Source organism: Telopea speciosissima, chromosome 7 (genome assembly GCF_018873765.1).
Source record: "Telopea speciosissima isolate NSW1024214 ecotype Mountain lineage chromosome 7, Tspe_v1, whole genome shotgun sequence".
NCBI classification, from domain to species: domain Eukaryota; kingdom Viridiplantae; phylum Streptophyta; class Magnoliopsida; order Proteales; family Proteaceae; genus Telopea; species Telopea speciosissima.
The window spans coordinates 489-124,305 of NC_057922.1; the positions used below are offsets into that span (position 1 = coordinate 489).

The following is a 123,817-nucleotide window of genomic DNA, read 5'->3' on the forward strand; positions in this document are numbered from 1 at the left end:
AGTTAGGATAGACACTAGGATAGACAAAAATTATCTTCTTCCCCCCTAAGAGACGAGTACTTGGCCCTAATGAATGTGGAATATGTGTGCATGCCTATGCTCATGACACCCTAGGTTCGACAAGAGGTGCCTCCAAATACTGGAAGAAATGTGGGCCAAATTCACAGGGAAAGCTAAAATAACTACAAAAAGATTCCCAGCAGAATGTACAAGGGTACATCTAACTGCATTAAAGAACCTTTCTTCCTACCAATTGAAAATTGATATCATTGCTCTAATTATATAATCATAAGATCCATTTAACCAGCTAAAATAAACTCAGCATACTAGAAAGAAACTGACATTCAACATGTATTTGCAGATATACATGCACAGATATGCATTAATTCATTCAATAGATAGCACCCTTTTGAATGATAACAAATAGTAGTTTCGATCGTATCTCTCAATGTGTCAAGGTCCAAATGCTTAATAGCCAAATGAAGGTGAAACTTACATTCTGCAGTTGCTGCCGCATGAAACCATTCTCATACATCAAGTGGCATACCTGCTTCTGAAGTTGGTCATTCTCCTACATCAAAAGCTTGTTCATAGCAGTCAGCTTCCTATTCACCGACTGTACACGAGATGCATCCTTTCTTTGCTTTTCACGGCATCTGCCTAACCAATAACAGCAGAAAATTTAGGGGAAGGAATACAACCTCGTTTTTACAGAAACTTTAACTACAAAATCTCAATATTGCAGAAAGCATGCATAAAATATGGGATATTTAAATAAGAAAAATAAGAATAAAAATTCCACTTCACTTATCTTCCCATTCTCCAAGTCAAACAACTATAGACCAACTTCACTTATAGAAACCACATTCAAACAAAATAGGAGAGTCAAAATTTGCCTCTTGGGATATTTATATTATGGGATACACAAAAGAAGAATATTAAGAAAAAAATTCCACTTCTCCCTTTTCTTCCCATTCTGAATGACTAAGACCTAACAAATTTCAGAGTTCTTCCTAATCATGACTAACAAAACATTAGCAACAAAAAAAAGGAAAATTCTTCTCAAATCACACATTTCCAAGAAAAAAATCCGAACAAATAAACAATTTAACACAACCCCCCCCCCCTCTTCCACCCACTAAAAATATAAAAAATATAAACACCGACCTAGAAAAAATTTAAATATATTCATGACAACCATGATCTATATACTTTTTTTCATTAAAAAAATAATCACCGAAAATGAAATTATCATTAGGAAAGAAAAAGGGACCAATTAATTAAGATGAGTCTAAATAAGGCTCTTCTTTTAGGTTTCAGCAGAGCAAGACAGCTTACTGCTAAAGCAAGTTGAAAGATTCCCAATCCCTTTCCATTATTCCAATGAAAACACAATAGTCTAAAATTTCTTAAAATATACATAAGAAAGTATAACCGAATATCATCATTTCCTTCACAAAAAAAATAACGATACATAAACAAGTTCTGCCCAAATCTCTTTCTTATCATAGAATCCAACAAATGAATGAGTAAAACAGAAGTAAATCCGCACGAAAACATAACTTCAACAAAGTGAAGTTCAGACTCAAATATCCTAACTTTTGAACCAAAAAAACTTGAATGATAGTAAAATCAAAACAAATGATTTTTTTATTTTTCAGAGTCACCCACATTAAAGAGAACAGAAGAGAACCTGCAATCCAAAAAAGACAAGGGAAGGAAAAAAAACTTTTTAAAAAAATGTACCAACAAGAACATTTAGATCAAAACAACTTCTTTTCCATCTCTCAATCCCATTCTCCTTTTTCTTTTTCTGAATTCACTCAGAATAATGAACAACAATTCTTATCAAGATTTCTTCTATTAAATAAACCAAAAATAGCATCCCAATACTTGATAAAATAATAAAAACAAACCCACTCAGCGTTCAAGAGAAGTAAAAGACCATAACAAAGCCAGGTAACAACACATTCCAACAAGAACCAAATATTTTCTCGTTCTGTTCCACTCCAACTTCAGAACAAACACTTGTAAATTAATGAAAAAATAAGCCAAATAGCCCAAACCAACCAGAACAGCACACATTTTGACACCAAGGAGGAAAAAAAATGAGAAGCACAAAACCCAACTCCTCAGATCACATTTTCTTTCCATCCAAACCCTAAAAAATAAAAACAAGCATCAATGAAACAAAGGAAGAGAACAAGTATAACTGCATCTGTCAGACGTCACTGCATTTCTGCATCTTACCTCCAATTCAAGAACCAAACTTTGATCTGTTAAAGGCTCAATGTTGGAGAGTATGGGACACACTCTAATCAGTTGTTGCCTTCCCATGGAGCTTGGATTGGGGCATTCAGAGCAAACCCTCTCCAAAGCCTCAACCTCCTCAGGCATATATCTGACACACTTGCTAGAATCCATCTGTTTAGACTCCTTAATCGAGAGCACCATATATATATCCAACCCAGAAAAAAACCCAAAAACCAAAGATAAAAGATTTCAAAAAAAAAAAAGGCCAAACAAACAAAGCAAAGCAACGGCAGATTGAAAGAACTACAAGGTGCAATAACAACTAGAGCCTTGGGCACTCTTTATGATCACTGAAACGATGCTTCCAGATCCTCTCAGGCAGGCTCTCTCCTCCAAGAGAACCTCCTCTCTCCCACATCCGAAATTCTCCCTAACCCCGAAAAGCTCAGTTGAGAACAAGAAGAATCAAATAGGTAGCAGTCTTATCTTGGACACCCATCTCGAGATAATACCTGACGAGGTGTGAAGTGGAGAGGATAAGCGGAAAAACAGAGATGACCCAAATAAACCAACCCACAGAGACAGAAGAAAAAGCGAGTGGGGGAGAGAGAACAGAGATGGCAAACCCAGGTGTGACTAGTGAGTGTTTAGCTTTTTCAAAGTTTTTTCCTCAAAAACCTCTCTCTCTCTCTCTCTCTCTCTCTTCCCAGCCATGACTCAAACAATTGTCTCTTAGTACCACCCAGGCTATCTTCTCAAAGTGTACACGAAGCAACACAAAACAGCACGAAGCATCATTGGCAAAATAGATCCACCCCCCCCACCAATAAATATATGTAGTGGGGGTATCCTAGAATTGGAAAAATATCATGCCGCACGTTGGCCCATTACCTGGAAGGTTTTGGATTTTGGCATCTAAAGATTCAAAACAAACCACCAAAACAGTTACATATCTCAACAAATATGCTCTCTGGCCACACTTACTAGAAATGGAGAGCTGACGTCTCCAAGACCACCATCAATATTAGAAATGCAGCAGTAAAGATTGTTATTTTGTGAAGAAACATCCAACCCATTCTGGAGGTCAGTTCACCACACAAGGCTCCTTTTTTTTATAATTTCAAGGCAAGATGGATTTACACAAGGATTTTGTGCACAAATCAAGAAATGGTTTGAATATGAAAAGCAAGCACACTAAGTTAACTCTATGATGTATATCAAAAAGTCTAAAGGAGTTGGATGTGCGCTAAGGAATGGAACAGGATTAGCACATCCATATCTGGGAACAATAATTATTATGGGGTTTTTATCTCATTTTCATAATTAGCAAATACATTGTACAGGGTGGGCAAAACTTATTAGAACAGTATGATATGTGTCATTGCTGCTGCTTCTTTTTGGGGAGGTACAAAATATTTCCCACTATTCATTGTAGGGAATGTTAATATGTCTATTGACATACTTAAAAGTCAAAACACAGAAGGTACAAAACTAAATATTCATGACAACTAAAAAAATGACGGAAACCATAAAATTGCTCCCCTTTAAAAAATATTTTTGCTTGCCCTATACTTCAATTTCTCCAATCCCACCTCCCACGCTCCAGCAAAGCAAGGACACCATGTTTACAAATTATTATAATACCTAGAAAGATGAACCGATATAGAAGGATACAGCCCATATGAAGTAATAGCTGCCTAAGCATCAAGACTAGCATTTGTCACATTACAAGAGCCTCAAAGGCTACTTTTTTTTCCCACTAATAAAACAGAAACTACGTCTGTTGCAATGTTTGCAGACGGGTTCTCTGTTAGCAGTCACCATATTCCAAGTAGAAATGATTCAGCATCAAAACTCCAGCCATAAATAGAGAGGTCTTGCAGATAATAAACTAGAACAAATCTTGGTTTTGAATCAAGATAAGGCAAGCAAAGGACAAACCCTCACCAATCCTGCTCCAACATTCAAAGAAATTTTTCAAGGTGCTCTATTTGTGACCAAACCCTAAAGTCCAATGAAATGTCAAAAAGCATAATTTCAAGGTAATAAATATGCTAGTTAGGTTATCTACGATTATGAACGACACATGATAAAGATAGGGCCTTATTTAGATACTCTCAATGCAACAAAGAAAAATGTGTGTCCCCCCAAAGAAAAATCATGTATAATGAATCCATGTGATTGGACAAGTATAACCTGGATATTATTCATGGCCCACCTACAATTTCCAAACGTAATAGTGTCTTTTTCAATAAGTTCATAATAACATTGAGGTTCAACGCGATTATCCTACACCAAGAAAAAACACATGTTAAGGAGAAAATACAATCAAAATGACCTAATTATCCATCTATATCACAAAAGCTAATATAAAGGAGACAATGAAATCAACTTACATTAATAAAGGTTCCATAGTATTTGAAAGGTCCATTAAGGCCTGGCAATCAGATGCAGATAAGCAATTAGCATCAGGGAATTAAATATCAAAGAAAATGGCAGGTATAAAGTAATAGATTACAGAACTTGCTCACAGAGGTTACAAACTCACTCGTTCTTACCTACTTGCTTTGTTACTGTTCCATCAGTTTGTTCTTTCTCCGCTTGGCTGAAAAAAAGAAACAGTAAATAATGTACAGAATAATTCCAGAAACAAGACATCAAATAAGATGGAATAATTCATACCGGAACTGGATGACACCATGTTGCTTGCTGCAGGAAGGGTGATCTGTTGGGATATCTGCCACTCTCCTTTCTCTACCAAAAAGATAACAGCTTTGGCGGTGCACATATAAGGGTTCTGCCCATTAAAATGTCTTCTTAGTCAAAAACTATGAGGTCACACAGATTAAGGGCAGCACTACAATACGAAGGTACACAACAGAAACAAGATTAAATGTTAGAATTGAGCAGAAATAAATTATCCCAGAATTAAATGAGTCCTCATGGTACAAACTTTGCAATGGAAGACTTGGCCCAAGTTGTGGCAAATAAGCCAACTGAGTTTGATCAAAACACTAAAAATCTTCTCCTCCCCCCCCCCCCCCCAAGAAAAAAAAATCAACTTCAATGATAACTTTTATGACTTTCAGCAAAAAAGTTGGACAAGGAAATAAAGAGGTCAAAGCAGAATTAAATGTCATTGAAGAATAGATGGTGATTTCTTGGTTTTCCACTACCCCTTTCAAAGTTAACAGGCAAAATTAGAGGCTTGGAAAGTTTTTGGCGCTTTGGCTAGTGGAAACTTGTACTACCCCCACAATCAGAAATTTTCTTAACTACAATAATATTCAATCATAGTTGTCATGGCGTCGCCATGGGATCATATCACTGGAGATATCATTGCTCTAATTATATAATCATAAGCTCGTTTTCACCAGCTAAAATAAACTCAGGATACAAGAAACAAACTGACATTCAACATGTATTTGCAGATATACATGCACAGATATGCATAAATTCATTCAATAGATAGCTCCCTTCTGAATGATAACAAATAGTAGTTCGATCGTATCTCTCAATGTGTCGCGGTCCAAATGCTTCATAGCCAAATGAAGGTGGAACTTACATTCTGCAATTGCTGCCGCATGAAACCATTCTCATACATCAAGTGGAAGACCTGCTTCTGAAGTCGGTCATTATCCTACATCAAAAGCTTGTTCATTGCAGGCAGCTTGCTGTTCACCGTCTGTACACGGGATGTCCTTTCTTTGCTTTTCACGGCATCTGCCTAACCAATTACGGCAGAAAATTTAGGGGAAGGAATACAACCTCGTTTTTACAGAAACTTTAACTACAAAATCTCAATATTGCAGTAAGCATGCATAAAATATGGGATAATTAAATAAGAAAAATAAGAATAAAAATTCCACTGCACTAATCTTCCCATTCTCCAAGTCAAACAACCATAGACCAACTTCACTTATAGAAACCACATTCAAACAAAATAGGAGTCAAAATTTGCCTCTTGGGATATTTAAAATTATGGGATACACAAAATAAGAATATTAAGAAAAAAAATTCCACTTCTCCGTTTTCTTCCCATTCTGAATGATTAAAACCTAACAAATTTCAGAGTTCTTCCTAGTCATAACTTACAAAGCATTACCAACAAAAAAAAAAAAGGAAAATTCTTCTCAAATCACACATTTTCAAGAAAAAAATCTCAACAAATAAACAATTTAACAAACCCCCTCCACCCAGTAAAACTATATAAAATATAAACACCAACTTAGAAAAAATTTAAATATATTCGTAACAACCATGATCTATATACTTTTTTCCACAAAAAAAAAAAATCACCGAAAATGAAATTATCATTAGGAAACAAAAAGGGACCAATTAATGAAGATGCGTCTAACTAAGGCTCTTCTTTTAGGTTTCAGCAGAGCAAGACAGCTTACTGCTAAAGCAAGTTGAAAGATTCCCATTCCCTTTCATTTATTCCCATGAGAACCCAAAAGTAGTCTAAAATTTCTTAAAATATACATAAGAAAGTATAACCGAATATCATCATTTCCTTCACAAGAAAAATAACGATACATAAACAAGTTCTGGCCAAATCTCTTTCTTATCATAGAATCCAACAAAACCTGAACTTCATTCCAACAGTCAAGTAAACTACGCGAGAACAACAAACCTGCATGTATATAAGCTCTAAAATCGCTCCATTTCCAGCAGGGATTGTACACAACACATCAAGGCAACGGCAATCATATTTTACAACATATCGATAGAACAATACAGTTTGAAAAAATTTGAAGAAAATTACCTTTGTGGGCTCTAAACTCACAAGACCGCAAGCTCGTGCTGCAACTCCACTACAACTGTGGGAAACAATGATTCCTATAGAATCCGGACCAGGCTGCACAAAAATAAAAAAATTCAAAACTAAGGGCAAAAAATAAAGATTTTGAACCTTAGGAACAAGGCTAAAACTTAATTAACATTTGAGTTCTGGACCAGACTGTATAAAGTCACTTTTCTTACCTTCATCCCAAGCATCTGGACCAGTCGACAGCAGTTCCAGTAGCCTTGAAAGGAACTCTGCCAGGGTAGCGAGAAGACTGGGACGAAAAAAAGTCTGTAAGTACCAGTAAATACAAGCGGTCAGTGAACGAGTACATGAGCAATCGGTTTGGCCGACGGCTCTCTCCCAAATCTCATCCATTAAAGAACAAAACCCTGGATTTCAACAATAACAGAAACCGAGATCGAACAAGGAAATGGAAACAGCACAGAGATCACATAAACCCTATGGTTTCACGTATCCTGTAGCACAGAGAATCGACCTCAATATCTCCAAATCAAAATGAATGAAAGGAACCCTAACCCTACACTCGTTAATATAAGCTATCAATTACTGAAGTAGAAACCATAACCCTAACAGTGAGTTTATACCCTTGTTCGCAGGTAGATCACCGTTCTTTTTCTTCTTCTTCTTCTTCACCTCTCGTCTCTGCTGCTCTACTCCGAGAGGAGAAATCGAAACCTAAACGAACGACCGGTGCTTCTTTCTCTCTCCTCTCTCATCCTTTTCTATTGCCGTGAGTTTAACCGTAACCGTTGGATGTTTTTGACGCGGATTGATGACGTGGATGGTATTGAACGGCTGAGATTTTAGTTGGCTGTGTTTGTTTCTATAGAGCGGTAAAGAACATGGAGGACAAGAGAGTCCTTTCCGATATTCCTATAAATTACAGGATGGTAATGAAAAATGCTTTTTTTTTTCATTTTAGCGTTTTTTAAGATTGCCACGTGGAATGATAACTTGAGTCGATTCGGACCGTTACCTGATTTCGAACTTTAATCCATTAACCCATTAACCCATCAACCCATAACCCCAAACCCCTAAACCCTAAACCCAAAACCCTTAACCCCTAAACCCATAAACCCATGACACATAACCCCTAACTCCAAAACCCCAAAACCCATAAACCCATTAACCCATTAACCCATAAACCCATAACACATAAACCCATAACCCCAAACCCATTAACCCCATTAACCCATAAACCCTAAAAGTGATTTTGTGTCTCTTACTGGACATCTCATCTCGTTCTTTTAATTAAATTTTATCAAAATCACTTTTGAAAATAAATAGAATAAATGAAGAATTTACAATAAAAAAGTATTGTTATTCAAATACTTGCGGTTTAGTATCTTCATGAACAAGATGTGACAAATAGATCAGTGTTTCAAACTGATCAAACACAGACAACAGAAACATACTACAGAATATCCAGAAGGGTACACATAAATACTATGATTAAGATATTGGTGCATAAGTAATTAGAGGGAATATAATTTTCATTTTATAAGATCATTAAGGGCCCATTTGGTTAGAAGTGATGTAAATAGTTGAACAAGAACAAAATAGAAAGTTTTGAAATCATTTGATTCTTCCACTTAGTAGAAAAGATAATTTACATTACAAAACGCACCCCAACGTACATGCCCCCAAAAGAGAACTTCCAAATGTAAATCCAATCTTATCTCACATTGCACAAGTATTTAACCAGAAAAAAGTTGACAAGCATAGTAATCTTTCATATTATTCACAAACCATTTATATATATATATATATATATATATATAGGCCAAATGTTCCTGTCATGTCTTGAGGCGCAGTGCGCATGACACACATGGGGGTGGGCAAAATGATCACCCCGCCGAATGCGGGCCCATGTGTCTGCAGGTGCAGGTTGGGCGAGGCACAGAGAACATCACCCATATATATACACACACACACAAACATATACTAAAGAAAAACATAATATCTCAAAGTATTAATTTGACATGTTTGCAGATTATTCTATAATTTCGCATTTATTTCATAATAAGTTCATATAAACAATTTGAACACCAAATATTAACAACAGTACTTAATTGATAAATATGTAAATCACGTGCAAACCTTATAATCTATATATCTTCTGACTGGATGTAATTCAGTACATGGAGATTGCACACACCTTATATTGAACAAGCACATCATCGTCTTTCATGCTTTCACGGACAATATTCCCATTTTCATCCTCAACAATCAAAACTTCTTCAGGTTTTTCCGTACGACAGATCATCAACATTCTTAACTTTGACATTGGATGAGCATACATCTATCTTCGTTGGAGAAGTTATTGGCCAAGGCCATCGACCATACTAGGAAGCAATGGCATCTGCAGAATCAGTACATAAAAAGTACACACAATAAGCACAAAAAATTTCAGAAATCAATATTCCAAAATAAAAAATAAAGCACCGCACAAAAAAAAAAAGACTAAACCTTCAAAAAACTGATGAACACAATTAATACAGAAATGAGCCATAGAAGCATGAATGTAACTGACAACAAATGCCAAACAAATAGCATCTTGTATGTAAGAAATGATCTCCCAATGCCTAAGCAATAGAAACTGTAGGCTTCCCAACATGAATAAAGCATTACAAAAAAAATTGAACTTGCACCATATCAGCACAAAGATTCAGAGAAAGTATAATATCAAAGATGTATGTACCATATAATATCTAAAATGTATATCCAATTAGTAACCATATGGCAAACCCTACCATCTCCAAATATCAGAGTTATTTTTGGTTTATATTTAGATTATCAAAACAGAAAATAAGCCACCATAACAACGAACAACCTTCCTCAACTTCTTAAGTACGCAAGACAACGATACAGTTCTAGGCAACCATAATAAAGTTCTACAGTTCTATTGAATTCCGCTAATCAACCCCATTTATTTGAAACTATGCATACCTGAAGCCCCATCAAGCCAACAATTGCTACAGGATTGTCTGGACTATGTTGGGTCTCAAAAAGTTCTAAGACCAAGGAGTTCCAATAGTCCAAGCAGTTAACAAATGCACATATATGTTAATGTAATTGCCTTGAAAACTTCAGTGTCATCAATGAATGAGATGCCAATGAGATATTCAAGACCCAATAGAAGAGCATATCTATTTTCTAGATTTGTTCCAAGTATTCGAATATGGGACTACAAAAGAAAAGGTGCAGTTGGCACGTATTCCCACATTGTATTTAGTTCAGCAGCCAAAGAGCATAAATGACAGTGCAGTACATAAACAGTTCAGTCATTACAAATAATACATGACAGCATGTAAGCTCTTCATTGAAGGATGCTTTTTGTGCAAATAAAGCTAAACTCTGATTACTTTGATAGCATATTCGTCGTTGATTACTTGCGACTTTGAATAGCTGTAGTCTTGTCGTCACACTATTTTAATTTGGACTAACCTTTATCATTTATGGGAATACTACATTGCTAACTATGCTCCCCCCCCCCCCCCCAAAAAAAAAGAAGAAGAAGAATACTACAGTCGTTGATCAGACTATGACCTCGACCGTAGAAGACTCGGAGCAAGACAGACAACCGTGAAGGAGAAAGAAATGAAGAACGAAGAAGAAGATCGATCGACTCTCTGGTTTCTCCATCTCAATCCTAACCCTAGAAGACAACTAAGGAGGGGAATAAGGGCTAGCTTAAGCTCAACGAAATTATGAAAACTGGAAAAAATCTAAACCCTAACACAAAGAAAGAGAAAAATAAGATAAAACTGTGATCAGACAAAGACTTAGACCGTGAAAGATGGACAAATGAAGAAGAAATAACAAGATCGGTCAGCTGTCTAATCTCTCCGTCTCCTAACCCTAGTTGTGTTTGAAAGATGCGAAAATAAAAATAAAAATTCCTGCGTTTGTAAGGTTGATAGGTTAGCGAAAGAATGCCTATGCAAAGAGAGGGGTGCGTACGGACAGGGGAGGGAAAGAGAAAACCAGAGCGTCAAACCTAGGTTAACGTCATCGCTATCGGTGGGGTTGAGTGAAAGTTGTGGGTAGTGTGATAAAGAGAAACAGAGGGTGTTGTGCGGGAGAAAGTGTCATGCCCCTATCCCGATGCCCGATGTAAGATATTTTGCCACATAGGGGTATGACTGGGACAATTACACATCATCCCAACACCTACCAGTATCGCAGATACAGTGTCCCGAGCCACAGTCCACCCTGTCATCACATCTTGATAACAGAAAGGAATGTACAAGAAGGAATAAACCGTTCCAGATACAGAGTTGGCGGAAGCGAAATTAAATTAAATCATTTGAAATTATAGAGCATCGGTTCTCTAATGATAACACATATTACAATTCTAACATAAGTAACCATTCATTACTCTCCCTATACATAGACATACAGTTTATACATACATGTGGGGATGAAGATAAAAATAATAAAATACAATTAATTGCCCCAAGGGCACCAATCTTGGGTGTACATCTACATCCAAGTCACAGCCGCTGGCCCCACTTGATTCGCATCCAACAGTGCTCATCCAAGTAGTACCTCCTGCATAATCAACTAAAAAGGGTTGTGCAACGGGGTTGGCTACACTAGCTAGTGAGGGAGCAAAGGGAATGCACATACAGCATACAATCAATATCAATCAAGATGATGCATGCAAATGTTAGATTCATTTTCCACCTAACACACAATTCTATCGGTCAAGTACATGCTACGGTGATAACTCGAGAAACACTGAGGGTCACTTATCCTATCGCCCCAGTGAGTCCTCAATCATCACGAAGGAACCTGCACCGGTAGAAGCCATCATGACCACTCAGTGGACAACCCCGATAGCCATCACTACCCCTGTCCTGGCCTCTCCCACCTCCATAGACCGCAGGTGCTCAGACTATCCAATACATAAATCCCTGTTGGCAAGTGTCGTAGCATAAGGGAGCAAGCATCCTAACCACAGATATACTATATGCAGGGTCCTATCGTCCCAAGAGGTATTCTGGTTGCATCAACGTCCCATTCCATCTAGTACCCGGGTACCAGCACGGCACGGCACATCCAGATCAGGATGACATACAACAGTTTTCTTAATTAAATAAATTAGGGTTCCAGTACCGGCAACGTGGCCCGATATAATGGTGAGCATGCTATCACATTCACAACAGTTCACAATTGAATAAAATGCAATGCACACCATGCTTATAAATATATACTAGCATGCCTAAGATTTCATATTAATATTTATTCAAACCCAACAAATCACCCAAAACCCACTCACCTAACACGGACGCCTCCGTGTGTGGTTGACATGAATCTCATCTGGGCTCCCCGCCAACCATCGAGTTAGGTAGCCTAGGAATACAAAAACAATCATTAAAGCATGCCTAGAAGGGTCCCACACTGGGCCCATAAGGTTAAAATCATATTTCAACCAAGACAGCACGAGCGGACTCACGGGAGGTCTCAGCGGAGGTGAATCTGCCCCTGACTCCATTCAGGTCAAAACGTAAAACCAGATCGAGCGAACCCACGAGCGGAACTTCTTACTTGAGTCCTGTGGTTGATCCGTTCGACACCTAAGACAATCATAAAAGGGAGCGGATGTGCTTCTTGGGTCCGCCCCCACATCCATTCAATTTCCTGAGACAGACCCGAGAGCAACAGGCTTCGGGCAGAGGCAAACAGGGTGAATTCGTGCCTTCATCCGCTCAGGCCAACACACAGGGTTTATACTGGGCGGACTAACGGGCTGTACCACGATAGATGGATCAGGTCGTTCGTCCGCCAGCAGTCTCTATCGAGATTGCAGAGGGCTTTTGCTCCAGCTTGACGCTTGGAGCTCCATAGCACCTCAAGAACAAGGGAGAGGTGTCTAAGCCCTCCTAGGGTCACTAGGTCCTAGGCTCACCTCAAGGATCCATGATCCTACAAGGTTTGGGTCTCACATTGGTCCAAGGGTTGGGATTAAGGTTCAAACCAAGGGTTCATTGGCCATGGCTGCAATTGCAGCACTTAGAGGCCTAGGTTAACATCTAATAGAGCTCCCAACTAGGGCCGAGCTTCACCTTGAGTCCCAAATAGAACCCTAGGTTAGCCCTAGCTCAAGAATCCAACAAAAACAAAGAGAAATGAGGGAGAGCTAGGTTGAGGGAGCTTACCTTGGTGAGCTTCCTTCTTCCAGACACTCTCTCCATCTCTTCTCCCTTGGGTCCGGCCAGTTGGGGAGGAGGTGTGGGAATGCCAGCCATCTTGCCATGGCTTCCATCGTCTTCCCTTCCCCTCCTAAGTCCATAGGACTTAATTGTCCACTAGGGTCTGTTTGGTTTAGGCTAGGGTATATAAAACCCATTTTTCACCTAAGTTAAGCCTTGTGGGCCCCACTTCATGGCCCACTCAACCAAGCAATGGTGAGGGTAGGGGTCCATATGGTCCAAAGCTTCAACTAGGGTGTCCGAAACATGGGTATGTGGGTCCCATAGGAAAATAATCTAAAAGGCTGATAACAGCACGGGCGGATCCTCGAGCGAATTCTGCAAGAGTGAGTCTGTTCGTAACTTCGATGCTGCTGTCATGGCCCAAACTTCAAGGAAAATTGTGGGGCTTTGGCCCACACTTCCAAGGCTTCAAGGGGAATCTTTCTATGGTATTTCTAGTTCGAGGTCATCAGGGTTGACTATGGTCATAAGGCATTACCCATTGGGTAAGGTCCAAACTACCCTGGGTATAAGGGGATATCTGGGGTGTGGGTGTAACAGAAAGAGACAGAGGAGGAAGAGAGAGTAAAGTCGAAGGATTTCCAGGGGGGAAAGATAACCCTAAATCACTGGACCACTGAATGGGCTGATTCAAAAAGTCCACAGCGAAGCGAGCTTTCCCGATGATTGTTTTCAGGTTTTCAAAAAGATGATAGTTAGATCTCAACGGGTTGTCAAAAAAAAAAGGCTTGATAGTGATAGTGGCCGCTATTTGGGAGTAGCAGAGAGGTCTGACTCGACAAGGTAGCACGACACGAAGTCTAGCGCACATCCCACGGCCCACAGTGCTTGGGCACATAGCCCAACACCCCGCCTATGTGTTGGGTTGTGTGCCCAACCATTGTGGGCCGTCCGATGGTGCGCTACACATTGTGTTGCACGCTATCGAGGACCCAAATCCACGATCAAGGCATTTGGCTATTTGGACTGCGCGCAAGCAATATCAACCTCGTTTTGGATAGTATATCGATGTCCAACCTAAACTTATTTTCAAATAATATTCAATACAAGGTAGGTCACACATAGCTAGAACGACTACATATGCATACATAGAATTGAATGAACCTCCTTGCTAGCTGAATGTCTTGGGAGGTGGGCTATTAGGCCATTATCTTGAAGTCTTACCATTCCCGAGTTCGATAGAAATCAAATTAATGAAACAAAAAAAAAATTTACATTATCAAACAATTAAGAAATAAATACAACACCTCGTGAGCAGAAAAAGAAGAATTAATTAAATGTAAATTATTAATGAAGAAGTTAAAAACTAGAATATTATAAATATAATTCACTAGATTAATTGAACCCAAATCCCCTCGCTAGGTATATCATGATGAAGCAGGAATAAAACATAATACCCAGGAGGTGCCAGGAAAGTTGAATCTGGAGTGGTCACTTCCATAACATACGACGACGACGAGGAGCAACTCACCGCAAACACATTGCTACTACCCAACACCAACAGCCTCTGATTCATGGAGTTGGAGTAGGTCATGAAAGATGGGGCCACCATTGTCACCCCTATCCTCCTCCTGTTCACGTTCGACCCGTTTATCGAGAACTATAATGAAAAACGTTGCCCATAACTTAGCCTAGTATGTGAGGGTGGGGAGGTGATGGTAGGCTGTAATCCCGAATATCTAGAATCCAAATAAGGAGGTGAGAATGCCTCTAAGCTTAATTCGGTGGGATAAAGAACGCCGGTGAAGTTGTAGTAGTGATGGGGATTGCTTCCTCCCACTAGAACTCGACCATCATAGAGTAAGACTGCGGTGGAATGGTAGACGTGGAATGGTAGTTGGGTTTTGTACTTGGAAGTGAGACCCGTTCTTGTTATCCGATCGATACAACATCGGGTAGAACACTGGATCTCTGCCAAGTTCCTAACCGGCAAGACCCCTTGCGGCACCGTTGATGATCAAGACTTGGCCGTTGGGGAGTAAGGTCATGTCTCCCATCACTCTAAGGAGGGGCATTGTCTCCATGGTCCATGTCGCATTCGGGTCAGTGATTCGGATCCTGCCACATGTGTTTAGGGCTTGGGTGAAGTTCCCTGAGGTGGCATCCTGGTATGACCCCCATGGAGCTCCACCACAGATGAGGACCTCAGCTTCCACTGATTGTTGTAATAAGTTCCTTAGTAGGAGAAGAACAGAGGAGCCCGTGAATGGGTAGGTCCGAGGCTGATAATCTAGAATTGCCGAAAAAGTTGTGATAACAGAGTTAGTGGTATAGTCGAATAAGATTGCCTGATTGTAGGCGAAGATGAATAAGTTGCCATCCACGTTGAGGTGAACAAAAGGGTAGAGAGATTACTGTTTTGTTCTAGAAAAGTTATGGGGAATAGACTAGTAATTGCGGAGGATATGGATAGGGATTTGGGATAGAACTCGTAATTGTTCTCTTGCCCGTCGATCACGATGACCCGTCCATCAGGTAGTATTTGATTGGTGGGATACCAACGTGATGCACTGAGTTCAATTGGAAACTCTTGCCAGTCGCAAGTAGCACAGGGCTAGAAAATCCTAACGGTACGACCACCGTCATTGAATCTGCCGGTCCGTATGAGGGTGCTGTCGGGGGAGACGGCACCGGAAGAGCACCAGGTATCGGTTTGGAGCATAAGAGGGCATATGGAATTATTAAATACATCATACTCTGCGAAGTGAGCGGTGCAGTCATCTTGGAGGATGAAGTCATTGATGTCATTCTGGCATATGCCATCAGGCAAAGAGAGACTAGAAGGGCCGAAGTCGGTGCAGTCGAAGACGATGATGCGATCATTATTGAGCAGCTGCAGGTGCATAGCTGATATGCCAATGCTTTGCTGGAGGAGTTCCCATCGACCTCGTGGAATTGCTGATGTAATATTAATGGCACTGAGGATAAGAATGATCACAAAGATCAAGAAGGAGAAACAATTAAGATTAACAATGGGGTGAGCAGCAGCAGCAGCCATCATCAAGGATAGCTGTTTGCGTATGTACGTGCATTACGGTCTCCGCGGCAGGTAGTCCAAGGAGCTAGCTAGCTGAGGGGAGAAGATTAAGGGATGAATAAGGCTTAATCGATCAGGGTGTTTCTTGTACAATATACTACAACTTTGTATAGGTTCATAGCTGCTGCCTCCTATATATACAGGGTCCGTAGGTCCAAGGAGAAGATTAATGGATTAAGGCTTATTGATGGATGGATGGATGGATGATCACCTAGGGGTGTATGTACGATATACTGCATATAGGGTTGGCCGGCCCTATATGCATGCAGTATATCCTACACATCTAGTTGTTTGGTGCATTACAATGCCGCCCTAATAGCTTGACACGTGGAAGTATTTTCATTCAAACACGTGAGTTTGATGATGTAAAGGCAGTTTTTTTTTTTTTTGGCTATCTTTTCTTTCTTCTTGAACGTGGCACCGTTAGCTGTTATATCTTCCACGTTTCAAACATTACAATGCACCGCAAAAAGTAGGGTGTAGACGCCGATTTTTGTCACCCCCTAATTGGTGATGATGACAACGGGACATGGACGATGGACTACGCACCCCCCTCTTTTCAGACCCAAAGATACCTTGCCCATAAGACCAAGAACCATGCTGAGCACAAAATGGCCCATTTTAGGCCCAAAAACAAGGAAAAATGGCACTGCGCCCCCACGGCGCCGTGGACGCCTTCCCACGACACTGTGGGGAGGTGTACTGGATTTCCACGGTGCCATGAGGGGGTGTGACATCAACCTGCTGACGTCACCCACGGCGCCGTGGAAAAGTCCCCCACGGCACCGTGGAGATGGAGGACTTTTTCGGCTAGGAGAGAGAAAAGATCCCTCCCTATAAATAGGAGCGTCCCCTCCCACATTTTCCAAGGAATTTTGGGTAGAGAGACCCTCCCCAAGTGATTCCTAGCATCTTTTCTCCCTTTTCACCATCATTTCTCCTCCTTCTCTCATGAGTGTGTGAGTATGTGAGGTTTCCCTGGGGTGGACAGATCCTTCGATTGTCCCTCTGAGTATAGAGCGCTTTGGCTCCTTAGCTTTGGTATCCCGTCTGTGCACGGATAACCATCAAAACTCCCTTGTTACGAGCGTTATTCCGTCTCTGTTTACTCTTTTCCAAATCACTCGAAAGAGCCGTTACTCTCGCCGAGAAAGAAGCAGCATCGGTCCATTCGCCCATCTCCCCTGAGCCAGGGGCATACAATCATACAGGTATAATTATTGCATTTTATCGATCCAATGTAATCCTTTCATATTTTACCGCTTTAATCTGTACTTTCCACATATATAATGTAGTTTATTGTACTTTAGTTTAATTCATAGCACCTGAATGTAGTTCATAATATCCCCCATCCCCGTAATAAGAGAGAAACAACATTCGTCCTTACGTAGCATCTAACAGAGAGACCGGCTTCGGCCGGGCGAGGTGGGTGCCTAACACCTTCCCACACTCATAACCTGACCCCTTACCCGAACCTTTGGTTGGACCGTATGGAGTCACGTAGCCCGATTCCGCTCACCACGGGTAGGGCTACACTTAATGGGTCTTAGACCCTAACCCTAGGTGGCGACTTCTCATTAGGTTAACATATTTTAATGCATGATCCCAATCCCCTATTTATCATATATTGACAATGTTATCCACATCCATACACACGCACATGTATCTCCCAAAACCCTATGTCACCAGTACACTAGCAAGAAGGCCTGAGGAAACCTTCGTCCCGGAGGACCGCGGTACTTACATAGGGCACTATAGAGGATTTTTTTTTTCCCTTTAAATTAATGGATACTGTTAAGGAGGAAGAAAAATAATTTAGCTCGTCTCCAGGGAGCCCAGCACGCCTAAGGTGCTGCCAGTCGTTGGGCTATGCCTCATACATCCTAGGCATGTGCCAAGATATATGCAGCACAACTCAAATGCTGGATGCCCCTTGGGCATGCCCTGGGCACTGGGCTCCCTGGAGACGATCCTGATTCCAAGAAAAAAAAGATTGGGGTGCTGAGGTTGCTGGGACCTGGGAGTTTTTGTTTTTTAATGAAAAACGGGCAGCAGCAAAATTTTTCCATTTCTAAGATCCTTCTTGCTGGGTTCCATTAATTCTGTATGTTGTTGATTAATGGTTTTTTTTTTGGTAGAAAGAGAATCTATTGATTACCACGGATTACACGCCCGTCATCTGGATCAGAGAGACAAGGATCGGAATTGGGCCAAACTGTCCTATCCGCAATAGACAGAGCCCTCCTGCCAAGGGAATCTACAACAAGATTGGTAGCCCTTGGAATAAACATAAAATTACAATCATCTAAGTAGGAGGTTAAATGTCGAATATCCTCAATCACTGGCCAGATGTTGTTGATTAATGGTTAGTTCTTCATCCCGTTGCAACTTGCAATAAAAAACATGTTTTATTATAAATACCCGACAAAACTTATTATGATGTAATTAATTCTTCCATCCAACTACCCCGCCCCCGCCCGAAAAAAAGTTCATGTTGCCGTCTTGTCTATTACCTGGAAGGTCAAAACCTGGATATCATCTTCTTTGGACTTTCAAACTAATTTAAAACGATTTTATTTTCTGCTTTTTCCTTTCTTGAAAATAAACAAATAAATAAGGGATAAAGAATACAATCTGGTCGTGTACGGCACATCACCCCAACGCTGAATGTTTAAATCAAAAAAATGTATTTTATCGTATATTTTCATATATATGGTAAAATACTCATTTTTTAAGTGCACCCGTATTATTCATGTATTAAACACGAATTAAATGTGTTTAATACTTTTTAACTTAAGTTTAGTACATTCGGTTATAAAAAAATAACTCAAAACTTAAAGAAGAAAAAATGCAAAACAAAACCCTCGCATAATACGATTTTGGCCTTTTTCTCTTCAAACCCTAGCCGCCGACTGCCCCCATTCCATTCATCTGCTTCATCTCCATTTTCATTTCAGTTCAGATGGCTGGCGAGACTTTCTTTGAGGCTGAATACCCCCTACCCCCTTCCTATTATCGGTTCTCATTTCAGTTCAGGTGGTCGGTTAATTGCAGCTGGGTAAATCGGTGATTGCAGAGGCCGATAAACTCCATTCCTCTTCTTCTTCTTCGTCTGCGTTTGCCAATCGGTTGTAGTGGTGGCTGGTGGGAACACTCAATTTGAGACTCTCTCTTCTTCATCTCTGTGAGTCATTCCTCTTCTTTTTCTCTGTTTTTTTTTTCCTGCTTCATCTTTGTGTGGTTTAATTCACGAAACAAAATTTTCGTAAACAAATATGATTCGAGCAACATGAGTCAATGCTATTATTATATTGTGTTTATTTTAGTTGTGATGTTTCTTTTTGATAAAATCATTGTCTATATGTTATTATTTTGTTTATTAGGTGGTGCATGTCTATGAGTGGAGGAGAAGAGAAGGGAAGTGGGTGATTGAGAAAGTGAGCCAAGATTTAGAAAAAAATAGTGAATAAGGACGGGTATGTATGACAACCATTCTATTTCAAAAAATTGGTTCCGAGTCAGAATTGATTTTTTCTATTTTTGGATTTTTAGAGTAATTCTGTACCAACAAATATTATATGGTAAAAAATTATTTCTGCTATTACAGAGAAACAGAAACATGTATGAATGGTCATCCATACATTTCAAAGAACATGATTGGAAGATCCTAACAATCCTCAGAACTGAGATACCTCATCCTACTCATTGAGGTGAATGTCTTCCTTGAGGCAAAAACAGCATTTAGGCATATTACATACAAAGAACATGATCAAATCAAACAAGAATACAATTCTTACAGATCTCAAATCTCAATCAAACTAACATTTTTAATCAAGATTGAAAACATCAGCATCAAATTATAAGGAAAAGACAAAAAATTGAGTTGGCATGACCCAACTACTATGATGAATGCAAACAGTATGTGGATCATTGTCAATACCAAGCTCTCCTTCGTACTGGGAAATAGAAAACAGAGGAACAACAATTAACGAGATGAAAAGGAACAAGACTGAAAAAACCCAAATCCTAGTTAGACAAAAAATAGACGAAAACCCTACCCCCTAAACCCTAAACCCTAAACCCTAAACCCTAAACCCTAAACCCTAAACCCTAAACCCTAAACCCTAAACCCTAAACCCTAAACCCTAAACCCTAAACCCTAAACCCTAAACCCTAAACCCTAAACCCTAAACCCTAAACCCTAAACCCCAAACCCTAACCCCTAAAACCCTAGACCCTAGACCCTAGACCCTAGATCCTAAACCCTTAAACCCCAAATCCCAAATCCCAAATCCCAAACCCTAAACCCTAAACCCTTATCTTGTAATATATAAATCCACCCATCACCTTACTCGAAACCACAACATGGACTTGTGTTGTTTTTCCTCTCTTCACTTATTTCTATCTTTCCATATTGCATACTTACAAAAACAAAGGAGCATTTTTTACTTCAACATTTTTGACTTAGGCTTGGGCTTGCTGGAACCTTATGCTTTGTGCTTTAGAAATTTGAGGGGTAAAATAAAAGAGTAAAATTTTGCTTCCCATGGATTATAGTACGCTCCAATTGATGTATAAAATGGCAAAACTGAGGAAAGTTGTTGGATACAATTGGATTTGGATGGACCAACTTGACACAAATTTGCATAGTCAATGACGAATCTATATGGGAAACACAGATACAAGTTAGCTTATAACTTTTTAGAAAATTTTCTTAAAGAGGAAAGAAGAGTACTATGAGAGTTATTGATTGTGGGTGTTTTTGTATGTCAAGCAAATCCTAAATGAGAAAAGCTCAAGAAGTACAGGCACCCATATTTATTGGGACACTTATGCAAGTGGTGATTGGACTTTGAGTAGTCATAATTCTTTATCATCAAATGTTGATTCAAAGAGTATGGAGAATATGGATGAGTTTTTTAGGGACTCTAGTGATGCTGAGGAAGTCGATCCATTGGTAGACACTCGAATACAAAGAGAAAAAGAAAGGAAAACCTGATTTATCAATGGCTTCCAAGGCCATTCAAGAGATGATCAAATCAAAGTTGGAATGGGATGCTAATTTGTCTACCACATCCAAGAATACTACTGAAATGCAATTTAGCATTGCTAGGGCCTTAAAGGTACTAGACACAGTCAAGATGAAAAATTGTATGAGAAGACTACTGTCAAGATAATGCCAAACCCAGAATGGAGAGAGGCTTTCATTTCATGCCCTTCACACCGCAAGATCATATTTCTTAAGATTTCTTTAATCAGTAATATCGTATTCCTTTTTAATGGTGGATGGCTGTAATGGTATAATTTAATTATGTCAGATGTTTTTAATGATGGATGACTACCATGATACAATTTAATTATATCAGATGTTTTTAATAGTGGATGACTATAATGGTACCATTTACCATAGAGATGAAGAAAGATGAAGAGAGATCCATACTACAGAGCATGAGGAGTTTGCACACACACACACACAAAGAGGAGGGGTGGAAGTTGTATAGGATAATATGACAAATAACATACAGAGTAAAGCCTTCAAGGGCACGCTGTCTACTGACTCTTATCAATTAGCGACAAATAATCGAAGCAATGTCAGATGGCTGATATACAATTATCCATCCTTCCCTTGCTAATCTCCATGGTCACATTCGTAGCTATTAATTAACAAAGTTCCATATTGATTCACAGACGTTCTGAGCTCATACAATTGAGTAAACCATAGTTCACAAAGTTGTCATAGGGAATCAAAGCATGCCTGCGACTTAGAAAAGAGCTGAAAATATAAATCACACCAGTCGGAATATACAATGTCCGTAATTATTCACAAGCATCATATGCCCTTCCTGGGTAAATCTCCAGCCTGAATGAACCCAACATCATAGGACCCGAAGTTGAGCAAGGAAAGCAGCACAGAGATCCAAGAACAGAAACTGAGGTCCGTTCACCCTTTGCAGATCAAGCAGATACTTCTCCTCCCGAGTCTTATAGAGCTATAGAAGCACATTAACAAACTCATAAGAATTATTGAAAACTGCTGATGAGAATCCTATAACTCCAATGACAGTTAATGAAGCTTTTCAGATGCCACACAGATTTCAAATCATCAAAACATAAAGAGACGCATGCATTAGTCATTTGCAAAAGCATAGTTTTTTTTTCTTTCTAAAATGCCAGTCCAATAGCAAAGTAGACTCAGAAGTCGCATAACTCAACTTGAGAGTCATGACACCACTTATTTCTTTTATCATTCATATAAACAATTTTATATGATTAAAATGCAGAATCATTTGTACAGAATAAGTTGGTGTTAGTGCACTAAAGCTAAAGCAAGTACCTACATCCAAATCACAATTGATTTACCAGAAAACGTCTAAACAATTTTGAGATTGTAATTTGAGCCCTCAAAAAACAAGTGATTGACCAACTCTATAATTTTCAAAAGACTAGGTCTTCATGGATTCGAAGATAAATCTTCAATGTCTTGTCTAGATAGTTTGTCAAAATTTCATTTTTTTTACCATTTTCAGGTAGTTTGGTAATTTGAAGAAGTGGTAGCAATGGGAATAGACAATATAGTGCTTTTCTAATCCACTTATCTCGCCCTCAACCAAATGTTGAGAATTTGTGAGATAATGCATGAAACCTTAAAAAAATGATGGATCTAACTCATTTTTTTGCAATTTCTTAGTACAACCGAACAAATTCTTCCACCTTCACTTACCTACTCTCCTACACCAAACACATTCTAAGATGGGAAAAGTTGAATGTAATTTCAGTTTTAAACCCACATCCCCATTTTTGTATCCCAAATATTATCTGGGAACCAGGGCAGCCCTTAAGCTTTACTGAAATAAAACAAAATGAATCCAAAATACAACGGGGGACAAAACCCGCCTTAGCCCTACCCAAGGGAGAAAAAACACTCTCAACAGAGCTAAAAACTTAGACTCCGCCTGGTCACATGGGAAAAGGAGGAAGTGAATTAATTTAACAAAAGAAAATAGAAACTTAGGTAATCAACACAAAATCTTACCATTTCTTTTTATTTGGGTGAAAAGACTGACATTCAGGAATGTCTGCCAAATATGGTAATCAAGCTTTCTCCCTTGGTCCTCATATCTTCCCAATCAAATCCAAGTAATTTAGTTGAAAAGTGACCTAAACTTTAATTAATCTATCTAGTTAGTAAGTTTTCATGTTAGTTACATAATCATTGTTCATAATAACCTGGGAAGTTCCTACATTTTATTTTATTTTTATTTTTCTTCCCTTAATTAATCCCAACTAATCAGAGGTCGAGATTTTACATACATAATAAGACCTTTGAATTATAACTAAGCAGCATCTTAAGGTGCTAGCAGCACAGCTGATAAGGAATTTGGCTTATTGTAACCAAGCTTTGAGATCGAACCCTGGCTTCACTTCTCTCCTTCCCCTCCCCCGATAAAACCCTAAAAAAAAAAGAGATGCACATAAGCGCACACATGTACACTGGTTTTATGGTTGATCCACCTGGCCATGCTACCCCATGTGGTCCTTTTTTTGGGCACACAACAGTTCAGTTGGCACTTAGAAGGTCCATATATGATCCAAGTCAAACTCTAATGAAGCTAATTCAGCCTAAACTATGTTTGCCATGTCACAGAAAAACAATTCAATAAATGCTTAAAAAGTCAAGATTTTGCAAAATCATTGGTAAGTGGTTCAAGTAAATTTCCTCAGGGCAAAAAGGACTTAATTGGAAGATCCTAACAATCCTATTAACTTTTTCATATTCGTTAACCAAATCTGTCATTAAAACCGTGCCAATAAATGTAGCTAGGATCATCCAATAATCTTGATGTCTGACCAAGGGCCTACCAGATATGATCCATCAATCTAGTGTCTATTACTAAATATGTTTTGGGGGTAGAGTGTAGACCACACCAGTGACTCCAGTTGACAGGGCCTTAAATATAAAGATATAAGATCTTCCAGAAAATAAAAGTCAAAAGCCAACAAATCATGTCAAAATTAAACACAAGGGATACAGAGAACCAGGCATGCCTGCAACTCAAACTTGACTACATTTGTTTGCCTACTAACCCCATCATTCTCAACAATTGCAGATTCATCCGCAAAGTAATGGTTACCATGCACTGCACTGTTGACCATGCCTTCAGAACCGCCTGGAAAGCAAGGATATCGGCACTTCATGTTGTAGTGACCAATTTTTTTCCAACACACCTCCAGTGCTCGAAGAGCTTTTAGAACCTCAGTCATTATCTCACGAGGATGAGCTCGAGACTGTCAAGAATGAACCAATCACTAGGTGTTAACGAAAATAAGAAACAAGGCTTACCATACATGTTTTTAAGGACTAAATGAGGCAATCACCCTCCACTACAATTAAATATAGTAGGATTGAAATCACCAAACCAGTCAAGAGTCAGATACCCCAGGCCAGCAATGTTTCAGATCAGATACTTCCATAGATTTGAAGAATTGTGCTATACAACAGTTTGGTAATTGATTTAGTGGGTGGTTTTCCTTCAGCCACAGTCAAGGGAGAGGGTGCACAGAAGGCGTGGAGGTCTTATCGATTTCGTGCAATAGGGGGGAGTTTTAATAATCCTAGAGAAGTGTCTTAATCCTACACTAAGGATGTAGGAAAACTTTCTCCATCAATTTATTAGAATTCTGGAATAATAGGGTTGATTGTTCACTCATTTACCAGCACCACCTATTGGCAGGCTAACCCCTTAGAGAAATGTAATGTATTTGGCTGGGATAACTAGTCTGCAACCACATATCCTGTATTACATCCAAATGAATGGAATAAATTCAACCTGAAGTCCAAGAGCCCATTTCCTCTCAACAGGGAATTGGGTTCTTAAGCCAATTCCCTGATGCTCCATATATCCCGGCAGTCGATGCCCAATGGCAGAAGATGCAGCTTCACCTGGATGCATACGTGTGAAATTGCATTCCTGGAAATACATGTAATCTGCATATTCAATAGTGATAACAAAAGATAATCCACTAAACAAATTGAAACAATAGTCTAAGAAAGCGAACAAATATAAAAGTTGCACATAGTTGTCAAGGCGACTAGGTGACCCAAGGAGTTGGAAGGGCTGCCCTACACACACAACATATGTACTATAGCACTGGTAATTTTAAATACTTATGCTAAGGTGCAACATAAAAGCCATATCCTAAAATATAAAATAGTCATGCGAGTAATGACCTAATATGAGAAAAAAGCAACATATAAGAAACAAAGCATAGGATATAAGCATATTTCATATATAAAAAGAAGCGATTAACGTAAATTCATTAAGTGTCAAAAAATTGATAGTATAGTGTGTGCTGTCACCCACAGAGCGATGCCAAGGCATCCAAGGTGGTTGCCTTTTTTGCATCAAACAAGGCATGATGTCGCCTTGGACCAAAAAAAGTGTCTGGATGCCTAGGCATGACTTGACAACTATGATGCTGCACATGTAGGATGATATGGGGCACCGAGTAGGGATGGCAATGGGTTAAAATAAACACACCACCACCAAACCAAAACCCACAAACAAGGAATCAAAAAGAAAAAATGAGAAGAAAAAAAACGGAGGACAGAATCTCTTCAAGGGTAATATTCCATAAACTACGCCTAGACCAAACTACGTCTTGCTTAGCCAACCCATCAGCCAGCTCATTACTTTCTCTCAGCTTCCATAACCAAGAGACACTCACTAAACAGGTAAACTAGACATGTTTTAAAATATTAGTTTACAATCTTTGAAAAATGGTCTATAATGGGATTGGTGATACCCTCCCATTTGTCACCCTACTATGAGACATACCAATCCCCTTCAATAGTATGCCCCATTCTCCTGCATTTAAGGATGGGATAGATGGATATAAAATTCGGCAACCTAAAAAGATATAGCAGGTAGCTCCACAAAAGTTCTACAAAGTGTACACCAGTAATCACCAATGATGTCAAGTTCAGAAAAAATCAATCTTATGGACTGGACCAACTAATCCAGTCAGTCAAATTTCTGATCCAGGTCTGTAACGTGAAATCCATTCATGAATGCCACAATGGCATGTTATGCACATTGAGATGTACAGAATTTGATAACCACACACAATTCTCCTTTCAGCTTTGTTCATTATAAAAAGGCCAAATCTATTAAAGCATCTAATTCTAGCCAATAAACAAACCATTGACTCCAGAAACTCAGCTCCAAGATAGCCACTAGAAACCCGGAACCAGTTGTCCAACAACAGATAATATGCAACAGTACCCTGGAAAAATTTGGAACAAGTTAGACAACCACGTCAAATTAACAAAGACAAATCCAGCCAAAATATCAAGAATTCCATACATCATTTGTTTTCCTGTTGCGAAGAGACTCAACCAGTTGGTTCCTGTCAAATCCCATCTTCACTACTTCCTGAAGAATATCTTCATCAATCTGCAAGAATGGCAGCATAATAGTTCAATAAGTTTTCTGAATGGTATAATAAACAAAACATAGCTCCTTATTTTCATTTTTATACGCAAAAAATTATATGTTAACAGTTATAGTAGACCTGAGAACCACAATTTAAAACTTTCTATACATCATTATAAAAAAATAAAAATAAAAACAAAACAAGGGTCAAAAGACTCAAAACTACTTGACGCAGATCAACAAGACAGGTACTCTAAAAAATACCAAAGGAGGAGAAAGAAGACACTGAGTTTACTCAGTTTGAAGGGTGTTTTCTGGTTCACTCAACCAGAATCGTGGGGCCTTATTTAGGATTTATTTACTTATTAGTATAGGCTGGAATATTCTTTATAAATTCCAGTCCTCTTATTAGTTGGTTTTCTTTCACTATTTAAATTCCTAGTATGATTAGGAGACTTCTACTCCAGTAGACAGAAGAAGGGTATTATCCTAATCTACTTAGGTCTACCTCTTTTTATAGGATAGTTTCCTAGGGCAAATATGATTGTCATTTCCTGCTTCTATAAAGCATTTTAAGGGCCACTACGATTTTATTATTGAATGAAGATAATTTTACTGGTAGGATTTCAATAAGACTAGGTGAGAAGACTAGTCACATCCTCCTTTCTATTCTTCTTCCGATCTCTTTCTTCATTGCTCAATTCCTGCAATCAAGTCAGTTATCAATTCTATTCTCGTGTACATGATAATTAAGTTGATTTTGATTGTTTGAAACCTGAAGATACATTACATCTTTATATATTTAATTTCTACAGTATTGTTGCTGTTGATATCAAAATTCAACAGGACTGTTAATTAAGAAACCTTCTGCCAGTAGGATTCTAATTTTCTAATCAACAGAATTTGAGATTCGAAATCTGATTTCAGCAGTCAGTACTTTTCTTCTCTATTCTAAAAATCAGATTGTCACTGTTTTGATAGTGTCCTTAATGTAATTTGAAAAACCGGATTATGGATCTCAAATGCAAGCAGACCCAATGATCAAATCTATGATCAGATCCAAAATAAAGGAAGCAATTGCATTGTCAAGGGAAGAAATCAGATCGACGGAAGGGGGGGAAAATAGATGAGATCGATCCTCTAGAGAGGAAGAAGAGAAAAGAAGAGAACAGAAGAAAAAAATAAGAAATTAGGTATAGGATACTGATGCAGTTGCTCTAGCCTGGCAAGACAAACAAGACCCGCTTTGGAGGCCCAAGCCAAAAACAGGTCCAACTTGGAAGTAATTTATTTATTTAAGTCTTTTATTTGTTTTCAGATATTTATCCTTGGTCTCCTCATAACATCAACCAACTCCAGAGCGGACATGTTGGGCGTGATCGTAAAGGATATGAAAGTGTCCATGTAGGTTACGGAGTTGGGGTGAGGAACGAGAAGGGGACCTCAATCCTAGACTTTGTGGTACCTTACGATCTTTCCATTGTGAACACTTTCTTTGAAAAATGAGAGGAACACTTAGTTACATGTAAAAATGGGAACCATACCAGCCACATAGACTTCTTCCTTACAATAAGGGCATAGAGATTGGTGTGTAAGGACTGCAAGGTTATCCCTTGGGAGAGCCTAACCACCCAACATAGACTGGTGGCCCTGGGTATGTGCCTCAGTGCACACCATAGTTATAAAGGCGTCGCAATGGCTTCTAGTCTCCTTGGTCGTCTTGCCGCCATGACAGTGTCACCTTGAATTTTGACCCTCTAAAACGCCATGGTCGCCTTCCCGCCTTGATAACTATGGTGCATAGAAGTGTAGGAGAAGGGAACCTACAACCCTAGATAAGGTGTTGGAGATTAAATGGGGAGCCCCTAAGGACATTTACTGACAATGCGGTCAAACAAGGAAAGTGTGACTTTGAGAGAGAGACCAATGCGATGTGGAACGTGTATTAAGAGGGTTGTGAAAGATGTGTTAGGGGTAGCGAAGGGTAGTCGATAGGCCCCTAGAGAGGTTCGAGCAACCATTAAGACCAAGAAAGATTGCTTTGAGGTTCAAGCAACAGAATGGCTCTAAATGAAAATAATTTCTTTGACATCAAAACATATGAATATTTTACCGTACTTTTGGATTTTAACAATTTTTACCATATTAAGATTTATGGAATTTATAGATTTGAGAAAAATCCCAACATCAGAAAGTGGAAATTTTCACCTACCGCCGAAAAATTCAATTTTTGTTCTTGAACTGGTAGGTTGATTTTTTATCCTTTTGGTATTTGATTTTTTAAACTATTTTTATTGGATTCAAACAGGGGGTACTTAAATGATATTTGGCATAAATAATCTGTCTTGACAACTATGATTCTCAGTACAATGTGCGTACACTAGTAAACTTGGATAAAAACCACAAGTTTTTTTTTTGTGAAAATAGTTCATACATTGTGTTTAGAATGTCAAAAATAGGTTGTATACAAAAAATCAGATCAAAAAAAGCAGTTTTGGGCCTCGAAACCACCAGCTCAAGTTGGCTGGGAAAAAATCACAGGTTTCGACCAGATCTTGGTTTCTGGCTGGTCGAAACCTGAGTTTTAGAACCTTGGTGAGAAGCACAGAGCAGTATCTCCCCCCCACCCCCAATTAAAAAGTAACAATACTATTAGGAACAAAGAAAAATACTGGCACAACAAATCCCTTTGAGAGATTGCCAGAATCCTTCCCCCACCCCAAAAAAAAATACATACAAAAGAAATCAAAAGAGGTGAAAGAAATGGCCAAAGGCTACAGAAGGCAGAAAGCAAGCAATCTAACAATGACACAATTCCCAAAACACAATCTTGCTCTCATAATTTCTTGCTTGTCTACGTCATCCATGCAACAATTAGCAATAGGTTGATTGTGGATGTCAGGTGAACCACTGCAAACCCAACCGATTGCAGTAATCAAATCTCAGCCCGCAATAATATGCTACAATCCTAGCCTGGTCACCTGAAAAATACTAGGCAGCAAATGACAGCTCTGCTCTCAACCTGCTATGCCAGATGAAACTGGATTTGCCCAGTAACAAGCATCAAAATTTATCTTGTGAATATCTTGGAACCCTTCTATGGTTGGACTCTGACTATGAAGTCAATCATTGGATATCAATCTCTGAAGAGATAATCAAATGGAACATAAAAGAGAGAAAGAAGAGACAGGTGAGGCGATGTCCTTTATTTCTCTGTGGTCCACATTACGATCTAGGAAGTCAACTTTTCCTTATATCTTTGTTAGGGAAAAACTGCACATTTAATTAATCCATAAATGAAATTAAAGTTTTTTGAAATTGAATAAAAATCTAGGATAAGATATTGGAATCTCTTCCAAGGTTTTGGTTGGAAGCCTTCATACACTGTCTTCTTCTTCCTCATTCTTTGTCTATTATTTCAACATTACCAAGTCCGTAACTCATAGAACCATTCAAGAAACAAAACCCATCGCACAAACATTTTAAAAAAAAAAAAATCCCTATATTTAAAGATAAAAATCAATGCAGCAGCTCCACTTTACATCATCTTCCTTTAAATGAAAGATCATACCTTTTTTGCCTGTTGCATTGAATCAGGTGGAGGCACAGCTAAATAGCGGGGAAGATGAGCTTGGAACCATGGATGCTGACGGATTTCAGGAAAAGTCATTCGCTTCATTGGGTCTACAACAAGCATTCTAGGGATCAAATCCCTTGCTCCAGCTGATAAATGACTTGGAAGAGTATATATTCCACCCTATGAGACAAAAGGATAAAAATTCAGGGCATAGCAACAAATAGTAATGCCAGTATTGAGGAAAGTACAATAAACAAACAGAATACAAGGAATCAGGAACACTAAAGAATTTCATGCTCAAAAAGGCCATCTGCTGATTCCATTCTTACAAAAGGCTGTCTGTTTATCTCATTCATAATAAACAAGGTTGCAGGTCTTCTTTATAGATGGCAACTACATCTAAGATACTCAATATTACAAATTACAGAATTTGATATATTCAAATCATAGCTACTGAAAAATACTCATACAAAAACCAGATAATGGAAAATACCTTTATTTTCTTGAATAGGTTAGGAATGTTTTCATCATCAAAAGGAAGGGTACCGCAAAGAAGAGCATATAAGATTACACCACAGCTCCAAACATCAACCTCAGGCCCAGCGTATAGTTTCCCAGAAATAACCTACACAAAGGTTGCAGTTACATGGCATATTACAAGTCATTTTACATCCTTCAAAATAAATGCAAGCCATATACCAGGATATGATGGCAAGTCTTCCATACCTCTGGGGCAGCATAGTTTGGACTTCCGCAGCTTGTTTTCAGGAAATGGCCATCCCGCATGACATTGCTCAAGCCAAAATCAGCAATCTTAACATTGCATTTGGAATCCAAAAGCAGATTCTCTGGCTTAAGATAACTATGAACCACCATATTTCTATGGCAGTACTCCACACCAGAAATTATCTGTCATCAAATCAATAACAGATCGTGCAAACAATTAAAGATATGCATGATACTGTACCAAAAAACCAAAAAGCAATTTACAAAAATTGAATGCAAAAAATATCTTATAATAAATAAAGGGTAAACCATACAAGCGTATGCTACCAAAAATTTTGAATCAACATAGTAAAGTTAGTCCAAAGGGAGGAAACAGGGGAGTTGGCTGAAATTGATAGAAAATAAAATGAATCTAAGACAATTCTTGCGCTCCCTTTATTCAAGGGCTTGCCTAGCTTAGCTTGAAGCCACCCAACACGGGGTAGCCCTTCCGAAAAGCAGAATAATTTCAAAATACAGTTGAATTACATCAAGGATCAGCCTTAAGCACATAATTATTTGAACTAATCTTAGATTAGCTGACTAGTCACATTCAGATCAGGCTCCCTGGTGTATGATTTTATTTTTTATTTTTGAAGTTTATAAGGTGATGATATGATGGTAAGACAAACAAAGAAAGGATATGATGGTAAATAAAATAAAAAAAGGGCTGGGAGCTACTTATAACGAATCTAAAGTAAAAAGAAGAACAGATTATAAGAACTGAAGGCAGGGGTATTATTGGAAATTAATACAACAGAAGACAAAAGAAGAAATATCATTAGTGGTGTGGGTGGGTAGTTGGGTACCGTATTAGGCTTGGAATCTGATTATACGAACCAGAGGAGAAGACTAGAGGAAAGTAGACTGCGAGGATGGAGGGGAACTTTTGATTTCGAAGGATGCTATGGGTCGTGACTTGTGACAAAGGAGGCTGCAGCGACTTCAAAGGAGGTCACTAAGGGCTTCGATGGAGCCTCCTATTTGGATAATGACCCAACCAGTGAAGGAACCGGGAGGGTAGGGAGTTACAATTGGCGATAGCGAAGGTAGACGACCCGAAGAAGCTGGTGATGGAATTGCTACGAGAAATCATGTATGATTGAGTTTTCTTTTATTTTGTCTCTATCTCTTCTTGCCTCTTCCTCTCTTTTTTCTGTGCATGTGCAAACTCTCGCTCTCTTTTCTGTTCACCTTTTTTTTAATCAACTGAACCCTAGAGTCAGGGAGGCGTTCAATCGAAGAAAGAAAGAGCGCTACATAGATTGAGATTGGGGTTTGGCGGTGGGAATTACAGTGGTGGGTTGCTACGATTGGGTTTCAATGGAGTTGAAGGAAAGGAAGAGGGGCAGGGGTGATGCGGAAGATGGGAAGGAGATGTGATACTGGTGTAACAGTAATGTAAAACAGCATGGAGAAAAAGGAATATAGGGAAGAAGGAGAAAGGGATGAGATAGATTGATAGTGGAGATGAATCCTTCATCTCTGATACCAAAATGATAGCGTACCGGTTAGGAGAAGAGGGAAAGGAGAGAAGGGGAGCATACACGCACAATCACTTTCTTGAGCAAACTATCAATTTCAATATTCAGTTTTCTACTCTTCAACCATATTACAATGCTTATATAGCGAAGCCTTTTGCATAGAAATAGTAACCTAACTAAATTGGAAACAAGTCAAGGAAGAAACTACTTACGAAATCACTACGTAACCTACCCATTCAAAATAAAATAAAAGATTGCATCCTAAGTAAACTACCAACCCTGGCCGGATCAGAAAACGGTTTATGACCAATCCTTGGTTTGGGCATCCAAAGTGGGTCAAGTCAATTCAGAGATAAATTTATGAGAAGCTCCAATAAGCAATAAGTTAAGCAAGTTGTTTGAGGTGGCATTGTAATGTAGTCCTAAATTGGTAGGAATCCAACTAGAAGCCAATAACAATGATCTGCTATGAACAGTAATTCGGGTAGGTCAAAATTAGTTATTTTGGTCAAATTAGGGGTTAGGGTTTAATGGGACCTAGGGGTTTGATGTCTAGAGTTAGGCTAAGTTGATGTAGGGGAGTCTTCCAGTGAAAGTTACATTAAGTTTTGATGGTAGGAAGTGTGCTGGAATGAATTGGCGGCAGCAAGGTAATATGATGCAGAGCTACAGCCCTACATCCGCAAGACGAAGAAGAATAAGCTGCTACCACGTAATATAGTCAGTAGTGTTAGGTGGATCCATATTTATTTTTCAGTTTTTTTTTTGTTTTAAGTTGAATCGGTCCAAACTGGTTCAACCTGTGGTCCAGTTTAAGTGACTTGAATCACCTTCAATTTATTATGGAATTTTACACTTTTTTTTGGGTCCACATCACACTCGCATGATTTAGAGAGGAGTGTGGATTAAACAGGTCACCAGGGACCAAGGATTTAAGTCTCTGTATCGGGTATCGTATCGGTCAGGCGATTTTAAGAGACGTATCCTCTCGGAGATACGTATCGATCGGTGCAGAAACACATGAAAATGATCAAAATACACATGAAAATACACTTTTGGACACAAAAAAATATAAACAAGCAATTTGTGTCGTATATCATGCATATATACTAAGAATTGTGAATAATCAATAACCAGACAAGTGCAGCACTTCGAAATTGTTATAAAAAAATTAAATGATGAAATTCTTTACATATAGAGTCACTCTATTGCCATGAAGAATGTCAGGGTGGATCAAAGTCATGTCTGTAAGGGTCTTTAACAATAGGAGCGACTAGGATGATGTTGTGTACTGTCCAAACATAAGCACAATACTGAGCCCAGTCAAAATACTGATGGTAGTGACTCTCCCACTAATAGTAGAATCGTGTGTACTGCTCTGGAATGGCTAATGTCACGACAGCACTAGGTTGTGCTTGTGCTTGATTCTCTCCGTATCCATAACTTCTATACCCTACAGAAGCCCCATGTCCATAGCCTGAAGAAGAACCTGATGCATAATGCCCATGGCTTGATGAAGCACCAGCATAATCAGAACTAATGCTAAGTGACTCCATGCCACTCAGAAGCACATCACTATCATATGGATTGTGGGAGCGCTTGGCAGACTTGCCCTTATGCGGCTTCCGCGAGTAAGTCTTATGGCCAGCAGGCTCAGTACCATGATCCATATCTTGGGTAGTATGTGTGTATCCTGCCTCACATGTGAACTGAACCCCAGCACGATGTTGTGAAGCCTCATGGCCACCACCACTACCTCCAGCACCACCACTACCTCTAACACCATGGCCACCACCACCACCACCACCACTACCATCATCATCGTCATCATCATCATCATCATCAGCAGCAGCAGCAGAACCACCACCACCACCACCATCACCATCGTCGTCTTCATCCTCATCATCAACATGTTGTTGAGTTCCTCCATACGGATGACCTGACCTCGTCCTCCTGACTAAACCTTCTTCAGAGCTACTTTCATTTTCTTCAACATTAGGACAAGGATCTTATGATGGTGGCTGTGTTGCATCCTCATCCATCTGTTGAATGATGCTCTCTATCACTGGATCAGGTTTGGTTGTCTGGCAATCCTCACTTAATTGATCCATCACCAATACCTTATCGGTATTTTCTATCCATGCTCTAACTGGATCTTCATCGTCAAGTAGGTGTTTGATGTCGATTGGGTTGACATCTACATCATCTCCTTCTCTTTCCAGCTCTAAATATTTAAGCTTAAGCTTCATGTTGTAATGGACATACACTAGCTTCTCCAACTTTGAATAACTGAGACGATTCCGGGGTTTGGTGTGTATCAACCCGAATGTACTCCAGTTACGTTCGCAGCTACTAGAGGATGCCGTCAGGTATAATACTCGAATTGCAATTCGGGTTAAGGGTGGAGCACTAGTACCCCCATAATTGAGCCACCAATCAGCTGCACAATAATAAATGAAATATTAAAAGACAAAACCTTAAAACAAATTTTAAACGATATAATAAATTAGGTAAACCTAACTTACCTGGGCGTTGTGTGCTCCTCGCATGGATAGCCATTCTATCAGTAAAACCACGAATGGCCTCCAGAAAATGCTTAGCCTAGAGAGGTATTAAAAAAATATATATATTAGTTCCACTTCCACCAATCACTCTATTCTTGGTTTCAATCATTTATACAACTAATTTAGTTCTAACCTCATCCATGGCAAGTGTGGCCTTCGCTACATCTGGCTCCATTGTGTTCACAACATTCCTTAGGGCACGCAATAGATCCGGTCTACACCCTATATCATTGGAGTATTGGATATCCAGATTCAAATAATATGCTGCACATGGTTTGTAATGGATGGTTAGAAACCTAAAAATTCTAATAATAAATAAATAAATAGTAACTTACTAACTACTAAGTGTTTAAAATGAAACCAAAGTCATATACTTATAAGATTACCTGCCCAATGAACATCTTGAACCAACATATTTTCCCATCGATCGGATATAATCTTCAAATACTTCTTGTTTGATGTTGGATTATTCTCATGTATTTTTCTCTTCACACATCCCATGGCATCTACCATCTTACCCATGGTCTGCTCTTTATCCCCATCAACCTCTCGAAGCAGACAAAAGAATGGCATCATAACATTATAAAGTCGGCCCATTGCAGCCCAAAAATTTGAAGAGGTAACAAGATCTTAAACAAATCTCCCAATTTCAGACCTTGCATAATTGCTAGTCAACCACTCAGTAGAGGTGAACATCTGTAACAGCCCATGCTTTCGGGAAATGAGGCTATCAATTGCAATGTAATTTGTTGCAAATCTTGTTGTTGCAGGCCTCACTAAATCCCCTTGTGTATAACTCCTCATCAATGCCAAAACCCAACTATGGTTGTAAATAAAATTGGTGATTTTCCTTGCATTACCAACCAACTTTTGGACTTTGGGCAATTCTCCTATGTCCTTAAACATCAAATCTATGCAATGAGCTGCACATGGTGTCCAAAATAAATGTTGCCTCTTTAACATAAGCAACTGACCAGCTTTTTTGAAATTTGCTGGATTGTCAGTTACTACTTGGACAACATTTTCTTCTCCTATGTCCTTCACAACTTCATCCATTAACTTGTATAAGTAGTTGGCATCTTTGATTTCACTAGATGCATTGCCCGACTTGTGGAAGATCGTCCTTCCATCACAGTAGATAAGAAAATTAATGATGGATAATCTTGTTGGTCCACTCCATCCATCACACATGTTGGTCACTCCATATAGTGGCCACTTCTCCTTGAACCTCTCTACATACTCATGCACCTCTTGGACAATATCATCCAAGTAAGGCCCAGCAATCTCATGAGGTGTGGGTGGCTTAACATTTTTCCCACACCGCTGAATCTCATTTACCATGGCCTTGAAGTGGGGATCTTTGGCCTTATGTGGTGGAATCATAGAACTGTGGAACCATCTGGAGATTGCTCGCCTATCCTTTTACTAAGTGTTTTGGGTTGAAAGCTTTCTTCAATCCTCGTTGGCTAGCATCCCCTGCTCTATAGACATTAGGATCCATGTCTCGATATCCGGGCTCTTCTTTCTCTTACCCTTACCACTCTTTGTAAACCGGTCAAACATCACCTTCACCTGGTTGCTCTACTAAGGCCAACAGTGCTTACCCTTACTTAAAGATGGACGACAAGAGGAGCCAACACCAATATCTACAGGGCCCTGGGTGGTCGAGTTGATTGACTTCTAATCAATTGCTCGGCTCTCCATTGTTGCTCTTTTGCTTCATGTCTTGATTGTTTCATCGCCAATGCCAACTCTGGGTCCTCCTCTGCTTCCATATCCGATCCTTCATAATCTTCAAAATCTTCCATCAAATTTTTCACCAATGCATCAACATCATCATGTGCTTGCTTGGATTTTTTGGAATCTCTAAGGTGTTTTTGCATTGCCCGCTTAACTCTACAGGGCATCGTGTACACTTGGAAACATTTCCATATCCTCCTGCCATGTGCTCTTTTTGCCGAGTTACCCCACCTCCAAGATGTTGGGTGCCACAGAAGTTGCACTATGTATGCAATCTATTATTGTTTATTTTGGTACAATAAGACCACCCAATGTCTTGTTGTCGCGGCATCGTCCTAAATACCAAACAAAAGTAGATAACTATATAAGATATATATTAAACAATATTCAAATCCACACATGAATAATTTATTATTTATACAACTATACAAGTATAGACACATTATGAAGCATCGTCCTAAATAATTTATTATTCATGCATTGCATCTTCTTTTATTTACTACCTAACAAAGTTGTCATAAACAATATTTAAACATTTTTATATTTTCAACAACTAATTACACATTATTTAATTTTTTAAATAATTAAAAAAAATGACATAATGTACTACATATATGAATCTAAGTTTTTTATTCTATTTCAGCCAATTATACATTTTATCAAACTATAATGAAAGAGTATAGATGGAAAAATCAGATTTTTTTACATTTTTTTAAGTATTTTATAAATTCAGAAAATACCCAAAAAAAAATACAGATTTTAGGGTAAATGTATAATCTTCTTGGGATGTCATACATCTATACATAATGTACTCCATATCTTATAAACATTACCATTTGTTTTAAAGTTAAGAAGGAAAAAAAAAAATTTTCATTTTAAAGAAGGAATTTTCGGTTTTGGGTAAAAATGGTCAAAGAAACATGGATTTGAAACCAAATCTTTGTAAATGCATACAAAGAATGCAATTTCTATGTTTGTTTAACATATTCTCTTTGATTCATACCAAAAAACATACCAATAATCAAAGATTAAAGCAAAAGATTCAAGTTTTTTTCAAAAAACTTACTTTTGAATTCGAATGTAGGCTGTTAGATCCACCAAATGATGTGATTTCAGCTCCTCTAAGTTTGTTTTTGGCAAAGAACTGAAAGCCCTCAAGAAATCTTACCCAAAAAGCAAGTTTAAATGTCTTTTTGGAAGGGTTTCTCAAAGCTGGGACGACCTTTTTCCCGCCTGGACTGCTAGAAATCGAGTTTTGGGTGAAAATGATGAAATGGCCATGTGTTTTTTAAGTTAACGATACGTATCGAGTCGTCTCGATATGTATCGGTATGTATCGGTATGTATCGACCGATACATACCGATACATATCGAGACGACTCGATACGTCTCGATTCATATCGTTTTTTAAATATAATAAAATAATTTTTTAAAAAAACTCTCGGCTGTATCGATACGTATCGATCGTATCGTATCGTATCGATACGTCTTGGTCGATACGTCTCGATACAGTCGAGACATGTACATTTTAAAAAAAAAAAGATACGTCTCGGCCTGTATCGTATCGACCACGACCGATACCGAGACGTATCGGCCGAGACGATACGATACGAACCGAGACTTAAATCCTTCCCAGGGACACTTAAACTCCTAGGCTGAATATGTTTCTTGGCTGTTAAGCCCTATTTAAGTTAATGAAATCGTTGAGCTACATTATCTCCACTTTTACCAAAATAAAAATGAAGCGGAAGGTATCGAAATGGGGATAGAAGATGAGAGGTGAAGGCAGAAGGGAGCCTTGGGGAGCGGAGCTTGTTCTCAAAAGAGAGAAGAGCTTCTCTTATATAGAGGGAGAGGTCTACGTCGGATTCCAAATTTTGTTTTAAAATCCGAATAGTAACTGTTGACGTAAGCATTGACATAGGGCGACGTCACCATTCATGATGATGTCATGATGGCGTCGCAATGACATAGGGCAGCGTCACTGTTCATGATGATGTCATGATGAGCTCAGTCGTCACCGAGGCTGATGTCGGAGGCGTGAGCTGGAGAGAGGTTTTCTGCAGCGGCTTGTTCAGCAGCTTCATGTGCAGCCATTTCTTCCAGAGATTCTTCAACTTCAGCAAGGGGAGTTGCCAGAACATCTAACAGAGAGAGTGTCTGCAGGTTCTGGACAAGGAGATAGGTGTCGGCAGCAATATCCATTGGGATTTCGTAATCCATGAGGAATTGGGTGACGAAGATTCGTCAGCCGTCTGAGACAAGGTAACGGTACTTTGAGCATCCGTTTTCAAAGATGAGGGTCAATGCTTCTTTGTGTAGAGCAATGAGAGACTGCTTGTAAAGCTGGTCGGCGTGGATGAAGCGGTTGGCAATGGTCGCAGCTTCGTCTTCATCGGTGATGAGTGCTGGTTCCTGTATTGTGAAACAGGCAGCAGGTTGGAGGTGCCAAATCTGATATGGCTGGAAGAAGCGTTCTCTATGTCGCCATCCCAAAGTACTGGTAATGGTGAATTCGAGTCCACCTGAGAAACGCCAATTGGCAGTAGCATGGACGACCATTGTTCTGATCATCATGGGCAATTGGTCGGGGACGGAGGTGCAGTCACTGGAAAAGACTAGTTGACCTACGAGTCCCCATTCAACAGTAGCAATACTCCAGGGTTCGTGTCCGGAGTAAAGGATCAGACGGTGTTGTTGGTGATGTGTTCTCATAATATTTTTTGGATATTCCAGCATAAAGCTTTTGTAGCGCTGGTATTGTTCTTCATTACAATGACGTTATATCATTGGAAATATTTCTTTTGGAAGGACTTCTTGAGCCTTTAAGTATAAACAAATTCTTTTAATTTTTTCGAAGAGAGCATCTTTTAAATGATCTTCGATATAGTCAGAAATCTGAAGAAAGCTTTGTACTTTCACAGGAGAAGTACCATCGTCCCAATTAAGTTGTTTAACTGAGTCGAGTACAACAGTTTGAAGGGTGAGCTGTTTCTGATAAAACGAGCCAAGGGTTTTAGAGAAAGTGGTAAGAGTGGTCCGGAATGATTTTTTCTGTCCGGCCAACTGTCTTCCACAAAGTATTAATCTGATGGTACCATTTGGTAGGTACACCATCATGTTTAAAGAAATCAATAGTGTTTGTCACTGACTGACCAAAAGAAGACGGAGCAATTGCCGCTGGTAGTTGTTGTACTACCTGGGAGTAGCTGGCAGAGGTCATGTTCCATAGAAAAATAGGGATCCTGACTGTCCTGATTTTGACTATTTCCAGGGTAGAAATAGGGACTAAGAGGTTGGTAGGGAGAAGGGGTAAATTCCGCTGTTGTTGCAGGAATTCGAGTGTAGAGAGGAGCAGTCCTTTGGGTAGGAATTGCTGCTGCTGCATAGGGTTCTCAAACGAGAATACCGCCACGAGGGGTAGGGAGTAAGGCTGGGGTGGCCTTTTTGCTCTTGCGATGTTGTGTCGCAGGGGCTTTACCTTTACCTTTATCTTCGTCCGGAGGATGACGAGGATTCTTCTCTGCTAAGATAATCAGCAAGAAAATTGTCAGTGCCTTTAATATGGACAATTTCGTATTGATATTGATTAATAGTGTTGTACCAATTAATTCTATGAGAGTTAGTTTCGTTTTGTTTAGTTTTGAGAAAATCGCGTACAGCCTGGTTGTCGGTCCGTATTAGAAATTTCTCAGGGAGAAGGTAAATCCGGAATCATTGGAATGCATTAACGATAGCTAAGATTTCCTTTTCATAATTAAGATAATTAGGTTGAGCAAGGGTAAATTTATCGAATTATAACCACAAATCTGCTCGTCAAAGGGATTTTTAAGAGGGCGTGCAGAAAATCTCAAGAAAAGAAATATTTAAACAGACGATGGAAAACACATACACAAAAAAAAAAAAAAAAAGTTGACCATATTGACAATGTTCTCTATTGTTTGCTTGTGTATGAATCATTGCAATTCTTTTAAAAAAAGAAAACAATACAAAAATGAATTACCATAAACAATACAGGTCGAACCACACCATATAGTAAAAAAGAAACCATTTGCGGCAGATGCTAATTAACGACAGCTATCAATGCTCCACGGTGAGTGATGTCGTACGGGGTGACACCACCACTTCTTCCTTGTCTTCCTCTTCTTCTTTTGTTGCTGCTGCTGCTAAGGTTACTACATGCGGCCAAGTTATGATAGGCCAATGCTATGGTTGCCGGTTGTTGCTGCTGGTATCAATCGTAGTAGTAATTGTATTTGCTGTACTAGTAGTTACTGAAGACGAAGAAGAAGAAGAAGGATTGGTAGTAACAACCACCTCAATTGGCTCCCCATCATCTTTGGAGCTCTTTTGAGATGGCCGCTTAACCAAAGACATCCTCTTCATCTCCTTCCCCTTTCCCCACAACACTCCATACAACCCCACCACTATCAGCGCTGCCCCTACTAGGCTGCAAAATAAGCTATGTTTGGTTACCAAGCCAAGTAAAGAAAAGAAAAGAAAATCTTTATTTAAAAATATAAAAACGTGATAGAGACACACACATAAATTCATTTGTTTCACAACCAAACAAACCCTATTTAAAGAAGAATTCAAAATTTTGTTTACCTTCCAACATGTAGCTTCTCGGCAAGGAACAAGGAACCCATGATTGCCACCATCAAAAGCATCAGAGGGTTGAAAATCGATACAAACAGTGGTCCCCTTGCCCTTACACCCCAAGCTATCAACGTAAACATTATCCCTGATGCCAATATTCCCTACATCACCGCATCATACTCTCTCCATTAAGATTAAATATTAAGCTATTTCAATCATCAATCAGTCAACCAATCAAGAGAAAAAACAAAAAAAATTCAATCTCCTTCGTCCAATCGGAATCCCATACTTACCGAGTAAGCTACAGTCAAAAGCCTGATGTTCCATCCAAACTTCCACTCCTCCCACTTCTGATCAACGCAAATAGCGAATATGGCGCTTTGTGCTGACCCCATCAAGCACATCAGAGCCGTGCTTGATAAGGGACAAGGGTACCTCTCGCTCATCTTAGTCTACAAAATCAACGGCAGGCATATATATATTAAAGCTGGAAGAAGGAATGGAAATTCAACATCAATGGAGGTGATGAATTAATTGCATGTTTGTTATAAAATCACACCTGAATAATCAACCAGATTGCATAACACCAACAGCAACCAAAGGCTAGGATTGATCCCAATGCGCGATTACCAGCAGCAGTGTGTGTAGTTGCTCCAGCTTTACCGAGTCCACGTGTAAGGTCAATATTCGTTGACCAAATGATGACCTCATGTCCTTTGTAGAACGTCAGCACCATTGCCCCTCCTATACCTATGGCCGTCCCCACCACCTTTGCTTTCCCTGCTATCGTCTTAATCCCCAGTCTCTCCATCCTTTGATTAGTCAACCCCATCAACGGTTATGATGTATCTCCATTACACCATATTATTATTATTTATTAAAACAAAACTCAAAACTCACCTGAGAATCACAGCTAAGAGATAGGTTATGGCTGGAACAAGATTTGTCATGGCCGCTGCAAATGTCATGGATGTTAAGCTTAAACTTAACACATATAGATTCTGAGCCAGCGTTCCCCTAAAACTCGATCATCAATAAAAAAGAAAATTTTGTCATTAATCAAATATCTACACTAAGACAAAATTAGAAGTGTTAATCGGTGGCCTAATCAATCTTTACAAATTTAAGGCCACACACCATATATAGCCACATCGTTTAGTTAATCGGGTCTTATAGGCTAAGGCATGGGACACATTTTAATTTGGGCGGTCGGGTAGGGTCGGGTCTATTACCAAGGTCAATTAAGCATGTTAATTGGGGTATAAGCAAACTGTAAACAAGGGATCCATAAATGAGTTGATGAAGCTATAAACATTCTATAAATGGTTGATCCCGTTTGGTGGCCAACAAGCTACAACCAAACATTAATAAACGCCCAAATGATAGAATCAGTTTAGGCCCGGCACTACTAAGCCAGTGGGATGTGGTTGGACCTATCAGTGCGGGCCAGCTTTTGACACCCCCAGCCCCAGGGCCCAGACCCATTAATAAGTTGAAATAAAGAGTCCAATTTAATGGGATGTGCAGAATTCATGGAACAGAAAAACTGAGCAAGAGGTTTGTTTGTTAAATCATTTACTAAATATTACACTTTTTCAAATTTGAATTCTGAATTCAGTTCAGGAAACCACAAAACTGAATTGAAGAACAGTTTTTGTTTGTATGGATAGACAAGAAGAAGAATGACGACTTACGTACCCAAGTAACCCACAAAGAAATGCTTGGAAGGCGACCATCCACGTCAACTTTGGTCTTTTTTTCCTGCAAGTAAGAACAGATTAGATAAACTCTCATGCATGGACCAATTCATTAATTAATTAATTAATTCATTGCAGTAGTAGCTAGCTAGCTTGCTAGTGATTATTGATATGATGATGTTGCATTGGAGTAAAGAAAAATGGAATGCCCGCAATAGCAGAGAAGCTAGCTACGTACGTACGTACCTTTCAATGAAGAAAGCAAAGGGAGCCAAGAAAATGAAAGCGAAAATATATCTATATGCAACCAAGACTCTCATATTCATCCCATCTATGGTTGCAAGCTTATAGAAGACATTGACCCCAGCAAAGATGGCCTGAACCATCACCATCACCATCGCTGGTTTCAACCCATGAACACATTTCCAGAGATCACTAACTTCCATCGTTTTCCAGCGCAGTACGTTCAAAGTTGAAGAACCAATATTCAAACAACCAACCTTCCTTCCTTCCTTCTCACTAGCTATAACTGAAATATACAGAGATTTTTAAAGAAGAAGAAGAAAGAAATATAGAGATCAGTTAGATATATAGAGAGAGAGAGAGAGATAAAGATAGAGAAAAAAGAGGAAAGATGATGAGGGAGGGTGAACGAACAAATCAAGAAGAAGATGTAATAAGTATTCTTGCGGTATCCATATCCCTAGGCTAACTGCTTGGTCTTCAATAGGGATCACAGTCAACAGGGGAGTTATATTTATATGCTCTACAAGAAGAGTTAGAAAGATACGGTTAGAGAAGAGAACATTGGAATTTGGAAGAAGAGGAGGGGCAGTTATTGTACTTTGTTGCGCTATTTCCCAACGTCACCCCAATTAAGTCTGGTTCATACACGTGTTATACTGAGCTTAGACACGTGCGTTGAAGTCTTCTGGTTCCCTCGTGCCATGTGTACATGGTCAAACTGCCGTCAACTTCATTTCTCTGTGGCCAGATCAGATCCACCCCCAATTTGGATCCTCTATAACCGTTCTGCCTGTGTGGGGAAGGCCGCAATGACCTCCCTACCCAATGCCCGAATGTCCTGTCCAGGTGGGGTAGGGTGGTCATTGCGCCCCTGCCTATGTGAGAAAGCACACAGGCAGGATGGTCAGGCAAGCGGCAATAGAGGATCAAAATCCACCAACCCGTCCAGACTTGAGTTGCAAGTGTTTCATTTCACATGTTTGGTAGTCCTCATTTTTCACATTTCAAGGCTAGGCAATGCCATGTGCTTCTTTTTTTTTTTTTTTTTTTTTGTGGAAGGAGTCATTACCAGGCTAGGTGGCCCTTGCACCAATGCGCGTGTCTTTACAGGAGTGGGATTTTTTCATTTCACAAGGTTTGAGGCATCCTTTTCACCCTTCTTGTGTCTGGGCATGAGTGCCACACAATTTGACTATCTTCTTTCTCTCCAGTTGCATAACATAAGCTAGTGCATCCTTGTGTCTTTCTCTCCTCTCCCACTATTATACATGATATTAATTATGTATATTCATAAATAAGGTTGTGCCGGATTGGGTTCGATTCAACCAAAGGCCTCAGCCCAAGCTTGAATCGGTCCTATCCTAGGCCTAAAAATGTCAACCTTGGCCTAAATTATGGCCTGTGCATGTGGGTTGAAAAACCTAACCCAGGCCTTGTTAGGTTGGATCGTGAGTTTTTGTTCTCCAATGGAGGAAAACTTTCTCCTTAAATATATGGATTATTTAGTTGAGGACCCAAAGTGGTTTTCATCCCTAACCATGATCAACTTAATCTCTTGTAACAACAGTTGTCTAGCGTAGTTGGTGAGCTGTGGTGTGCTTCATGCCCATGCTCAACAGAAGATTTCGAGTTCGAGCCTATTGACTGTTACCTTCCCCGCCTATTCCCCCTTTGTAATAATAATAAGTTTATATAAGCTCCCTTTCCAAAAAATAAAACAAACTTAATCTCTTATTTATTTTTGGCAAATTTTTGTTTTCTTTGTTTTTTCAGTTTGATGATGCAGGAATCAGGAACCATGGAGCGGTTTAGTAGAGTTATCTTTAGAAAATGTTCCATACAACAGAATAAATCTCAGAATTGGAACTAGCAAATTAATAAAGAAGGGGAAATAGGACATTTTAAATACTGTAAATCTCCAAAAAAAATTCATCTTCATATTTACTAATTATCTCATTATTGTCTCCTTAAAATAACTTCCATGTTGCTAATAAATGGGTTAATTCAGATCAAAACCACAAAACCCATGATCCAGTCCTTGTACTACTCCTACAAATAATAAGTTGGGTTATATCAGATTTAGGATATACCATTATCTCAGCTAATTAATCTTCTCCTTCTATCTTTTCTTTTTTAACATGTATAAGGGAATGCCTCAACGATATCTCCATTGGTGTGTTTAAAATTTGGATACTGTCATTTAACGATAAAGTTTTCATCCACTAATAGAGGACAGTTCACCCACCATCCTAAGTTCACAAACCCCTCCTAGAGTTTTATATTGTATGTCCCAAAAGACGCTCGACGAGAGAGGGCAGGAATAGGTATTGGGAAACTTGATCCTTCATTTAATTGCTCATTGTTTTCCAAAAGCATTTAATTCAGTCTATTCAATGAAGGTAAATCTTTTTCACTCACTATGAGAACTGCATTACATGTTGCATTAGAGACACTCTTTTTACTCTTACACTAAATAAGTACTTTTTGAGAATAAAATAAAAGACAAAAGAGTAAAGTTACAAATCTATTGACACCGTAGGGAGTGTCAGTTGCAAATGCTTAATGACAACTATAAATGCTCCATGCTCAATGATAACACCACCATTTCTTCATCATCTTCTTCTACTGCTTCTGTTGTTGCTGTTGCTACTTATGTTGTTGCTCGGTTGCTAAGGCTCCGACGGCCAAGTTATGAGGAGCAGTTGATGAGAGGTCAATGTTATGATTGTTGTTGTTGTTATCAATAGTAGTGAGTGAAGAAGAGGGACTGGTAGTGACAAACATCTTGATGCGCTTCGAATCATTAATGGAGTTCTTAGATGGCATAAACTGAGACATCCTCTTCATCTCTTTCCTCTTTCCCCACAACACCGAATACAACCCTGTCACTATCAACGCTGCCCCTACCAGGCTGCCAAAAAGTAAAAATTAAAAATTAAAACTTTAAAAATTAAAAATAAAATTCACACCACCATATTGTTGATTCAAAAAGTTCTTACGTTCCAAGATGTAACATCTCGGCGAGGAACAAGGAGCCTATGATTGCCACCATCAAAAGCATCAAAGGGTTGAAAATCGATATGAACAGTGGGCCCCTTGCCCTTGCCGCCCAAGCCATCAACGTAAACGATAACCCTGATGCCAGTATTCCCTACACCACCGTAACACACTGATCATTATTAGGCTTAAGCTTCAATCATCAATACAAATAAAACCTGGCCATCCTATCTCCTTCGTTGATTGAGAATCCCATACCGAGTAAGCTACGGACAAAAGCCTGATGTTCCACCCAAGCTTCCATTCCTCCCACTTGTGATCTACGCACATAGCGAATACTGCACTCTGTACCGACCCCATCAAGCACATCAGAGCCGTGCTCGATAAGTGACAAGGGTATCTCTCGCTCATCTTAGTCTACAAAATCAACGGTGGCATTAAAAAAAAAAAAAGCAAATTAATTAATTGGAAATTCCAACCAAACCAAAGTCAGTGGAGGTCAATTTAGGTATTCCACTTAATTTAATTACCTGAATAATCAACCAGATTGCATAACACAAACAGCAACCAAGGGCTAGGATTGAACCCACTACGCAACTACTATTACCAGCGTGTGATGCTGATGTGGACGCTCCATGTGTGAGGTCAATATTTGTTGACCAAAGTTTGACCTCAGGACCTTTGTAGAAAGTTAGTATCATTGCCCCTCCTATACATATGACCGTACCCACAAGCTTTGCTTTCCCTGCCATCGTCCGAATCCATAGCCTCTCCATCCTTTGATTACTCAACACAATCAACGCTCATGATCTATCAATTTCATAAAATAAATGGGAAAACCCAAAAAAAACTAACTAACCTGAGAATGAGAGCTAAGAAGAAAGTTGTTGCTGGAATAAGGTTTGTCATGGCTGCTGCAAATGTCATTGATGTTAAGTTTAAGCTTGACACATAGAGATTCTGAGACAACGTTCCCCTAATATATATATATATATATATATATATATAGAAAATCAATAATAAGAAAAAAGTAAATTAGGTTCTTTATTAATTATTATTCAAACATTAACTAATTAAGAGAGAATTAAGGAAATTGATTAGTGAAAGACCCATTTAACTAGATTTAATTTGAAGAAGAACATTTGGGATCGGCCGCGAGAATGACTTACCCAAATAACCCACAAAGAAATACTTGGAAGGTGACCATCCATGTTAACTTTGGTCTTTTATTTCTGCAAGAACAGATTAATTAATACTCTCATTATATACAATAATTGAGTGAGTAAGATGACCTGAGGAGAGGAAGAGAGAGAGAGAGAGAGAGAGAGAGAGAGAGAGAACCTTTCAATGAAGAAAGCAAAGGGAGCCAAGAAAATGAAAGCAAACATATATCTGTAGGCAATCAAGATTCTCATATTCATCCCATCTAGGGTTGCAAGCTTATAGATAACATTGAGACCAGCAAGGATGGTCTGAACTATCACCATCATCAACACCGGTTTCAAACCATTAAGGAATTTCCAGTTATCACCAACCACCATCATTTTTCAGTGCAGTTCAAACTGAAATACAGATTTTTAAAGAAGAAGAAGAAGAAGAAGAAATATAGAGATAAAGACACAGAAAGATTAAGAAGAAAACTTCTCGCTGTATTGCTTGCTATGGCTTCAATGGAGATCACAATCAACAGGCCGGGCAGTGATACATATCTTATTTATATGGCTACCAGATCGCTTTTTGGGTTCAAAGTTCAAACACTATCAAATTACCATGGATTTAAGTATTGGCACGATACGTTTTAGCCCATATGATTAGAAGTTTTTTTATAAGATTTGGTCTCAGAGATGACGCAGGGTTAAAGAAGTATGATTGCGTATCAGGTCCTACATCATCCGATTCGTCCTCTAATGGCTTTCCCTTCAATTCTTAGTTGTTTCGCAATAAGTTCGTAGTATATATAATAACTACGAAGAAAAGATAAATGTGCAGTGAGTGGTGCGAGACTACGTAAAGAAAAAAGATGATCTATCAATTTCATCAAAAGAAGTTTTTAATTTATTACGTACGAGTGGTGTGACCGTTTTGTTTACTTAATCGGGCCTCTACAAGTTCAGGTATGTATACCTACATTTATATATACATTTGGTCGGTCAATTACTAGTTTATAATTGGAGTCAAGTTAGTGTACGAAAACAAGACCTAAAAAGGATGCGAAATTGAATGAAAACTGTCACACAATGCAAACATGAAGATTTATGTAGTTCGGTAAGATTGTATACGTCTATGGTGAGACGAGATCTGTTTCACCATCAATAGACAATAATAAGATTACAGTCGCTCATCTTCACACACCTCTCACTTTAGAGAAAAAAAAACCATCTTGCCACATTTATATAGCAAAAACCCTACAGTGGTATATATTATTGAAGTACCCATATATGTACCCATGACCCTTCCTTTTTTTTCTATGACTATATTATGTGTCTAGGGCACACAATAGTAGGGGCAGTTCGAAAGTAGAGGATCGGGATCCGTGAGTATATCACATGGTCATATCACTAGTGAAAAAGAGATTTCTCTGCCACCTCCAGAGAAAACTTAGATCAATTCTCTTTAAATTATGGATCACTTAATTTTGAACTACTAGCTACTTGCGTGTCAAAGACACAAAGTATGGAGATCATGAATGAAAATCCTTTTTTTCTTTTTTAATATTAACTTTTGTGTAAGATAAAGTTTTTGAGCACTTAACAGTGTTAGAATCCATTTTTGCTTGAAGAAAGACTAAAATTGGGGTGCTAAGTAGTCTTCTTTCAAATATGGGGGGTATTGTCTGCTAGTTGTCACTTAAACTATGAATGGTGTATTAGTTGATGTTTCCACCCATTTGGATTTCTTTTTGTTTCACTCAAATCAGAAGCATAAGGAATCTGATTTTTTTATTTTTTTAAAAAAAAAAAAAAAAAAAAAAAAACTTATATTTTGATGGATTTACATGTGCTTTTGTGCTTGAGCCATGTTGAGCCCTAAAGCATTGGTCAAAGTACAAAAATTTGGCTAGGAAACTGATATTTTAAACCTATATTAATGGTATATATGTAATTTCCATACTTGAACTTATAATGAAAGAACTCTTATTGGATGGAGGAGAATATTAGAGGTTTATGGGAGTTGTTCGCCATAGTGCAACCAAAACCCATTTAAGATGCTACACTAACTTTAATGGAACGTACCAAGTTTAAAAATTTAATGGAACAAAACCCATTTAAGATATGCTACACTAACTTTTAATGGAACCAAGTTTAAAATTTTCCATACCACTTTATGCTCTATGTTCATAGGATGGCGACCCACTAATATTATGGAAGAGACTTTCATAGGCCACATATATAAAGTTTCCTAAGCCCACCATCAATTAAAGTAATGCCTAGAAATTTTGTTGGAATTTTAAGTGATTTTAGAATAGATAATTTTAAAAATAATTATTTTATTTTCAAAAGAGCCTTTGAAGGCTAATTATGCCTTTTATTAATATGCACTTAAGTAATTAATAGGTGTGACTATTAGAAAACATGTTTGAATGGTCAACAAACATATCTTTTGAGAAAATACATGGTGTTTGGGCATGTCTTTTGGAAACACCCATTGATTTTGCTCATTTTTCTAGCTAATAACTTTAAGGGAAAAGGCTGGAGGTATGCTAGTACCATATGTGTCTATCTCTCTCTTCATCCCTTTGAAGGGTAAGGGAGTCATTTCAAAGGAGGGAAGAAAGAGATAGTTATATAAGGTGTTAGCATACAATATATCGCTAACATACCTACCCCCTCCCTAACTTTAAAAGGCAATTTAGGTCTTAGTTTTCTCTTCGCTTCTCTGCCATTGTCCCTAATGCCTTAGTTGTTTGAATGCAACATCAACATCATTTCTCTCCCTTATTTACATGTGTTATCATGTATGGTTTTGTTGTATTTCCAACAGGGTTTAACAAGGAGAGAGAGTATGTAGAATCCACGGGTGAGATGCTGTGAAAGGGTGTACACAGAAATTAGCGCATTGACATTTTAGTATTCCTGTTTTCTATAAAATAAGGAGAAAAGTTTTTTGTGGGGAGTGTACCACCCACGCCTAGACACAGTGGGGGATGAAATAACCTCCCCACCCCTATAAAAGTTGGAAATTCCGCCACCCAAGATGTTTCTATGTGTGCTCTCATTGGCCCTCGTGCACGCACAGGGGCCATGCTCCCCCATAGAGAACGCTCTCCCATAAAATAAAAATCATATACTTGTTTCATTTGACAAACTTCGTATATGTTAAAAAGATTTCTAACTTAATAAATTGAGCTAGTTAGAATTTTAATTTTCCAACTATTTATTCCATGACTTTCAAAGTTTTGAAGTATCTTCATATATCACTCATCCCACCTAATTTACACCTCCCCCCCTTCCCGACCTTTCCTTTTTTTCATTTTTTCTTTTGACTTTATTCTGTGTCTTCCCCATCATATATATATATATAAAGCAATGGAAATGGTAGTGTTTGTTCCCAGCAACACAGTCTTAATTTCTAGACTTTGGAGATGAATGGTTAATTTCTTAACTTCTCTTTCAAAAAAGAAGAGGAAGAAGGGAACTTGCATACGATACAGATCGAGTCCTGAGAACTACAGAAAGTAGTGGGTTGTGACTATAGAAGTAAAAGATGCAGTGAATCTAAACAAAACTTTATTTTGTTTTTAATAAATGCAGTGAATCTGAACAAAGTTTACCTTTTTTTTGTGTCTAAGATTGGTTCTAGCTTAAGGCTGTGTTTGGTACGTTTTCATAGAATAGGTTTTAATAGATAAAGATAATCTGGCCAAGTAGGGCAAAGCTGTAGGGGCAACACTCTTTACTCTATAAGCAACAGGGGAAGATAATAGTAGAGTCCAGCTCATGTTCATGTACGTGAGCGTGTGAGAGTATATGAGAACGGCTCACAGGGATTCCATCTTGACAGCTGTGAGCTGTTCTCGTACATTTACGTACGTGAACTTAAAGCCCAACTCATAATAGTAGGCATTTTTAACCAATAAGCAGTAACGGGTAGGGTAAGAGTGAGCAATACTTGTGGAAAAAAGACAAAAAGGTGATCGAGCAAACTATTATCCTCGCAATTACCCTAAAAGATAGGGGTATATATATATATATATAAGTAATAATAATTCGATAATATGGGCGAATATGGGCTATAACCCAGCCCATAACACTCTTAAATAGCCATGACCTCATTTGACAAGCCTACAAAACTATACCCAAAAGCCCATTATTTTTTTTATTTAAATAAAAAACTATTTAGAATTGAAATATCATTGCTGCAGTAGTTGTGATTGGATCACTAGTATATGGGAGAGAGTTCATGAGCAAGTAACATAAAGGAGCACCAATGAGCGGTAACGAAACAGTTTCATTAATAGAGGCAAAGAGATCATTTCATGTGAGCAGGAGATTGATGGAGAGAGAGAGAGAGAGGGTGCCAAGGTACCCTCCGCTATGGGGAAAATGGTGTGGTCTTGCACCCAGTCCAGCCCCCCCCCCCCCCTCCTCACCAATGTATTGGGACGCCTAGACACCATGAAGACTATGATGTAAATACAAGAAGGGAGAATGTTCTCTATGCTGCAGCACAGGTTGCGCCCAGGCACATGGACAACCTGTGCAGGGGGCAGGGTGGTCAATGCGCCCACCCCCATGTGCCTAGGCGCAGCTTGCGCTGCGGTATAGAGAACAATGCTCCATACAAGAATGACAAGAATACAAAATCATGGGGCAAGGGGGAAAAGCCCCTAACCACACCTTAGGTTTCTTAGACCCTAAGATCTTTGACCATACAATGCTGGATCTCAGGGGGTAAGTCTTCAAGGAAGAACCTCAAAATACTTGGCTCATGAGCAGACTTTGATAGCAAATCATGTAACCTCGGCACAAGACAGCATACATTATGACTTTCCCCAAACCCTATAGTGGCAGAGCCTTGTGCACTAGATAAGTATTTTTTATTATTTATACTTTAAAAAAATTATTATTATTATTTAATTTGTGTCTTTCTTTTTTTTAACATTTTCAAAATTTATTGGGTTTTTTATAATTATCATCCCAAAATCTTTTCTATCTACTATTATCCCCCTAAAAATTTTCAAACAACTATTACCCCCCTCTGATGCATACTAACCACTAATTGACCCCCACTGTTACATTTCCGGAACTGTGGGGCTTAGTCGTGACAGTGTGCCGTTGTCACAAATTTTTTAGGACCAAAATACCCTTTTGGGGTGGTAATTGTAAAAAAAAACCATCACCGTTCTTCTCCTCCTCCTCCTTCTCCTTCTTCTCCTCCAAAACCCACGCATTGTAACATTGACTGAGAGAGATGTGGAGATTCAGAGCTGGTGCTCTTCTCTTCAGATGTTCAAGCCGTTTAGCTCCTTCACTTCAAAACGTGGTACCATTGAAAGCCCCAATTGTAATTCGATTTGCATCTTCACATTTCTCAAATTAGGTCTCCAAAACCAAACCCCTTTATCAAAGCCCTAGGTTTTTCTCTCTTGATTCAGCATCTAATAGTCCTGATTCAAGTGACGAAGCTCATGATTCATTAGGTGCTTCTTCACCTACAGAAAGAGATGGTGTTCTTAATGAAAAAACTGGTTTTGTTTCGCAGGATTCAAAGTCTTCTTCAGTCCTTTTTGCAGAGAAGGCTAGTTTTATTTCTCATGAATTGGATGCTTCGTCGGAAATCTACGAAAATGCTACCGATAAAGAGGTTGTTCAAGGTGAAGACCAAGGCTTTTCATCGTGTGAGACTGTTGATGGTGATGATCGAGTGAGCAGTTTGGCCTCAGAAGAATCTATAGAAGAAACCATGGCCGAAATACCCGAGATTGATCTGGAACAACTCGAGAATGTTGTATCTGTTCTTCAAAGTACTTTGGAGGAGCCTTTAGAATCAACCCTGGAGAAGATGGACTTGATGGTAAATGAGGAGTTCGTTGTCAGGGTACTCCAGACACCACTTATAGTGGGTGAGAATTTAATTGGGTTTTTCAAATAGGCCTGGAAAAAACCTGAATTTTCTATCGGTCCAAGGTTTTTGATTTTGGTTTGATGGCAGACACATTTTGGGGTTGCAGAGGAGGAAGAGGAGGAAGAAGAAGGAGAAGAAGGAGGAGGAGGAGGAGAAGGACGGTGATGGGGTTTTTTTTTTTTTTTTTACAATTACCATCCCAAAAGGGCATTTTGGTCTTAGAAAATTCGTGACAACGGCACACTGTCACGATTAACTCCCACCGTTACAAAAATGTAACGGTAGGGGTCAATTAGTGGTTAGTATGTATCAGAGGGGGATAACAGTTTGAAAGTTTTTTGGAGGGTAATAGTAGATAATAAAGATTTTGGGATGGTAATTGTAAAAAACCCAAATTTATTTATGGCAGAGAACCCAATGAGGCATTTGACGGCTGGGTTGGATTGCACACATCTCAACACGCACCCAATCAACCGTTGGAATATGTACGACACAACCCAGTCATCAGATGCCTCACTGGGCTCTCCATTCCGTGGAGAGGAGCAGGATCCGGCATATTGCTAGCTTACCTCAAGCTAGCGGCTCAACCAATAGGGATAGTCTGGGATGGGAGGGGAAGGGGGATTTTTTCCAAGGTGTGTGAAAGAGAGAGAGAGCTGTGCCCAGCCTTTAGCCCTTTATTTTTTTAACTTCAAAATCACATCAATCTTGTAAGGCATAACCTCAAAATCACATCAATTGTAAGTTTGTTATTCTTCAATCAGTCCAAAGCACCCCATGTGCAGATCTGAAAAAAGTCTGGTCGGCCCCAATAATAGCTTTCTATCTAAACCCAGACTAATGTTAATGGTAATGTTGGGCCAGGTTTGGTTGGCAGTACATTATATAATTGGGCTGAGAAGGGCTAACCATTCCCAGCACAAGCCAAGTAGCACAACAAATGAATAGCCCAAACATTTACTATAGATGCCAAGACTAGTGTATTAAGAAATTGATGATTTGGCCGAACTAGGGATGGTTAGACCTGCTTTGTAATGTGAATTAATCACTATTCAACATGACAAAAGCTGAACTTAATGAATGATCATAAACCACCTTTAACTAAGTTTAATTACTAACCATAAAACCACATATTTACATTTCTCTTAAGGATACTCTTTCTTACATAAGCTAGTAACACCACCAACTATAAATTTGGGAACACATTTAAGAAAGCTTAAAAGGAAAAGAAAAACAAAAGAAGGACAAAAAGAAGGAACTGTTTAAGATGGTAGGTCAATAGGTTCTCCATGGAGAGAACTATTTGGGTTATGGGTTTGCTTAGGCAAAGTCCTTCAATTCAGCACCTTTTTATTCATCCTATATCCACTAATTACTGATGTGTTATGCACTCCAGTCTGATCTCTTCTTTGGCTTCATTCTGTTTTGGTTCATTTGGTCCACCTGTTTCCACCTCTTTCTCTTTCTTCTTCCCCCACAAAACGCTATAGAGACCTCCCACTAGCAATATAGCCCCACCAACACTGCCATCAAAATTGATTCTCTTATCAAATTTCACAAGGACTCACTCATGTTGTGCATTCAACAGAAAAGCTCAGCAACTTGGCTGATGGAAATTTGTTTAAAAATCTCAACACCCAATGGACCTTCCACCAGGTTTCTTTCTGGAGGAAAAAACAAATCTTTAATATCAAACATAATTAGAGTTAAATGGAAGTATAAACCTTCCCCAGTGCAGTGTCTCTTTCCACATGAATGCTGAGAAGATAGCAGTTATAAGCAGTGCAAGTGGAGTGAAGAGGGCTATGAAGACTGGTCCTTTCTTCTCTATGCACCAAACTTGTAACCAGTATGTGATCCCAGTGACAACAAAACCCTGCCATATTAGTTGAAAACAAATAAAATCAACTACTGAGAAACAAAAGGTCTTGTCTGTTTAGTGAACTAGAAACTAAAATCCCTTGAAGAAACAGCCTTAGCTCCCGAAATGACTCACTGATCTCTAAGTGTGATGCAACAACAGAAGGTTGAAATGATGTCTCAAGCTTAGTTCGAACCTTAAGCAATGCCCTATTACTGTAAAGAATGTTGGTTGCTGATGGAGAACCTAACAAAACAGGAAATTCAAGGCCACTACAGGGCTAGCAATGCCCTGTTCGAGGCATTCCTTCAATCCCTCTCCGCAGATGCAGGTCTTTAAAGGCTTGAAGGAAACCTGTCATTACTACAAGCTAATTCCCCCTACTGATTGGCTGTGGCAGAGTCTTGATATCCTACAAAAAGATGGGGTTGAAGTGATAATTCAAACAGAGCCCTGTGAGGCCATTGTGACTTTTCTGGTAGAGCACCAGAACACCAAACATCACTAAGCCACTATGTAGATCTACTGTGGAATTTTTTGACACAATAATCTACACTGCAATTGCAGTTTCCTCAGATTAACTACTTAACAGGGGTTGAGAAACATACACAGTATGAGACCGAAAGAAGGTGAACATCCCACCCAAGCTTCCATGAAGATGGATTTCTGTTTAGAACTACAGCCAGTATAGCTGATTGAATACAGCTAAAGGTGCATTGAAGATTAGTCAGACGTAGTTTAGCTGGATACATCTTGATAATGGGGCCCTGAGAAAATAGAACATCTGTTAAAAGATGACTCTCATTTGGAAACAATAAAAACACACACAAAAATGAGGTTGTTATATAGGCCTAGAGGGTATGTAATCATAATAACCAGATAGGTATATGACTTTTCAATCCAAGCCTTTGGCCCTACTTCACAGTGATTTCCTTGATCATTAGATAATGATTACATGGCATCCAAGCCAATGCTTGGTCTTCATCCATATGTACTACTGAGAGAGAGAGAGAGAGAGAAGTAGTAGTAAGAATCTAATGGATTAAGATAGAGAGAACCTGCAAAATAAGCCACAATGACCAGGCTGTGTTAGCAGAAAGCATCATAAGAGAGCCTTTCACCCACTCCATCTTGAGACTAGTGTTGATAACAGATGAATGTGAAAAATCTTTGTGAACTGATGGATACCAATTCATAAACTTTATAGAAGGACCCTTGTACAAAGCCACTATTAAAGCCCCCGAAACGCATGTAACAGTACCCAACACCTTGGCCACCCCATACGGATTTTTTATAGATATGCTTTCTATCCTGAAATATTTAAGGAAAAGATTGTAAGAACAATAAAAAAATGAAAAATAAAGTCTGATAATTGATCTATTTAGCATGGGAAATGAATTCCAAAATGGTTATCTTTATATTTACCTCATTAAGACAGCCATAATAAAGGTTATGGCGGGGATCACATTAGTGGTTGCTACAGAAAATGTTGCAGAGGTGTAGTTGAGTGCAGCATAGTATAGATTGAGGCTCAATGTAATCCTAAAATCCATAGAAATCCAATTTTGAGCCCTTACTCGAGTTTCAACTTCGTTGTAGGTTAGGAAGGTTAAGATTATGCCAAACACATGACCTCAATGTTGCAACTTGTGTCCACACAATTGTGTCATGAGATCATAACAGAATTTCAGAAGCAAAGCCAACTTACCCACATAAAGAAACCAAGAAGATCTTGCACAGTAGGATAAATGAGAGCGGAGGAGCCTTCTTCCTAGACATTTATAAGGGGCAATGAGAAGAAAGAAATAAGTCAATAAAACTAACAAAAACAAGTTCATGAGGACATATCTTGGACTTAAGACATACGATAAAAGAAGTGGTAACTGTTGGGTACCTTTCTAGAAGGAAAGCAAATGGAGCCAGGGCAAGTGAAGCAAATGCTTGCCGATAAACTACAAAAATATAAGGGTTCATTCCTTTATCAATTGATGCCTTTGAGAACAAAGCCATGCCAGCATACACAAATTGTATGGAAAGCAATGCAATATAAGGCTTGTGGCTTTCCATGAGCACAAAAAGCCCATGAAAATTCTTCATGTTGCAACTATTGGATCTTTTGATGCTTTGAAGATGGAGAAACTCTTCAATTTATAGTGATGGGAAACATCAATTGCACAGGAATATTTTAGCACAACCAAAGTCTTACAATGTCGGTTCGGGTCAAATTTTAGCCCAGGAAGTTCTGAACCGCATTGACAGACAGAGACCTAATAACACTCTTTCGTGTCCTGTGTGCAGAGGTATAGAAGACCAACCAACCACCTAGCACTGATATTTTTCGCCAAATTGGGAAGTGCTCAGGTCTTGTAGACTAATCAAAGGAGCACTAACCATTACTTCAATTGGGTGGCAGTCATTGGAAAATCTCTCTCTCTCTCTCTCTCTCTCTCTAAAGGGAATGGATATGTACTTAGAAACAAAGATTCGATTACTCTCACAACTCTACGGACCCCAGCCCATAACATCAACTTTAGTACTGTTGAAAACCACTAAGGTTGTTGAGTGGATATGCACCATGAACTGATTTGAACTGATAACAAAGGGTACATCTCCCCATTAGGGTAAAAGTTAAAAAGATGGAAAAGGGTTCAGGTGCTTTTCCTATTAGTAGTACATGAATGCAATATTTTTGGAAGCTTGCCTTTAGAACAGGATCCAGAGACAACGGGATTACAACTGAAACGTTAAATGATTTGCTACTTTTGTGGTTTTAACAAGAGCATAGCTCCGAAAAGATGTTTATCCCCTTCCCCCCCCCCCCCCCCCTTCAGTACGCCATTGAAAGCAATTAGTTTAGGGGATAGTTCTTCAATTGAGGAATGAACTGCACCATCTTCAGATAGTTAATCATTTAAGAAGTAACAAAACTGTATTGATAGATGCCTTGCACTAAATTTACTGAACCCAATATCTGAAAAACTAAATCCTCATTTTTGCCCCTCCATAAATATGTAACCTGTGTCATGGCAAAATTTATTCTAGTTTGCTGACCCTTTGAGAGGGACTGGCACTTACTCTCTGTCCTTTTCTTGGAAATTAGCATGTGTTTTTTAAGTAGAATAGTATAGATATAGAATTGAAACTTCATATTAGTGGTAACCCTACCATTTCTAACTAGCTAGATCCATTCATCCTTGGGGTCAACCATTCAGATGCCTGTGTGGTAGACATCATGCACTTGCATTAGCATCTGTCTCCAAGCTCATAATTCTCAAACTTCAAGACTGTTCATGTGTATGAAACTCCAATCATTACCCAGATCATCCAACCAATGCAAGAACTACAGAATGATAAAAGGTTTATAACTTCTCTGAGAGTGAAGAGTTCTATAGTTATCTTCTAACTGTTGAGTACTGATTCCCTGATCGTTATACATACTTGAATCATATCTAAACGTGCATAAATGCCATTAATACTTGCTGAAAAGACTCCATTCTTCAGAGAAAATACAGTGGCCTTGCGGCAGACAGCATCATTAATGTAGACATGCATAGTTCTCCCTTGAAAGGGTAAGATCCAGCTTGTAGGCATTCAAGCCCTAGGTAAAGTGGGTTTCAAAAGCTTCAAGGCCTACTAGATCTGCAAGAAGAAAATCTGACTGCTTGACTATCCAATGCCTTTAATTGTCAAAAATAGAAGCAATTAATGACCGGATTAAAAAACCATGTAGCCAAATGTGGCAATTTTTCTCTTAAATTCACAAAATATTTGATGAATTAAGTGAGACCATTGATAAAATAACGATTATGGATAAACTTACATCTAAAGCATTTCAGTTAACATTTTTAGTGGGTGCCTCCATAGCTAGAGCCCTAGGGTGTCATTCTCAGCTGCACCTGCCTCATGTATGGGGATTTAAAGCCCTAAATTAGGCCTCAGTCCCTCACCTTAGAGATCCACACACAGAAAATAGCAAGTTCAGAGGATGTTCAAGTGTATTTTGCTTTAACTTTTTACACATGAACATATCTTTAGAACAAACCTTCCCTCCCCCACCCACAAAGAAAAATTATGTTTAATATTTGAAGCTTCAAAAGCAATTTTACTGTCCAAGTTTCATTTAGAAGTTAAAATTCACAATTGGAGCTTTGTCATCATGCTTTTTTTGAGTGTGCTACATCTTTAGCTCATTATCATTAAGTCTCCTTTTGTTTTTTGCCTCCCCTGCCCCCCAATTCGGTTGGAATAGTCTTGTAGCTCAATAAAAGTAAAAGAAAAGAATAAATGGGTTGGTTTAGAGGCACATCTCTTCAACATAGTTCCGAAATTTCCTAAATAGAGGGTTTAGTGGGACCATTTTAGACTGTGAAATGATAGTAGTAAAGATCATTATTCACAAGCACAACCATACGGCATAAAAGCAAATGTGCATTCCCTACCTTCTTTGAACAGAATAGACAGATTCGTTCTTTATGTCTTTTCCTTACTTTTGATATCTTCAGAATGATGAAGGTAATTTCTAATAATTGGATGGTGGAAGATTATTAAATTTGGTGATCAGGTAAAGGAATAGCAATTACAGAAAGTGAGGCAATATTGTGTCTGTTCAACTAATAAACCTAAATAAATAAGATCAGGACCAGAGTTGCAAACCACTATATCATAGTCATATTCATATCAATTAATGAATTTTTGTCATAGGTGATAAAATAGCTCCAGGGTCCCCAGCCAAGACCTTACAGCCAATTCAAACCACTTTTTCGGATTCTTTGGCTGTGGGGTCTGGTAGCATGGACAATAATCTGAATAAAAAATTTTGTACCTAAATGCAGAGTAGTGAGTACATCATATGAGGTTTCTTTTTCCCCTTTCTCTTCCGGAGTTCCTTTTCTTTTACCCCCATTGCAGAGCATATATGGCACAGGCATAGCCTCAAAGTTTTCCTTAATTTCAAAGTGAATGACTCTTTAATTTTGTGATTTTTGGGCTTTCAATCAAGTCTTGTTGTGTACTTGTTTTCATTTTTTACTTGGGAAAGAAAATGAGTGGAAATAGTCATTTGCTATGGAACTTTTAAATAGTGGTTCCTATGAGGCAGCCAGGTCATTCTGGGACCTCTGAAGCAGTGCATTCTGGTAAAGAGCCAGGGCTAAAAAGATGGTAAGGCTTATAGAGAATAGGTAGACAATCAATAATGCGCCATCTAACATACCTTTATGTCCTCTTAAAAGTTGAAGCCAAAAACAAGAAACAACAGAAGAGGGGGGGGATACAAAATGTAAAGAAATTGAAGAATCTATAATCAAACTGAATGAATGAAAAAAGGAAAATGAAATAAATCAAACAAATGACACATCCTAATACTGCGGAAACGATAGAAACAAGACATTCAAAATGATAATAATGGGGATATCTCCAGTGACTACTTCCTGTGATCCATCTTTAATTGCTTCCTGTAACTTCTTCAGCAACCACAGGTGCAGCCGGAAAATCAGGTTTTTCTTTCTTGCTGACATCATCGATTTTTTGCCTGCTCTGTCACTTAAACATCCTTGGCAACAACTCCTTTCTCCTCTTCATTCTCAGTTTTTCCCTGTTGAACGTCAGTAGCTGCAGCGATTACTGTTTTTTCTTTTTCGACTGTTTCAGAAGCAGGGACGACGGGTAGGGTGGATTTCACCTCAGCCACAGGCGTGGTAGCAGTCTGTTCAGCTTCAGGGAAACTACTGCTTTCTTCCTTGGTGATTGTCTCGGTCTTGGGCTCTTCTTTTTGGGTTGTTTCATCATTTACTGATGATTCTTTATCTTCCTCACCCTGCAAAGATAGATTAATAGTCCAACGCCTAGAACTCAGTAGCTTGAATCTATAAACAAGGATTCAAAAGACGAAGGTATAATGTATAATTAAAAGAAGAATCTGTTGGGATATCCACGCATAAGACAGAAAAATAATCTTTCACATGAGACATAAATGAGAATGTGGATGAATTAATAGATACTTAGGCATCTTTTATTTAATAATTAACTTTTGAAGATAAAGACCCAAAACCTTAACAAATGGTATCAGACTGTTGGAATATCCACGCAAAACAGAACATTAGTCCCACATGAAATTTTAATTTTTTTTTTTTAATTCCTTGGTAGATACACTCTCCCCTTTTTTGTTTTTCCAATTGAAAGAAAAATTTTGAGACTTATTGTTGGGATGTCTCCATCGCTCCAACATAATTTGGAAAGTATCCAATGTTTGAATTTTTTTCCTGTCCTTTTTCTTTTGATATAACTGTCAAACCTTCAGGAGCTGGCAACAGGCTGCCTCCACCACGTGCAGCTTCAACTGTGCGACTGACCACCACGACTGTATCCGTACCCCTTGGCCTACTGTGTGTGAAAACAAAAACTCAAGAAAGAGGAAACTCTTCTCTACCGTCCGCTAGATTGATCAAACGGATGGATATGCAAGGTCCCACTATTTGTTAACAAAACACGGAATAACCGACAAAAAATAGACCACGACAAACATAGTAAAGCTCTGAACGTTAGAGCCTGCGAACGAACATGCGCGCGTGTGTGTGAGAGACAGAGAGAGACCTAATGGTGTTGAGCTGGAAGATTGTTCTCTGGCTTTAATAATTCTTTCTGGAAATTGAAATCTCATTGATTTTGAACAGAAAAAAGAGAAGCTTTTGAGGAAAACAAGATTTAAAAATATTAACACTCTAATTAGGTTCCTTTTGCAGAGTATTAATTTGGAAGAAACAACAAGAAATTCAATAGAACTTATTGAATCAAGATATTAAGTACGATCTGTTCTTGTTCATGTTCTTTTTTAGTTTCTGTTTGACAACCGAACAAGATTAATGGATTAAGAAATTCAGAAAGTGAAGGATCTATTAATGATTTAATACATTAAACGAAGAGAAAAAAAAAAAAAAAAAAAAGAAGAGAAGAGAAGATCAAAATTAAAGAATTACCTCCTTGAACAAGTTGCTGAGAGAGCGAGGCTTGTTGGCTGTGTCGTCCACCTTCACAACATCATCACCCTCACCATCGCCAACTTCTGGTTTATCAGTCACCTTCTTCTCCTCACCTTGGATCTCCGCTCCTTCTTCATGGCTGATTAATTTTGCTTCTTCCCCGTCAACGGCAACCTCCTTAGCTTCAGAGACCTCTTTGACGGGTGCCGGTTCCGGTGCCGGTGCTAAATCTTCGTCTCCCTTCAAGGTCTTGGGCTTAGTCGCACATCCCCCCATCGATCGATGTATTACTCTGTTATTTATCTCCTCCACAAACACACAATCTCCTCTGCAATTGAGAGGGAGATTGCGAAAACAGATACTAAAGAGAAAACAACCTAATCAGAGGACGTCGTAAATGAGATTCGGAGAAAGAATTTATGGGAGAAATAGAGCGATTTCGGCGTTCTGTCGTTTCCGACAATTGTTCTACATCCCTTGAAATTTTTTAGAAATCCAGCCAGAGTGCCAGACAGACACAATGACGACACCACCACCACCACCACCAGACCACACAGCCTGTCAATTTTTTTTGTTTATTTCTTAATTTCCTTCCTTATCTATGACTAAAAATAGAAAGCTTCACTCGGGTTAAAAAAAAAACCCACAATCAAATCCGGATTGGAATCCATCTGAATCCATCGGTTTTGAGAAATCAGTCAGAATCGGCCTAAAGTTGCCTAACCCAAGTCAGGGATTAAAATATCAAATTGGAATCCATTAGGATCGGCCCAAAGTTTCCTAACCCTAGGTTTTTTTAATGGTATTGGTCCATCCAGATCAACCAGAATTGAGATTAGTCGCAATCAATAATAGATCAGATTCTCTTATTCGGATTAGGGTTTTAAGAATTTGATCAGATCAGTCAAATTCTTGTTGGTCCTGGTTCTCCCCATTCTGCCAATCCGGTTCACCCGGTCTTGTATGGAAAAAACCCTAAATGCCTAAAATATTTGGACCCAGGTCAATTGAGATCCCTATTTCGCATTTTTAAACCCTTATTCTGGTCGCTCAAGATTGGAATCGCCAATGGCAATCCTGATTCTGGTTTATGTGAATTGGATTGATCCTTGTACGAAAACTACCCTAATGGATATACAAGCTGATTAGTGGCCGATCTAAATCCCAGTTCAATGTTTTTAATCCCTGATTCAGATCGATTGGATGGAATCAATAGATTGGGATTGATTCAGAATCTGATTCCCGGTTTTAAAAACCCGGACCCGATACTCGAGTGGATTTTGTGAAGGGAAATAATAGATGCTTTTTTAAGGGTTTCTTATTAAGGAAATATCGACGTGACGAGCGACGGGATTATCGGAAACGTTATAGATCATTAACGAGGAATATTCCAATTTTATATTAATAGTAAAGCTTTATATATTATTTTTTATTTTTAAATTTCTGGGCCCACAGAGGGCACAACGAGAAATTGAGAGAAGAGTTTGGGGATGGATCCTCTGTTGGGTTGGGTTGGGTTGGATTGGGTTGGGTTTGTTTGGTTTAGTTACTTGAGATCCACGCCGCAGCTTTCATCATTGGTAACTGGACCTGCTGGCGTCCAACTATAAGTCCCCAAAAATATTCTGTGTAAAAGCTGGAAAATCTGTTGACGTGGACCTCCTCGGAGCTCCGAATATTCTGAAGATTTTAGAACATTGGTAAATACGTCAGGATTCAGTGTGCCAGAGGTTATCAGATTTCCTTACCTTTCGGCTTTCGATCGTATTGTGTGCCACTGCCCACTCAGATGATGAGATGTAGGTAGGGTCTACATTCATACATTATCTTCTGTTCTGACCTAGTGTTGTCAATTGGTTGGTTGTTTGGAGTTTGGACCAAATTGAAATCAAACCGTTAAGATAAAGTTCGATTTTGATCTAGTTTGATTTGATTTTTTATCGGATTGAATTAATGGGTTCTTATGGGTTCATTATTGGTTTTTTTTCATTTTCCATACATGCACATTAAAAATAATGGAAAAATATATTTTCTTTATGATGTTTTCGGTTTTATTGGGTTTTTCTAGTTTTGGATTAGTTTCTCGCTTTTGCCGGTCCGAGCTGATCTCCTATTGGTTTCATAAGAGGTCAAACCAAAACCAAACTAGTAAGTGTTTGTATCAGTACGGTATAGTTTTTCACTTTTTCCTATCAGGCTAAAAATTTACATTATTGTGGCGTGTAGATTCCTCCCCATACTTGCATCGTGGGGCATCCTCTCCATGAAATCTTTTAATTCGTAAAAAACTTTTAGGAAAAACGGTCTCTTGCCCAAAGTTGTAAAACACGACCATGCATGTAAGGTCCACACTTAAAAGTTTTTTGATAAGAAAACTCAATTCTCATATGTTTATTTTCATTTTTCCTTTCATTTCTTACCTTTCATCTGTCAATTTTTCCATTTCTTTTCCCATCTCCTCATCCCCCCCCCCCTTTTTTTTTGTTTGGGCCTCAATTTTCGTATATTATTTTGTTTGGATCCATTTAAGTATATAACTGACTCCATTAAGTTGAGATAAGATTGAGTTTGTTATTGTTGTTGTTGATGATGTAAAATAAAATGCAAAAATCAAACCAAACAATTTTCAAAGTAGAAATCACCTCATAAAATTGAAATAAAAATCATTACCAAATCAAAGCTAAATTTGTTTAATTTTAATTTAGTTAGAAGTAAAAGGTATAATGACCCCTACACAACAAAGTTTAGTATAGATATTAGATAATTCTCTCTCCATATTACTTCTAGTAATAATATATGTTAGGATGATGTGGCAATTTTGATAATCGGAAAGATAGGTAAGATCTAGAATTTGCCAAGTCATGTATCGACATGCATCCTTGTGTTGCCATGGGGGTCCTTTCATGCTCTCATTGGTTGGTGTGTAAATGCCTTTACTTATGGATCTGGCTCCTCTACAACACACCGCAAACGATGCAGATACCGACAAGTGGATGGGGCGCCGATCGAACGGCACCTCAAAGCTGGGAATCATGCACAAACGATGGACATGTGATGTGCATCATTCCTAGCTTGGGGTGCCATTCGATCGGCATCCCATTCACTTGTCTCCATCTGCCCCCGAGCTAGACATCCAGAGAGGAGTTCAATCCATTACACCCCCACCAGCGTAGATCCCCTCCCCTGCTATTGAACATGTTGTATATGGGAAGCGGTTTTCTGTTCGGGAGTGTGGCCTATGCTAGCATCCCCATGTGTCTATCTCTCTCCTCCTCAAAACAAGGGGGCAGAGGTGTCTTTTCAAATGGGGAGGAGAAAGACAGACTCATGAGAGTGCTGGCATAGGCCACACTCCCGGACAGAGAACTTTCTCCCGTTGTATATTGTGTTATAATAATCCTTTAAAAATGAAGGAAAAAAGTCTCTGATCTGATAGCATAGGCTGCACCAACTCTCTCTCTCTCTCTCCATGAAGCATGAAGAGCGGAAAGAAGAAAGTAAGCTTAAACTTTGTGGCCCAACCCAAAATCAAACATGGTATGGGCTTTTTCATTAGAGAAATGGACTGGGCTTTTTTTGGAGAGAAAAATCCACGTCATTTTCAGGCCTACTTGGAATAGGCCCATTACGACTGCAACAGAAGTCTTCCCACCAGAAGGGTGAAGGTGGATATTTATATTTTGGGAGAAAGGATGTTCCCTGGACGTGTGTGATGCACTGCCCTTGTGCCCAGACTCAGGGGATCTCATAATGACCGTTGCATCCCATGGAAAGGTGGAAAATCATGGGGGTGTGGCGGTAATTTCGTACACCCCTGTGCCTGGGCACAAGGGCAATATACCGCACACACCTTAATAATAATAATAATAATACCCTACTAATAATAATAACACTACATCTAGCTCGTCCTTGCAAGATTTAAAAACCCGGATTCGAACATGAGATCAACCTCCATTAATGATTATAAGTCTAATTGGATCACAATTGGTTGGAAATCGGCCCAGAATAGGCCAGAATCTTTGGAATCGAGGAGGGAAAAAAACAAAGATTTTCAACAAATTTATGATTTTTAAAGTGTTTTATTGGGAGTTCTTCCAAAGAGGCGACAAAGGAGTTGTTAGCCTCGAGGGACGCATCACAGGAAGGCTCTAAGGAGAGAGTTAAAGGAAAAATAATGTCAGTTTCTCTCCGAACTCTAGATGGAGGGGACTTCAATTCTTTCTCTATTTTATGTTTTTTTAAACTTAAATCTCATTATTTAAAGGAAGATATTCCACTAAATCTACTGGATATTATAGAAGCTCCAAATCAGTAACCACACCACCTTATGAATTATGATGACTTCCCATTCACAATCAATTCTTCCAAAATAGGCATCCTTCTATTGACCTCAGCAGAAACTATAGCAATATCCTTTTCCAACAAAAGAGGCACACTCTCAGTAAGCAGCACCCTATCCCCAACAACATTAAACGAAACCATAAATCTAGAGCAACCTTCCCTCCTCCACAAGAAGGAAGAGGAGGGAAGGCCTTCATACCCGAAGCCATGGAAGGCCACCCTGAAACACCACCCACAATCTCACAAACCTTTCACCCCAAAACACCACCTACAAGTTTTTTTCGCCTTAAATTGTTGCCCATGTTGGATACGTCTCTAGCAAGATTTACAAGTCTTTTGAATAAAAAACTTCAAAAAAAAATCAAACATTTGATTAAAATTTTTGCTTCTTCTTATCGATTCCAATTTCTATGGTTCACCAATTTCAGTCTATATCGACTGATCCCAATCGATTGCAATCTGATCCGAGTGGGAATCAATGAAGGCCAACCCCATGTTCAATTCTAGGCTTTTAAACCTTGCAAGTACCAACTCAATGTAGTGTTATTATTATTGGGAAAGAGATCTCTACTTGGTCACGTGGTCTCTAGTCTCTACACAAGTGAACTTGAATTTTATTGGTTGGTAAAAGAATACAATGGACAGCCTTACTTTTGCAGTCCTCTCACACAGCCGTAGTGGGCCTATTCTAAGAATGACGGATTTTTCTCCAAATGAAGCCCAGATCCTTTTTCTAATGAAAAAGCCCAGACCATGTTTAATTTTGGGTTGGGCCGTAAGGTTGAGCTAACGTGCACGGTGCACTCTTCCAGTCTTCATGCTTCATGGAGAACGAGAGAGAGAGAGATTCATGCTTCAGGCCTTCAGGGGGAGGTTGGGGAAGAGAGAGTGAGAGAGAGAAAAGGTTAATTGATGGCTATTTTTTGAAATAATATTTCCCCCACAAACCAGAATCCCTGTTGCGGAACACCGAGCATAGGCGCAAAATCCGTGGCAGAAAGCGAAATAGAGGGCGTATGCTGCTCTTTTTATCGTTCTGATTTCAAGCAAATCCGTTCGTTCCTCTTGTATTTGTTCTATTGGATTTTTTGGGGGTGATTTTGAAGGAGATATGCAAGTACCCAGATGGAGAAACATCTTGGCTCTCAGGAATTCCTTTTCGCAAACTTGTCATTCCGCTTCGTTTCATTCCACTCCTGCATCTCTCGAGAAGTGGAAGAATAAATGGAACTGGGTGAGTTTTCTCAGTTCCTTTCCTTTTCTGGTTCCCCCAACTTCTTTCACAGATTATTTTCTTGAGTGCTTGGAATACCAGTACGATGTCACTGAAGAAGTTTATTTAGGTGTAAATTTGTATTATAATTAAATTGATTCTGAAAAATTAGAAAATTGTAATGTTGGAAAATTTGGGATATCAAGCCTTCCTATGTATGTATCCAATTAATGGCCACTGACCCTTTTCTTCCGTGTTGTATTGGTTGACTAAAATTTAGTTCGCTTTTCTAAAGCCTGAAGCATATGTTCATAGCATCTCTTCTGCCAAGCTCAGTACCTGAGAGGCCCTTTGAGTGTTAATGTTCATTATGATGTGCTCAGTTTTTGCTCAATCCGAACATTTCAGTATCCCCCTTTTGGCCTAGTGTTAATGTCTGATCTCATACACCCCCATTTAAAATTAAATAAATTCATTAACTGATATCTCACAAATGTATATCTTCATTTCTTAACATTATGGTGTATTGTCTATATAACTCTCACTTTAATGTCATCTCTCATACCTTTTTTTCATGCACTGATGGGAGCTGTCACTGACAGTCTTCACTGTGCCTTTAATTGAATCTGCTCAGCTCTTAACCAGCAACTCTTAATGCTTCACTATTTATTTTTTTATTTTATTTTTTTAAAAAGACCAATTTTGATTTGATTGTACTTCATAGCATATCCATCAAAATTTCTGTTTGCTTCTTTGTCATGCTGTGTTCTGGGCTTGTTCAAGAATAGCAGCTGTTTGTAACAATATTGTGCTTATCCAGCCAATAAAGAGTTCCTGCAACATATATCCTTCCTCTCAATCTGGTCTTAGAATTCTAAATCTAAGGTCACATTGAATTCCCATCAGTATATTAGAATTATCACTAGCCACTGTGAGCCCTCCCTCATTCAGTGCTTTTTAATCAAACAATTCCATCCAAAAGCTCATATCAAAGTCACTGAATTCCAATTGTGGCTACCACTTTTTACAAATTGACTAAGAAATGGAATCTGATTTTTCTTTGACAGCATGGATGGTTTCAATAAATAGACTCCCCCCCCCCCCCCAACTCAAAAGTATCACCAGTGATATGGTTTGCAATCCTCCAACTTGCACACTAGAAGCATCTGGATTCACATTATATATAAGCTATCAAAGCAACTGAAAGAGCCAACAGAACAGATGGTAAAAGCTTATTACAAGAAAGTTCACTGAATGACTTTATACACCAGTTCCATAAATCCTTGCCTTTGAATCTCCAGCAGAGACACTCCTAATCATCTCTTTCCCTTCTCAGTAAATGTAAAATGTCAATTGTTCCACCTTCCTAGCAAACCTAATGATTTCAATGCACCAAGCTCTTTATGTTTTTGGCATCTAGATTATAGGTTTTGCTAGACATGAAGTTCTGATATTGATGGCATAGATGTTTGTCCGAATTTGTACAAGACTCTTTGTTGATGGCCAGCTCTGTGATTACTTCAACAGATACGGGTTGGCACAGGACAACTTTGTGCGTGTTTGTAAAGAAGAGCACATTATTTTATATGTTTAGGTATCTTTTTAGTTCATCTTTATGTTGGGTTTCCCCATCAACAAACTTTTCCTCATCAGTTGCTTCGGTGAAACCTTTGTCTTTGTTAACTTTGTCCAGTTTCCTGAGCAACCAAGGGTCTTATCATGTTTCTCAATTGCATAAACACTATCTCAGCCTTTTCTATTTGTAACAAATTGATCGTTAGAGTAACTCTTTCATTTCTTGTTTATCATTTCATGTAAGGCATCAATTACTGTCTATGCGTTCTAACTGTTAGTGTTATCATCTGGATTTTTATTTCAGTTATTGGATGTCTGCTACCTGAATCTTGTTCAGATATTTCCATTTTCACATTTTTTTCATTCTATAAATCTATAATATCCTTTTGCATACTAACTTTGATGCTCTTGGTTAGTCTTCATGTTTTTATGTGAATTAAAAGATAGAAATGTGATTGCAGGCTGGAGGAAGAGGACAACAACCATCTAAGGTATGCACTGGATCCCTTAAGATTGCTTGTCATAGTAAATTCATAGCAACGTGAATTAGGTGTATGAGAGGTTGATTTAATTAATATTCCATCACTGAAACTTTTCTTTATCTGTTTGTTATGATTATTTTTCCTGGCCCAATTTTCCTTTTTTCGTTATATGTTACTTTATTAGAAATAATAAAAGAATGAGAGCCCAAAAGAAGAGGGGAAGTGTGTTGTTTTACATGGTATAATAGTAATTAACCTGGGAATTTCGGAAGTCAGAAATTAGGATAAGAGTAAGTGATCGATTCTGTATCTATTTCAGATAACAGGAATAAAATCTAATGCAGAAAACCAGAATAGATTCAAGCATGAATTAGAACTTCAATGGAGAAAAGGGTAGTATGGGAACACTGTAATAATTCGAAATCAGCAGGTCAGAAGATGCTGAAATTCAAATTGAGTACATGAATGAGGTTCAAGAACATTAGGTCAAAACTAGAGAAGATTCTAATGGTCGGATTGCTTATGCTCAAAAAACAATAAAACATGTAGCATGTACTACAGAGATTCTAGTTGCAGGAATTTCCAGATTAACTTACTTGTTAATGAAAAAAATTAAGAAAAAGAATCCAATAAATCCAGTAGAATAATAGCAGCAACAGAACATGAACATAAGAATGATCCATCCGGGCTTCTTACCGCAAGGTGTCAATTGAATTAAACACCAATCCCTTTCCTTGATCATACACAAGGGCTTTGATGCATGCTCGGACACAAGGTTCTGAGTTCTTCAATGGAGAAGAGTTCGGCAGCAACAATACTTTGTTTCTTAAAATCATGGGTGAGGTAAAGCTCTCCATGCCTAGTCTTAATACAGAACCCAAAAATAGAATTTGAGTTGGATTGGGAAATCCCCAACCGACCCCTTATTACATTACACAATCACTTTAAAAGTCTAACTGTAGCCTATGTTGACTTAAAGTGATGTGGACCCAACAAATTAATAGATAACTAAAGAATTGTTGTTGGGATAAGGCTGAGTTGTTGTTGTAAAGAATTAAATTAGACTACTTAAATTGAACCACATTGGACCAGGTTCAATTGAACTAAACAAAAAATAAAAGACGTCAAAATAAGCTAAGTATAAAAGCAGCAAAACAGCAAAAAGACTAGGCCACGGTTTTGCCTCTCTTGTTGGCCGTCTTCCTATGGGTTTGGATCTTCAGATCTGCATCAGCACTCCCTGGTTTGAAAATGTTCATCTCTGATGAATGGGTGAAAGTCATGTAACACTCATACAAGTGGGGATTGAACCTCTTGAAGTCATCAGCATGATTCCAAGTACTATAGTGTTGTGGACGGCCTTTCCATTTGACGAGAAATGCATGATATCCAGTGCCACGACGGGAGGTTTTGTGGGTGTCATCCAAAACCTCCTCAATAATATCATCAATGGGTGGCTTGAGTTGGGGCAGCCTCAACATCTGTTCCGTATCACCAATTCACCATCGTTTGAGTGATGTCCCACATAAAGATGTAGATCAGCCACATTGAAGATGTTGCTTATGGTCATCAAGTTTGAGCACATAAGCATTTGGTCATACTTGTTTCAGCACCTTGTAGGGGCCCATCTTCCTTGGGTGGAGCTAGTATTGACACCAGATTGGAACCTCTTGGGGTTGACACGAACCATCACCATAATGTCAATGATGATCGGTTGTAGCTTTATACACATCATTGCTTTGAGCGATACATTGTTGAATGTCTGTCTACATACACCTCTGTGATGTAGCACAAGAATTCATCAGCCTCAAGGCTGACTCGAGCTTGGGGTAGAAGTGGAACTAGATCAATAGGTCGTCTTGGCTGAACTCCAAGTAATATGTCTAGAGGAGTATGTCCTATCGTTCTGTTCACTGAAGTGTTGTAAGCAAACTCATCAATTTCGAGGATGGCTGGCCATGTCTTCTCATAATCTCTAACTAGGCACCGCAAAAAATTTCCCAAGCACTACCTATGTCTTTCCATCAGCCTGTGGATGGTATGCAATTGAAAACTGTAGCTTTGTGTTAATTTTCAACCACATTGTTTTCCAAAAATAACTCATGAACTTGACCTCACGATCAGAGACAATGCTATTTGGCAGCCCATGTAGTCGCACTACTTCCTTGAAGAACATTTTGGCAATATGAGATACATAGAAAGTCTTCTGACATGGTAGAAAATGAGCCATCTTTGAGAAAAATCTACTACTACCATGATGGAATCGTATCGGTCTCTAGTAGGGGCAGTCCAAGCATGAAATCCATGCTTATATCTAACCAGGGTGTGTGAGGAAGAGGTAATGGTGAATATAAACCTGTATTTTGCTTCGTTCCCTTAGCAAGCTGGCATACTCGGCATCTCTTGGTCACATAATTGACATCCTTTGCAATAAAAGTCTTCTGACATGGTAGAAAATGGGCCATCTTTGAGAAAAATCTACTACTACCATGATGGAATCATATCGTTCTCTAGTAGGGGCAGTCCAAGCATGAAATCCATGCTTATATCTAACCAGGGTGTGTGAGGAAGAGGTAATGGTGATATAAACCTGTATTTTGCTTTGTTCCCATAGCAAGCTGGCATACTCAGCATCTCTTGATCACATAATCGACATGCTTTGCAATATGTGGCCAATAGTATCGATCTGTAACCTGTATGAGAGTCTTGTCCTTGCCAAAATGTCCTCCCAAACCTCCTCCTTATAACTCTCGTATGATGTGACGCCATAGGGAAGAGTTTGGAATGCATAATCGCATCCCCAAGAACAAATATCCATCGTGATCTGAGTATTTAGGGTGCTGTCCGCCTTGTTGTAACTTCTTATATAGTACGCTGAAATCTTTGCCAGATGTATATTCATCACTTATCTGATCAATGCTAACTGCATGTGCTGAAAAACTGTTAAGTGTTGCACTTTTTGGCTCTGTGCATCAGCAATTGTGTTCTCCTTTCCAGCCTTGTACTTCATTGCGAACACAGACTCCTATAGATTAGCTACCATTTGGCATGTCTGTTACTAATCAGCTTTTGAGAATGGAGGTGCTTGAGTGCCTCATGATCAGTGTAAAGAATGAACTCTTTACCAATAAGATAGTCTCTCTAGTGACGTAAGACTTGGATGATGGCATAGAGCTCAAGATCATATGTCGAATAGCGTTGCTTGACATCATTGAGTTTCTCACTATAGAAAGCGATAGGGTGCCCACCTTGCATCAATACACCTCCTAGACCGATATATGAAGCATCAGTCGCTACCTCGAATACATGGTCAAAGTCTAGTAGGTGTAGTATCGATACCTCTATCATCTTCTTCTTGATAAGACAAAAGGCTTTGTCACCGTTGTTGCCCATTCAAACTTGCCCTTGCTTTGCTTCATACATTTGGTGATGGGTGCCATAACTGCATTGAAATTCCGAATGAATCGTCAGTAGGATGAGGTTAAGCCATGGAAACTGCGAACCTCAGTGATTATCTTCGGTGTTGGCCAATCAATGATGCTCTTGATCTTCTCCGGATCAGCTTCAACACCCGTTGACGAGACAATAAAGCCAAGGAATATAACCTTTGGCAGCATGAAAGAACACTTCTTGAGATTAATATATAGCTTCTGTGTGGAGGATCAGGATCGTCTCCAGGGAGCCCAGCGCCCAGGGTGCTGCTAGGGGGCATCCAACGGCTGACCTGTGCCACACACATCTCGGCGTACGCCTAGGGATGTGTGCGGCACAGCCCAATGGCTGGCAGCACCCTGGGCGTGCTGGGCTCCCTGGAGACGAGCTAAATTCCTGTGTGGAGCACTCTCAAGATTTGTCTTAAGTGATCGATGTGGTCCTTTGGATGATTTTCAGATATCGTCAAACTCTACGACCAAAAATCGATCAATAAAAAGACGAAGTACCTGTGTCATAACTCTCATGAAGGTTCTAGGTGCATTCGTCAAACCGAAAGGCATGACTTTCCATTCGAACAGTCCATCCTTGGTCTTGAAGGCGGTCTTCCATTCGTCTCCTGGCCGGATATGAATCTGATGGTAGCCACTTCTACAGGTCCAATTTGGAGAAGACCTTAGATCCGGACAGCATGTTTAAGTGTCTAACATGTCATCAAGTCGTCATATAGGGAGCCTGTACTTGACGGTTATCTTGTTGATAGCTCAGCTGTCCACACACATACACCATGAACTGTCCTTCAGAATAAGCAATGCTGGAATGGCACACAGACTTAAGCTCTCCTCTACAAAACCTTTGCGTAGTAAGTGATCAACTTGCCGTTTTGGCTCTGAATGCTCTGTAGGACTGAGACGGTAAGCTGGGAGATTCAATAACACTGAACTGGGTACCAAATCAATGGCATGCTGGATATCTTGTATGGGAGGTAACTCATCTGGCAACTCATCAGGTACTAAATCAGAAGTCAGCTCTTTGATAGCTGTGTGAGCATGACTTCCGGTTGAGGAGTGACTTCTGTAGTAGCAGAGCCAAAATCAGTCAAGTATCATGGCTTGATTGAATGAATTCCTTTTGTGGAATGACCAGCAACTTCTTTTCAGAATCAGTGCTCTTCTGATTGGTCCTTAATGACTGGCACTTGCGGATCTTAGCTAGTACATTAACAGGATGAAAGACAGTATGCTGTCCCTTAAAATTGAATACACATTGGTTCTTCTTACCCCCAACCATAACCTCTACATCCATGGTCTGCCGAGTAAGACATAAGGATGTCAATGGATATTTGAAAATCTGTATTCAATCCGCGTTCATATCCGTTTAGGAGAATCCGAATCCGTCCAAAAACTAATCGGATACGAATATGATAATCCCATTATCCGACCGATTGTTATTCGATTAGTTTAGCAATTCGACGGTAATAAAATATCTGAAATATATTTTTGTGTCTATCTATCCGATTAAGTTACCTTCTTGGATTTTGTTTTCTTATTTTTATAATTTTATAAGTTAAGATAATGTGATTCTTTTTCTAGATTTTCTACTAGTTTATATATATTGTTTTATGCACTTCAATACATGGAATCACATATCTATTAAAATAAATACAAGATAAAATCAAAAGTAAAAAAAACGTAAGAAAATCAAAGACTAAGAAAGTAGAAGAAAGGGCAGTTGCTGAACTCTCAAGTCTCAACCCTAACCCTCATCAACAAAATGGTAAAGATGTCAACGGATAGTCGAAAACTTTTATTCGATCCGCGTTCATATCCATTTAGGAGAATCCGTATTCAAAAAATCACTATCCGGAAACTATCCGAATCTGTCTGAATATAATCGGATACGAATATAGTAATGCCACTATCCAACCGAATTCGATCTGTTTACATCCTTGGAGAGATTGAAGCAAACATATGGATGGAAGTATGGCACTCTCTTCCTCTTCGTTTGGGACTGCCATTCTTATTTTATGATCATAGTAAGAGAGCAAAGATGCAAGTTGTTTGAAGCTGCTGGCCTTGGATTCCTCTCCTGAAAGGATCAGAGTTGCAAACTGAGATATGGCTCAATGATTCGATGGCTTTGGTCATGAGTTCTCTGTTATATAAAGATATTCTAGTTAAGATTTGTTTCAACAGTATAACTGGTTACAAGATGTACAAGAATATTAAACTACATAGGATTCTTTTTTTCGGTAAAGACTACATAGGATTCTAATGAGCTGACTAAGAGGAGGCGAGGTGTGTGCACTTAAGCCTCTTCAACCACTGTCATCTGTATCACTCCCTAGATGAATGACACCCAGAGTTGTCAGAGAAATGAGACGTTGGACCTTCACCGTTGGAGCAGGTTTTACTGTTGTCATCTTTGTTCACCGTTAAGGAGAAGGATGACCTTCGTCTGTTTCCTCCATATCTGTTGCAATCAAATAGGTTACAAACAGATTTGGCTTAATAACATTTGCAGGTTAATATTCATGCTGATGCATATCGAAATGTTGATACTGTTTCTTGCTCTGGTTCAGTTTATTTTCTTACCCTTATTGCTGGTTGATATAGTGCTACTGTGGAAAGAAAGAGATGCCCTTGAGGTTTATGATTTTATTTTATAGGAGCTTACAACCTGATTCAACCAATCAGTATCCTAACCCTTATAAGTGGGAGGGTATTAATTTTCTTTGTTAATCCATATATATATTTTTAACTCTATTGAATACAATAATCTTCTTTTCACCTTTAACCTAATTTCCATCTGCTATTTTTCAAGAGTCTGACAAAACAAATGCTGAATTCAGAATTATATCAAGTATGCAACACGTCAAAAGCGTGCTGATACGAAGAGAGCACTGAAAGATCTTCTCTTCCAGAGTGGGTCTTCCAAACTGTCATTTGAGGTAAAGCTTTCTAAGGACCTCATTGAAATCTGACAGGTTTAATGACCCGAAACCCCCCCCCCCCCTCTGCAAAATCATTGAAACAATGGTTCTCTCTTTTTTCATACGTGTCATCCCATACTTGCATCTTTTCTTTTCTTTTTTCTTCAACTGTGGATGAGAACTAGGATTTTTCTCCAGGATGAATTGGGAGCCATCAAATCAAGCAGCTGGGAGACTGAAGAAATAGATGACTCGCATGGTTATGGCAAACAGCCTGAATCAAAGAAATCTTATGCCAAAGCTAATTCTCACCGTTCACAGGCTGGAAAAGGCAATAGAAACAAGCGTGAGTTTCCTTCCATCAGATTTATTCTTTCTCCCCTAATCCCCCCCCCCCCCTATCAGGTTTGGTTTAACCCTTATTTTTTCCGCCTGGGGGGATAAATTTGGATTATTCCACTATTACAGAAAGGTTTAACATTAAATCTAGACGCCCAAGGGAGAGAAGTAGAAGCTTTACCCTCCTAGAAAATATCAACTAGAAGCCAGCTTTGCAGATAATCCTGTAAAAATAGATTATTTAGCCCCAAAAATAAAAGCCCAAGTGACATGATCTTAGTGTGTTTGGATTTACCATTTAGCTAGGCACTTCTATGGGTTAGGCAGTCTCAAGGTTATATAACTTATAAGCATTTCTGCTACTGTTCTGATTACAGAACAACTTGGATTGGAGCACAAGAAAAGTGAAAATTTGTAACTTTGTTGTATTTCAGCTTCTGATAACTTCATGTTACTCTTACTCTTTGCAGGTAAACTGAGAAGGGATAGCTTCTTTGATGAGTTAAATGAGCATCCAGAGACAGTTTTTCAGGCAACATTTGGGAGCAGATGTTTTACCTGGTCTTTTAGGTCATGGGAAGAATCCCATTTCCGGAGTTCAACAACAGGATTTGAGTGGAGAGACCGTTCAAACGGGACAAACAAAAGGAGGGAAGAACAAGAGACTACTAGTGAAACTGACGATGATAATGAGTCTTTTGTCGTTGGTTCATATGCTGAAAGAACAATACTTGGGCTGCCACCTACAGGCCCTTTAAAGATTGAAGATGTCAAAAGCGCGTAAGTTTGTTAATTTCTATATATGGCACAAACTCATCCACAAAAATAGTTTTTATTTTTTTTATTTTTTTATTTTTTTTATTTCTAACTTCATATTTAATTTGCTCTTTGCAGCTTCCATGCTTCAGCTTTAAAGTGGCATCCTGATAAGCATCAAGGCCCTTTGCAGGTCAGGTTTTATGCCTCCACAGCTGATTGCAATTTACTAATTATTTCAGTGAGGACTTGTGAGATTCTGATGCCTTAATGTGGTATAGCAAATAGATAGATAGCCCTTATCCATCCAGCAGGGTACATGATCCTCCTGCCCATGCTATCTAATTGATGGAAAGAAACTCTTTTTTTTTTTATATAATTAACCTCAGCCAGAAAAGTGCCACCAACCTGAGTTTTAATACTTTTTGATGTTATGGGCATAGGTTGACCAATTAATTTATTTGACCAGATAGTTAAATATCATATGATAGGTGTCATTTTGGGGCCACCAAGATGGTTTTAGAGTGGAGTGTCAAATTTATTGGCGCTTCTTTTTTATGGTAAGGAGCTCACTATGCTATGCAATATGGTCACTAGACTCTAGGGTGATATTCCCTCCAGTATGATACCATAGTTTCTGTTAACTAGTGCATTGATGAGTATGTTGGGGCGAAGTAAAAACTTGGGAGGCATTACTGTATTGTGCTGAGGGTGGGAATGCATCTAGACTGCAATGAGAAGATGGGGTTTGCATTGATAAAAAGAAATTGAAAGGTGCAATTTGATGTTTATAATAGGAGCAATAAGGGGTTTGGCAAGTATACTATATCTTCTGTTTTTAGCTGATCACTGAGGATCTCCTCAATTTCACCTCTTCGTAGTTAATGACTCTGTAGAGGGTGGACCTTGGTGCAACAGTAAGTTTGCTCCATTGTGACCAAGTGGTCATGGGTTCGAGTCTCTGAAAACAGCCTCTCCTCGAAGCGGGGGTAAGGCTGCGTACATTATGACCCTCCCTAGACCCCGCAGTGGTGGGAGCCTTGTGCACTGGGTACACCCTTTTTTTTTAATGATACCGTAGTTTCTAAAATTGTTAAAAGCAGATCAGTAGGATTCAGTCTTAGTAGTACTCTGTTTTCCAATGGGCTTTTCCCCTTTTCCTTTTTTTGGTTGCTTGGCTAAAAATCATATTTGAACGGAGCCAAGAATTGGGTCAGGTAAGGTTCACTAATCCATGGTCATAGGGAAGGCTGCATGTTGCCTTTGGATGTGTTAGAAGATGGACCAAGTTCATATCTCGTAGAACCTGTTAGAATAGGAATCAAAATTGTACACTTACTGGATTCCCCTTGAGTGATTCTTTCTTTTTATTCATCATATTGATCTTCTTCTCATGATTCATAAATAGACATAAGTCCTTAACAATGCTTGCTTTGATGTGTTATGTGTTTTGAGGGAACAGGCAAAAGCAGAAGAAAAATTCAAACTTTGTCTTGATGCATACAAATCCTTGTGTAATGCACTTGCAGCTTAAATGGCAGAGACCAACTCCTCGCTAGGTTTCCCTTACAGTTGAACTTCTTTGCTGAGAGGGAACCAACTAACAATTAGGTTTCCTTCACAATGGAGCTTCTTTACTGAGAAGTGGTGGATGATTCTTTTGTTTTTTTCCATAAATTATTTCCATTCTCTTTGGAATGTAACAGGGCCTTGTATTTATTTATCCAGCAGGCCCTTCTGTTCTGGGCCTAATATTGGTAGGCAATAACTGGTGTCAACCCCAAGCTTAATTAAATTTTAGATTGTTTTTGTATGAAAAAATCCATACCTTGTAAGTCTCTTACAGTAAAATAAAAATGTGGGTTATGTTACCGGAATCTGAGGGCATAAAGCAAAACCATCTCAATGAGCAGATGGTTGGATCCTTTTTGTAGGAGTTCATGGTTATAAAAACAGGAATCGTTCTGGATCGATCCTGGCCGATTCCAATTCAAATAGGTGGAGAAACCCTAGTTTCTTACAGGATTGGTCAGATCTGGATTGGCCGAAATCATATCGGCGGATTCAATCCGATTTATCAAACCCTGGTACTGTTAGAGATGTGAGACTTGCTGTACAGGTAACCATCCAATTCCGAGCTGTTCATGTCATAAATGACAGTAGCACTTCATTTCGTAAGATTCATGAGACCTCTTTCATTTAGAAATATAAGGAGAGGTGGACCAGTCTGCAGAACCAACAGTTTCTTGGGTAGCTGGTGAAGTTAATGAAGCAATTATGAAGGCCAATCACCAATATGCTTCCTAGTGAACTGTTAAAGATGTTATGTTATATGACAGAACTGAATGATCTAAGATTAATTGATTGGTTGAACCTGTCCAGGTATGATAAGTATCAGATTGATTGATTGGTGGATCCTAACCCACCTAACGCCCCCCCCCCCCCCCTCTTCCATTCCCAAAAGGGGTAAGGAAAACAAAATATAAATTTCGGAAGTACTATGTGTGGATTTTTTGAATTTAACGGTAAATCTTTGAGTCTGACTCATTTCTCCCACTGAAGCAAGTAGGGCCCTGCCAACTGATTGAGGGATAATTTTGCTCATTTCCCTCATGGTTCATGGCTTGGATTTAAAAACCCGGAATCGGTCGATTTCGATCTGAACTGAAATCTTTCGGGTTTGGTGAGGAATCTGTAAGAATCGGCCTAAATATGCCCTAACCATTGTTTTTGTATTGGGATTTCCAATCTGTATTGGCTGATCTGCCCAATCTGATCTCTATTTTGAAACCATGTTCATGGCCTTTGTTGTGGAGGATTTCATCCAAGTTAGGAATATGGATTCTGCATGGTGATATGACATGATTTGTTGGAGTGTTGTGGGAGGCAATTTCTGCGGGAGTGTGCTGTCAAAGGTGGGGAGGAGAGATGCAGAGGACAGAGCTCGGTCAGGGCGATGGGGGCAGTCGGCTATGACCACGGGCGACAGGGGAGTCGAGAAACCTGACTGGAAAACACATTGATGCTTTCTTGACGACGATGAAGCCAGTGGCTAGCGATGCTTTCTTGACGAGGACAAAGCAAGCGGCTCAGATAAGGGAGAGAAGGTTAGAGAATCGGGGAGAGACAAGTTGCAGCTCCTCTCTCTCTCTCCCCCGACATCAAGAAAGACACTGCTAGGTAGGGGGAAAATGCAGAGCGCAAGGTAGAGAGGGTGGTGGCAGGGTGGCGGGAAAAGGAGAGGTAAAACTTTGGTTTTCAGAGGAATATCAGAAAGGAAGTTTAGGATGGAGGGCTTTGAGTAAATATAGGTTCAATGTAGGAGAGTGATAGTAATTACCCTAATTAGGAATATGGATTCCCATGGAGTGGGAGTCTGCTACTGTGGTAGGTAGACAATTGAGTCAAGTTTAAAAAATGTGAAATCGGCAACAAAATAAGCCTCAGCCGACTCTGATTCCACCTGATTCAACGGTCGTTCTGGATCGATAGGATTTAAAATTGGCATCAGCTGGAATTGACCTAAACCCTAACCATCCAAACAGTTGTTCCAGATAAGTAAAAACTAAAATCAGGCTCCGTCAATTCCCCTCGAAATTGACTTGACTTGTCTTTAAATCGACCAATTCATTGATCGGATTCCAATTCTTAGAAACCTGAACTGAGTCCTACAGTTTGCATCAACCAATAACAACGCCATCAAACATGGTTCCCTATATGATAATGGACCAAGTTTTCCTTAAGCATCCCCGCTTACTTGGGGGCTTTAGATGTCCGTAGGAAGATATTGAAAGGATATTTTGATAAAAATACCTTATAAGGGTTTGCAAACCCTAGGATGATGTGATAACTTTTCACTCTGTGGTGAAAGAAAACTTTTCTTAAAATAATAATTCAGAAGAATTTTCATATATGATCGTGTTTATTGCATAGTTGTATTTTCAACCATTGAATGGGTATGATTGTGTGTAATATACAGTACTCGATCCCTCATCTTCATCCAACAGTTAGGTATACGGTCTTGCACGTTACACGACCGTATACGAAATCTTTTGTCATAATGGGTTTAAGAAAAAACAAATATGAAAGAAAGACAAATAATCCTTCCAAGGCAAGAAGGCATTTAAAAGAGCTCAACGGTCAACCTAATCTCAAGCTATTCTTCGACAATCAGTACTGACAGTTCAGCATCCTTCTTTTCGTCTTCAACCATTCAACCAAGAGGAAGAAAATAGTAAAAAAAATCAGGGGAAGAAAAGAAACCAAGAAAGTAGATGATAAAGATAAGTTCATAGCCATTGTTTCCTTATCTCGAGATTCTAAACTCTCAGAGCCCACATCTCCATTTCTATTGAGACACATAAATCTATGTAACATTTGGAATTAGCCGTTACCCACGTTACAGATCCCGTCTTAATCAAGTACAGCCGCTCCCCTCCGGTACCGCCAGCGTTGCCGCCGGTGGCGGCACTGCCATCGATGTCAAGGCCCGCGACAACTACCACGACCTCAATTCAAGAGCCAAATTCCAGTCCATCTAGAACATTAATTGAACCCAGCAGAAGAAATTAACTTTGTAGGTCTAGAAACAGAGGAGGACAACGGAGGAAGAAACCATGAAAGCGTAGGTGAGGATCAAGAAGCCAAAATGCAAAGCCCAGTTCCTCTTGAACTTGGCGAAGTAACTCTCCGGTGGTTCCTGGTAGTGTATCTCCAACTCGTACGTTTCGTCTCCGAGACCCATGTCTCCGGCGGCAGCAGCAGCAGCTTCGGCTCCGGCCCTCATCTTGAGGTGCTTAAGGCGATCGGTGGCTAGGGCTAACGTCAGTTTATGGCAACGCCTCTGGTACTTGAAGCCATTGATGCATCGGAGGGTCTGAGCAACGGAGACATAGAAGATGAGGTGACCCAGGGAGATGAGTCCGATGGGTACCCAACAGTGCCGACATTGAAGCCTGGGTGACTGAACCTGAGCACCCAATACAAGCGCCAGGAAGAGGAAGAAAAGCTGGAAGAGCCTCCACAGCTCCTTCTTTTGCTGATCCACAGCACGTTTCTTCTCAAGGGTTTTCTCGAAATGGAGCTGTATGATGGTGTTCAGGGCTTGTATTGCTGTCTCTTTGGGGACCATTTGGTGCTGCTCATAGTCTTCCGCCATGGCTGATGGCCCCTCCGCCTGGACCCAACTCTCTCTCTCTCTCTCTCTCTCTCTCTCTCTCTCTCTCTGGTTTTGTTTTCTCTTGCGCTTTCTGCTTGAAGGTGGGGTTTTGGGTTTTTGGCCCTCCTTCCTGGGAATAAGAACTGATAAGGGATAGGCTATAGGCGGCTATGGCCTATGAGTGGTGTTCTGTTCTGTTGTGGTTGGCCGTTGGCTTTACTGGAGTTTTATCTTGGCATTGGCCCCGGGCCACCCTTTGTCCAAAGTTTAGATTTGTAATAAAGACCCTCTCCGCGGCTCTTGGGCCTACGCCTGCAATAACTACCTAAAGGCCCTGGGGTCCAATAAAAAGTAGAAGGCTCATGGCAGTTCCAATCCTTCTCTATTATTGGTGATGTAATGTGTGGGCAAAGTTCAAATCCAACTTTCATTGTAGGAGAAAGTTTTAGTTTTTTTCACTATAGGTGAGAGATTCCTTCACTGGTGAATTAAGGGTTCACAAATTCTAGGGTTTTATTATGTTTCTCAAAATATCTCTTACACTTTTTACATGGATATGAAGTCGTGCCATGAATAGATTTTCATTCACCATGATTGAAGGAAAACTCAATCCATCATAGGAGATTAGATGAATAATGTGACTATGATTCAGTATCAACTCAATATGGATTGATACGGTATAAGATCGGTATCGATATATTAGTATTAGTGGTGACCTATCCGTTGACTAAAACCCTATTTGGGGCACGGTTCAAGGTATTGGTTTCACATCGACCAATACAACCTGCCAGCAAAATTAGCCAAAAAAAAATTATGTTTTCTCATAAAAATGAGGGCAAAACCATCTGATAAAACCTATATCAACCCGATCTATATTGACATTGGTATTGGCCGGACCCATACCAATCCTGATTTAATGATTTAAATCCATGGTTTTGGTTGAGGAGTGGGGGGTGTTTGGCTATTTTGGCTCAAAGTAATGACTCATGGGGCCATATACTATTCAAGTGTTACTTCTTGGTAAGCTTTAGGTATTTAAATTTGTATTTTGTCATTGGCATCATTTCTGCCTTAGGTTTTTTTGGATTGAAACATAACATGTGAGAAAAGTAGTTTCAGTTATACCTATCTATAAAAGTTGGACCCACCTATCCAATGGCGGATTTTGGATCATAAGCAAAGACCTTGTGGGCTGTCCACAAAATCAAAGCTCACTAAACCGAACGGGATTGGATCAAAATCGGTCAGAATGATGGAAATTGATCGACAAATCTCTCAAAGTAGGAAGATTCTAATTTATTTTTCAATTTCGCATAGCAATCCTTGCAATTAGAAGAGTCGGAGTGTATTCTATTTCTCTCACACATATAAAATGACCTCTCCATCACCAATGTACAAAACTGTTTCATTACTCTTTATTCGTGTGCTCCCCTATGCCACTTGCTCGAAGACTCCTCTTTCAAATTAAAAATAAAAAATAAAAAAATTCAACCTTTACTATTGAATGAAACTTGTCTTCTAGGATCACTCACCAAGCTTCTAATATATGAGAGCTTCAATTCACTGTCAACATCATTAATCGGTTTGGCATTTCGGCTACCAAGAACGAGAAGCACTGACAATTTTATCAATGCCCATAACATACAGACAAGCCTCTGCAAACCTGCATTGTAGCATAAAGATTATAAATAAAATCCCTCTTACCAAACAATTGTAATTCATGAAAAACATTTATTGCTCATGCAGGATTTATTTCTCAATGCATGCATCCTTGTATAATGTATATGTTATCTCCGTCAACACCTGCAATATTTCAGCCACTATTGTGCTTTCTCTTATACTTTGAAATTTTTAAACCCCTATTTTGCCATATAGGATTCGGATCAGATTTGGATCGGATACGGATCGGATGTGATTGGAGTCGGATATTCCCTGACCGAATTCGGATACCTCTAAACGGATTCGGATGCGGATCGGATTCGGATTTTTGACAATCCGTTTACATCTCTGCCTTGTGTAACCCGGACCTTCCTCCCCCTAGTGGATACAATTCACTCTCAATCCATATCTCTTAGATCATGATTCTCTTTTCATCATATTCTAGAACCTATTGAATCTTCAAAAACCGTCAAAATCATTATTTATTTAATTTTTTATTATTAAGTATTCGGATTATTTCCCGGATTGATTTTAATCGGAGTATTCGGATTATTTCCCGGATATCTCTAAACGAATACGGATGCCCCTAAACGGACACGGATGCAGATTCGAATTCGGATTTCGGTTATCCATTTACATCCCTAATCTCCGTCAACACCTGCAATATTTCAACCACTATTGTGCTCTCTCTTATACTTTGAAATTTTTAAACCCCTATTTTGCCACTTGGCAAATTCTACGTGGGCTAGAGCAAGAAGAGACCTTGAGATCCACTTGTCCATAAACTATACGTCTCATTCAATGTCACGTTGTTCTAAAAATATTTATATATAAAAATATTTTAAAATTAAATAAGAAAATTATAAAATATTTAAAATAAGGGCAGATGTTCTCTATGCCTCAGCAGCCTGCGTCCAGACACATGGACCTGCCATTCAAGGAGGTAGAGTGATCATTTTGCACACCCCTTGTGTCAGGACGTAGCGCAGCCTGTGCCGTCGGCACGGAGAACATTTGACCTTCAAATTATTGAACACCCCTCGTAGTTCTTGCATTTTAATATTGGCTTACCTGCATATTAAAGAAAGAGAAAGAGAAACAGTACTGAATGGGGCCATCAGGTCATCTCAGGTTGCATCAACTAATATATTTTCAACGCGTCTACTTAGTATCTTTACAATAAATATATAAGAGAGAGAGAGAGAGAGAGAGAGATAAGGAGATCAACTTGTCTTGCATCTCCATTAAGTAAACTTTGAAGCTATAAAAAAAATTAAAAGAAAACTAAGGACTCATTAATTACTGATTAGACCTAATTATTTATTTAAGGAATCAAATCTCTTCAATATCGAAAATAAGTATAAAAACTGGAGAGGTCAAATTCTAGAATAGCATAATTTTCAAATAAGCCTAACTCTTAAGCAAGAGAAAATATATTTCTTTATAGTTCATGATCTCTTGAGCAAGTTAAAAGTACATAAATAGGTTTACGTAGAAGTTTCTTATCGATAGTTAAGAATTAGGGACAACTGCGACAAATTAGTGAGTGGTCAAGCATAATTCAGTTTCAAAAAAATCAAATTCTTGTCAAATGGGAAGACGAAACGTTTTTTTGAAACTAATATTCGTGTTTGGTGTGTTTCTTAATTTACATTCAAGGCAATTAATAACGTATATGTATCATCTCATCATTGGTTAATTTTCAGACTAATCTGTGTTTTTTATATGAAAATTTAAGCAACGCTTTAAAATATCATTTCGAGTTTGTGGGATAATATACAGTACAAGAACCCTTGAGAAAAATGAAAGGGCAAGCAGCATGAAATAGACCCTGTGAAGTTGTAATTTTTTTTAAAAACAGTATCTTACTAATCACATATTGCGCATGTTTAATTTCTCTATATTCCTAGCTATTCGATTAAGGTAGACTACCAAATTTGACATGTGGACCATCCAAGGCAACCCCCATCTATATAACATTTAGATTATAATGATCAACACCTTTGGCTTGGATCCCTACTTTGGTAATTAGCATCTCTCGTATCTTACAGCAACTCCTTGGCTCCTCTTCTTTCGTATCTCTTTGGTAGGGATAGATATAAGGGCAATCTAAGGTTGTGTTTAATATATGCATTCTCTAAATAGATTTTGGATCTAAAATGCATTTTGACGCAAGAAAAGACATAATAATTGATTGTCAATGCGTTCTAGACCCAGAATATATTTCAAGAATGCAAATCAAGCACAGCCTTAAAGTTAAGCTCCACTGGCTCAAGGGCAAGCAAAGTTACCATCAGTGCAACTTTTGATACAATCATCTCTTGGTGGTTTATCCAGTTATCCTCCTAAACATAACCAATCCACCAAGGGTTGTCCTTGGTTCTTTATGTCTATACAACATTTTAATGGGGTTTAATTCTTTAACACTTTTAACAACTAGGGTTTTGATGACTTAACTGTTACAATATCTCCCTTTGGGTGGAAGACTTAATTGAGAGAAATTTACAATAAGCAGATGAGGTTCTTATGGTGAAACAGAAAGGAAGGTCAAAAAGGGGAGAAACTATGAGAGTTTGAATGTTTCAATTAATCATCTCCTCCTCTACCTTACAAGTCAAAACAAGGACTCTTAACTTATTAACGAATAGTGGAAAGAGGAAAGCTCAACAAAGCTCTCCCAATTCGCAAGTGGACCATACAACCCTTACCTAATGGCCCTCATCAAAGCATAGTTTACATCGGCCATTAGAGCATGAAAGTTCACTCTCTCTCTCTCTCTCTCTCTCTCTCTCTATATATATATATATATATATATATATTTTGTTCTTATTTTTCCTTCTCCAATATTCCTGTAGCCGGAAAACTGGACTTGCTTTGGAACAGGCTCTGGTAGGGCCAAAATACTTTGAGAAAAGAAAAGTTCCATTTTTTTCAAACAGGAAGTGGTGGGCCATTTTCATTTGCTCTAAACCAGAGTCCACATCAAGAATTATTTAAGCATAGGTATTATACTGTGTTACTTGTGCCTGCAGCCTCGATGATTAATTTGGTTCTTATCATTAAGCTTTGTTTATAAGATCTGGTCAACATTTTCATTGCCTACTTCTTCAATTCTCATCTTTTTCTCCATTAGAGAGGCCAATGTCCCTTTCTTGCATGGCTCAAAAGAAATCTTAAAAAGAAAAACACTCTCTTGCCATGCCAACCTCATCACCATGATTTTTTCAGTCCACACATTGAAATTTTTAACTTAATTAGGACTCATGATTCATGGCATGCAGGAAACTGGGAAAATTAATTGTCAAAGTTAATGAAAGTAAATTCTAAGTGTTACGTCTTTGATGGGAAAACCCAAGAAGTTTCTTTGTTCTTCCTGTTTTATAGAATTTTCCTTCCATTTTCTAGGAATTTTCCTTGAGATCAATACTTTTTTGGTTTTTCTTCCATACTTCTACCCGAGATGATATTAATTCATCACTTGAAGTTGATAGACTGATAATTGAGAAAAGATCATTAATTTTATTCAATTAAGAGAACAAATCTGGTGGTGAGTGCACCCACCACACCTTGGAGGGTTTTGACAGACCAAGCTGATCACGGGAGAACTGGTTGTGGGGTTCATCTTTTTCAGTGCTTTCTATCACATTAGTGAACAGTTTTTTTTTTTTTTTAAGGCAATCAACAACTCACTCAATCCTTACTACTTCTTTTAGACTTTCTAGCTTCTATTTATATCAATATATCCCATCATTTAAGGACATTGCCTGATTTACTCCCTTATTTAGCCAAATAAATTAATGACTATCATGGGTGTTTTTCCCTTATGAAAGATTTTCTAATTATCTTCTTTCTTCTTTTTTCCTTTTAAAGAATCTATGATGAAAGATTTTGACAAGACTTAAGGATTATAGAACTGATCAACTTGAGAGTTATTCCCTTGTTTTTTTTTTTTTGTTATGTTAGACAAATAAAGAGATCTCCAAGATTATACTATTCTTAATCAAACTTTTAGGATCGATCAATTACTATGTTGTTTTTAGTAAAAATAAAATAAAAAATACTTGCTAGTTTATATACTAAACCAGATTATGATCGAATACCAATCAGAACCAAAACACCAATGTAGAGTGGGAAACAATTGACCCACCACCTCAACAATAAAATGGCAAACAATTTGGAAGGTGCAGTCCTCATCCTATTCATGAAGGAATGCATTTAATAAACCAAACCCACTTGAGAAACTAGCTATTGGGTCCTTAATGCAGCTAATTAGATGACTCAGTAGGTGACCCTTTTGTGAAAGATGCCCAAAGACATTATGGCATGTCTTGTACACTTGTTCCATAGTGGGTCTTTCCCAAACATATCTGAATGATTTCAAGCATGGAATAGTACCACCACTTGGTTCCCTTTCTCATTCACATATTCCACTATTCAAGGGAGACTAGGTTGCATTCATTTTTATTAAAAAAATTGTTAGACAAATACTCTGGTGCCACAAGAAGAACTAATGGAGATCAGGTTCCCATGAAAAGATTACCAAAAGAATTATAACTCAGAGATGGGATAAGAAATCAAGATTCAGTTGCTTATAAGGTCAATGGAGGATTAAGTTAGAGACTCCCACTAAAGCAAGTGGTGGAGTTTGGTGAATCAATGGACTAATTGGGATTTGAATTTTTTGCTTTGTTGATTTGAAACACTATCCTTTCAACTACTTTTGGATGTTTAATTAACTACATAGAAAGGTATTAAGTTGAGTCATAAATCTCAAACACTGTGGCCCATTTTGGGGGTGATGAACAGGCCATGCATGATCACAGTGCACTAAAATACATTGGGGAATGAAACAGTGATCGATGCCCACTGAACCCCTCTCCTTTTCTTATCATGTCATGACAACCTTAGACAATTGTAATTAATACATCAAAGGTTATATTTAGGAGAAAGATCTCTACTTATAGGACTTGTTTTTGGCTGAAATGGCAGGCTCAGTTAGAACTGAAATTTAGTTTTGGAACCCAAATCTTAGATCTTGACAAGTAATCCACAACAACCACTAATCATGTCACAAGTTTCAACAAAATAAAGTTTTGAAAAAGGCTGAGAAAGTCACTAATTTTTTTAAAAATAAAATAAAATAAAATGGTAGACCTTATGATTGATTCGGACCACAAAAATAGTAATGGGCGGTAGGGAATGTTACTGGTAAGAGAAGAAGAAGAAGAAGTGATAATACAGGAAAAGATGCTCTCATGGAAGGGCAATTTCGTCAGATAGTACAGCTAAACAATGGCTTTACATGCGATGAAGAGGTTTCTTATAATCCAAGCAAAGATTCTGTAGTAGTGGAAGTTTGGACCATTCTGAGGTTGTTTAAACGACAAAATTGCCCTCAAAAGAAAGCATCTCTCCCTATCAATTATCAAAGCCTCTCCCCTCCTTCCCTAATCAGTAACCATTCCCCAAAAAAAGACTAACACAAATGTGAGAGAGAGAGCGCCCACGGGCCACAGGTCCCCCATCCATAGCAAAACCGCAGCAGAGACTGCAGACATGGCAAGAAAATAAAGAAACAAAGAAAGAAAAATATCAGAACCAGAAAAGAAAAGGAAACTTTCTCTTCCAGTTCCACCCACTTCATAATATGATGATGATGATCACTAGCTAGTAGCTACTACTGTTTACTCATGTCCTGATCAAACGAGTTCTTATTGAAACATTGACCCAAATTTATTCGATCTGTAATGGAATTACCTCTATTACAGGAGTTTTATTAAGAAGATTATAAATAATAAATAAATTTTTATAATATATTACTTACCTTAAGCTAAATCATCGAATACCAAGAAGGAATCCCAGATAGTTAATGGTGGAGGTGGAGGATCAAATGCAGTCCCTCCAGAGGAATCTGATGACTATGTCCAGACCCACTTACTTACCATTCCGACAGCTTCTGCAACTTGACCCATTTCCCAAAGCTTCTTCAGTCACTACTCAAAATGGCACACTCACGGCACACCCCCACATGGACCTCTTTCTGTCAATCTCTCTCTTCTTCATTCTCTCATTAGAGATGTGAAAGTGAAACTTCTCTCTCTCTCTCTCTCTCTCTCTCTTTGTTTCTCTTATTTCTCAATCTTGTCTCACTCGACAATGGCCACAGAAGAAGAATTGTTGGCCACAATCTCGTAATCTCCGCCTTCATCCTCAACTTCGTCGTCTCCGTCTTCATCATCTTGTTCCTGATTTCTATCCATCTCCATCTCCATATCCATGTTGTTCTCGCTCTCTATATCTGACTGTGGCCGGATCGGTTCTTGCCTGAGCGGCATTACCATATTCTCCGGCTTCACTCCATAAGGTCCCATTCCCACACCCAAAGCTGCGGTGCTGCTGCTGCTATTGCTGTCCATCTTTTGCTGCTGCGGCGTCTGATGATGACTCCTTTCCTTGTAGAGCGCATCTAGCTGGTGAAAGTAAGGACATGTCTTTGAGTCCTCTGGCCTCTTCTTGTTGCTCTCTTTCACCTTCTTGAAGTATTTGTTGATGTTCTCCCACTTCTCTTTGCATCTCTTGGCGTTCCTGTTGTATCCAAGCTTTCTCATGGAAGCTGAGATCTCCTCCCATAAAGGCCCTTTTGGCCCATTCTCCTGATACTTGAGATCCAGATTGGTTCTCAATCTAATCAGTGCCTGAACCTCCGGTTTCGGCCATCGAGAAGACAAGCTACTTGATGTTGCAGCAAAGCTGTCGGCGGCATTATCGGATGCCGGCCGAGGAATCTCTACCATCATCTTATCCGGCGACGGTTGCGCTTGGTTTAATGGCTGTACTGGTTGTGCTGGCTGCTTCGATGGATTTGGTTTTGGGTTTTGGATTTGGGCTTCATGCAATTGCAATTGTAGTTCTGTCGATTGAACCGCACTTGCCTGTTCGGAGATCTTCTTCAAGAATGCGATTACCGCAGCGTCTTTGGCAGCGGCTATGGAACGTTCATGTAGCATCAATTCGTGTTCTCGGTTCATCCTTGCCATTTCCTGAACCTTCCAGGCTTCTTCTCTAGCTACCCTTTCGCGCTCGCGTTTCTCTATGGTTTCCAAGAACTTCTTCTGTAGCATCTCTTGCTTCTCGATCACCTCATTCATTAGTTTCTCAAAGAACGCCGTCATTTTCTTCCTTTTCCTCCTTCGCGAGCGGCTGCCACCGGATTCATCTTCGGAGGAGGAAGACGAATCCATAGATGAAGTCGACATGGGATCAGTGGTGGTGGTGGTGGTTGTTGTAGTAGGAGTAGTAGTGGCAGTAGCAGTAGCAGTCGGAGTAGTAGTATGAATAGAGACATTTGGCGGTGGTGCTGCTGCTGCTGCTGTTAATGGAGTAGCTGTCGTCGTCAGCATTGGAGGAGGACGTGGCGGTGGCGCCGCCGGTGATTGAGATTGGAGTGGTTTTGAGGGCGAGAGCGGAGGAAGTAATGATGGGTGATGGTGGTCGAGAGCTTGAAGCTGATCGAAGAATCGGTAGGTCTTGCCGTCAGCTCTGGAAGCTCTTCCTTCTTTGATGCGTCTGTGGTACTTGTACACGTTCTCGAACTTCTCCTTACACTTCTTGCCGCTTCGATGAAATCCAAGGTCTGCAAGTTTCCTGTGATAAACAAAAAAAAAAAATCCAAGCCTCCATTGTTTTTCCTCTTTATATAAAGCTTGAAAAATCAAACGAAATCACCAATGGTAAAAATCAAAAGAAATTCTAACCCAAAAACAAAATAAGCTAAACTCAATTCAATCCCAGATTCCCAATAGAGAGAGAGAGAGAGAGAGGTTACACTGAAAGAAAGAACCAATCAGGACTCAAAGCAAGCCATGGAATCAATCGAGAGGATTGAAAGGAGAATTCCATTCAGAATTTCCACAGGTGAGTAGTCACCAGTTAAAGAAGCAGCCTAGGGAAATTAAATAAGAAAAGGAAGGGGACTAGAGAAAGTACGAAATCCATGCAAAGCCCAGGAGCTGATTTGATTGATGAAGATTTCCAGAAAGAGAGAGAACCCATTTTTTTCAAAAAGTACTTCAGTTCTCGATTATTTCAGTGGAAGACAAAGAAAAATGGCGATGCAGATCACACACAGAAGCCCAAAATTTCAACTCCACCAGCTCTAATTACCCGTCTTGTCTCTGAATTCCCTCTTATCTCAAGAGAAGCAATTCATTTAAAATACCCAACTACAGATCTCGGAATCTCTATAAATACCAAATCAAAAATCTGCCTGAACCTGAAATATCTGAGCTAACCCAACTAAATAAGTTAAAGAAAAGGAATGGAAGGAAGAGAAGAATAAGTACCTAGAAACCTCTTCCCATAGTGGACCTTTCACAGTGGAGTCACGGAAAGCAACATCCATATCGGACCGAATCTGTAACAGCGCCAACGTTTCTTGACGAGGCCACCGGTTTCCGGCAGAATTCCGGTCACCCTCTTCACCTCTCAGCTTCTCTTCTTCTCCAAGCCCACTACCAGAAGCAGAATCACCTGGAACTGTAATTGACACACCAACACCAACACCCACATCACCTTCATGATTCCCGGCGGCAGCAGCTGTAGCGCCACTTGAATTTCCCGACGAATCAGAAACCCCCAACATTGAACCTTGCCGGAAGAGAAGTAGAACTGAAAAATCTTGCAGAACTGAAGGTGAATTGAATTGGGTTTCCTGCAGAAGCTGGATAGGAGGATGAATTTGCTGGATTATTCAGGTGGGTCTCCTCCTCCTCCTCCTCTTCTTCCTCCTTCTGCTTCTCCTCTCTCAGTCTTTCACAGACGACGTTTTTGTCTTTCAGTAATGGAATCTTCAATTCCAACTCCTTTCTTTTTCTGTAAGAACACAGGAACATGACCTTAGGTAGGGGTTCCCTTAGTCGTTAGTAAAAATCATAATAAAACGGCAGGAAGAGGAGTTAAAAAAACAAAAATGGAGCGGAGAAGAGAAAATGAGAGAAGATGGAGAGAGAACAAGAGAAAATTCGTCATCAGCAAAGCAACAGCTGCAGATAGCGACGATGGTGATAATAAGTTTGGTTTTTGTTTGTCCAAACTCTCCACCTAAATATACTTAAAAAGCCGGCCCATGTATGTAGGTCAGCTTTGCTTTTTGAGCGTTTTGATGAGCTTCTGCGGCTTTCCTTTCTTTTCTCTTTTCTACCCCCCTTTAACTACTTTAATTACCTTACCCCTACTTTTAGTTTCCTCCTATCTTCTCACCTATTGCCATGTTTCATGTTGCAATAATTTTATCATTTTTATCTTATGTGAGGGAGGGACAGGATTGTCTGTGCAAGCCAGAAAGAGAGCACACGCACACCAATGAGGGAATTAAGGTGTAATAAAACAGCATAGTATTGTAGATATAGAGGTGATAGTGTACCTTGCTCAACTGGCTTAAGAAATCAAATCTCCTTCCTTTTTCCATTATAGTAAGGGAGAGATTCCTTGAACAAATGGCATAGAAAATATATCAATGAAATGTGATAAAATGGTATCTTATATAGGAGAGCACTGAGGTCATTTCGTGTGATCGAGGAGAGAGATAGACACATAGATGTTAGTCTACAAAACAGTGTCAAGCTTTTAAGTATCGATATCAATGCCTATATCGGTCATTGCCTAAATCGATACTGATACTATATGGATTGGCCAGTATCGACCTAGCCGATATTCCTAATCTATATCCATATCATATTGATATCGAGTACAGCGATACCGATACCTTGAACCATGTTTGGGATAATTTATGGAATTTTAATTTTTGATCTTTTGTTCACTTTACCCAAAGTGCCCTTGACTTGAACCCATTAAAAAAAATTTTAAAAAGTATATGGACCCCATTGCGTTTTTCATGTTTCAACTTTCAACCCATAGGGGGGGGGTGTGAGGGTAAAAATTGTGGCCATGGTGCATACACGCAGACTTAAGGGTCCTACAAGTGATCGTGACCATCCAATTTGTGGACTTTAATTTTCTTTCTTCTACACTTAGACAAGATATATGAGATTTCTAATCAAATAATTTGACGTACTTTAACCCCGTCTTAATTGTCCCCCAAAGGATTTAATAATTCAAACATGTAATATTTTTTTGGTGTAGGCCATGTGAACTGGTAATGCAATTTATGGAAAATAATCAAATGGGACCGATTTAGTTAGCTAGTGGAGCTACCGTATTGAATGTGGTTACTTGTTACTTGTTACATGTTACTTACAAGATTTATGGAATAAATTACCTTACATAACAAGCCTATTTCTTGTTGCTTAACTCAATGTGGTTCATACATTGTGAATTCAAGCCTTTTTTTTCTTTTTTCTTTTTTTTTCTTTTTTTCATTCCAAAAATATACCCTACACATACTACAATAATAATTGCCTATGATTTTTTCTTTTTTCTTTTTTCTTTTTTCTTTGAGGTGATCTCATTTGGACTGATTATGTTACTAATCAAAATGAATAAATTATCCTCCTGGGCGCATGGATTTAAATATATGTCGATACGTATCGGTGTCGATATCAGTAAGATCTAATATTGATACAGAGTCAATAAAAAAAAAAAAATCATGGGATACATGCCAATATATGGAAGTATTTCATTGAAATAGAGTTTAAAATTTGACAGATGGTTAATCTAGACCATGTGTTCTCTATCTAATGATCGGAATAGACATATCTTTTGTCCACATGAAAAAGTAAATATTATAAGGTTTAGGAAAATGACATATTCTTGTGACAATATTACTTCACCAAAATATGTGTATGAATAAATAAGGGAAGAGGTTTTTTTCCAGTTGGTGGTTTGAAAAAATTATATAGGGCATTATTGTAACGTCGTCCAATAAGGGAGTGGGGGAGTATTAATACCTTCTTCATGATCAATGATTCCAGACCATGATGTTTACAGGTGTCAAATGTTAGCCTCCACTAGCAGGCCACACCAGGTTCGACATCGAACCTAGCCCGATTATGAATAGATTTGATAATGGCGTTTGGTTGTAGTCGGACGATTGCTCAATTGAGAGTGACCGGCACCATTAATCGATTGTTTATAACCCGATTAGCATTTTTATGTCCCGTTTACTTAAGGCCCGATTATAGCCTGATTGTAGGTCGATTAACCAATTATTCTATTTAAAGCACAATTTTATAGCCTAATTACTATGAACTCGATTATGGATAGGTAATTGACCCATCGAATAGAAATGTGTCCTTGCCCTAACCTACAAGCACAATTATCTAAACGATTGGTGTAATGATGTGGGGCCTTAAATTGGTGGGGATTAAAGGCAAAAGTTTTTCTTTGCACATAGAGAAAAAGTAGAATTCTCTTTCCATATGTGAAGTGACTTTATGATTGAACTCTTAAATCATCATTACACTATCACCCCCTTATCGAGGAAATTGAAATTACCATCCCCTTAATTATTTAATACTAGAAAGAAATTTTCATACACGATCGTATAAGCAATATGAATACCCATAGCGAAGTAATTCTTCCTTGGTGATAGATGAAGGGAACTTGATCTTTAACCCCAAAGAAAAAAGCCAAAAAAAATATTGGTCTGACAATAATAGAGGTAAAATTCGAGCATCTATCAAATGGGGTCGTTTGTAGCTGTAAGGGCAAACATGTGAAAGTGAATGATTTGAAGTGGCTGGAGCCAATAAACATGGCTGAAGCGGTGAGAAGGGCATTATAGTAAATTGAAGAGAATAAGAGGGGTAGGGTGGAGTGGGGAGTGGAGTGGTAGGTCGGCAAAGGGTAAATGTCAATCTGTGAGATGACTCCTTTAACATTTATTTCTAATTTTAGGAGGGCCTGATTCTGACTCACTCTTGCTGCGTGTACGTAATTATATACCTTGACGATAAGCCACGTTCTTTTTTCTGAAGTCTAGATTTTTATTTCTCCTTCCCTTCCCTTCCCTTCCCTTCCCTTCCATTCCATTTCTTAGATCTTATAACTTTCTCTTTGCCTTGGGTATCCTTTTAATAATGGGAGAGACTTTCCCAACACAACGCCAGTATGCAGAGGATTCTACACGTTAAACCAATGGTGGTACACAAAATGGTATCATAAGGCCATATGGATTAGAATAAAAGAGAATCTATAAGTGTGGACCCCACATCTCATTCCGTAGGAGGATGCATGTTGGATATGCACTCTGCTATCATGCCTTTCTCTGATACTTTTTCTTATCTAAGTAGATCTAGGAAATTGTCTCTTAATAATATGCATGGAAAAAGATCCATATCAAGTTACGTGTCACTTGTGTTGAAACATAGGGGCGAAATAACAGCCCCACCCCCTATGAAAATAATCGGTGAAGATCAACTAAAAACCCCCTAAAACCCTAACTTTCATACATGAGTTCGATTCAGATCGATCAATTAGAATTGACCCAAATTAGCTGATTTTGGTCCGATCGGCTCAAATCAATCAATCCAATTAGATTTTTGCAAACCCTGTTGCTTGAACCTCTGAAAGTCTATCTCTCAACTTCTCATATGAAATGGGTAAAAAGGTGGAGCGGGCTTCGGTGGCAGCTTTTATTTTTTTCAAGTTGAAGAGATGCTGCCGAAAATCCCTAAAATATTATTTTGGGGATTAAATAATTTTAACGGCTATTAAAGTGGAGACTAACTATGAATCTTTTCATGTTAATAATAAGCCTACTGCTTACCTGTCAGGCTGTCTCTCTTTCTATCTTTCTCTCTCCATATGATGTAAAAAAGAAAATTAAAAAAAGTTAAAAATAAAAAAAGGAAAAGGAAACCGTAGTTGAAAACCAAAGTCATTCTTTGTGTGTCACCTTTGGCTTTGCCGCTTGACACTTTAGTGACCGTCCGATTTCCATCTAATTTGTCACCTGATTAACTCCGCATGTGGAGTAACATGGTAAGCACGTGATATTTAACTCTATTATCTAGCTGGCTCGGTGGTTCGTCATAAGTAACATAACTTGGTGGACCAGCTTGGAAAGGAATCATTTCTTTTTTCTTTTTAATTTTATAAATACAAAACCATATTCAACTGGTAGGGTTCTCTATTAAATCATAAATTATTTTTTTTAAGGTAATTTATTATTGTCACAAAAGTCTGTTAGTTTTTTCAACCATTATAAGGCATGTAATCTATCACATTGACAAATAATATGTCTATTTCGACCATTGGATATAGAAGACATAGTCTAAATTAACCACGTAGTCGATCCAGGGCTTGCCCTGGTGGTTCGCTACTCCCTTAAGAGAACTGCGTCAGGCGCTTGATCGGTGGTTCAAGTCTCCTTAGCGACACCTAGTCCACATTTAATTGCTTTCCAAGAAGTGGAGCCTTTGGGTACCATATTTGACCCCTTGTGGGTCCCCTCATTGCCTCCTTGTGGGGTCCTGTTGAGGTTGATGGCCGGTATGGATTTTCAGAGTCTCAATCAATCAAATACACTCTTGTTATCCTTGTGTAACCATCACAATCGTGTTAGATCCGGTTTAGGTTTGGATTTTTCGATTTTGGTGTGGCTTTTAGAGAAACCGAGACCAATCCAATAAGAACTTTTCTGTTTCGGCTTGGTTTTGGTTTCGGCTTATGATAACAGGTTGATATCGATTTGGATTCGTTTCGGTACCAAGTTTTTTTAAATAAGTTGGGTTCGGTTTGTGCCTATTTTCTTCTCTTTCTTTGTTCAACTACATAAAATATTTCATTAGCCCCACACTTAAAAAGGAGATCAATGAAACAAGCATTGTTACAAATCAATTTCCCTATTTTCATAACCTCATACTCATTGATTTGTAACAATTTATCTTACAACCATAAATTTGCTCACTAATATTGAAATCAATTCAATGATTCATAATCTTATACTCATTATTTTATTATCGATTTTATTCGGTTCGATTTTTGGTTTGTTATCAGTCGGTCTGGTGCGGCTCGGTTTTCAACCGGTCCCATCATACCCCAGTTCGGTTCTATCTCGGGTTTTTTTGGGCGATTTTGGTCGATCTTAACGGTTCGGCTAGATTTTGACACCCCTAGTGGGAACAAACATTTTAGATTTAAAAAAGTAAAAAAAAATAGATGGTTCTACTTTGTCTTGTGATTTTCGAAAATATCACAATCCTTTGTTAATTGTAAAACAAAACAAACAAACAAACAAACAAAAACAAATAATTGAGTATGAAACTAATAATTTGTAAATTGTGTGACATTTGGGCCGAAAATTTAGAGTTTGGTTAGTATTCCATAACTTATCAAATCGAGTTTCCCTTCACCCACTGCAAAGGAGGAATTCCTTTGCTGATAGGTGTCAGTGCCTTGGGATGGGTACCAGGAACAGTGGAGGAGTAATTAAGATGCTAAGATGGCGAGTGAACCCTCCTCCATGGGTGATGGAAAACTTTTCTCTAACTAGTACATCCAAAACATTTTAGTTTAAAATATGAAAAAATGATGTACATATTGTCGTTAGTATGTATTCTTTTTCCTCATTAACACCATATGACAAGCGCTCTCTCTCTTTCTCTCTCCTCCCTAATCATGTGGGTTCACTGTATACAAATTATGAGGCACTCCCTCCGTCCAATCATGATTTGGCATGACAGATGCCAATACACGTGTAAAACGTGTAGATCCCTCACCCTCAAAATATTAGGTTTTTCAATCGAAATTCTTAATTAGGGTTAAGAATGCGGATTGGACCTGCCCAAAAGGGGAGGAGCAGACTGTTCGTTAACTTCAATGCCATAGATGCTTTGGTATCACAGCCAAGGAGATCGCCATGCCGGCAGCTTGGGAAAGAATCTCAAAATGGACCAATGAGCATGGGCGGTGGCGGCATGGTTCTACCAATAGGGGCAAGGACAATGGATGAGAGAATATATCAGTAAAAAAGAATTATTTAAAAAAAAAATCAATGTGAGAGGGTGAAGAATAATCTGGCAGCATGGGTCCATTTTCCCCTAACCAATTAGGTCTACTACTTTTAAGTTTTAATAAGTGTATCACATGGAGTTAATTTGTAAACCCCTCAAATTTTCTGATTGAATCAGATTAGCCAGACCGGATCAGACCCATTTTCCGGTTCGATGTTAAAGGTACCTAACATTGTAGTATTAGGACCTAATACTGATAATGTTAGATTAGAAGGATAATGAAGCAATATTAAATAATAAATAAATGATGTGGGCCAAAGTTAGTTAAATAGGCTATAAAACTTATCAGGAAAGAATTGAGACAATGGGTTGAGTTGCACTAAGGAGCTGTCACTGGTGGTGAGGGACAAGGGAGAAGGGAGAAAGGACATGGGCCCAACAAACAAGTGGAAGCCCATGAAGGTGGTGGTATCTGGTAATAATGACAACCTACAAAATGGTTGGTTGAATTTTTTTTAAGTGTAATGTATTAAAATTTATTCCGAAAAAAGATGCGTATGATGTCGGAGTATAGATTCTTTCATACGTTTTATCATATAATGATGAATCACGAGATCTACATTGATACTCTCTCTGTTTTTTTATTTTTTATCTTTATATATCCATATAGGTTTCATGTGAATGATACAATTCTCTGCATAACCATTGATCTGATATATAGATTCCTTACCACAATGACATGGGAAACCCTCTTTCTTATTTTATTTAGGCATCCTCTCAAAGTCTCATCTGATGTGATCTGTGAGCCTGTGAGTGAGGGAGGGGTAGGATAAGAAGATTTGTGAAAGAAATGGTGTAGAGAGGATAAGCTTCCGAACGCGTTTCATGGGCAAGTTAATTATTGTCCTATTTATCACTTACCAATATAATATTATATTTCGTGAAGATAGGATTTGAAAGAGAGAGAGAAAGAGAGAAAAAGAGAGAAAGAGAGAGAGAGAGTTCCTTCTGAGATATGAGGTATCTCACTTCTATATGGAGAAGCAGAAGAAAAACTATTTGTGCCAAGTCAACCAATTATTAAAAAAACACTCAATTATAAGTTTAGGGTCTTTCTCTATTGAACTCTAGTTAGTTACATTGAAATTATCATTATCCATTTGTTTCTATGTAATTAAAATGACTTGGAAAAGAAAAATATTTTTATAAAATAAGATTTGTATTGGTTTTTTAAAAGATAAAATACAAAACAAATGCATTGAAAAGGTAGGGAAATTTTATATAGAGGAAAATTTTACAACGAAACAAACAAGGCAGGAAGTAAAAGAAAACTATCTACATAGTCAAGCAATTATTGCTAAGATTAAAAAAAAAACAATCAATTATAAATTTAGGGTCTAGTTTCATGTAACTATAGTTGGTTACATTGAGACTATCATTATAATGAATTTTGCCCTTCTTTGCATGTGTGAGGAGGGACAATAATGGTATTACACATCATCATTAAACTTTTGTTATGTATAAAGAGGGATATAATGGTATTCACATCATAATTAAAATTTTCCTTACCATACAATCTAATCATATTACGTAATTGGTCTTCATTTTATTTGGTCCACGTCAAATCACATAAAGGACACAAGTATGGGGAAGAGTTCACTGTAGAGGAGTGTGCCCCTACATGTGCATAAGGCCGGGGGGCCAATGGAAAGTATTTGCAAATTTTTATGCAATCATGTTTAGCCTCGTACATAAAAAATAAGCAATAAAGGTTAGGAAAAGAGATCCCTTATTCATTTGCTCTCTCTTTTCTAATCATTGTGGGCTCCAATTCACAATACCATCCCAAACATTACCATTTTAGTCATTAGGATTGAAAAATTCATCCTACACTGGCAGCGTAGGAAACTCTCCCTCATAAGTGGGTCCTGTAAATTCTGGCCGGAGTGGGACTCAATATACAACTTGGAAATCCCCTTCTTCATTTATTTATTAACAGATCTAAGTAGGAAAAAAATCAAATTCAAAAGCATTAGTTTTGAAAAGACTGCCCTTTTAGGCATTAGGATTGTAAAACACTGTCCTTATAAGTTATATCTCTTTTTGTTTTTTGGGAGAATATTCTCTGTGCCAGGGGGGCAGGCTGCGCCCAGACACATGGGGGTGGGTGCAATGACCACCCTGCCCCCTGAGTGGTAGGCCCATGTGTTTGAGCACAACCTGCGTTGCGGCACAGAGAACATGAACCCAGCTTTAATATTTTCTCAAGAGATAATAAAGTTACTAAAAATCCTCGAGATTTACCTAGACATGCATATAGTTAATATAAGTTCTGAAAATTTTGATTGTTACCCTAATCCTTATTTTAGGATCCATGTAAAAGGGTTTGGCTAATTTTCTTTTTCTTTTACAATGTCGATTGTCAACCTGATGCACACAATCTTCATTATAAAGATCAAGGGAAAAAGATTGCTACACATGCCTCTGTTTTTATAAAGGCTTCCCAGGAAAAAATTTTGTGCTCCATGGTCTATGGCCTCAATTTTGCGGATGCGCGGCGGCCTCTCTGGAATGACTTAACCACCATTGCAGCCACCTCCTCGGCCCCGTGGATTGTTTTGGGTGACTTCAACTCTGTTTTATACCCGCATGAGAAATGTGGGGGGCGACCAATCATGTGGTCTATCACTCGTGATTTCGCTGACTGTCTCTGGGACTCTGAGCTCCTTGATCTCAAATGGACAGGCAACCTCTTTACCTGGACCAATAGCACCATCGGTGTTGGGCGTATTCAATGCAAGTTGGATCGTGCTCTGGTTAATCATTCCTGAATCGATCGTATCTCCGCCGCATCTTTGTTTTTTGAATCACATGGTTTTCGATCACTTGCCCGGTTGAGGTCTCTTTGGGGCCCAGACCTCGGCAGCAGGGGCGTGCCTTTTCCTTCAACAACCACTGGCCCTCTTATGATAATTTCTTGTCGTTGGTGCGTGCTGCCTGGATGTGTCCCTCGCTGGGCACTCCCCTCTTCGTGCTGGTCTCCAAGCTATGTGAAGTCAAGCGGCGTCTCAAGGACTGGAGCCACTCTTCCCTTTGCAACCTTGACCAACGGGTGACCAATTATACATCTTCCCTGGACTCCCTGCAAACTCAGCTTCGCCTCTCTCCAGATAATGAGGACCTTATGCATCAAGAAAAGAGCAGCTTAGACTACTGCGACAGGCGTCCACTACTAGGGAAGGAGAAGCTCGCCAGAAGTCCCATATTAGATGGTTACAAGAAGGTGACAACTGCACTGCCTTCTTCCATCGTGCTCTTGCGTCTAGGCATAGCAATAATCGTATCAACACTATTCAAGACTCGCAGGGCCAATGGTTGCATACCGAGGATGAGATTAGAGACGCCGCAGCTAATTTCTTTCACTTATCCTTTGGCGGCTCCTCCCCGGTTACATGCCCTTTGTTTGCGCTCCCTGTCAATCGTTCTCTTTCTCATGAGGATGGTCTTTGGCTTGGTCGGCCCTTTACAAATGCTGAGATCAAGCAGGTTGTGTTTTCCTATGCTGCAGACTCTGCCCCGGGCACGGACGGGTTCAACTCCAAGTTTTTCACTTCTACTTGGGATATCACCGGTGTCGATGTGTGTGCTGCCATTCAGGACTTCTTCCTACATGGGCATTTGCTCTCCGAGCTCAAGCTCTCCAAGCTGGTGCTTATTCCTAAAGGGGACAGCCCTACTTCGTTTTCAGACTACAGACCTATTGCGGTCAGTTCCATACTCTATCGTTTCATTACAAAGGTCATTGCCAACCGTCTTAAGGGAGTCATCCATCATCTAATTGGCAAAAACCAGACAGCTTTCATGTCAAGCCGATACATCACTGACAATATTCTTCTCTGTCAGGAGCTTCTCCATGATTATCACTCTCCCTCTGATATGCCTCGCTTCGCAGCGAAGCTGGACATCAGGAAAGCCTTTGACTCGGTCTATTGGAGCTTTTTATTCACCCTCCTTCTCTGGCTGAATTTCCCTTCGAACTTCATCGGGTGGATTGTGGAGTGTGTGACCAATCCTAGCTTTGTGGTTGTCATCAATGGTGGCCAGTCTAGGGTCTTCTCGGGTAACCGTGGGCTTCGACAGGGGTGTCCTTTATCTCCAGCTCTTTTCTCTATTGTCTTGCAATTTTTCTCCGACTCCCTTGGGCTCCTTGCAGAATGTGGCCAATTCGAGTATCACTCTTTATGTGCGAAGCCAGCAATCACCTCCCTTTGTTTCGCGGATGACTTATTTGTTTTTGGCAAAGCTTTGGTGGTAAATGCAGGCATCCTCCAGCAATGCTTTACTGAGTTTTCGTTGTTATCCGGGCTCTCCCTCAACAAAGCAAAATCGGATCTTTTCTTTGCCAACTGCCCCCTGCTCTTCAGCTGCAGGTCTCGACTGCCCTGGATATCCCGTTGGGATCTCTCCCCATCACCTATTTGGGAGTCCCCATCTCCTCTAAGAAGCTGCGGCCGAATGACTTTGGAGTCCTTACTACGAGGGTTGAGCATCGATTATCTTCTTGGAAGGGTCGGTTCTTATCCTTTGCTGGCCGATTGCAGCTTATCCGGTTGGTTCTCTATGGCACGATCTCGTATTGGCTCAATGTTTTCAGGCTTCCCTCTCAGACTATTCGACAGCTTGAGCGGCTTATGGCTAGGTTTCTATGGCTTGGGCATTCAGATAGAGGCTCCCACAAGGTCGCGTGGCACACGGTCTGCTCCCCTAAGGCAGAGGGTGGGCTTGGTCTGCGTCGCCTTGCTGATGCGTCATATATGGACTCTCTCCTCCTGCCCAGCTGACTCGTGTTGGGTTGACTTTGTCTCATCCGGCTGGTTACGACGGCACTCCATCTGGTCTCTCCCTACTCCCTCGAAGTGTTCTTCCACCTAGAAAGGTACCCGCACTTCGCTGCTCTACGGTCTTTCTCCATGATGGTACCCGCACTTCGCTGTGGTATGATCCGTGGCTCCCTAGGGGCAGTCTCTCTTCTCCTGGTGTGCTCATTGCTCCTGCTCTTGGTCGACACCCCTTTGCCACTGTGTCAACTCTGTTCTCATCTGTGGATTCCACAATGCCCGACCCTGTTATTGCAGCTAGATGGTCTGAGATTGGCGCCTCTCGCTTCTTTGCTCGGCTGCCCTCGGATACTACTGTGTGGACAGCCTCTTCCTCTGGTCGCTTCTCCATCAAGTCGGATTGGCATGCCTCACGTGTTTCCCAGCCTGTGGTGAACTGGCATCACCTTATTTGGGCTTCGACTGCCCACCCGCGGTTCTCATTTGTTGCTTGGCTAGCTGCTAGGGAAGCTCTTAGTCTTCGGACCAAGGTGGCTGACTGGGGTCTCTCCCCTGAACGGAACTGCTATTTTTGTAACCTTAATGACGAGACCTTTGATCATCTCTTTTTTGGATGCTCCTACACGCGTGCCATCTGCAAAGAGGTCTTGTTGCTATACGGTTATAGGAGGGATCCGCTTCCCACGTGGCAAAGTGAGCTCGGCTGGGCCTGCTCTCACTTCACTGGCTCTTCCTTTGTAGCTCACATCAAACAGTTCAGTTTCTCTGCTGTTATTTATCGCATTTGGTCTGAACGTAATAGCCGCGCCTTCCAACATGCAGCTCACCGCTACTCTGTCATTGTTCATCTTATCATTGCAGACACTAGGGATAAGTTCTCTAATTCTGCTGGTGTCATGCCAGAGACCCCCTGCGCTCGTGAGTTTTTGGGAAGATGGAAGATCTCGGCCTCCCTTACCTTAGCCCATGTTGTACCACATTCTTAGTTGGCTCCTCCTCCAGGCTGGTTTGCTATAAGCTGTGATGGTTCTGTTCGTTCTCAAGGTGCTGGTTATGGTAGCATTGGGCGAAATCACTTAGGCACACCCCTTTTCGCCATTGCCGGAGGGACCACAAACCGCAACGTTCTTCGAATGGAACTCCTGGCCATTCGCGTTGGTCTTCGCAAACTCGCAGTCTTGGGTTGGAGCGAATCCTTTGTTATTCTGATTCTCTTTTGGCTATTCAGATCCTCAATGGTCACATGACTCCTCCTTGGACTACCTTCGACCTGGTGCACGATGTGTGGGACCTCCGAGACTCCTTCAGTGGCCTTCAATTCCAATTCCATGTGCGCGAGACAAACTTTTGTGCTGACTTCTTAGCTGGATTCCTCCATTTCTCGGAGGAGATTCACTTTTGCATAGACAATTTACCTCCGAGGCTTTTGAACCTTGTTCACAAGGATGCCTCCGGACATCAATACTTTAGACTGTAAATTCCTTTATATTATTATATAATCCTTTCCTTTCTCCAAAAAAAAAAAAGATTGCAACACATAATAAATAGTGGCACCCACAGTGATATTTTCTCTGTTATTTTAACCATATGAATGATACCATTTTCTAACCTCTCATCGATGTAATGTGCATATATCTTCTTAGACTGCTTTTGTAGGAAACCCTCCCCCCAAAAAATAATTAAACCAATGTCGAATACACATGAAGATTCAAATGATAGAGAAGTAAATTGATCTGCCTGCTAAATTTGGTAGAACTAAGAGTGTCATTATTCTCTTCCATGATTGATCTATTAAGAGCAAAACTGAAGGTTGGAGGGAAAAGTTCCTTCCTTCAATTGGGAAATCAAATAATTAAAGTTCCTATTCCAACTACACCATCTTATGCATTTCCTAGTTCATGCATGTGGGGGTTTTTTTTTTTAATTATTATTAGGGAGAACTAATACTATTTAGTAGGGCTGTAAATGGATCGGATTCGACTCGGATAGTGCTATATCAGCATCCTCATCCGATTAGCTATCGGACGGATACGGATAGTGCTAAACGGATACGGATCGGATATTTTATCCGTTTACATGTAAATATAGCTTTTCGGATAGCTATAGTCTATCCGTATCAGTATCCGTTTAGCTTTTGGACAGATTCGAATAGTATTAAACGGATATGAAAACGGATTTTGACTATTCATTTACACCCCTACTATTTAGTCAATTCGGATAGATAATAACATGAAAACATAATAGATTCCAATGAATTTGTGGGAAAAGATATTTTAATGCAAAGAGTAATCTATGAATCATATAGTCAATCTTGTTGTCTTTAGTGAGGCATCATTTATTTATGAATTTATTTTATTTTATTTCTTCATGAAAATTATGGGTTTTGTGAAACCTTACAGGTTGTCCATAGCCCTGTTCCAACACATCACATGCGATTGTGGTCATTCTAATCTGTAACATAGTAGAAACAAAAAATAAAATAAAATAAAAAATTATTTTTCTGAGATGTTGTGATTAGAAGCTGAGAGGGTATTTATGACATTTTATAGGGTGCCACAATAATTCAGGTGGGAGCGTGCAATTTGGGTTTTAAGCAGACGTGGTGGGAAACTTTAACCCTATATATGTACATATATATTTTTTGAGGGTTAGGGGTGTCAAATGGGAGTCTATTTTTCTCCCCAAGTGGTACCCTCCCCCACTGGATCTCACACCATCAGTGGGGTGGGTCCTGAGAGGCAGGTTTCACACAAATTCAAATCCTCTCCAATGACATTTAACTATCAAAGTCGATTTCTCACCATCCATAGGATGTGGGTATTTGATCTACAAACACCAACGAAAATCGATAGTTATTGTTTGATTGGATTCGATTTGTTATCGATTTCTTTTAATGGTCTCTTAGTGGTCCATTATCGGTTTGGTATACATTTTTCATATACTAAAGGAACATAATTTTTCATATACTAAAGGAACATAATTTTATCACATTTTCAGCTTTTTCTCGATTGCAGTCCAAACGGTCAATACTTTCCCTTGGCCCGTAGGTCTTGACACAAAGTGGTATCTCAGTACAGGCTGGCCCCTCTCCTTCCTGGGAAGGAGGCCTTCTTTGCCCTCCATCTAAGCTGCAGATCACAAGTGGAATGCGTTAACATAGTAGGGGTGGAGAGGCAATGAAACAAAGGTTTGGGTTGGTCTGAACGGTTTCGATCTTTTATTGGTTTCTAAAATGAAAAACATACTGGTGTCAAATTTCAGTCCAAAACCAGTGGACCATCAATCGAAAAACGAACTGAACCGAACTATACCCTTATTGGTTTGGACTTTCATGGACAATAGAAGATCAGACCGACCAAATGGACCTACTAAAATCGAGATCATTAAGTCAACCAATAAAAGACTGAATTGAACCAAACTTTGTCTTAACAATTTGGTTTCTGCTTGACCTAATAATATACCAAAACTTGTTTGACCCAACCAAAACCGGTTCGAATCAATCGATTGATAACCCTAAAGATCCGATGACAAGTTTGATTAGTAGGTTTCATTATTTGTTTAGTCCGATCATTTTGTGTCAGTTCAATCGAATCGGTCCGAGTTTTAACTCCACTGTGAGCTATACATTTCACAGTACGTACTATGATATGCTTTTGTTTTTTGTTTTGTTTTTTTTGTTTGGTGAAAACAGATGGAATATGATATCACTAACAGGGTTGGCAGTACAAAAGCTTTTCTTTACTTTTAAGAATCGTACAAGTCTTTTGTATGATCTCCAGAAATTTTTACTTCCAAGGATATAACTCGAAATTTTTGTTTGTTTTTTGGTGTAGAAAAACTTGAAACATTAAAGAACCATTAATAGAAAAAAATGATTATTTATTTTCCTAGTAAACCTTAAATTGTACTATATACCAGAGAGAGAGAGAGATTAGTGCTTGATGAAGGGGATATATATATAAAATATATGATTAGTGCTTCACCTACTGCTTTTTTGCTAGAAAGAATAATTAATTTCCAAATGCCAACCCCACAGGTCGGTCACCTTATGCCTTGCTTGATAGGGAATATTTTACTTAGAATATAATTCCATGATTTTGTTTTGTTTTTATTGTAGCCTCTTAATCATGGATCTTGGATAACATTGCCATTTAAGTACCTGCAATTTTCTTAATTAATCAGAAATTTTATTTTAATCAATTTACTTTACTTCTGGATCTACTTATGAGAGAAGGCCAAGATATACAAAAATAATATATGATTTTTTAGGTGAAGATAATGGTTTAAACTATCCCCTTCCTACTCCTGACTCTATATTTTAATCCTCTAAACATGAGACATGTGATAATTTTTTTATAATTTCAACATGATTGGTATACATAATACAATACAAAGTCTAGGGGTGTAAATTGGTCGGTTTCGGGTGGACTTGATCGGTTTTTAATCGGTTCCACACTTTTGGAGCCAGAACAAGAACCAACCGATTAATTAATCGGTCTAGTTATTGAAACCGGGATCGAGTATTATTCAGTCTGCATATCCCAGATGAACGGTTACTAATCAGCTTGGTTTCGTTTTTGACCCCTTTAAGTACCATTTATTTCCTAATTGGTTCTTAATCAGTTTGGGCTATCCTGGTTCAATTCTTGTTGAGCTTTGAGCCTTTGGGCCTTAGAGTATTTCCTATACGCTTTTGTATAAATTCCACCTATCTTCCATTTGGGTTGGGCGTTTGGGCGTTTGGGTCTTGGAATAAGTAATAGGAACAGAAAATGTACAAGAAAAGAAAAATAAATTATTGACAACATACATAAATATTTCAAAAAAGAAGCTAAATGGGCCAGCGGCCCAATTATGTGGACTAACATATATGAATGCGATTTTACTTATTTTCATTTGGGTGAGGCAATGGGCCAGTTCAGTCCGGTATTGGTCTCAAGGGAATCAAACTGAAGCCGGTCCAATAAGATGAGGATCGGTTTCGTTTGGTTTTAGTTTCGGTCTGATTTGGTTTCAAGTTTGTATCGTGTTGCGCAAACAAACTCGCTTATTGTCATGTGAGATTCTAAAGTAGAGGGGACCGATTAGGCCAGACTGAAACCTTCCTGGACCGATCAATTGATACCCCTAAAAATAATAACAGTAATCTATCCAATTTCCATGATTCCATTCATCAAAACCTCAACAATAAGGTTCAAGTAAAGAGTAGAAATCCATAATTTCCAATCCTTGAACCAAAAATAACCTGCACAATCCATTCCTCAAAACATGCAAATAAAACTACCTATTTGGATTGGTGAAATATTGATGATCAAAACCTATGTCCATGCCTCATTAGTAAAAATCAGCAAAGGTATCTTTAGAAAGGCAGCAAAGGTTGTGTTTGATATGTATTCTTGAAATAAATTTTGGATCTAAAATGCATTCTGAAACAAGAAAAATAGAGAAGAATCGAATTTCAGAATATGTTTTAAACCCAGAATCTATTCTGAGAATACATACCAAACAAAACATAAATCATCTACATCTCCATTCTCAAATTACTAAAAAGAGTAGTCTCTACCTTCCTCTTCTCTTGTTGAAGAGGGAATTTCAATCTCTATCATCAATATCATGTTATCATCAACCTTTCCAAATAAAAATAGTGTCCAACAGATTTGTCAAATATTTTTAATGAATAAAATATTCAAAAAAAATAAAATATAAATATAAATTATGCAACACTTTTTTTTCTTTTTTTCTTGGTTGAATTATAAATTATGCAACACTAGCACCTTCAACAACAACAACCAAATGGAAGGTGGTGGTGGACATTTAAAGGAGTACTTAATAAGTACATCTCTCAAAAGCGTCACCCAAGTCCTCCGCATCAGTATCAACGTCAGCTGTGTCCAAAGAAACAAACAATTACCACAAAACAAAGGGATCGAGAGGGATAGGCACACTGCCTGTTTGCAATAAATTACCGAGCGTCACCAATGTGGATCTGGAATGGAATATTATTAAGGAGTGAATTATTATTAAATTAGGATAAGATAAAGATAGACACAGTGGATATTAGCGTACAGTACACCAGCAGTGTGCCCAACCTTTTCTCAAACTCTTTTCCTGCTTTCAATAAGTGTGCCCCCCTTGACCCCTCTTGGTCCCTCCGTGGGTCTGTCCCCATTGTGGACAAATCTAGCACCCGAAATAAAAAATTTTGGAGCTACCTAGTATCTACCAAGAGCCCAATTAAACCAGAATTTGGAATTCACCCATGAACCAATCAAATCATGCATGGATCACTTGGTTTGCAACAAATGATGGGATTTGTTCGGATTGGTTTGGTTCCAGTTGGTTTTATTCGGTTTTTCAAACTGTTGAGGTGAGATTCGATTTTGATTGGTTTTTGGTTTTATTAACCGGCTTTTATCAGTCCATTATTATTTGTTGTGGGTTCGGTTTTAGTTTTCTAACTATTTAAAAAAAAAAAAAACATTTTATCGTTTTTTCATTTTTTTTGGGGGGGGGGGGTGTTATTGGTTTCAGTTTTGTGTTGGTTCCTAAAAGCCCAAATCAAATACGACGGATAAAGGAATCCATTTGGTTCGATTCTTGGTCAATCCAACTAGTTCGGATTGATTTTTGATACATATCCCTATTAGAAACTCTATATCTAAGATCCGTAACATACCTTAAAGATTATATACAAATTCATTTTACTATAACTGACTCCATGATTTCAGACTATATCAATAGGGGTGGGAGTTAATGACGACATTCACTGTTCCGTTTGTTAAAAGCAAAGTATACATGATACAGAAAATACAACAAAAGAGTGGAGAGAAACTATCAAAGGGTCACATTCTATCTCCCTCACACCTCTTGTGTTTACTAAGAGTTCCCATAACCTTAATAACCCCTCATCACTAACAATTTATAGAGAAAACAAAAAGATACAATTTCCAAAATTACACCTATATAAATCCTAAAAAATTTCCTCCCTAAGGGATTTTAATAGGCCTTCAAAGGCAGCCCACAACCCAAACTACATATTACAAGACATCAACCCTCAACACCAATAATCCAATCATAGCGTTAAATCATAGTAGATGAAGAAATTCTCTCTCCACTCTTGAAAAGCTTTCGCTCTAAGTTTAAGCCCATTTTGGGTATCTACATTGTAATGATTGGGTAAAAAAAATGGCAAAAGTTTTCCTTCACCTAGGTGAAAAGAGAACCTCTTCAACTATGGTAATTTGATACTTTAATTGGACTCTTAAAATAATGAATGTCATCATTAACTCCCACATCTTATTAACGAAGGCTGGAAACACACTTTCTCAATCCAATCAAAGAGTCAAATTCCATGAATTAAGATATTTTCTCCTAATCGTGGATGCTGGAAAATTCGGTCCAAAGAAAATAGAAGAAAAAAAAATTGAGGTGTTGAGCAATCTTGGATGCCCAATCACAGGAAAGGAAAAAATCTCTAACTAGTGATTTGATAAATGTTTAATCAGAAAACTTGTTTATGAGTTAAACTTGTTGATGTCACTCATAGAAACAAATTTTTTGAGAAAGGCTTAAATAAATGCTTAGCAATGAATGTGACATGCAGGGGTAAACCCTTGGTCCCCTTCTTGAGGATCTGAGCTCCAATATTTAATGGGCTTCCAATTAAAAAATATATAAATGTTAAAATTCTAAATAATTGAAATTCCTATTTTACTTGTTTATTGAATCAGCAATAGTTGGTTGTCCCTTTATCACTATATATGTTTTGGTGGTATCAGTCCATATCATACAAGTTGTGCTTATCCCTATATCCCCAAAGCATGTAACTTGTGGGCTCATCAAATAGATCTTTTACTCCAATGATTTTCCCAATTGGAAAATGTAAACCAATAAATTGATTAGATTCAAAAAATTACATTAAAAAGTGTAAAAAAACTTTTGTGAAGGGACAAAAACAAAGAGAGAGAGAGAGAAGTTTTCCGACACCCAAGGTGAAGAGAGAATCTCTTCATCCAAATTGTTTGAAACGGAAGGTCCAAAATACTCTTTTCTGCAGTCCAATCTGATGGTTAGATACCAAGGATTAAGAGATTCTCTCTTCTCTCGATGGGATGAATAAAAGCTCGATCCAAAAAAAAAAATGAAATCATTCAAAATTTCAATTCATTATGAGTATATTACCATAATCATGAGTCATGCAAAAACCATCTTTCTTCAGATATTGCATTTTTAAGGAGAATATTCGAAGATGATCAATGAAACTTCAACCAATTATACTGAATTTCGGTCCTGGAAATCTCCAAGAAATGACGGTGGAATTTAGCACAAAACAGAGTTTATCACATTGGAAATCCTAATCTGTAAACAAGTAGTCTTTCTTCACAAGAAAAATTGGTACTTTAAACTTAACCATTTCATCTGCTATCTACACTCTTATAATTTCTTCATATGAAATGGCATCGTTAATGTTGGGTTTGTTGCGGTTGATATCTTATCAACACTAGATTTTTTTATTTATTTTTTTTTTTTTGGATAGAAAATCTTATCAACACTAGATAACACCATAAGAAAGAAACTCATCTGACTAACACGCACATTTTTTTCACACCTGCAATAGTTGTTTCAGGGCTCTACTTCCCATTGAAATTCTGGAAATCTGCAAATGAGAACTTGGTTACTACCTAGTATTAGTGATAGGCTTTCAATCTAATTCAGCATAACATGGTCTTGAGATTCTCTTCCAACCCATTAATAAGAATCAACAATTTATATTTTACCATCTTAAACCTAACTTTAAGCATAATATATAACACAGGAGGTTAGACATATTTAGATATGTTTCAGCAATACATTGTCCACCACAAAGCAACTAAAGCATCTACTTGGAGTACCAAGAACTTACTGCTAATAACAAAGATTCTTTTTTTCTTTTCAAACTTCAATTACAGTCACAATCGAGCACAGTGCGAGGTATATGACAATAAAATAAATCCTCCAATAATCTTCTTCAATTAATATAATCATCACCATCACTTCCAATAATACGTATTCCATGTCCTCTCAGTCCTTTCATGTCAAACATAAAAAGGTGACTTTCACTCCCTTCCCATAACAAGAGCATATTTTGCCAGATTAAGTAAGATTATCAGACCATTCCCTCTGAAGTTTTTTTCATGGATATAAATGTCAAACACAATTGACTACACAAACTAGGAGAATCCTCTAACTTGTCATGACATTGTTTTGATACTTATTTTAGTCCAGTTCAATAATATTAATAATTCAAGCACTTCCTTCTCACTACTATAAGAATCAAAACTTTTTGACAAATTCACGTAAAGTTCTTCCAGATCTCTGCAAAGACACCTGGTTTCAAATTGATCTAATGTATGACAACATGAATCCTGCTGTGAGATCATTGATGGAAAAAAAAAAATTGAAACATGCAAGTTCCTCAAAATAAATAATTGGAAACCTATTGTATGATACTAGTATACGACACTGTTACTCCAAAAGATTTATTGCACATGAACGGTTTATATCCAACCAGAAAATCAGTTTTCAAATGCCTCTGGTTTTTCCCTTCTCAGAAGAATTGGTTTCATCATATCCACTATTTCAAGAAAGTTCTTGGATTTTAAAAACAAAAGAAAATGTATTTAAAGAAGTCATCATTTAATCAATTCAAAAATGATATATGGCTGGCCTCTGGGTTTAGTAAGCCTCACTTATTTTTGAAAAACTAATAAAGGCAGAGTCAGATGTTCAGGTCCTACCCACTGGGGTTTTAGCATACAATATAGGCAACAGGGGGAAAAAGAAAAGAATAAGAAGAAAGACACCAAATAACCACATCAACCACCCACGTTGAAATAGTGTAGCAAAATTTCTTCTCTTCATGAATCTCTCGTGAGAAGCTCCATTGACGTCCCGACATGAATAGAAAAAACAGTCTCCAAAGATTCTATAAGTAACAAATATTGAGAAATGAATTTACCATCTCTATCAAGATCCTATCCATCCTCTCAGTGATTATGCTCCACTGTAAAGCAAATCCTACTGAAATATCCCTCTCTCTTTACAGGAGTGCAAGTTCTATCAGACACATAGAAGGCTAATGCTTCTCCCCTAGGAACCAATATAGCAAATAAACTGGTACGATTGAAATTGAAATCTTTCTGAACAAGTAATTCTTTCCCTTAGCCACATCAGTTTGAGAACATGTACAGAGAAACAGAAGCCTAACAAAGAACCAATCCTCTTCACAAGTTATGACTAATTCACTTACAGATTAAAGTTTCACTCTTGATCTCGTAAAAGTCTTTAAAATTTAGTTGATTACATGAATTTTGGTTTTGCATATGTCCACACCATAGTAGGTGGTGCAGCAGAACACAATCAGATGGGCCTAACCATACCTTATGGCAACATTATGCTAATCTAAGGATGGACTCAACTCAGCTTCCACATACTGGCTAACATTCTTTCATGTTGAAGTAGGTGGCCATAAGTAAGTCACCATCCCAAAGAAGCTTTCCTTTAAGTGGTGGAGACAAAAACTAAGCAGTCCATTAACAATTATTGCATACAGGTAGACATTGCACCATGTAGGATTGGTAAGCAAACCTAAACGTACACTTTATGCAGAATGTGATATTTCTGAGTAGCACTCTACCTCAAGTTCAACTTTTAAAAGCATGGTACAAATGTAACATTCCTTTCACTACACATTCTTGTAAAAAGCTAAGAAACCAACATGAACTGTTGAGTTTATGTATGCTCGTTACTCTCAAAACACCTCAAGTCATGCAAAAGCAAGATAAATAAAATTTGTTTGTGTCATAATTCAGAAGACAAAGTACAAGGTTAGAACCAAACTAATTCAGTATTAATGCAGCTTTAATTTGTAATTACATTTTTTTTTTTTTTGGGGGGGGGGGTGGGGGTTGAAAACTCAGACATCAGAAGTCATATATCATGGTTATCAAGTTTTCATGCATTTAAGTAGAAAAAAGATGGAAAGCAATTCCACACTTTGACAAGCACTAGGATAAGATATGATCAAATTTCAGACATTGTCATGGAAAGCAATGCCAAACTTCAACAAGAACTAGGATAGGACATGATTCAAACAGAAAACGAAGAGTAACAAGATGGCATTCTTCCAGTACTTAACAGAACTGGTGTTGACCATAGTTATCATCGTGCCTAGGCGGTGTAATATTGAACAAGGTGGTACCATATTATTAGGGAAGGAGTTTAAGTGTAATGTTTCCCTTCAAATATACACAAGTAATATGTAGAATAGAAGACTCGCTTCCTTACTTTATAACATTTAAAGGGCTTAAAATTCTTTAGGATAGGTAAGAGAAAAACTCAAAGTAGTACAGATAGAACGGGAAATTCTTATATAAGTAGAGGGCCCAATGATAGATTCGTTTCATAATGAGGGGAAGCCAAGCTAAAGTTGCAGAGGCTTCAACAAGGGCTTCCTCATCTTCTGCTCGAGTTAAACCAGGTAAGCTTCAACAAGGGCTTCCACTTCTTTTACTTGAGTCAAGACTGGGTTCTCCTCCTTTTCCCCCTTCTCTCGCTTTTTTACCATTCTACCCTGGTTTTTTGGATCTAGGCACCTCAAGGGCTGCTGGCTGCCTTGACAGCCTTGGTGCTGACCCTCCACACCACCACACAACCAGTGTCCTCCACATCATAAAAAATGAAAAAAACCCAACTCCACAAGAGAAGGGGGGGGAAAATAGAGAGAAGGTCTGTCAAAAGATTGAACAAGAAACCTCAATTAATTGTGTTGGTAGAAAACAATAATTGGAATATGTTCTTCTGTCCAGTCATTGGCGAGATTACTAATCATATAGCTTAGACCCCCTTTTTTCCTTTCTCAATTTTGATGAGTGGGAAAGGGTTTTTCAGATCCTAGTCCTTTCGAGAAAATCATGCATTTCAAGGTGAGGTTTAGTTTGTGACTAGACTCTTTGATATTTTCATGGTGATAAATATCTTTCCAAGTCAATTTATGTCACAAAAGGAGAAAGCAAGAAGGGATGAGAGGAGATACCTGATAACATTGTACCAAAATCTGGATACTTAGAATTTAAAACAGATATTCATACTAGAGAAGAGAAGGGTGTCTTGCAAATGTGTTGACATAATTAAACATATGTATGATGGTGTGGTGACTAGTGTAAGAACTGGGGGGGCGGGGGGGGGGGGGGAGGGTGAGTTCCCAGTAACTGTGGGGCTACATCAAGGATCGGCCTTAAGCCCGTACCTATTTGTGCTTATCATGGATGAATTAACTAGAGACATACAAGATGGGATTCCTCAGTACATGATTTTTGCTGATGATATTGTGTTGGTGGGTGAGACAAAAGAAGGGATAATGCCAAGTTGGAGTTATGGAGATCAAATTTGGAATCAAAAGGGATAAAGATAAGTAGAACAAAGACAGAGTATATGGTGTGTAAGTGTGTAACTTTAGCCACACTAGGACGGCTATAGAGATGATCAACATTGATGATAAGGAGATACCTCAAAGTGAGTATTTCAGATATTTGGACTCTATAGTAAATAAGGAAGGCGAATAGAGGATATTGTCTCCCAAAGAATTAAAATAGGATCGATGAAGTGGAGAGGTGCGACTAGAGTATTGTGTAATCGGTGGATTCCTTTAAAACTTAAAGGAAAAGGATGTTGAGATGGATGTGTGGCAAGACCACGAAAGATAAAATAAAGAATGAGCATATCAGAGCCGAGTTGGGAGTTGCCCCTATATGTGATAAGATACAAGAGAGTCGTTTGAGGTGACAAGGCCATGTCCAACGGAGGGCTTGGGATGCTCCAATTCGAGGAGTGATTTAATCTATATTGAAGGAACTAAAAGAGCCAGGGACAGGCCTAAATTAACCATAAGTGAAGTAGTGAGGAAAGACATGAATAGCTTATGTCTCATTCCTTGTATGACATTGAACAGAACTGATTGGAGAGCAAGGATCCATGTAGCCAACCCCATTTAGTTGGAAAATGGTTGTGTTGCTGTTTAAAACAGTTTAGTTCACATATTCTCAATGGTCACACAACTTTGGCAACAGAAATTGAAATTGTTCTTTCCAATTATATTAATGAAAATTAAACAAAGATGATAACTTTTAAACTTAACTTATTGTTGGCAGAATCGTGGGTTAGAAAGAGAGAATGAGATAAAATAATGTGTTGTTTTCATTGATAGGTAAGCCCCTCTATTTATAATAAAGGAAAAACTACAAAGAGACTAAACTAGGCAATGTGGAACTAGAACCCACATAGCCCACTTACACTTAATAACATAAGAAGAATAAAACTACCCCAAAAAGACTAGAATACCCCCACGGTATTCTGGATTACATATTCCAACACTCCCCCTCAAGCTGGATTATACAAATAAGCAAAGAAAGAAGATCCAGCTTGAACTAAAGAAAAAATAACTCCTAATAATGCTAATACTCCCCCTCAAGTTGGCGCATACAAGGTACTAACGCCCAACTTGAACAAAAAAAGAGAAAAAACGAAGTTGTAGCAGAATCCAACTTGACAGATGAATACAGCTCCCAAATAAACCTTCAAGAACTTGAAAAAAAATAGGTCTTCAAAACCTGGGCAAACTTGAGCAGCAAACTTTCACCAATCTTTAACAACTATCGAGTAATGAATCTCTGACTGATAATCTTGAAGATAAAGCAACTAGGGCAGCAAGCAGATGAATCAAGCAGCAGAAAAGATCAAGCAGCGGAAACAATCAACCCAACCGTAGAACATCATATAGGCAGGCAATAACCAAACATCTTCAATACTTTAATACTTCAATCTCCCCCTTATGGCAAACTCAATCCAATAACAAAGTAGATACCCATTGGCAATGGTGAAAACTCTGATCTTCTATGTTTTGCACCAAGTGTTCCTGCAAGTTCTGCTTCTACAATGTCTGTAGGTGCACTGTACATAATCCCCCCCCTCACGTGTAGTACACGTGGACATAACAGATATGATGTAAGAGATAGGGCAAAAACATAATATTCCAGAATTTTCAAAGAGGTGCTAAGTGTAATGGAAAATGAAGAAATGGCAAATTAGAGAATACCATTAACTTCCATAGGGGTTTTGGGTATATGCCAAAGGTATGTTTTGGGAGGTGGTGAAGTGAAAAGAGCAATGGGATAATGAACTATGGACAAAAACAATGCAACACAGTAATCTTCAACCTTTTTCAATCGATCAAACTAATTCCAAAACACCAATCTCCAATGATCAGATCTGAATTATAAAAAAACAGGTCTGATTTTTAGAAGGAGAAGGCACCATTCTTCAAAAACTTAATCGATCTTCACACAAGGAAGAACCAGTGTGCAAAATTCCAAACTATAAACTCCCACATGCTAAATAGAATTGACAAAGAAATCTGGACAGCAATGGACGTAAAAAGCTTCAACAAAAAACTTGGACCAGATCTGAATTAGTGAATAAGGCAAGGATCAAGCTCTCAAAGTAAGCCGGATATGAACCAAAAAAACTTCACATAACTGAATAGGTTCGTAGTTGCAACCAATAACCTTGGAACACACTGTTGTAATCCCAAATAAGCTGATCTCCAGGATAGTAGATTTGAGTCTTCAATAATGAAAAAAATTCGATCTCCAATAGTAGGATACTCAGTCTCAATAATAGGGCAGCAGTAGTCCACACAAAGGCAGCAGTAACATGTCAACCAGTCATGCTTACAGAAGCCAATCAATAGAACCAGCAAGGTAGGTAGTAAAGCTCACTAGAACCAACAAATATAAGATAATCACTCAGTAGATCCAATAGGTAGTTGAAGCAGCCAGCCACATAAGAACAAGAAAAATAGGTTGATAATTGGAAAAATCGAGCCATAAGAATGAACTTGAATTTTTTCAAAAATGTACTAATGAATGATGTTGAAATATAGGTTGAATACTCCTCTTATATGTATAAAACTCTCCTCAAAATATGAGCTTGATAGGAAAACCCTAATCCTAAAATCGATTGTCGTCAGGGTTTTAGAAGACCCTGAAATTGAGAGCGATTTAGGGAAAGGGGGTTGTAATTGCTGATGTAGACATGTAATAGATGCTGACCAAGGCTGCTAGAATAGAACCTCCAAGGTGAACAATCAATCTCCAGTAAGAGTGAGACCTGATCTTCAAAGGGGAGAGACTCCAAAAATCGTAGAAGTAGAGCAGACAAGCATTACAAAGACTACACCAAGATAAAGGACCTTCTTCAAGCCTTGAACTGATGAAGGAGAGTTCTCTTTTAATGTTAGAACCACCTCCAAAGCACTCGAACAGCAGCAAACATCCCTAGCCCAAATCGATTTTTATTAGGGGTTTGGAAAACCCTGAAAAGAAGAGATCAATTGGGGTACGGGTCTTTAAAAACGTGGATAGGTGCAATATTGAGGTCGATTGGTCCTTGAAGTGGGAGTAATCAGCCCTCCAAAAATTAACAAAAACTGAAACTTGAAAGTCAGGGTTTTTGGCAGGTAACCAAATTAGCAGGTTAAGGAATTTTTGTTATAGAAACAAATCCAGCCATCAGAAAGGGTCCAAACTTAGGTCGAGTAGGGCTTGTAGTAATAGGGAATCACCCCCAAAAGATCAGCTGCATCTGAAAAAGGAAACACCAAAATCAATTGGAGTCAGGGTTTTTCAAAACCCTGACAAGTTGAGATCGATTAGGGTATGGTGGCTGGAATTAATTAAAGCTTGGAGAAAAAGGAAATAGGGAATGAGGATAATGGAATAGGGTAGAAAGGGACTAGAGAAGGGTGCATAGGGAGCTCCAATGGTGGAAGGTCAGCCTTCAATAGTAATAGGAAGTCGATCTCTAAAGAATTCTAGAAAACCCCAAATCGCAAAGATGATTCCAGCAGTATTTAACTATAAAAAAGTAGATAGAATGGAGGAGGGCAGCAACTAAATCATTGGTCAGGGATTTTACCTCATTAGTGCTGCCCCCTTACAAGGAGAAGAAGAAGAAAACCAAAGAAAGAGAAGCCGAGAGAGAGAGAGAGAGAGAAGGAGAGGTCGATTAGAGAGATGGAGTAGGGTTTTTTCTCTTTTTCTAACCAAGATCAGACCAGCTCTGATACCATGTTGGCAGAATCGTGGGTTAGAAAGAGAGAATGAGAGAATGAGAGAAAATAATGTGTTGTTTTCATTGATAGGTAAGCCCCTCTATTTATAATAGAGGGAAAATTACAAAGAGACTAAACTAGGCGATGTGAAACTAAAACCCACATAGTCCACTTACACTTAATAACATAAGAAGAATAAAACTACCCCAAAAAGACTATAATACCCCCACGATATTCTGGATTACATATTCCAACACTCCCCCTCAAGCTGGATTATACAAATAAGCAAAGAAAGAAGATCCAGCTTGAACTAAAGAAAAAATAACTCCTAATAATGCTAACACTTATCAATATTTAACAATAACTACAATTGTATGAATATATCTAGATAATGGATATTTAAATCGAACCACAGAATTTTGGGTGACCTGAACTGATTTAAAGTGGGATCATGGCCAATCCTTTCATTATTTAAGGAGGAATACTAAGCCATTGAATTGCAAAGAAATAATAGCATCTCATAGTAATGTAAAATAAATAACATATGTATAGTATAAGCATAATATTACATAGTATCTAGAGAGGCAATTTGTCAGCACAGGCAACAGGTGCAAGCTGGACTATGTATATATAGTGTATATGTATTTAATAACTATATATGCTATATAGCTTTGGGAAAATAATTGCAAGTTCCAAGGCCGGCTGTACAGGCAGCAATAAGACAAAGTGTATATGGAAACTGTCTACACTCTGTTGAGGTAAGTACCCTCTAAACATTGTTCTTCTTCTTTGTCCTATTGGTGTTTTCAAGTTGTTATGTGATAATGCTTCTTGACATATAACTGCGACATACCCACATTTTCAAAACTTTAGAATTGTTTTGGGATTTTGTGACTTGGGTGTTGTGTGAGTGTCATTGAGCCATAACTGAGGCTCCTAAGTATTTGACCTCATAATCAATGAATTGCTTGCTCGGTTGTCCCATCTGAACAATGTTGTGCCAACATGGATCACATGGAAATTTCTGTGACCAATAAGTACAGCAATAATGGTTTTCCAGTGGTTGGTTAATGTAGTTCTAGATTGGTAGGAGACCAACTAAAAGCTAATAACCAGGATCTGCTATGAACTAGGTAATTCGGCTAGGTCAAAAATAGGTGAAAATTGTGAAATTAGGGGTTAGGGTAAGTTGATGTAGGGGAGTCTATCAGTGAAGGTTACGTTAAGTTTTGATAGGATTAAGGGTGTAAACTTGGTTTGGCAGCAACTTAGGTTTTGGGTTTTGGGTTTTCGAAAAGAGGATAATGGGGGAATCTAGGGTTTAGGGTAGGAGTTTTGGACAGGGGCTTGGATCAAGTTTCCCTAAAGGCGAGAGGGAGATTCGATCCAAGTTTGGACTGATTCTGATGGTTGGTTTGGTCTATGCCTCTATGGGAACTTTAGGTCTTGGAAAACTCAAACAAAAAGGTGGAAAGTTAGGGTTGGGACTGTAGAGGATTAGGAGAAGAATGATGGGGGTTGGGGATAGTTTAAACTCACTGTAGTTGCAGATTCAACCTAACAGCAGCTTGTTTGGTTGAAATACTTGAATAAAAATCGAAACTTGAACTTGAAGTTGAAAGAAGAGCTTCAATAGAACCCCCCGGGCTTCACACCGCAAGGTGTCGATTGGATCAAACACCAATCCCACTAGCCTTGATCAAATACAAGACAATTCCCAAAGGAGAGAACAAAGTTGCAGAGCTGCTTGAGCAATTTATTTTTTAAATTCGGAGGTGAGAACCCCACCCCCACCGAATTACTTTATTTATAGTGGCCAAAAGGCCATACTCCTAATCAACCTAGGAGTGTAAATACCCCCCTAGCCAACTTACACTAACATCATCTCCTCCTCCTAAATTCGTGGGAGGTGTCAGGTGTGGACCCAAAAAAAGAACTAAAATTACATTAAATAAAAGGGTGACTCAAGTCACTTACATTGAACCACTGATTCAACCAGGTTGAGCCGGTTCAATTTGAAGAAAAAAAAACAATAAACTAAGTATGGAAATACTACTACAACCAATAGTACTTGGACAGCTTCTTGTTCTTCTTTTTCTTCTTGGGGATGTAGTGCTTTAGTTCTGCATCATTGGTGGCACTAATACAGGCTTTGGGATGCTCAAGTCCGGAGGAGTGACTTGATTCAGATTGAATGTACTAAAAGAGTTGAGGACAGGCCTAAAATGACCCTAGGAAAAGTGGTGAGGAAAGACATGCATAGCTTAAGTCTTGTTTCGAGAATGATCTCGAGTAGAGCACTAGAGCTGATTGGAGGGCAAGGATCCATGTAGTTGGGATAAGGCTTTTGTTGTTGTTGTTGTTGTTGTTCTTTTCTTTTTACAATTATAATTAATATTCTGTCTTTGCAAAGATCCATGTAGCTGACCCTATTTAGTTGGGATAAGGATGAGTTGTTGTTGTTGGTGATGGTGGCATTAATACAGGCAGATTGGCTAAATACTCCTTCATTCGATCAAAGGTAGGCTGAACCTATAAGGTCAATTATCAAGCCAGCCAGGGCAAAGCTACAATTACCCACCCCTTTTGTCCATACCCATCCCTCACCCCCTATATATATAGCATGTTCAACAATTTCTCCCTATTAAATGTCAAAATTAAATCCAGTTACTTTATTTTTTTTTAAATGTAAGAATCATTGGAAGTATTAAACAAATTAGTTGAGACTCTTCAAACAAAGGGATTCGGACAAAGCATGAATTCACCAGTGTTTGAAGAGACCAAGGCAAGGGTCTGAGGTGACGCAAAGTGTTAGGGTTCCATAAGCATGAAGCAAATGCCTCGACAGGATACCTTCCCCCCATTTTTCTCAAAATAAAAAAATAATAATAATAATAAATAAAAGAGAAGAAAGTGTAGAATTTTATTTTAAATTAACAATGATATCTATCAAGGAAATAATGCTGAAATGATTAAAAATTCACAAAAAATGCAAACACCGGACTTCAGGCGAGTTTCTTCAAAAGCCTTCAGTGCCTATTAGACAAACTCCTTATGAAATAAATGAAATCTTTAAGCTAAAAGATAAGGAAAAAATATGTAAGAAATTCATTTACTACCCTTACTACAAAAACTGCATCTTATCAAACCTCAAAGAAGCTTGGCAGTGATATAAATTGTGTCAGATCCCTGCAAAAAAGACAAAATGGACAGTATGATGGACAGTTAGCCGTTCCAAAAATTCAGTTTAGAATATCAACTAGCATTGGTCACTCAGCAAACCCTATCATGCATTGTAGGTTTCATTCCAGAACTAATCATCAATTCTATTGAGCTTGAGAACGAAGCCAACAATTAACTCTCTTGAACTTCTCCTCAAAACTCAAAAGGACATCCAGTACCAGCCAACCTATAGAGAACAAGAGAATTCCAGAGTTCTGCGGATCTGTTGATGAATCTCCTCTGGATTTCAATATGCCAACAAGTATAATCAAGCATTGATTAACTAAGAGACAAGGAGATAGAAATTGCTCAAACTTTGTTCCTCTCAAGAAATCTACTTATGCTCACTTCTTAAGTGTCCTATTGCACCAAGTGTATGGTGTCATGCAGTTTGTCTTTTCATTGTTTTCATTGGGATTGGGTACATCCTGAAAATGTTGTAGGTCCAAAACACTTTTTATGCAGTTACATGGTCGGTGGAA

At 38.8% G+C, this 123,817-nt stretch overlaps 8 protein-coding genes, 1 long non-coding RNA gene and 1 pseudogene across 10 annotated transcripts; 2 read left to right on the plus strand and 8 right to left on the minus strand.

The window, feature by feature from the left end:
* Nucleotides 1-14,617: 14,617 nt before the first annotated feature.
* Nucleotides 14,618-16,285, minus strand: LOC122667241 (annotated as a pseudogene).
* Nucleotides 16,286-22,061: 5,776 nt separating this feature from the next.
* Nucleotides 22,062-39,110, minus strand: LOC122667242 (SNF1-related protein kinase catalytic subunit alpha KIN10-like). Its single transcript, XM_043863489.1, has 10 exons — nucleotides 38,909-39,110; nucleotides 31,480-31,547; nucleotides 31,061-31,243; nucleotides 30,828-30,959; nucleotides 30,329-30,514; nucleotides 26,689-26,778; nucleotides 26,525-26,608; nucleotides 25,153-25,293; nucleotides 24,371-24,610; nucleotides 22,062-22,314 (listed from the first exon to the last, which is right to left on the minus strand). The coding sequence occupies exons 1-10, from the start codon at nucleotides 39,108-39,110 to the stop codon at nucleotides 22,201-22,203; spliced, it is 1,440 nt and encodes a 479-aa protein (XP_043719424.1). The 3' UTR covers nucleotides 22,062-22,200.
* A 1,983-nt stretch (nucleotides 39,111-41,093) lies between these two features.
* LOC122667245 (WAT1-related protein At1g68170-like) lies at nucleotides 41,094-47,983 on the minus strand. The gene is made up of 7 exons (XM_043863492.1): nucleotides 47,768-47,983; nucleotides 47,596-47,658; nucleotides 47,286-47,402; nucleotides 46,957-47,203; nucleotides 41,780-41,938; nucleotides 41,496-41,647; nucleotides 41,094-41,337 (listed from the first exon to the last, which is right to left on the minus strand). The coding sequence occupies exons 1-7, from the start codon at nucleotides 47,968-47,970 to the stop codon at nucleotides 41,094-41,096; spliced, it is 1,185 nt and encodes a 394-aa protein (XP_043719427.1). The 5' UTR covers nucleotides 47,971-47,983.
* Nucleotides 47,984-54,745: 6,762 nt separating this feature from the next.
* LOC122667199 (WAT1-related protein At1g43650-like) lies at nucleotides 54,746-57,553 on the minus strand. Its single transcript, XM_043863435.1, has 7 exons — nucleotides 57,247-57,553; nucleotides 57,061-57,123; nucleotides 56,778-56,894; nucleotides 56,411-56,663; nucleotides 55,961-56,119; nucleotides 55,216-55,367; nucleotides 54,746-55,014 (listed from the first exon to the last, which is right to left on the minus strand). Exons 1-7 carry the CDS (start codon nucleotides 57,447-57,449, stop codon nucleotides 54,864-54,866), a joined length of 1,098 nt encoding a protein of 365 aa, XP_043719370.1. The 5' UTR covers nucleotides 57,450-57,553; the 3' UTR covers nucleotides 54,746-54,863.
* A 3,341-nt stretch (nucleotides 57,554-60,894) lies between these two features.
* LOC122667248 (putative surface protein SACOL0050) lies at nucleotides 60,895-62,657 on the minus strand. The gene is made up of 2 exons (XM_043863495.1): nucleotides 62,327-62,657; nucleotides 60,895-61,167 (listed from the first exon to the last, which is right to left on the minus strand). Exons 1-2 carry the CDS (start codon nucleotides 62,603-62,605, stop codon nucleotides 60,895-60,897), a joined length of 552 nt encoding a protein of 183 aa, XP_043719430.1. The 5' UTR covers nucleotides 62,606-62,657.
* Nucleotides 62,658-67,503: 4,846 nt separating this feature from the next.
* Nucleotides 67,504-79,270, plus strand: LOC122669487. Its single transcript, XM_043866254.1, has 7 exons — nucleotides 67,504-67,904; nucleotides 69,920-69,949; nucleotides 76,224-76,322; nucleotides 76,503-76,650; nucleotides 77,114-77,423; nucleotides 77,538-77,592; nucleotides 78,862-79,270. Exons 1-7 carry the CDS (start codon nucleotides 67,782-67,784, stop codon nucleotides 78,931-78,933), a joined length of 837 nt encoding a protein of 278 aa, XP_043722189.1. The 5' UTR covers nucleotides 67,504-67,781; the 3' UTR covers nucleotides 78,934-79,270.
* Nucleotides 79,271-81,890: 2,620 nt separating this feature from the next.
* LOC122669306 lies at nucleotides 81,891-82,625 on the minus strand. Its single transcript, XM_043866052.1, has one exon. The coding sequence runs from the start codon at nucleotides 82,555-82,557 to the stop codon at nucleotides 81,982-81,984; it is 576 nt and encodes a 191-aa protein (XP_043721987.1). The 5' UTR covers nucleotides 82,558-82,625; the 3' UTR covers nucleotides 81,891-81,981.
* A 6,760-nt stretch (nucleotides 82,626-89,385) lies between these two features.
* LOC122668978 lies at nucleotides 89,386-90,262 on the minus strand. Its single transcript, XR_006333944.1, has 2 exons — nucleotides 90,041-90,262; nucleotides 89,386-89,764 (listed from the first exon to the last, which is right to left on the minus strand). It is a non-coding gene; the product is annotated as an uncharacterized LOC122668978 (long non-coding RNA).
* Nucleotides 90,263-90,354: 92 nt separating this feature from the next.
* LOC122668977 (trihelix transcription factor DF1-like) lies at nucleotides 90,355-92,984 on the minus strand. Of its 2 annotated transcripts, XM_043865585.1 has the most exons (3): nucleotides 92,559-92,984; nucleotides 90,637-91,860; nucleotides 90,355-90,570 (listed from the first exon to the last, which is right to left on the minus strand). In XM_043865585.1, the coding sequence occupies exons 1-3, from the start codon at nucleotides 92,855-92,857 to the stop codon at nucleotides 90,363-90,365; spliced, it is 1,731 nt and encodes a 576-aa protein (XP_043721520.1). In that variant the 5' UTR covers nucleotides 92,858-92,984; the 3' UTR covers nucleotides 90,355-90,362. The 2 variants fall into 2 exon arrangements, with proteins under 2 accessions (XP_043721520.1, XP_043721519.1); XM_043865584.1 differs by having other exon boundaries at nucleotides 90,355-91,860.
* Nucleotides 92,985-102,129: 9,145 nt separating this feature from the next.
* On the plus strand, nucleotides 102,130-105,443 carry LOC122667249. Its single transcript, XM_043863497.1, has 6 exons — nucleotides 102,130-102,411; nucleotides 102,495-103,439; nucleotides 103,559-103,882; nucleotides 103,966-104,884; nucleotides 104,969-105,120; nucleotides 105,195-105,443. The coding sequence occupies exons 1-6, from the start codon at nucleotides 102,130-102,132 to the stop codon at nucleotides 105,441-105,443; spliced, it is 2,871 nt and encodes a 956-aa protein (XP_043719432.1).
* Nucleotides 105,444-123,817: the final 18,374 nt, after the last annotated feature.

What these genes read in the sequence shown, in the direction of transcription:
- LOC122667242 (XM_043863489.1), bottom strand. Translation starts at nt 39,110, where the DNA reads ATGGATTACGAAATCCCAATGGATATTGCTGCCGACACCTATCTCCTT. An exon ending in ACCTATTCAAGAAAATAAAG is followed by an intron (nt 30,515 to 30,827) that starts GTATTTTCCATT and finishes TTTGTCTCATAG; the next exon opens with GGTGGAATATATACTCTTCC. An exon ending in CTGAGTTTCTGGAGTCAATG is followed by an intron (nt 25,294 to 26,524) that starts GTTTGTTTATTG and finishes ATGTATTTCCAG; the next exon opens with GAATGCAATTTCACACGTAT.
- LOC122667245 (XM_043863492.1), bottom strand. Translation starts at nt 47,970, where the DNA reads ATGATGGTGGTTGGTGATAACTGGAAATTCCTTAATGGTTTGAAACCG. An exon ending in CAATCTGGTTGATTATTCAG is followed by an intron (nt 41,939 to 46,956) that starts GTAATTAAATTA and finishes TTGATTTTGTAG; the next exon opens with ACTAAGATGAGCGAGAGGTA. An exon ending in GAGAAGCTACATGTTGGAAG is followed by an intron (nt 41,338 to 41,495) that starts GTAAACAAAATT and finishes CTTATTTTGCAG; the next exon opens with CCTAGTAGGGGCAGCGCTGA.
- LOC122667199 (XM_043863435.1), bottom strand. Translation starts at nt 57,449, where the DNA reads ATGAAGAATTTTCATGGGCTTTTTGTGCTCATGGAAAGCCACAAGCCT. An exon ending in TTCTTGGTTTCTTTATGTGG is followed by an intron (nt 56,895 to 57,060) that starts GTAAGTTGGCTT and finishes TATGGATTTTAG; the next exon opens with GATTACATTGAGCCTCAATC. An exon ending in CATTGTGGCTTATTTTGCAG is followed by an intron (nt 56,120 to 56,410) that starts GTTCTCTCTATC and finishes CTATTTTCTCAG; the next exon opens with GGCCCCATTATCAAGATGTA.
- LOC122667248 (XM_043863495.1), bottom strand. Translation starts at nt 62,605, where the DNA reads ATGGGGGGATGTGCGACTAAGCCCAAGACCTTGAAGGGAGACGAAGAT. An exon ending in TCAGCAACTTGTTCAAGGAG is followed by an intron (nt 61,168 to 62,326) that starts GTAATTCTTTAA and finishes CTATCTTTGCAG; the next exon opens with GGTGAGGAAGATAAAGAATC.
- LOC122669487 (XM_043866254.1), top strand. Translation starts at nt 67,782, where the DNA reads ATGCAAGTACCCAGATGGAGAAACATCTTGGCTCTCAGGAATTCCTTT. An exon ending in GGAAGAATAAATGGAACTGG is followed by an intron (nt 67,905 to 69,919) that starts GTGAGTTTTCTC and finishes ATGTGATTGCAG; the next exon opens with GCTGGAGGAAGAGGACAACA. An exon ending in AGCATCAAGGCCCTTTGCAG is followed by an intron (nt 77,593 to 78,861) that starts GTCAGGTTTTAT and finishes TTGAGGGAACAG; the next exon opens with GCAAAAGCAGAAGAAAAATT.
- LOC122669306 (XM_043866052.1), bottom strand. Translation starts at nt 82,557, where the DNA reads ATGGCGGAAGACTATGAGCAGCACCAAATGGTCCCCAAAGAGACAGCA.
- LOC122668977 (XM_043865584.1), bottom strand. Translation starts at nt 92,857, where the DNA reads ATGTTGGGGGTTTCTGATTCGTCGGGAAATTCAAGTGGCGCTACAGCT. An exon ending in CTATGGGAAGAGGTTTCTAG is followed by an intron (nt 91,861 to 92,558) that starts GTACTTATTCTT and finishes TGTTTATCACAG; the next exon opens with GAAACTTGCAGACCTTGGAT.
- LOC122667249 (XM_043863497.1), top strand. Translation starts at nt 102,130, where the DNA reads ATGTGTCCCTCGCTGGGCACTCCCCTCTTCGTGCTGGTCTCCAAGCTA. An exon ending in TATTAGATGGTTACAAGAAG is followed by an intron (nt 102,412 to 102,494) that starts GTGACAACTGCA and finishes CAAGACTCGCAG; the next exon opens with GGCCAATGGTTGCATACCGA. An exon ending in ACAAGGTCGCGTGGCACACG is followed by an intron (nt 103,883 to 103,965) that starts GTCTGCTCCCCT and finishes CCTCCTGCCCAG; the next exon opens with CTGACTCGTGTTGGGTTGAC.